The sequence below is a fragment of the Nicotiana tomentosiformis genome, chromosome 12 (genome assembly GCF_000390325.3).
Source record: "Nicotiana tomentosiformis chromosome 12, ASM39032v3, whole genome shotgun sequence".
NCBI classification, from domain to species: Eukaryota; Viridiplantae; Streptophyta; class Magnoliopsida; order Solanales; family Solanaceae; genus Nicotiana; species Nicotiana tomentosiformis.
In genome coordinates this window covers 59,591,132-59,735,310 of record NC_090823.1, presented here as the reverse complement: position 1 = coordinate 59,735,310, position 144,179 = coordinate 59,591,132, and the positions used below count along the sequence as shown (strand labels likewise).

General features: G+C 38.8%; 2 protein-coding genes and 1 long non-coding RNA gene across 6 annotated transcripts; 1 reads left to right on the top strand and 2 right to left on the bottom strand.

The window, feature by feature from the left end:
- Positions 1-7,757: 7,757 nt before the first annotated feature.
- On the bottom strand, positions 7,758-11,819 carry LOC104116775 (uncharacterized). Its single transcript, XR_690918.4, has 4 exons — positions 11,433-11,819; positions 10,417-10,457; positions 8,866-9,253; positions 7,758-8,740 (listed from the first exon to the last, which is right to left on the bottom strand). It is a non-coding gene; the product is annotated as an uncharacterized lncRNA (long non-coding RNA).
- A 4,676-nt stretch (positions 11,820-16,495) lies between these two features.
- LOC138902711 (uncharacterized) lies at positions 16,496-18,155 on the bottom strand. The gene is made up of 2 exons (XM_070190603.1): positions 17,669-18,155; positions 16,496-16,665 (listed from the first exon to the last, which is right to left on the bottom strand). The coding sequence occupies exons 1-2, from the start codon at positions 18,153-18,155 to the stop codon at positions 16,496-16,498; spliced, it is 657 nt and encodes a 218-aa protein (XP_070046704.1).
- Positions 18,156-46,861: 28,706 nt separating this feature from the next.
- Positions 46,862-100,231, top strand: LOC104116774 (ultraviolet-B receptor UVR8). Of its 4 annotated transcripts, none has more exons than XM_070192091.1 (12): positions 46,862-47,080; positions 62,397-62,583; positions 65,378-65,598; positions 66,622-66,703; positions 67,237-67,392; positions 70,125-70,298; positions 84,143-84,214; positions 85,318-85,389; positions 85,523-85,641; positions 99,033-99,118; positions 99,270-99,325; positions 99,727-100,231. In XM_070192091.1, the coding sequence occupies exons 2-12, from the start codon at positions 62,581-62,583 to the stop codon at positions 99,811-99,813; spliced, it is 1,128 nt and encodes a 375-aa protein (XP_070048192.1). In that variant the 5' UTR covers positions 46,862-47,080; positions 62,397-62,580; the 3' UTR covers positions 99,814-100,231. The 4 variants fall into 4 exon arrangements, with proteins under 4 accessions (XP_070048192.1, XP_009626007.1, XP_009626009.1 ...); XM_009627712.4 differs by having other exon boundaries at positions 46,863-47,080; positions 65,452-65,598; XM_009627714.4 differs by lacking the exon at positions 46,862-47,080 and adding an exon at positions 47,888-48,180.
- Positions 100,232-144,179: the final 43,948 nt, after the last annotated feature.

Genomic DNA, 144,179 nt, shown 5'->3' with positions numbered 1-144,179 from the left:
CAGGGTTCGGCCTCCAATTTTCAAACACGCCTCATCTTTGTTCATTCGGACAAAATTGGTCATCATAATTTCTTTACCCGACAATTCTTTCATCATTACCGGGTAAAGAGGGGCGGTTGTTGATACCCAATTTTGCCTTCATATTTTATAAAATATTCTATATACTTTCAAAATATCATTTTACATTATTACCCAATTTACAAGAGCCATATAAGTATCTTCTATAATTTTCTATAATTCTTAAAGCTTTAAAATTGATTTTCTTGCATTTAAATTATTCAAATATTTAGTAATTATTCCTTAAAATTATTTTAGGGTGATTTAATCATCCAAATTTATTATTTATACCCACGCGTGTATTTTATAACATTTTACTTCATTTCATATAATTACATTTGCATTATTTGAAATATTTACGCATTTTTTTGCTATAATAGTCTATACTTTATAATTAATTATTTTTATCATTTTATTCAGGGTCAAAATAATTTTTTATATTATTATAATCTTCACCGATTATTTTAAAATATTAAGTTGCATAAATAATATTTTTATATTTATTTAGCTATTTTATTAAATTGTTTTTCCCCTTAATTTCTTGTATTTAAAATCTGGCCCAAAACAGGATAAATTTCGGACCCAATCCACCAGCCCACACCCTAAACTCCAGCCCAGTGACCCCTATCCCAATACCAGTGACCCACTACCCCATACCCATCCACTAACCCGCCTCTCATTAAATCCTAGCCGTTGATCTCCCAAAATCAACGGCCCACAAGCCATCTCCCCTCTTCTAATTAACCTCACCCCAAACCCTAGCCTTATTTTACTCGGTCAGCCGCCTCTATACCCTCTCAAACTTTCCCCTCTCCTCACAAACCCTAGTCGCCGCCCTAATTCTACTCTGAATCTAACTCATCCATGGATTCTTACCATGATTTACTTACCTTTCACGGATTATACCGCTATTACCTGCGTAAATATGGTGTCCGATTCACCGAGATCTCTGGCCAATTTCTGATCCTAATCAAACTAGGGTTTACCTAGTTTCTTCTCCTAATATGATTCTAAATTGAATTTTTGCATGTTCTTCTTTCCTTGTTTATGTTCGATTGACTGTATTTTCTTATTTGTGTGTTGAATTTTATTACTATATAAACCCACATCCCCCTTTTCCCCTCGAGGATGGCACTACTGTTATTGCGACTATTTTCTCAAACTCACTTACTCTAAACTATACTAAGATCATACTCTTGGTCGGCTGAAAGCCAAGGCCACCGGAATCCGACTATTAGACTCTCTTAGTGTGAGCACTGCCCGGGGTTCATCTGAGACCTTTGGGAACTCTAACGCACTGAGAATCTTGGGGTTTCTGTTATTCTCTCCTTGTTACTGATAAGCGAGCAGGTGGCACTAATTTTCTACCGTATTAGCTCGTTAATTCTTCAAATTGGTGAGTAATAAGACTCTTGTAATTCTATTCTCTTTTGCTTGTGTTCATGTCATTTAGGCCTTTGTGAATCAATATGCTATTGTTTGCCTCTATTCGTATTCATGTTTGCCTTAGCATTATCCTGTACCCTATGCTTTTCTAGTATCTACACTTGCTTGAATTCTGAGCTTCGACGCGGGCTTGTTATATGTGTGCAATTTGAATGATTTATAATTACCTTCAGCCTGCTCTGCTATTCTGATCACCTATTGCTCTTCATGGACCCTTTCCCATTCCTTGTCTTGGATTCTTGTATTCTTAAGGGGGTTATATCTTGCCCAGAACTTGCTTGAGTAAATTACTTTCTGATGAATCCTTCATGTATGTTGTCATGACCCGAAATTTCCACTTTCGGGACCGTGATGGCGCCTAATATTTCACTTGCTAGGCAAGCCAACGTTAGAATAATATTAGCCATTTTAAAACAATTTTAAATTAATTAATAACAAAGAAACAAATGCGGAAGTAAAGTCTGAAATGTAGTGAATAATCCATAATAATAGCAATGTCTAAATACCATCCTAGAACTAGAGTCACAAGTGCACGAGCTTCTAGAATAATACAAATAAAGGTTTGAATAAAATTCAAGCTTTTTGAAATATAATACACAACTGAGACAATATAGAAGGGGACTTCAGAACTACGAACGATGTGCAGTTATACCTCAAGTCTCCACTGGTAGTTGAATCCGGGTAAATCGACGGTACGCCGCTAGAACCAACTACGAAATTTGCACAAGAAGTGCAGAGTGCAGTATCAGTACAACCGACCCCATGTACTGGTAAGTATCGAGCCTAACCTCGACGAAGTAGTGACGAGGCTATGATAAGACACGTACATAAATAACTTGTACAAGTATATACAAATACGAAGTAACAATAATACAATAAATAATAATTTATAGATTGGGCGGGAACATGCGAAGGGGAAGGATATAGTAATTTCAGCAGGAGAAGTGTCACTTAGCAGCCAATTAATGTATCAACAATAAAATGAGCAATTGATAATATGAAAATGTCATGGCACCACCCTTCGTGCTTTTACTCTCATTTGACACGGCATCACCCTTCGTGCTTTTACACTCACAAATGGCACGGCAACAACCTTCGTGCTTTTACACTCACAATTGGCACGGCAACATCCTTCGTGCATTTACACTCCTCCTTACCATGAAAATAATAATAATAATTCGGAAGAGTATTTAAATGCGGGGATATACACTTATCAATCAATTCAATACCGACTTCACCTTCCAAAATATTCAACAATAATTAAATGAATAATAATTTCACGAATAATGATCAAATAATCAATAATAAACTTAAGCAGGAATATCTTAATTAAATAGACAATTATTCACAATAAACAAATTCCACCCGCATGTTTTGACTCAACCACAACGCATAAGTACTCTTCACCTCACATATACGTTGTTCCCGCACATTAAATCATGTAACAAATAGACAAATAAGTCCTACTCCCTCAAGTCAAGGTTAACCATGACACTAACCTCGCTTTGCAACCAAATTCAAGTATCCAATACACCCTTGCCTCGCGAATTAGTGTCCAAAATCCTCAAATCTAGTCATAAACAATTCAATATATTCAATACAAATCGTAGGAATTAATTCCATATGAATTTATTAATTTTCTGGATTAAAATCCGAAATTTATTTTAAAAATCGAGAGTGGGGCCCACATCTCAAATCTCGGAAACATTTACGAATTCCGAACACCCATTCTGAGATTAGTCCAACCATACAAAAATTATCAAATTCCGATGTTGAATGGACCTTCAAATATTAAATTTTTATTTTTGGAAAGTTATACAAAAATTCCAATTTCTCCTATCTAAATCCATAATAAATAATGAATATAGACTTAGATTTATGAAATATAATCGCTATATGTTAAAGAACACTTACCCAGTCCAAAATCGTGAAAAACTCCTTTGAAATCACCCCTAAACCGAGTTCTAATTGAGGGTTTGTGATAAAATGGGAAAACTCCCGTTTTAGGTTCTGTTTTAATTAACTGGACGACAGTGTTCATCGCGTTCGTGTGAACACTGCCACGTTAGCGAAGAGCTTTGCCTGAGTGGCTTTCACGTTTGCGAAGGATTACACGCGTTCGCGATGGTCTATCCCCCCTGGCCATCGCGTTCGCGAGACTTGTCTTGCGTTCGCGTAGAACAACCCACTGATCCCCAGCCCCCTTCCAATAACTCTACGCGTTCGCGTGTTGCCGTTCGCGAAGAGCAGATCCCCAGTGCTCCGCGTTCGTGACCCTGGCCTCACATTCATGTAGGACAAACCATCCCCCAGCCCAGCTCACACTTCGCGTTCGCGTGAGAGCCTTCGCGGATGCGAAGAAGGAAACCAGAAGCCTGAAGTTGTAGAAAATCAGATTTTCTAAGTTCAAAATCATCCCGTAGCCTATCCGAAACTCACCTGAGCCCTCGGGGCTCCAAAACAAACATGCACCCAAGTCCTAAAACATCATACGAACTTTCTCGCGCAATCAAATCGCCAAAATAACACCTAGAACTACGAATCGGACACCAAATCAAAGGAAATTTTCAAGAAACCTTTAAAACATCTACTTTCACAACCGAACGTCTGAATCACGTCAATTCAACTCCGTTTCTCACCAAATTCGACATACAAGTCATAAATATTATAGTAGGCCTGTACCGGGCTCCTGAATCAAAATACGGACCCGGTATCAACAAGACCAAACATCAGTCAATTCTAAAAAATTATTAAACTTTTAAACTTTTAATTTTTCATCACAATTTCATATCTCGAGCTAGGGACCTCGGAATTCGATTCTGGGCATACGCCCAAGTCTCAAATCATGATACGGACCTATTGGAACTGTCAAAATACTAATCCGGGTCTGTTTGCTAAAAATGTTGACCAAAATCAACTTAATTGAATTTTAAGGCTCTATTTCACATTTTAATCTATTTTTCACATAAACGTTTTTCGAAAAATTATGCGGACTGCACATGCAAGTCGAAAAATGATGAATAGTGCTTTTTGAGGTCTTAAAATATAGAATTAAATATTAAATTTAAAGATGACCTTTTGGGTCATCACATATGTTCTATTGTTTCCCTGCTTTATGATTATATGAGCCATATGTGCCAGCTACTGTCTCAGTGTTTTATCCAAACATGTTGCTCTCTAATGTGGTGTTTGGTCAATCCTACATTTTTAGTGTTGCCTAGGTTTCTAGTTAAATCCTAATACACTTAGTTATTGTTATTATGCATAGTCGACTGGCTTAAGTTCTGAAGTCTGTATATTCTATTTGATCTTAAGATTGACATATCTTCCTACCATGATGTCTTTGGACTTGGGAATCTTTAGGTTATACTCAGCATGATTAGGATTCTTATTGACAGTTATAGACCATGCCTACTTGCTTGTTTACTATGTGTAATTGTCATTCTCTGACTATGACTCTATTAGACCTTCATGTCTTAGATTCCTAGTTTTAAAATCCCTTTTAGGCTAATTCTGGCTCATGCTTTACTCTAAACTTGTAGTTCTGGAAGACTAAGCATGTATGTGTGCTTACCCTGTTAACCTAAGTGAATGCCTCCCCAACTCTTCTAATGTTGCACATGTTATACTCTTTCACTTGTTGTGAACCTATGTTGTTAGCTTTTCATGTCAAACTCACCATGTGGAAACTAAGTTCGGTTCTCCCAGTTTCATGGTCAAGCCCTTGTTTGACCAATCCTGTCACCCTAGCTTCTAAAATGCAAGTGCCAATATGCTTTATGTGAATCCTGCTGAATGTCATGTAATCATATCCCTAGGAGGTATTACTTCAGGGTTGTTCAATTGATTGCTATGTGTGGTTCGTTAACTTATATGGTTAAGTGGTCAATATGTAATTGCTGGGCTTGGTATGAGTTCATGTGTAGCCCTGGGCTGTGCAAATGGACACACTCTCCTGTTTGAGATGCATTTGGATCCAGGTCTGTTATTCGTGTGAAAGTGAGCCTGTTGAAGGCCCAGGCAGTACTGGGTTATTTTTATTTGGGCCTGCAGCTGTTCTGCGTGTAATATTTATACTTATGTTCATTATTTTCGGCCTGTAATAATTTGTCAACAAAACAGTTGGAAAGTTAGTGGAATGGGGGGAATCAGTATCCTTTAATTTTCATATAAATGGGTAGAGAGCATGCCTATAGGGTCTACATGCTTTGTTTGCTACTTTGTTCTACATGCTCTATTTCTAGACACTAATAGAAATCATGCTTATAGGAACTTGAACACTTCACCTACTTAACCTTGTCTAATACCCGTACATCATCAAAAGCATGTTTGTAATAGTTTAAGTTCTCTACATGTTCATATGTCTACTTCTATGTGCTATTAGATAGCATGCTTATAGGAATCAAATGTCAATAATTATTTGCTTAGTAGTGTAATTGCAATATGATTACTAGATAGCATGCATATAGGATCGCACTAATACATGTCTTCGCTTATCTGGATACCATGTCTATAAGGCTTTAATTGATCGATTACTTCTATTATTTTCTTACACTGCCACCTAGATAATATGCCTATAGAATAAGTATGATAAAATTGAGTTCAAATGCTAACTATTAGAAATCCTGCCTATAGGGTACTGTTACTCGCTTAAAAGAATGTCCATAGGATCAAACACGAATAATTCTGAGTTTTCTAATAGCTTTCACTACCCCTACGACACAAACAACTCAGAAATCATGTCTAAATTAATACATGTAATCTACCAATTCGATAATCTGAAACAGCCGCAATGCCTGTAGGACGTCTTGAACTGGGATCATATAAAAGCTATGTCTATAGGACTTAACGACTCTAATACGTCTTAATTCTGAAACTATCTACTGCATAACCTGAAATCTATTCGCGTGCCTTTGTTTCTATGTGTGGAGGCTAACATGAACCTCTCATTGCTATTATGTGCAGTCCTACTTGTTTTGAATGTGCACCTAGTTTTATCATTTTGAGCACCCTAAGTAAAGTCTAGAACCACCCAAATAGTAGGTCCAAAGCCTACTGGACCCTAGGTATGGGACGGGTAATGCACGCATAGGACACGGTTTATAATTGAATTAGAGAGCTTTAGGTAAACAACTTTAACCATTTAATTGGGTAGCAGGAGATGATAGTTTGTGCCCGCTGAATAATATGAGCAACTCCTACCCTAAGGGGTCGTTTGGTTTGAAGACAAGTTATGCTGGGATAAGTTATGCTAGGATAAGTTATGTTAGGATTAGTTATGCTGGGATTAGTTATCCTGGTATTATTTATTATCCACTATTTGGTATGTTATATTAAAAATGACATGCATTGCATAATTTCTAAGAAGAAGTTGTTTATTTATAAAAATAACCTCCATCTTATTTAGCCTCCATCTTCTTGCTCTTTTATCTAATTGACATACGTCAATTTTCAATTCTTACATCAACAAGTATTAAATAATGTTTTGAGGCTCTAGTTTTCAATTCTTTGAAATATATCTGCTGATTTCTTCTTCTAAATCTTCTTCCTAACTTTAATCCCTATTGCAGAACCAAATTTGAAGAAATATTGCTCTACTATTCCTGGCAACAAGAGTTGTGCCCATACAAAAAATCTCAGTTCAACAACTTGAATTATACCACTTAAAACATCAAACATTATATAATAAATTGCATATGCTATGATCTTCACTTTCACCGGATCTTACACACAATCAACTCCACATCAGAGGCAATAAAGCCCCAAGATCTACTGTTGGCGCAAAAGATGTAAAAGCACCAAATTTGATAGATCGAGCAAAGGAAGAGACTGAGGCTATGATTCACCACGACAAAAAACCTCAGTGTCATAAGGAAACTCACGGAACTAGTGATGACATTGATGAAAGCACCCCAGTTGATGAAGTTAAATGACCAAATGTATTTGAAAGAGTCAAGGAAGAGATTGAGGTTGTTGTGCAAAGTATTCACCCCAAGAAATGATATAACTCTTGTTAAATTAATTGGTCTCAATATTATCATATTTACTTACAATATTTGTTTTCCTGTTTTCTTCAGATGTAAGATAGCTAATTGCCATGTATAATACTATTGATTTCTTGGTCTTCTCAATTTTCACGGAATGTATTGCGATTTTAAAAAAAAAACTCCACATCAGAGGTTCAAACCAAGATCCACTAATTGGCCAGAAAGACATAACCAAAACTATAGAATTTAGAGGCATCAAAAACATAGTTAAGCTAAAAAGAGAAATTGAAGAATTGTCATAGTAGTAATATAATTACATATGCACTTAACATTTACACTAGATTTAAGCTATTTAATAGACATTAGTTACACAAAAAATATAGCATCCTCGTGCCCACCAGTCATAAACAAAAGAGTATGGACATAACCCGAGGTATCAAAAATAGCACTACAGTTTAACTTTAAAGTTGTTAGTCGAGCAAAAACTATCAAACTAGTTCCACCACATATACACAACTTTACTATACTTCAAAGTTTACCATTGACAATCATGAACATCATTGTTTGGCGTTAAAGTTCACCCATATGACATCTTCACAGAGAATTATTGTAGCTTTGATATGTTCTTGTACAGAGCACAACTTAAATGCGGGAGATTCAAGAATGGAATAAATTTCACCAGGAATATCGGATCGGTCACGATCCCTAATCTTATCAATCAAGGCACCCATTCTTTTATCTTGACTTTCAATAAAGTTTTTCATAACTTCCGTCATCCTATTAAGAAATGCCTCACTAGAATCCTCCACAACCCTTTTTCTTTTCTTGCTTTTCTCTTTTTCATTGAAATTAGAAGAGGACCTATTAGAATGCTCACCTTGTTTATGATTTTGTTGGAATCCTGCATGTTCATTTTCAGATGCTCCAGCACATTAATGTTCAGATGCTCTAGCATCTTCCTTTTCAGATTCTCCAATAAAACTAGGTCCAGCATAAGCATTTTTAGCTTCTCCAGTAGCTATATTAGGTCCATCACCAGCATCATCTTCTTCTTCTTCATCAACAACAATAGGCCATCCTAAGCTCATGTCATTAGAAAGTCCTGAAGCTTGACTCCTTAGAATATCCTCAGCAGCATCTAGCGGCCCTTCTGCGAACTCTCCCGACGCTCTATCCTAGCCAAAATGTTCCTCCCAATCCTCAAACATTGGTCATTTCTTAGTATTCATGCTTTTTTGTTTTGGATCAATCTAGAAAAAATAAGGAAAGAAACAAAGTAATGACATATGCGTCAATTATAAACTATGATGCGAACTCAGGAAAATTCTTATATGAAGTAACAATATTCTAATAACTTAAGCAAAGTATAAATTACCTTAAAAATTCATCGCAATGTTTTGGATCATCAACAATTATGGTTCCATCACTATATTGAAATCCCAGACCACTTCGACTCTTTAATAAACTTATGCTTGAATAACATTTCTTCCATGCTTTTACTTTATTATTAACATGTGGTTCACCTTTCAATTGACTACTAGGATGACGTTCATGAAAATAGTGCTCTAATTCCATCAAGTATCCTGGCCTAAAGGTTCCATTATCGGCTCGCCAACCATCAGCACACACTTTTTTTAAACCATCTAAAAGAGCACTTTCTTCTGCTGGAGTCCAGATCCTTCGAGAAGAAGGTGTTGATTTTCTTGATCTTTTTGACAATAGCTTTGAATTTTCTGCCTGTCTATTCATTTTATCTGTATAATCTTGTGAAATAAATCATCATAAGTATTAGTTACCACCACAAGAAGTATAAGTATCTCCAATATTACTTAGCATCACAAAAATAAAAATTCATATACTTTACACATAAAAAAAGATTAAATAGGAAGTATAAAACTATCACAAAAGAAACGCTAACTAAACATAAGTAATCTTCACAAAAATTAAAGTAAGTAACTATTTCTTATAATAAAAAAAAACTGAAAGTTGATACACCTTACAATCATACAAAAAACTAAAGAGAAATATACCCAAACACCACAAAATATAATACAAGCATGGAACGTTTTGAAACGATCAATTGTTTAGACTTGCATTTCACATTGATTGAGCCAACTCATCCCTCCATGTGGTCCACTCCTCAGATGATTCAACAACATTAATGTTGTCATGTTGATACTCCACTTGTTCTTCCATATCAATGTCTAAGGGATCCACTTCCATCTCTCTACGAATAAAGTTGTGCATCAAACAACAAGCACTAATGATCCTGTTATGAACCTTAACTGAGTACCACGAAGAGCTTCTAAGAATTCCCCAATACCCTTTCAAGAGACCAAATGCTCTTTCGATAACATTACGAGCCCTAGAATACTTTATATTGAAAAGCTCTTCTCGACATCGAGGTGGCGGATTGTCACCTTGCCAATCCCTTAACTAATATCTATACCCTCTGTAAGGTGAAAGAAAATTGTTTCCATTTGTATATCCTCCATCGCATAAATAATAATTTCCTTTAATATAAACATAAAATTTAGTTACTTTTATGTAGCATTCTTTTTGTGATATAACTTGAGTGTATAAGCATATGTATGGCATACCCTCAGGGATTTTCAAACCGTTCGTTTGAACTATAGCATCTCGTAATACACGACCATCGGCAGTAGATCCTTCCCAACCAGGTAATACATAAGTAAAATTAAGATTTCTATCACAAACTCCCAGTACATTAGTTGATATTTCTCCCTTTCATGTTCTATATCTTGGTTTGAACTCGGATGAAACTCTAATTTGAATGTAAGTATCATCCAGTGCACCTAGACATCCCTATAAAATCAATTATAGATTATTTCAAACTATTAATTTCTTTTCGTATGATTATATTTTTTTAGTTTTACATAAATAGCTCAAAAGAAATTTCACATACCTTAAACCATCTCCATCGATCTTCAATCTCGTCTTCAAGCACTGGTTTGGGATTAACAAGTAACAATGGAGTTAGTTTGAGAACAGCTCTCAAGCATTTATTGAAAGCTTAACTTATGCTCCAACCCGATCTAACATAGTCAACCTTAATCGATCTATTCTTCTCATGATGAACCAAGATATTTAAGAACATTGCTAACTTTTCACTACTTGACATATTTTTACTATCAGTCAAACCTCCAATTTCCTTAGTTAAGAGAACTAAAGTGTGAAAGGAATTTTCATCCATTCTTAACTTATCAATACATGCAATATCACTGTCATGTATGATACAATTCAAATGAGACATAATTTTAGGAATTCGAACACTCATATGGTACCTAATCACATGCCTATTTCTATGTTGTCTTCTTATAGAATGACCATAAATAGTCATGAAAAGAAATACAAACATAACAAGAAATTATTGGCACAATATCTCCTCAAGGATAATAATGCATTCAATATCAGACAATAGTTGATGATCCATAAGAAAACCTAATTTTGCCATAATAAAAATGAAAAGAATTAATATACAAAAAATTTCAATTAGAAAAAGGAATTTATGAGCAAAAGTTTATAATTTTCAAGCACATAAAGAGAAACAAATGAACCCAACGAATATTTGGAAAGAGGCTAAACTAAGATTTCATCGTCAACATAAGAGAGAAGGGCTAATAAATGGCAGTGGACAATCCACAACTGAGATTTTCACATATTGCAGCTCTTTCACATATAGCTAGTACTCTTTCATATATTTCAGCTCTTTCGGCACTACATATTGAGCTTGAAAGGCTATGATTTTTCTCAATTATTTGCTAAATAAAATTCAGCAAAACAATTACGTAGCATTCATAAAAGCGTTCAGATTTTTACTATTTTGGTAGAGAAGAGGACTGTACCCAAATTATGCAACAGAGAACTTTTAAATGATAACAAGAAAGAATAAGAGAAATAGGTTTTGATAGAAGTTTTAACCTTGTGAGAAAAGCAAAATGGAAGATAATGTCAAAGTTGTTCTTCAATCACTACAACATAGCTTCTGCAACTAAAGAAGAGAAGAAATCTTCTCCAAGAGCAGAGAAATTTGTAGCGGCGTTGCTTTACCAATGTTGGGTAAAGAATGGGAAAATTAATGTAGAAAAAGGGTTTGAGGACCTTAGGGCTATTTTTGTGAATTTCACTATTTTGTCCTAGGATTATAATCCTAGTATTAATTATCCCACCTCCTATGAGGTATAAGTTATCCCGGTATTAATTTTAATCCCGGGATAACTTATCCCAAGTTTGGTAACCAAACAAGGTATAAGGTAGTATTAAAGTTTTATCCCAGCACTATTTTTACTTATCCCTCATACCAAACGACCCTTATGGGAGTTGCGAAGTATTATTTATGTTGTACGGGGTGATCCTTTAGGCAAAAAAAACTTAGGCCCCCCCTTCCCTTTATATGCTTGTTATTCACACTTAGTCATCAAATATAGACCAGCGCAGTTGTATCCCTGTAACCTCTAAGACTTGTACCGATTATTTATAAAGTTCAATTCTTATTTTGTTTTCTTTGCACTTGTTTATATAGAGCCTTCAACTTCCACATCTTTTTTTCACTTAATTGATCACTTAGCTTAATTATAATTCAATAATCCACATAGCATAAACATCGGTCGGGACCCACCGTTATGGACCTCGAAGAGTGCCTAACACCTTCCCTTCGAGGTAATTTGATCCCTTACCCGATCATTGGTGACGTAGACTAGTCAAACCTAGTTATTTGCAAATAAGTTCCCTAACGCACCTTAAAATCGTTAGGTGACAACTCTTCTCTTTTAATACCCATTTAAAAGAGTTGTCACACGTCGAAACCTGCTTTCGCGAGAAAACGGGGCGCGACAACCATATGCCTAGTATCACCACACTCGAAACAAGCCCTTTGTGGGCGTGGCTGCTGAAACTAAACCTGACCTGGTCGGCTAGATTGACAGCTAAAGATGCCATATGCAGGAGGTGCATTAGAAAGTGATTGTGCATAATGGGCGACCTGAGACCTCCGAATAACCGGAGCACTACGAGTAGCTGGAAGTGCTGAATAAACTGGTAAACTCACATAACCTCTACCATGACGGGCTGAAACTGGAGCGCAGGCACCACTATATCTTCCAGAATCTCGAGGCATCTTGGACTCCCTATCCTCCCAGTCTTAGCCCCACATATGCTCCATCCTCCGAGCGATCCCCACAACCTGCTAAAACAGAGCATCCGTCTCCAACTCTCGAGCCATGCTGAATCTAAGACCATAACTAAGCCCCTCGATAAACCTGCGGACTTGCTCTCTAACTGTAGAAACCAAAGCAGGTGCATATTAGGACAAATCTGATGGCATACTCTGACACTGTCATAGTCCTATGACGCAGCTTCCCAAACTATGTGCGCCATGCATCCCCGGAGGGTCTGGGGAACAAACTCCCTCAAAAACATATCTGAAAATTGAGTCCAAGTGAGTGGGGCCGCATCAGCTGGCCTACCCTCCTCGTAAGCCTGCCACCACCTGTATGCTTCCCCTGACATCTAAAATGAAGTAAAGGCAACTCCCTCACATCCACAATACCCATGGTGCGGAGAATACGGTGGCACTTATTTAGGAAACCCTGTGCATCCTCAGTAACTGTGCCACTGAAAGTAGGAGGATCATACTGCTTGAACCTCTCAAGTCTCCTCTACTCCTCCTCAGATGCCTCTGGCATGACCTCAGGCTGAACCGGAATAACGGGTTGTGCTGGAATAATGGGTTGTGCCGGAATGATACCCGGAACCTGATCAATATGAACCCACTACTCTAGAGTATGGGTTGCGGGAGTTTGAGCTCCTCCCCCAGCCTGAGATGTAGCTAGTGCAATGGGGATCAATCCCGCCTGAGCTAAAGTGCCGAACATGGTCAACAAATGTGCTCAAGAATTTTCAACTTAAACTTAATTTTCATAATTTCGTAGATAATGCGCCGAAACGCATTCAAGTCACCCCATACCCCCACCAAACATGCATACAAGTCCAAAAACATCTAGGATCGTCAAAATACCGATCTGTGGTCTATTACACAAAATATTGAGTGTGGTCAACTCTAGCCTCATTCTTAGTCAAAACTTTCATTTTCTTCAAAATTTCCCATAAAAGCTTTTCGAAAAGCGACAAGGACATCAAGAAACATCAAATGGAGCTAATAAAAATCTAGAAACATGAAAATAGAGGGTAGCACTCAAAACGGCCTATTAGGTCGTCATATTCTCCACCTATAAAATAAATGTTCGTCCTCGAACGGACATAGAAAAGTACCTGGACTGGTAAAAAGGTGGGGTTATCTACTTCGCATATCGTATTCGGACTCCCACGTAGCTGCCTTGATTGGATGACCTCTCCATTGCACTTTCACAAAAGGAAAACTCGTAGATCTCAACTTTCGAACATGCCGGGCTAGAATAGCCACCGGCTCCTCCTCATAGTCTAAATTTTTATCAAGTTGCACCGTGCTGAAGTCCAAAACTTGTGAGATGTCTCCATGGTACTTCCTAAGCATGGACACGTGAATTACCGGATGTACCCCTGCTAAGCTAGGAGGTAATGCAAGCCTATAAGCAACCTCCCCAACTCTATCTAAGATCTCAAATGGCCCAATAAACCTCGGGCTCAACTTGTCTTTCTTTTCAAACTGCATCATGCCATTCATAAGCGATACTCGAAGGAGAACCTTCTCACCCACCATATATGCCACATCTCGAACCTTCCGATCCGCATAACTCTTCTATCTGGACCGGGCAGTGCGAAGTCGCTCCTGAATTACTTTAACCTTCTCCATAGAATCACAGACTAAATTAGTGCCCAACAACCTAGCCTCTCCAGGATCAAACCAACCAATCGGCGAACGACATCTCCTCCCATATAAGGCCCCATATGGCACCATCTTAATACTCGACTGGTAACTGATGTTGTAGGCAAACTCTGCTAGAGGTATAAACTGAACCCATGAACCTCTGAAATCCATAACTCAAGCACGTAACATGTCCTCCAAGATTTGAATAGTGCGCTCGGACCGTCCGTCCCTGAGGATGAAATATGTGCTCAACTTGACCCTCGTGCCCAACTCACGCTGCACGGCTCTCAAAAAATGCAATGTGAACTACATGCCTTAGTCAGAAATATTGGAAATAGGCACACCGTGCAGGTGGATAATCTCATGGATGTAAATCTAAGCCAAGCGCTCTTAAGAATAGGAAGTTGCCACTGGAATGAAGTGTGCGGACTTAGTCAACCGGTTCACAATAACCCAGATTGCATCATACTTCTTCAAGGTCCGTGGTAAGCCTACCACAAAATCCATAGTGATGCGCTCCCACTTCCACTCCTGTATCTCCAATCTTTGTGTCCAACCATCCGATTTTTGATGCTCATACTTCACCTGTTGACAATTCAAACACCGAGATACATAAGCAACATTGCCTTTCTTCATTCTTCACCACCAATAGTGTTGTTTCAAGTCACGGTACATCATCGTGACACCTGGGTGAATGGAATAGCATGAACTGTGAGCCTCTTCAAGGATCAAGTCTCTCAACCCATCAATATTTAGAACACAAATCCGGCATTGAAGCCGCATAACACCATCATCTCCAATCACAACCTCTTTAGCACCACCTTGCTGCGCTGCATCCTTCAACATCAACAAGTGAGGATCATCAAACTAGCGAGTGCGACAACACAAGCAAGAATACGGATGGGCTTCGAAAATCCAATTTCACAAATTGATTGGACAAAGCTTGAACATTCATGGCTAGTGGCCTCTCTATAATCGATAAATCTACCTAACTGCCCGTGCTCTCAGCCTTTCTACTCAATGCATTTGCCACTAGATTGGCCTTCCATGGATGATATAATATGGTGATATCATAGTCTTTCAGTAACTCTAACCATCTCTGATGTCGCAAATTAATGTATTTCTACTTAAACAGGTGTTGGAGACTCTGATGATCGGTATAGACCTCACAATGAACATCGTACAGATAGTGCCTCCAAATCTTCAGCGCGTGAACAATGGTTGTCAACTCTAAGTAATGAACAGGGTAATTTTTCTCATGAACCTTCAACTTCCAAGATGCATAGGAAATCACCCTACCATCCTTCATCAATACCGCACCAATCCCAATACGTGATGCATAACAATACAAGGCATAAGATCCTGAACCTATAGGCAACACAACCACTGGAGTTGTAGTCAATGTAGTCTTGAGCTTCTGAAAGCTCAACTCACACTCGTCGGACCATCTTAAAAGAGCACCCTTTTGGGTCAACTTGGTCAATGGGGTTAAGATAGAAGAAAACACCTCCACGAACCGACGATAATAACCCGCCAAACCCAAGGAGCGCCGAATCTCTGTGGTTGAAGTAGGTCTAGGCCAGTTCTAAACTGCCTCAAACTTCTTATGATCCACTTTAATGCCCTAAGAAGATACAACATGGCCTAAAAAGGCAATTGAGTCCAACCAGAACTCACACTTTGAAAACTTGGCATATAACTAACGACCCCTCAGAATTTGAAGTACGATCCGCAGATATTGCTCATCCTCCTGCTCGACTGCGAGAGTAAACAAAAATATCATCAATGAAGACGATCATAAAAAAATCAAAATAGGGCTTGAACACCCGGTTCATCAAATGCATAAAGGCTGCTAGAGCATTAGTCAAGCCAAATGACATCACTAGGAACTCATAGTGACCATATCGAGTCTATAAGGCTGTCTTAGGGACATCTGCTGCCCTAATCTTTAACTGATGGTAGCTAGATCTGAAGTCAATCTTCGAAAGCAGCTTGACACCCATAAGCTGATCAAATAAGTCATCAATCATTGGCAACGGATACTTGTTCTTGATAGTGACCTTATTCAACTGCTAATAATCTATACACATGCTCACGTTCCATCCTTCTTCTTTACAAACAACATCGGTGCACCTCAAGGCGAGACACTAGGTCCAATGAATCCCTTATCAAGAAAATCCTACAACTGCTCCTTCAATTCTTTCAACTCAATTGGGGATATACGGTATGGTGCAGTAGAAATGGACTGAGTGCCCAGAACCAAGTCAATACAGAAATCGATATCCCAGTCGGGAAGCATCCCAGACAAATCTGAAGGAAACACCTCTGGAAACTTGCACACAACTGATACTGAATCCATGGAAGGAACCTCCGCACTAGGATCATGGATATAAGCCAACTATGCTAGACATCCCTTCTCGACCATAAGCAGAGCCTTCACATAAGAAATGACCCTACTAGTGGAATAATCAGGAGTCTCTCTCCACTCCAATCGAGGTAACCCCAGTATGGCTAAGGTCATAGTCTTGGCGTGACACTCCAAGATAGCATGATATGGTGACAACTAGTCCATACCCAAGATAACATCAAAGTCCACCATGATGAGTTAAAAGAAGATCTGCTCTCATCTCATAACTCCCGATAGAGACTACACACGAAAAATAAACACAGTCTACCATAATAGAATCTCCCAAAGGTGTAGACACATAAACAGAAGCACTCAAAGAATCACATAACACATCCAGATATGAAGCAAAATAGGATGACACATAGGAATAAGTAGAGCCCGGATAAAATAAAACGAATATATCTCTATGGCAAACAGGAATAATATCTGCAATGACCGCATCAGATGACTATACCACAGGTCTAGCTTGAAATGCATAAAAACGGGGCTGAGCCCCACCACTCTGACCTCCACCTCTTGGACAGCCTCTCCCTGGTTTGCCTCCACCTTTAATGGCCTGACTACCACCACGGGCTACCTGACCCCCGCCTCTAGCTGGTTGAGTGGGAGGTGGAGCAATCGGTGCCGGAACCATGGAACGAGTACCCTATTATGGTATGCTGCTCTTTGATCGACGGAAAAACCTCGCGACGTGCCTCAGATCTCCACAAATATAATAAGTCCTCAGCTGTTGTGACAGTTGACCCTAAAATTGACCTTGTCGGCCTGAATAACCACCCTGATAACTCTGAATCAGATGTGCATTAACTAGAGCTGAATGTGCACTGTAGGCTAGCTGCTAAAGATGAGACCCATAAGAACAATGACTACCAGAATCACCGTGAGATACTTGATGCGCTGACTAAATCGGCCTGGACGGATGGCCTCTACCGAATGAACCCCTACCTCCAGACGAGGCACCATTGAAACCACCAAAATGACGAGGCCTCTTCTTAGATACCGCCTCCCTACCCTGACCACAAACCCTCTCGTTCCGTCTAGAAATCTCTACAACCTGCTGGAAAGAAATATCATCCTTATTCCCCTTGGGCATCTGTAGCCAGATACCAAAAGTAAGGTCATCAATGAATCTCCTTACTCTCTCCCTCTCAGTAGGGGGTAAAACAACTGCATGGCGAGCTAAGTCCACAAATCTAGTCTCATACTGGGTAACAATCATGCTACCCTGCGGGAGGCGCTCAAACTGTTTGCGGTACTCCTCTCTTAGAGAAAAATGAATGAACTTCTCCAAAATTTGCTGTGAGAACTGATCCCAAGTGAGTGGAGGTGATCCCGCTGGTCTGCCTCGAACATAATCCTCCCACCATCTCTTGGTGGAGCCATGTATCTGAAATACCGCGAAGTCAACTTTATTGGACTCCACTATACCCATGTTGCACAACACCTCGTGGAAACGGTCAATAAAATCATGTGGATCCTCAGAAGGTGTGCCATCAAAGCGAATAGGAAATAACTTAGTGAACTTGTCAAATCTCTTCTACCCCTCAGAAGACACCACGGGCCTCTCCATGGGCTGAGTAGCAATGACAGACTGAACTACTCCAATTGTTGGGATCATTGAGTCTGATATATGGGATCCATCTACTCCAGTGTGTGAGTAGCAGGAGTTTGGGCTCCTCCCTTAGCTTGAGAGAAAGCTAGTGCTACAGGAAATGCACTGGCCTGGGCCACACTCTCCATAAGACCCACCAGATGGACTAGAGTGTCCTGAAGTACTGGGCTAGCGATAAACCCCTCTAGGGCCTGAGCTGGTCCAACTGGCATAGTCTGAACAGGGACTTCCTCCTCCTGCTCGAACTAAGGCTCTGCAATAGGTGTTGCTGCACATGCTCTAGGCTGAGCTCTGCCCTGCGTATGCCTCTTGCTCGACCTCGACCCCGACCTCTACCTCTGGCAGTGGCTGCAACCTGGGGATCTGGCCCCTGACCCGCCATGGATACTGTGTGTCTTCACCATCTGAGAGAGAACAAGAATAGAATAGTTCAAACTTCAGTGATAAGATAAAGTTGCGCGATAGAGAAAGAAAGAAGTGAAATTTTCCTAAAGCCCTATAGCCTCTAGAAGATAAGTACAGACGTCTCCGTACCGATCCTCCAGACTCTACTAAGCTTGCTCATGACTCGTGAGACCTAGGCAATATAGTGCTCTGATACCAACTTGTCACGACCCAAAATTTCCAACCACGGGATCGTAATGGCTTCTAACGTCCACTTGCTAGGTAAGCCAATATTAGTACCCAATTAATCATTGTTAAACAATTGAAAGCAGTTTGATAAGAATTAAAGTTGTAAAATTCCAAAGTAAATATAATAACTCCAACATTGACGAGCCAAAACCCGGAATCTGGTGTCACAAGTACATGAGCATACTAAATAGTACTACAACAAATGTCTGAAGGAATTACAACTGTTCGAAATAGAATAAACAGTAAAGATAGAATAGAAGGGGACTTCAAGGGCTGCGATCGTCATGCGGGTCTACCTCAAGTATCCAAATGCATATGTGATTCGAGCAGCAACTCCACTAAACGCCACTGGGATCAACTCCAGAATCTGCACAAAAAGTGCGAAAGTGTAGTATGAGTACAACCGACCCAATGTACTCCGTAAGTGTCGAGCCTAACCCCGACGAGGTAGTGACGAGGCTATGACAAGACACCTACTAAAATCCTGCGTAGATATATACATAAAGCAACAGAAATAACAAGTAGAGCATTTAAAATAATAACAGGGAGGGGACATGTAAAATGGGAAGTAAGATATGAACGACAAGTACACAAATCACCAGGTAGCCTTTCTCCGAAATAAATAATGATGTAACCGATCAAATCACCAATCTGATAGTCAAATAACGCAACGAAATCAACAATGGCATGGCATCACCCTTCGTGCTTTTACTTTCATCATCACCATATAATATCATAAATGCAATAGCACGGCATTACCCTTCGTGCTTTTACTCTCATCCTCATCATGTAATATAATGAATGAAATGACAGGGCATCATCCTGCGTGCTTTTACTCTCATCCTCATATGATGATGATAAATAGTAAAGATAAATAGTAATGAAGCAATCATGTGCACGGTATCACCTTTCCTGCTTTAATCCTCACAATCACTCAATCAATGACAATAATATACATATATGGCACGACAACACCCTTCGTGCTTTTCACCCTTTTCTCACCTAGTAACAGTAACATCCTAAAGTGTTAAGCAAGGTGAGAAACAATTCACTTCAACCGTGGTGCCAAAAATGATCAATTTCAACTTTCACTACTACCACAACTTTAAAGTAAGCAATTTAAACAGAAACTAACAATTTAACGAATAAACAGGTTAATTAAAACATGGAAGGCATAGCAAGTGTAACCACAAGATACGAATAAAACAAATTCCTCCTGCATGCTTTAACCCATGACAACATATATATATACTCGTCACCCTACATATACATCGTCCCCACACATAATACACGTAGCAAATAGACCAACTAATCCTAATTCCCTCAAGTCAAAGTTAACCATGACACTTACCTCACTCCGCAACCAAATCAATCCACCACGGCCCTGCCCTTTGAACAAGCCTCCAAACCAATCAAATCTAGCCAATTATCGACCAAACAATTCAAAAATAAGCTTTAGAAACTACCCACAAATGAAAAAGTTTCAATTTCAATCATTTTTTAAAAAGTCAACAAAAGTTAACTTCGGGCTCGTTTGGTCGAAAATTTGAGATTCTGACCAAAATCCAATTATCTATTTAATCCGAGCCTGGTTATGTGATTTGTTTCGAAATACGACCTCAATTTGAGGTCTAAATATCAATTTTACAAAACATCCTAATTTCTACCCAAAATTCCTAATTTTTACCATGGAATTCAAAGATTTGATGTTAAACACTCATGAAATACAATGGGGAATTGATAGAAAATGTATTAGAGTTGTTTACCAATGAATTTGGGAAGAAAAAGTTCTTCAAAAATCGCCTCTAGACTGTTTGGAGTTGAGAAATGGTGTAAGATGATCTAAGTCCCGATTTTTCTCCTTTTACCCCGCTGCAGGCATTGCATTTGCGAACATTTATTTGCAAATGCGATGCCCGCAAATGTGACACACGGATCGCAATTGCGATCAATGCATCACACCACGCAACGTCGCAAATGCGACAAAAACCTCTCAAATGCGATCTGCCCACTGACCACAAATGCGAGCTAAGCTTCGCATTTGCAAAGTTGCCTGTCTAGCCCCTAGTCGCAAAAGCGACTCAAAGGTTACAAATGCAAACTCCCAGAGTCCGCAAATGCGATCTAATGTTCGCAAATGCGAAACACCAATCCACCAGTCCCTTATCGCAAATGCAGCCAGTGAACCACAAAAGCGCTCTCACAAATGCGAGCCAGATGGAGACCTGAGACACCAGTAGTTTTGCACCAGCAATCCTTAAGCCAACTAACCTCATCTAATACACACCTGAAACTTACTCGAGCCCCTCGGGCTCCAAACCGAACATGCACACAAATGTAATAACATTATACAATTATGCTTGCTTCCTCAAATTATCAAACTAATATCAAATAACAAGAATTGATCTTCAAAACTCAAAAAAAATCAACTTAAACTCAATTTTCACAATTTCGCACATAACGCACCGAAACGCGTTTGGGTCACCCCGGACCCCAACAAAACATGCATACAAGTCCAAAAATATCATACGCACCTATTGGGATCGTCAAAATACTGATCTGTGGTCGTTTACCCAAAATGTTGACCGTAGTCAACTCTAGCCTCATTCTTAGTCAAAAATTTCATTTTCTTCCGAATTTCACATAAAAGCTTTTTGAAAAGCAACACGGACTATGCACGCAAATCAAGAAATATCAAATTGAGCTAATAGAGGTCTCAGAACACGAACTCAAAATGACCTATCGAGTCGTCACATTAACCTCCTATAATATTTTTAAACTATTCTCCAAAAACATTTTCAAACCATTTTTAGTAAAAATAATTTTCAAAAACAATTTCAAAGACAATTTCCAAAAAACATTTTCAAAAAAAAAATTCTATAAACATTTTCAAACAAAAATCATTTCAAACTATGTCATATTTAAATCATTTTTATTTTTATATTATTTCAGTAATAATTTTACTTCTGTTATCTTGTGAGGTATTATCACACTGAGTCGCTTTCAAAATACGACACCGGAGAAAATCAAAGACAAATTTCCGTCAAAACCCCGCTTCGTGCCCGTTGTCGGATGTACTAAAAATACAAGTATAGTAGAATCGTGGATAGATGTCATATATAATATTTATTTATGCTTGTTTGATGTTTATTTACATATGACAACACTTAGGACAAAATGCATCTAGTTAAATAATAAATATTCAATATGTGTGTGAAATAAGTGTGTAGCTTGCATCTATAAATAGATTATTGGATACGCTTTTGTAGCGTGCTTAATTGACTAGGATTGAAACGAACTTAATTAATTAAACAAGCTTTTCACTACATAAGCATAACATTCTTTTCTAATCAAATAATTGTATATTTTCTCACATGTGTGCTATTATACTTAGTTGTACTTTCAGGTCACTTTATTTATAAATTACTTATTTTAACCACCTCACTTTAAATAAATACATGCTTGTACAAATCCATGATAACTGACCTTTTTTATGAATAACACTTAACGTGATTAGCTTACATATAATTTTGCACAATTAGTTGTCTTTGTGTGAAATTCTCTCAAAGTCCATAATATTTTACCACATTGTATATCCATCAAAGTTATGTGAATATAATTCATTGTGCTTGTCTATATTTCTTGACCGGTTCTTTATTGGCCATGCACTTGTTAAAAATTCTTTTATAATTCTTTTCAAGACTACTTCAAACAAATATTCTTTCACATATTCTATTTTAAAGTTGTTAATCATAAGTCAACTCTCATAAGCTTACTTTTGATTCAAACCCCCATCAAAATAATTTTATTTGTCAAAATATAACCTTTTATTCTTTATTAATTAAATGTATATCTTCCTCAAAGCTTCCACCTTTCTCACATATTTTCTCTACTTTCTTGTGCATACTCAATTACATATTTTATTTCAAGTTTCATGCTTTACTGTGAATAAATATCATTCTTGTGAACCTTTCCTCATTTATTTAATTAAGTCCTCGGAACCATATCTTGTGGATCTTGAGGGATGTCTAACATCTTCCACTAGAGATAATTTAAATTCTTACCTAGAATCTCAATGGTTTCACAGATCACAATCAAAGTGTACATTCATAGTGTAGTATAGGTGTCCTAGTGTACCTTTAATACTAGGTGGCGACTCTAAACTCTAAATATCTTGTAGAGTACTATAAGTTATATGTTATTTTGACTTGTGCAAAATAGGATGCAACAGTCCATATTACACAGAAAGAATATATCGGAATACATGTATACAAACAATGGATATCAAATCACATACTCATGGACTGATAAAAAGTAACATTTTAAGGTGTATGCATGTGTGAAGTGTGCTACCACAGCTCAAATTAGGCGGATATGCCACAAAATAGCAATTATTATGTTTGAACAGGAAACTAACCTACACATGATCTCTAGCGTGAATCAAGAAGCTCATGAAGGGGTACAGACATATGAAGCACGATAAAAAGAAGAATAGCATCCAATACAAGGCATAACACAACCTAAGGACTACCTTGAACATGGATAAAATCTGGTGCACGCACATATGCCCATCCCCCTGCATGTGCATCACCCTCGGCATGTAGACATCATCAACAATTCAAGCAACTAGTACCTCAAACCAAGGCTAGGCAAGATACTTACCTCAAACAAGCCAAATCAATACTCCAAAAATGCCTTCCCTCGCAAAACATCCTCCAAACGCCTCGAATCTAGCCAAAAATAGCTCAATAGCATCAAACAAAGCTATAGGAATCAATTACAAATAATAAAACTTCAATCTTTATTCAATTCCCAAAAAGTCTACAAAAGTCAACCCAATCCCACAAGGTCAAAACTCGAGTCAAGGGGTAGATCCCGACTACTCATAACACCACGAGTCCAAATATGTGATTATTTTCCAGAACCACGTCTAAATCAACCTTCAAATTCTCAATTTTCACTCTCTTAAGTTATAGGGAAAACCCCCAAATTTTCCTCAAAATTTTATGTTTTTAGGTGTAGAAATCCATGTAAATTCTTGAAATAATACCAAAATTGAGTAGAAATTACTTACCCCAAAGTCTTGTATAAGAATCTCCAAGCCAAAATCGCTTCTCCCAAGTCTAGGGTTCAAAAATACGAAAGAATGGCTAAAATCCCAAAATTCATCACTTAAAAGCACTGCACAAAGGTACCCTTCGGTAACGTGGCACGTGCCTCGTATTTGCAAAGTACAACTTCTTCTAACCCAAAAATACCCATTGCATTCGCGGAACCTTCCTCGTTAACACGATGCACAAATTCTGCCTCCCTACGTGAATGCGGCCAAACCTTCGCGAACGTGAAGACCAAAACTCCAGCTCTCATCTCCCCTTCGCGAACACGAAGAAAACACCTGCCCAACACCAAAATAACTCTCTGCGAACGTGATGTAGAGCCCGCAAATGCTATGAAGGACCTGACACCAGCAAAATTCTGCAATACCAATAATGCTCCGGGTAGTTCAAAACCCTAGCAACCCGGGATCTCGTCCAATTGCTTCAACAAGTCCATAAATACTACTCCGACTTATATAAAGCCTCCAAAAACATATGATAACATAACGTCAATGAATTAAAGGTCAAAACACAAGTTGAACTTCTCTTAAGATCAAAAACTTCCAACTTCAAACCAAGCATCTATTCAAGCTTAACCAATCCGGATTACAACCAAACTTTGCACATAAGTAATGACAAAATAAACCTATCCCAACTTTCGTAATAATAATCCGAACCCAATATCATCAAAGTCAACTTCTGATCAAACGTAGGAACTCTCCAAACCTTTAAATTTCTAACTTTCGGCAAAAAGAGCCAAAATATCCTAGGAACCTCCAAATCCATATCCGAACATACGCCTAAGTCCAAAATTACCATAGAACCTATTAGAACCATCAAATCACCAATTCGGGTCATTTACATAAAAGTAAAACTTAGGTCAACTCTTACAACTTAAGCTTCCAACAAAGGAACTAAGTATTCCAATTCACTCCAAACCTTCCCCGGGACAAAACCAACTATCCCCGCAACTCCCAAAATAACAAACAAGCATACGGAAACATCAAATGGGGAAACATGGCTCAAATATACAAAACGACTGACCGGGTCATTACAGCTAAATACTACGTGTTTGGGAGTGACGTATATGCAAGGTGACAAGCATATATGCACGCGCCAAGGTTATACCATGTTTGGGGGTAGATTTTAGGATTCTTCATGCCTTGTTTGATTCATGTTCTCTTGTAACATATTCTTTTATTCGTATGACTACTTGAGCTTTCTTATTCATGTTAGAGATCATAACTAGGATTTTTATACTTTATCTGGACATGACAGCTATTCGTATGTTAGATTACATGTTATATTTATAGTTATACATTGTATATATACATATACCCTTGTATGTTTATCTCTTTTGTTCATATGCATCATATAGATACTATTATCTCTTGCTTATTTGCATACATTCATGCATACGGTAATTCTATATTGAGTGAGTTGTGGCATGTGAGTTATCTGTATGAGTTGAGATAAATATGACACGTAAATTGTCCATGCAAGTTGAGATGATCATGGCACGCGATTTGCCCATACGTTGGGCGTGCTGGTCACGTTTCTGTTTTACGTGTGGATAAGGATACATCTCCCTAGCGTCTCCCTCCAATGTTTCTCTTTTGGTGGCATACACGCGGTTCGACACTGGGGGTATCAAGCCACCGGGAGTGCCGATTGTTGTAAAGTTCTTATCTTTATCATGCATAGGTATTCTAAACTCATATAGGAGTATTCATGCATATTATCTATACATGCATATTCATGCATTTTACATATGTATGGGACTTGTTAACAATTGGACATTTGGAGGATGTCAGATTGGTGTAAGGTTTGCGTCTTTATCACGCATAGATATTCTAGACTCATGTAGAAGCATTCGAATTAATGCTATTTGTTGTATATATCCTTTACATGCGAATTTGGTGCATTTATATATATTTTTGACCTTGTTATTTACCCCAAAAAAGCATACTTAACATCTTCGTCTTTGACTGTGCACCTTATTATTGATATCCGCTATTTCTTGGGTATTTTTCTGTTATTGTGTATGCTTATGAACTGCACATGTTATGTAAAGTGAGTATCTTTTGACTAAAACCCCATCATTATTTCGTTAAGATTGGTCTTGATACTTTTTAAGAACATGATATCACTTGTACTCATATTATACTTTTGCATCTTGTGTGCAGATTTTAGAGCTGAGTTGTTGTAGAATTTGAGATCGAGTATTGCAGATATATCAGAGTTTCAGTTGATAGCTGCCATTTAATTATGGTAGCCTAGGATCTTGTATTTCTGTTTATGTATATTGAAATAGATGGTATACTTTCTCATATCAACGTTGTATTTCTGTTCTTAGTTGCTTATGACTTGTGACACCAATTCTTGGGGTAGTTTGTATTAAATTTCTCTAACGACCCGATCGGTCATTTAGAGCAATTGTATTTCGTTCAACTATTTGAAGTCTTGAGTAGCTTTATATGATATAACATAACTTGTGTGAATCGTCTGTTTGATTTTCAAGTGTTTCAGAATTTATTTGGAAGAATGAATTTTATGTTTGAAGCTTTAAGTTGGAAGAGTTGACCAAGTTTGACTTTTGAGTATTTGACCCCAGATCGGAGTTTTGATGGTAGTGATTTTGGACTTGAGCGTATGCCCGGAATTTTATTTGGATATTTCTAGAAGGTTTCGGCACTAATTGGCGAAAGTTGGAAATTTAAAAGTTTGGAATATTCATAAGTTTAACAGGGAGTTGACTTTGATGATATCGGGTTCGGATTGTGGTTCCGGAAATTGGAATAGTTTCGTTATGTAATTTGGGACTTGTGTGTAAAATTTGAGTCCATTCCGAGTTGATTTGATAAGATTTGGCACGATTTTTGAAAGTTAAAATATTCAAAGTTCATTAAGTTCGATTTAAGGTGCGATTCGTGATTTTGATATTGTTATGCGTGATTTGAGGCCTCGAGTAAGTCCGTGTTATATTATGGGACGTGTTGGTATGTTCGTACGGGGTCCCTAGGGGCTTGGGTGAGTTTCGGATAGGTTTGGGTTGTGTTGCGCTCATTTTTTTTGTTTCGGCGTCGTTTCTTCAAGCATAAATGGTACCACATTAAGAAATTGAACTTCAATTTCTATTTTGATTGAAGCATTAGATCCATATCAAAATTTTGGAACCATAGCAACTGGAATCATCAAGTTTCGACATCGTATGAGAAATTTATGGTCATTTTACTAAGAATTGGGTTGCTAGATATTTTATATTAATTACGAAATTGCCACTGCATTCGTATTTAAAAATCTGCACTATTTTCAAATATTGAAACCAACATATCTCCTTCATTATAAGGTCAAATAAAGTGATTCAAAATCCTAACTTGACTGGAATTTTATGAGAAATCCATAGAAGGCATCAAAAGAGAGTTTCAGGATCTTTTGACATAAGAAACAAGGCAGAACATCTAGGCAGAAGCATATAATATCGAGGGTTTGTTTATTTGGTCATATTTTAGGTTGGGGAGCTCGGATTTGGGTGCTTTTTGAGGCAATTTTCACCATATCAATTGGGGTGAGTGTTTTGTTCTTGGTTTTGATTATATTTCACGAATCTATCCTCGTTTTTGGCATTTGGTTGATGATTTCAAAAGAACAATTAGGGGGTTTTGTCCAAAATTTCATAAAGTGAATTTTCGAGTTTTGAACATCGATTCGGAGTCGGATTTGAGTAAAACTAGTATGGTTGGACTCATAATTGAATGAGTTATCGGATTTTATAAGTTTTATTGGGTTCCGAGGTGCGGGCCCGGGTTTGACCTTTTGGTTGACTTTGGACTTTTGATTGAAGATTCCACCTTTATCGATTGGGATTGTTTTCTTTGGCATTATTTGATATTCTTGAGTTACTTTTGGCTAGTTTCGAGCCGTTCGGAGGTTGGTACATGCGGGATGGCATTTTTGGAGTATCGTTTGGCTTGCTCGATATTGGATTTGGCTTGTTCGAGGTAAGTAACACTTCTAAACTTGGTGCTGAGGATATGAACCCCGAATATACGTGTTATGTGTTTGGTGTTGAGGTGACGCACATGCTAGGTGACGGGCGTGTTAGCATGCACCGTGTGAATTATGACTCAGTTGATTCTGTGGTACTGTGTAGTTACTTAATTTTGTCTTTATCCATGAAATTTCTACGTGCTAGAGTAATTGACTTGTGATCCATGTTAGTAACCATGTTTAGGCTATATGCTTATCCTGTTGGGACCCACTGAGGTCATTTCTGTTGTATTACATACTCATTCATTGCATATCATATCTCAGTCACTGTTATCATTTGTCTCACATCATATGATCATTATTTGGGCCGATTGGCATGAGATTTGTGAGGCCGAAAGATTGGAGAGATTGATGACTGAGTGAGGTCGATGGCCTGATTGTAAGGATGTTTATGGGATCGGGTTGCATACCGCAACATGCTTTATTGATTCATGCCATGATTCACTTATATTAGCGCTTGGGCAGGATCTGCCCCTTCGGAGTTTGACATACCAGCAATGAGCACAGGTACCTACTGAGTGCGAAGTGCGAGTGCCGAGCGCGAGTGCCGAGAGCGAGTGTCGAGTGATTGGGAGGACTGAGTGACTGTGAGGACTGAGTGACTATGAGGACTGAGTGATTAGGAGGATTGAGTGACGGGGAGGACTGAGTGAATTGATACTCTGAGACTATGCATATGGTTTTATCATTATGTTGCATTGCAATCAACATGCACACTTGATATACATGCATAGAGATGCATTTTTCTCATGTTGTACGGTATTGCGTCATTCATGACTTCACATACACATTGACATGTAGGCATAGAGATGTACTTTCCTCATGTCATTTGATAATGAAACATCTTACCTGTTGTTGAAAGTTTTTGGGAAAAATCACAGTTTTTAAGATGATGTATTTTATTTCATACCAGCTTTGTAAATTCTAAATCTTAGAAGCTCATGATTTGTACTACCAGTCCTTGGAATTTTGTATAAAAGTTTGGTTATTTCATCATTATTGTTTCGTCAAATTTCATTGGAATTGATTTATTGTTAATTGGCTTACCTAGCAGGTTGGGTTAGGTGCCATCACGACTAGTTAGATTTTGGTTCGTGACAAGCTAGTATTAGAGCTCTAGGTTCATAGGTTCTACAAGTCATGAGCAAGTATCTAGTAGAGTCTTGCGGATCGGTATGATGACGTCCATACCTATCTTCGAGAGGCTACATGGCATTTAGGATAAACTTTCCATCTTTATTTCCTTATCGTGCGGCATTGATTCAGCTTGAAGGGTATCTCTTTGAATTCCTTCCACTCACTCATATGCGCATTTGAGCGCTCAGTATCATCTATGCATCGATGGCTCGTAGTTCCATGGATGAAGTGCGAGATGTGTTTTTTATGTTTTGGTGATGGGCCAGTCTAGAGGACTTAATGCCGGGTTTTGACCGCAGCTTAGGTACGGTGATTTCAGTTGTGTGAGTATGTGCTTTTGAACTTCTATGTCCAGTGGTGTCCCTATGAGTGGGACTGGTGGCTCGGTGAGTGGGTGGATGGCTATATGATTAGCAGGATGTGACTACGGGATGTGTTTAGATGGTTTGAATGTGACGAGAAGAGTTTTCTTGAGATGTGAAAAGGACAATTGGGTGCTCAATTTCTGTGGATTTGCTATACAATCTTGAGTTATGAAGGTTTTTTAGAGATTTTTTCGTGTTATTTCATTTGTGGAACGAAGTATATTTTCATGCCTTTTTTTTGATGAGTTCAGACTAAGGAAGATTAAGTAATTGCATAGTAGTTGTGACTGTAAAAGGGTATAGAGAGGTGTCAGTTTGAGGCTAAGCAGGTGGGTTATCACCTGCGGGGTAATCTATGGATGTATGATCCTTATGATATTGTGTAGAGGCTTTCTTTTCTACCAGTGGATATAGGTGTTGCGATTTGGGTTTAGATTGGTTGAGAAAGTTGACCTGACCGACACAAGGATGAATGCGAGCTTAGTAGATGATTTGAGGTATTATATGGTTTGTGTTACATGAGCTTATGAAGGATTTAGTTGAATATTACTGCGGTATCATGGAAGTAATAAAGTATAGGTATTGTGCGTTACCGGATGTTTTGTTCTGTGGATTTGAGCCAAGTGGGGGGAGTCTACCATCTGCGATTTGATTGCATTGTTATGTGTTGTATCGGTTTTGATGTGAGGCATACTTGTGAGTCAGTTATGACTTGCAGAGGTTGAGATCGAGGATGACTCGAGTAAGGAGATTTCTGGATACGGGATATACTACACATTATGGATATATAGTAATCTTGGAATGATTCGGGTTTATTGTTCGTGGTAGATGTTTTGGACTAAGAAAAGGGATTCACTCGGTTGCTTAGAGGTGTAGATTACTTCTTTGGGTGTTATTGAGCTAATGAGGCACAGGTCGTTCGGTCTGTTTGGGGTGGTGCAATTGAGATTTGAGCAGAGTGGATGACTCTCGAGAAGGTTCTAATGGATTCAATATTTATATGTAGCAATTGGAAATTTTTTCGGATTTGTACATGGCTAGAATCTAAGATTTACATTGGATGGTGTCGGGACTTGCGGTATTTCAGTATTATAAAGGTAAAAAGGAACAGCTTTAAATTCACAGAAGGTCTCTTCAGGGTGGGTGTCTCGATTGTGGTACTTTTGGGGTGCTTAAGAGAGGATACATCGATTTATGGGCCTTAGGGCGGTGTTGTTTTATGCTAGGATCTCTTATAGTGAGCTTTGAGTAAGGATCGTGGTGTTCTGGCAAGGAGAAGTGTCAATTTGAGGGTAATTTGGAAGGAACTCGGAGAAAATAGGACAGCTTGGTAGTAGGTTAGATCAATACGGCAGTGGATATGATCGGTTCTTTGGGTACTTATGATGTGGTGAGTCTCTATAGGTATTTTGTGGCAATACTCTTGGGTTTTGTGACATGCGTGGCTTGGTTGAGTTAGAGACATTCAGTTCTGATGGCTTGGTTAGACAACATGGACAGTTTCAGATGACTAGATGAATGCTATTAACACTTGGTATTAACTGAGAAGAGTGTACATTCAGAAGGCGCACTGAGTTTTGACTTATGGATGTTTCATTGGTATTGCGGTACTCGCCTGGTTGATCGACTGTTGATGTTCAGATTTTGTTATGTAGCATGGAAGAATTATAGAAGTATTTCTCGTGGGGATGATTATGTATGATAGATGTGTTAGTCATTCGAGTGGCGGAGTTGGGATCGGCTATGGTGATTCATGTATTCTATGGATTTGGGGACTAGGAGATCTCAGAAGTAGACTGTTTCGGGGTTGTGGACTGTGAAAATGTGGCCAAAGTTAGCTAGATGGTAGTACGTGCTATGGTTAGGTCATTGTGGACTTTTGGAGGGCTATATATCCATTTGGGGAAGACTAGAGTTGATTTGGGGGCCCATTGGTAGGCCCGAGGAGGATGTGTATTCTACACCGGGTTGAATTTGTTGACTCAACACCACTATTGCTGAAAGGTGTGTCATTCGGTTAGAGTTGAGCTTGTTCGTATTCTGATATGTGATATGTGTTACTCTTTTATGCTACGAGGGGTTGTGATTTGTTGTTTATATGCACACATGATATGGTTCTGTTCGGGCCTTATAGTGAAATTTGAGCGAGATGGTTATTGGGGTGTTGAATGGTTGACTGTGCCTTAGTTATGTTCTCTCCAGGCTGTGGTATATTGCGTTATTTCTTCTCCATGGTTATGGTCATGCACTTCGTGTATTTGATGTCGAATTGCATGTAGTTGTTGATTTTGAGCATGGTGGCTTAAGGTATTTTATCTGGACCGGTGTTTGGATGGGTTACACATTGCAGCGGGGCGATGTTGGGATATTTTCCTTGGTGTTAGATTCATGTGTCTTGGTTGTACTATGTATGATGGGTTCATAGCATTGTGGTTGTGGTGGTACTTGTTGAGCTTGCGGGACAGTTCTCTCATTTGAATCATTTTCCATTTTTGGGTGCATTTGAATTGCTACGTATTGGTGTACAGATTGCACGGTTTGTGGCTTAAGGTTGTATTGGTGTGGCATGTCAATAGAATAGTTATGTTTGATGAGAAAAGGTCATTGGACCTAGAATGGATACTATCGGATTTGATTACGGTATGCTTGAAAGAATAATATTGGAAGTCAGCTTAGGATTTGGCTTGGGTTTTTGTCGGATGAGAAAGGGCTCCAGAACCTGTTGATCTGATAAGTGGTTATGGGTTTCTGCATGTTTATTTCATCATTGGCAGTGTACGAATGTTTGGAATGAGGTTTTACTTGATATGAGGTTTATTACCGGTATTAGATTTGTTTTGAGCAGCTACTGTGATCGAGAATTATTTCTACGAGTATACGAGTTATGTGATATATTATGTGATTACATCTTGGGTTAGGTTTATTGCTTGATACAACTTGTTCAGACTTATACAATGTGTAGATGAAAGATTCGAGTCTTACAAGGAATCCTGGATGTTGGAAATTGGGTTTTAAGGTTTATGAGCTAAGGTTGAATTAAGGATGTTCAGTTATGTTGTATTGTCAGACTTGTATGGGTTGGGGTGACGTGGGATCACCCCCGGGTATGTGTATGGTAAGGTTACACGCCGGTTTGATGGCTTTGGAATGACTCTAGGCACGTTCGAGGACGAACATATGTTCAAGTGGGGGAGAATGTAACGATCCGACCGGTCGTTTTGAGCAATTGCATTCCGTTCAGCTATTTGAAGTCTTGAGTAGCTTCATATGATGTAATATGACTTATGTGAATCTTCGGTTTTGGTTTTCAGGTGTTTCGAAATTTGTTTGGAAGAATGAATTTCATGTTTGAAGCTTTAAGTTGAAAGAGTTGAGCAAGTTTGACTTTTGAGTATTTGTCCCCAGATCGGAGTTTTGATGGTTCCGGTAGGTCCGAATGGTGATTTTGGACTTGGGAGTATGCTCGAAAATTCATTTGAATATTTCTAGAAGGTTTCGGCACTAATTGGCAAAAGTTGGAAATTTGAAGGTTTGGAATATTCATAAGTTTGACCGGGAGATGACTTTGATGATATCTGGTTCGGATTGTGATTTTGATGATATCTGCTTCGTTATGTAATTTGGGGCTTGTGTGTAAAATTTAAGTCCATTCCGAGTTGATTTAACAAGGTTCGGCACGATTTTTGGAAGTTGAAAGATTCAAACTTCATTAAGTTTGATTTGAGGTGCGATTTGTGGGTTTGATATTTTTATGCGTGATTTGAGCCTCAAGTAAGTCCGTGTTATATTATGGAACTTTTTGGTATGTTCGGACGAGGTCCCGAGGGGCTCGGGTGAGTTTCGGATAGGTTTGGGTTGTGCTGCGCTCGTTTTTGATGTTTCGACGTCGTTTCTTCAAGCATAAATGGTACCACATTAAGCAAATGAGCTCCAATTTCTGTTTTGATTGAAGTATTAGATTCATATCGTAATTTTGGAATCATCAAGTTTCAACATCGTATGAGAAATTTATGGTCATTTTACTAATAATTGGGTTGTGAGATATTTTAGATTAATTACGAAATTGCCACTGAATTCGTATTTAAAAATCTGCACTATTTCCAAATATTGAAACCAACATATCTCCTTCATTATAAGGTCAAATGAAGTTATTCAAAAGCCTAACTTGACTAGAATTTTACGAGAAATCCATTGGAGGCATCAAAAGAGAGTTTCGGGATCGTTTGACATAAGAAACGAGGCAGAATAGCTGGGCAGAAGCATATAATATCGAGGGTTTGTTCATTTAGTCATTTTTTGAGTTTAGGAGCTCAGATTTGGGTGATTGTTTACACAATTTTCACCATATTGATTGGGGTAAATGTTTTCTACTCAGTTTTGATTATATTTCATGAATCTATCCTCGGTTTTGGCATTTAGGGGTGGGCATAATACCGATCGAACCGAAAAAACCGACCGAACCGTTAACTTCGGTTCATTCGGTTTCGGTTTTGCGGATTATTCGGTCGGTTTGCGATTTATGTTTTCTATAATTTCGGTGTTCGATTCGGTGTTCAGTTTTACAACTTCAGTTTTCGGTTAAACAAAAAAACCGAAGTTTTCTAATATGGGTCCTAGCCTCCGGGATCCTCTTAAGTTGTCTAGCCCAACTTTTTCACATATTTATATTATAAAATTTGAAGCCCAAACACAAATAAAGTCCCACAAATAAATATTGCTTGTATATTTTGGAATAATTCTAGAATATTGCATAATTAATAAGCATATTTGGTTAAATAAATAATATAATAGTGGTATAATGTATACACATCTATTATACAGTTTATTTACAAAAATTGTTGGAATACAATATTAAATGTATAATTTGATACCTTACACATTTATTTGTGAGTATATATCTGGGTTTTTAAAAAAAAAAATTGAATGTTATAATCCTATAATTACACTTCTTCCAATCCTACCGAATTTTTGAGTAATAAAACGTACAATGGTAAGGATACTGTAATGGTGAAAGAAAATGAGTGATAATTAAATTATGAGAGAGAATTGGGAATAAATTGATAAGGATAACTGATGCCTTAATTTGAGATCATTATTTAACTTTAAAACCTGTTTGCACGTAAACAATCTTGAAGATGCTATAAATGTTAATAAATCTATCATTTTTGAAATAAATCAAAGGTGCTGCTCTTTATTAAAATAGCTTTTTATTAATGACCAACAAATGTAAAAATCTCTATAAGGATCACGTTTTCGAGTTTTAGTTGCACTAAAACATGAAATTAGTCATATTTTTTAGTAAAAAAAGTCTTATTTAAAAGCTCAACACGACTAGACCAAATCGATCAAATTGAACAGAAAATTGTCCGAACCGAATTAGCAAAAATCGAAGAAACCGAACTAATTTTGGTTCGGTTATTGGTGCACCAAATAGAAAATCGAAAACCGAACAAACCGAACCGAACTTCATGAAAATCGAACCGAACCGGCCGACGCCTACCCCTATTGGCATTTGGTTAATGATTTCAAAAGGGAAATTGGGGTTTTTGTCCAAAATTTCATAAAGTAAATTTTCGAGTTTTGAACATCGATTCGGAGTCGGATTTGAGTGAAACTAGTATGGTTAGACTCATAATTGAATGGGTTATCGAATTTTACGAGTTTTGTCGGGTTTCGAGGTGCGGGCACAGGTTTAACTTTTTGGTTGACTTTGGGCTTTTGATTAAAGATTCTACCTTTATCGATTGGGATTATTTCCTTTGGCATTATTTGATATTCTTGAGTTGTTTTTTGCTAGTTTCGAGCCGTTAGGAGGTCAGTACGTGCAGGATGACATTTTTGGAGTATCATTTGGCTTGCTCGGTATTAGATTTGGCTTGTTTGAGGTAAGTAACATTTCTAAACTTGGTGTTGAGGGTATGAACCCCGAATATATGTGTTATGTGTTTGGTGTTGAGGTGACGCACATTCTAGGTGACGGGCGTATGGGTGTGCACCGTGTGAATTATGACTCGGTTGATTCTATGGTACTGTGTAGTTACCTAATCTTGTATTTATCCATGAAATTTCTACGTGCTAGAGTAATTGAGTTGTGATCCATATTAGTAACCATGTTTAGGCTATATGCTTATCCTATTGGGACCCACTGAGGTCATTTATGCTGTTGAGTTATTTGCTTAAATTACAATTACATACTCAGTCATACTCATTCATTGCATATCATATCTCAGTCTATGTTATCATTTGTCTCACATCAGTGAGATTGGAGAGATTAATGATTGAGTGAGGTCGATGGTCTGATTGTGAGGAAGTTTATGGGATCGGGTTGCACACCGCAACAAGCTTTTATTGATTCATGCCATGATTGGCTTATATTAGCGCTTGGGCAAGATCTGTCCCTCCGGAGTCTGACATAGCAGTAGTGAGCGCAGGTACCTACTCAGTGTCGAGTGTGAGTGCCGAGCGTGAGTGCCGAGTGATTGGGAGGATTGTGTGACTGGGAGGACTAACTGACTGTGAGGATTGAGTGACTGTAAGGACTGAGTGACTGTGAGGGCTGAGTGACTGTGAGGATTGAGTGACTGGGAGGACTGAGCAAATTGATACTCAGAGAGTATGCATATGGTTTTATCACTGCGTTGCATTACAGCAGGCATGCATACTTGGCATGTAGGCATTGAGATGCATTTCCTCATGTATGACATTGTGACATTCATGACTTCACATGCACATTTACATGTAGGCATAGAGATGTACTTTCATCATGCAATCTGATAATGAAACATCTTATCTGTTGTTGAAAGTTTTTGGAAAAAAATCACAGTTTTCAGATTTACTCATTGTTTTGGCGATTTCGGTGAAAGATTTGGATTTTACTGGTATACTTGAAAAGCATGCCTATTTTTCGGAACTGTGAATGAGTTGAGCATCACACCTTTGAGTTATTACTTGTACTGCTTTATTTATATTGTTACGAATTTTTTCTGGCTGTTGGTGTTGGACTCTGACCGTTATCCAAGCTCGTCACTGCTTTCAACCTAAAGTTAGGTTTGTTACTTATTGAGTACATGGGGTCGGTTGTACTCATACTACACTTCTGCGCCTTGCGTGTAGATTTTGGATGTTGATATTGCTATGTATAGTGGGAGCTGGCACTGAAGACGTATCTGCATTCCGTTCATAGATGCAACTTGTTCTTGGTAGTTTTAGAATTATTAATATGTTCATGTATATTTCAAACAGATGTTGTATTTATTTCATACCGACCTTGTAAACTCTAAATCTTAGAAGTTCATGATTTGTACTACCAGTCCTTGGGAAGTGTATAAAAGTTCAGCTATTTCATCATTTATTATCTCAGTAATTCTCATTTGAATTGGATTGTTGCTAATTGGCTTACCTAGCGGGTTGGGTTAGGTGCCATCACGACTAATTGGATTTTGGGTCGTGACAATTTCGTGTTTTTATTTTATTAAATTGTGAATTGTGTTTGATGTTGGTTGATTCACCTATCGGGTTGGGTTAAGTGCTATCACGACATGGTGAGATTTGGATACGGGTCGTGATCGGGGTTTAGGTCTTGGTCGCAGTCCGGTGTCGAGGTCGTATCGGGTATTGGAGGTCGAGTTAGGGTTCGATGGTAGGGGATGAGGGTCGAAAGGGGGTCAAGGGTCAGGCTCGTTAGCGAGGGGGTCAGGGTCGGGTCGAGGGTGAGGGTTATAGGTCAAGGTCAGCTTATGGGTCAAGGATCGAGGTCAGGTCGATGTGGTTGTAGGTGGAGTCGGGGTCAGATTATCAATCGAGGTTGGTAGGCTCAAGGTTAGCAGTGGTTGTCAGGATGGTTAGGGTTATGTGGGTGTTGGGTGTTGGGAGTGAGGAGTTGGCTCTACCGGGAGGTGGGGGTGGCAGGGGTTAGTGTGGGTTGTGCGCATGACAAAGTAAGTGGGGTGAGATATGCATGTGTCACGACCCAAACCGATAGGCCGCGATGGGTGTCCGAGTCCTACCTGTCGAACACCCCTAAGCATTCGTCTAAGATATAAACCTGAATAACATCTGCTGAATTATGAGAATAACATACATGAAGGAAACCTGTCCAAAAGGCATATGTACATATACATGCGGAACACGTGGGGCGAGCCGACAAGGCTGCTATAGACAACTACATATCCAAAACTGAAAGTCTGCAAGGCCACATACTATCCAACTATACATACTGTCTACATACCTCTAATAGAATATACAACTGTACAAGGACGGAATTGGGCCACGTCATACCCATACATGTATACAAGCATATCGTACCAAAATCAAAAGCAGCTCCGAATCAAGTGGAGCACGCCAACTCTCGCTGATCAAGGATCCAAAGAAGGGGGACCGTCTGCTTGCCTACCTGCACCTGCGGGCATGAAACGCAGGCCCCGGGAAATAGGGCATCAATACGAATAATGTACTGAGTATGTAAGGCATGAAAATAAGTACATAGAAGACATAGATGAAACATGAAAGAATTCCGCCTGGAAGTTTAAATAACTTGTAAATCCTGAAACATTTATAATGTCATACACATGCATACAAATGTCGTGTCATGCATGGGTATAGGTATACATAACATCATCAAGCCTCTGAGGGCATCCCATCATATCATCTCGGCCACTGTGGGCAAAATCATCAACATAGGCCAACTGATCAGGTAGTGGTGCATATATAACGCCGTAACCTTTTCCCATATCCTATATACATATGTATACATATAAATATGCGTATATAACGCCATCTGGTCATGGGTCAATGTACATGTATAAATGAATGAAATGCATGAAAATATATTAATAATCTCAATATTCCTTTCGGATAAACTTATCAACTGCGTATCATTCTGAGACCCATGAACAGAAGATATAATAATATATCATATGGGGAATCAAGAACATAGAGACCCCTAGTATTTCTATGAATAGAGTCGTTTATGAAAACTGTGTGTTTGCTTGTTTCTTTTTGTATCATTTGGATCATGCCAAAAATAAAGAAGGGATGACCTTAACATACCTGGAGTAGGAAAAAATCCGTATGATGTTCTTGGAAAAGGTTGCACGGTACTCCTTTAAAGCCGCAAAATTTTATGTTGCTAAGGTGCTAATAATTCCCGTTAGAATTGTTTGGTTACAAGAAGTTTTGTTGAAAACTTGTAGGAATTGATAACGTCTGATTGTAGTCTTTGTATTCAAAATATTAGAAATGAAATTAGCATCTAATTATAGTGTCTTTGTATTCAAAATGGTAGAATGAAGTTAGCATATGATTGTAAGGTATTTTGTATTGAAGATGTTAGAGATGAAGTGTCTTTGTAACTAACACATTTGTTTGCCACCTAATCAATAATGACTAAGAGTCATGTCTTTAGGAAGTGGATTGCTACCACGTGGGGGTGGGGTGGGGATTTTAATCTTTATCCACTAATTTATTAATTAATTTGGTAATATCCCGTTACCCGATAATTAACCAATCACCCACATAATTAAGAATTATCTCAAATTATTTAAAATACTACTCATTTTTAATATACTTTATACATCATACTATCACGGTCATATGGTACATTGTATGGTACGAGTCCATAAATACCGGGTATTATAGCTCGCACCGTATTTTATCCCAAATCGACAATCTTCAATCGAAACTCATTTCCTTTAATTCGTGTACCCTTTAACCTTCATGGCACTTACTTATCGCTTGTTATAAATAGCATAAATACGTTAACCTCAAGATAATCTCATCCCCGAGTCTACATCGATTAACTGAAGACGAAACTTTAACATACGAAAATGCAAGATGTAACATCCTTCCCCCCTTAGAAATATTTGTCCTCGAATGTTTAACTCCCCGGGATCTATATAACTTTGGCAGAGTCGCCTTTGTAACAATACTACTACCAACGCTTCCTGTAGAAACTCAATGATTCAACGCCACATAGGACCACAATCATCAATAACTAACACAAGGATCCATACACGTACCTTAAGGTTGTGATGTCTCAGTCGGACCCTTCTCTGGAGGAGGAAATAAGTAGGAATATCTAGACATCATGTCTTCCTCGGCCTCCCAAGTCATTTCTTCCACATTGTTGTTTCTCCAAAGTACTTTCACCGAAGCTACGTCTTTAGTTCTCAATCTCCGAACCTGTCTGTCTAATATAGCAATGGGAGTTTCTTCATATGATAGCTGTCTGTGACCTGAACGTCGTCAACTGGCACGATTCTAGAAGGATCTCCGATACATTTACGGAGCATAGACATATGAAAGACTGGATGTACAGACTCCAAGTCTGAAGGCAAGTCTAACTCATATGCTACCTGACCTATCTTGCGTATGATCTTATATGGTCCAATGTACCGAGTGCTAAGTTTTCCTTTCTTACCGAACCTCATAACACCTTTCATCGGTGATACCTTTAGGAATACTCAGTCGTCAACCTAAAACTCCAAATCTCGCCGTCGATTATCCGCATAAGACTTCTGACGGCTTTGAGCTGCTAATAGCCTTTCCTGTATAAGCTTTATTTTCTCGATTGCCTGTTGTACCAATTATGGTCCTACTAACGTAGTTTCCCCAACATTGAACCACCCTATAGGAGACCTACACTTTCATCCATAAAGAGCTTTGTATGGAGCATCTGAATACTAGAATGGTAGCTATTATTATATGCGAACTCAATAAGCGGCAGATGATCATCCCAGCTACCTTTGAAGTCTATCACACAAGGTCGTAACATATCCTCAAGTATTTGGATAGTACGCTCAGTCTGTCCGTCTGTTTGGGGATGAAATGATGTACTAAGACTTACTTGAGTCCCCAATCCTTTTTGGAAGGACCTCCAAAAATTAGCTACAAATTGAGCTCCTCTATCCGAGATAATAGATACAGGGATACCCTGCATGCGAACTATCTCCTTAATATAAAGCCTTGCATAATCCTCTGCAGAATATGTAGTCCTAACGGACAGAAAATGGGCTGCTTTTGTAAGCATATCAATAATCACCCATATAGAATCGAACTTACGCTGGGTATGAGGTAGGCCTACAATAAAATCCATATTGATTACTTCCCACTTCCAAGTCGGAATCTCTATAGCCTGCAATAATCCACCAGATTTTTGATGCTCAATCTTGACGTGCTGACAGTTAGGGCACTGAGCAACAAACTCCGTTATATCCTTTTTCATTTCGTCCCACCAATATACTTCCCTGATATCATGATACATTTTGGTTTCTCCTGGATGGATAGAATAACGAGAATAGTGAGTTTCTCCCATAACTTGCCGATGCAGCCCTGCAACATTAGGTACACATAATCGTCCTCGATATCTGAGGACCCCATCTTCTGTAATCTCAAACGGTGTCTTCTCCTTCTGGGGGGTGGTATCCCTATAATGAACTAACACAGGATCCTCGTACTAGCGTTCCTTCACTTTAGTTACTAATGAGGATGTTGCCGTATCCTGAATAGTAATTCCAATATCACCTGAGTCCAGTAACCAAACTCCAAGACTAGCTAGATGATGAAGCTCATAGGCTATTCCCCTTTTTTCTGGTTGTAAATATGACAGGCTACCCATAGATCTATGGCTGAGGGCATCGGCTACCACGTTCGCCTTCCCCGGATGGTATAAAATATAAAAGTCATAATATTTAAGTAGCTCCAACCATCTCCTTTGACGTAAATTCAATTCCTTTTGCTTGAAGATATACTGGAGGCTCTTATGATCCGTATAGATATCAACATGATTGTCATACAAGTAGTGCCTCCACATATTTAGTGCATGAATCACCGCGGCTAACTCTAAATCATGGGTCGGGTAGTTCTTCTCGTGCTTTCTTAGTTGTCTAGAAGCATAAGCTACAACCTTACCATGCTGCATCGGTACACAACCCAATCCAACGCTCGAAGCATCACAATAAATAACATAACTATCGGTCCCTTCTGGGAGCATTAGAACTGGTGCAGAAGTCAATCTGTCCTTCAATGTTTGGAAACTCTGTTCGCAAGCATCAGTCCATTGAAACTTTGCTCCTTTCTGAGTCAACTTTGTCAAAGGTGCTGAAAGGGAAGAAAATCCCTCTACAAATCTCTTGTAATAACCTGCCAAACCGAGAAAGCTACGAACCTCCGTCGGTATCGTGGGTCTAGGCCAAGTCTTTACTGCCTCAATATTTTGTGTATCAACCCGGATACCTTCACTCGAAATGACATGCCCAAGGAAGGCTACAGAGTTCAACTAGAATTCACATTTAGAGAAATTTGCATACAACTTCCCTTTTTGTAGAACTCTGAGCACAGTACACAAATGATCTGCATGCTCAGCCTCTAAACGAGAATAAATCAATATATCGTCAATAAATACAATTACGAACAGATCTAAAAAGGGTTTGAACACACGGTTCATCAAATCCATGAATAATGCTGGGGCATTGGTCAAATCGAACGACATAACACGAAACTCAAAGTGCCCGTATCTGGTCCTGAATGTTGTCTTCAGAATAGCTTTCTCCTTAACCCTTACCTGATGGTACCCGGACCTCAAGTCTATCTTTGAGAAACACTTGGAACCTTGCAACTGATCAAATAAATCATCAATCCTCGGGAGCGGGTACTTATTCTTGATCGTTACCTTATTCAATTGTCTATAATCAATACACATCCGTAAGGAACCATCTTTTTTCCTCACAAATAACACTGGTGCTCCCCACGGTGATGTACTAGGTCTGATAAAGCCTTTCTCAAGTAAGTCCTTTAGTTGTTCCTTCAACTCTTTCAGCTCTGCGGGGGCCATTCTAAAGGGAGGAATAGAAATTTGGTTGAGTATCTGGTAGTAGATCAATAGCAAACTCAATTTCTCGCTCTGGCGTAAGACCCAGAAGCTCATTGGGAAAAACATCGGGAAACTCATTAACCACAGGGATGTACTGAATGGTTGGTGACTTTACTTCCACATCCCGAACCCGAACTAAGTGATAAATATAGCCCTTTCTGATCTTCTTCCTTGCCTTGAGATAGGAAATAAATTTACCTCTCGGCGATGCTGTGTTACCTTTCCATTCCCAAACAAGCTCCCCTAGAAATTGAAATCGGACTATCTTCGATCTACAATCAACGTTGGCATGACAAGAAGCCAACCAATCCATACCCATTATAACATCAAATTCTACCATATCTAACTCGATTAGGTCCGCTACGGTAGATCAACTATGAGCTACTATTATACAACCTCTATATACTCGCTTAGCTATTACTGAGTCCCCAACAGGTGTGGACACCTCAAAAGCTTTAACCAATTCAGGTTTTATTTCAAACTTACTAGCAACCAACAGAGTAACATATGATAAGGTGGAACATGGGTCAATTAGTACATATATATCATATGAGAAGACTGATAATGTACCTGTAACAACATCAGGCGATGACTCCTAATCCTGTCGTCCTGCCAACGCATAAATGCGGTTTTGAGGATCGCTCAAGCTAAATGCTCCACCTCTACCTCTACCACGACTTATTGGTGTTTGTGATCCTTGCCTAGGGGGCGTACTGATGATGACGAACCAGCTACAGATCCTGCTGGCTGAGCTATGCTTACATCACCTCTCGTCGGACAATCCCTCATAACGTGGCCCAGATAACCACAAGTATAACAAACACCCAACCCCATACGGCACTGCCCGGCATGCCGCTTACCACACTGAGCACATCATGGCAAGGGCGGCCTCATCTGACTTGACTCACCCCTATACTGAGAACCTGAGGCCCTGAATTCTGACCAGGCCCTGAATATGTGGAATGATCAAATATCTTACCGCCAAATTGAGAGGGCGCGCTAGCCGATGGCTGGGCTGGATACCTCAGGTATTGTTGTCTTTGACCACCTCGAAACTCACCAGAAGGACCCGAAGACCTCGCTCTCTTATTTTGGGCCGTATTATGCTCACGATCGGCCCTCTGCTTCTTCTTACGCTCCTCTACACCCTGAGCATATGCCTGAATACGAGAAATATCCATGTCTGCCTGAAGTGAGACCGACATACAATCGTTAAGCAAGTACGGCTCTAACCCCATCACGAACCAGTGAACCTGATCCTCCATCTTAGACACAATAGTGGGAGCATACCTAGCCAACGAATCAAACTGAAGACTGCACTCCCGAACACTCATGTTACCCTGCTGAAAGGTCAAGAACCTATTAACTCTGGCCCGTCTAAGCTCTGGTGGCAGATAATGATGAAGAAAAACTTCTGTAAACTCCTGCCATACCGCTGGATGGGCATCCTCACATCTGGACAATTCCCAAGACTCCTACCAATTAACTGCAACGTCTTGGAGTCTATAGGAAGCTAGCTCAACTGACTCAGTTATAGTGGCCTTCATTACCCTCAAAGTCCTCTGCATTCTATCGATAAATACCTGAAGGTCCTCATTTGGATCTGCCCCAGTGAATACCAGAGGGTCCAAATTAATGAAATCACGAACTCTCACACTGACGGACCTATCTGCATGACCAATACCTACTTCCTGACGCCGAGCCTATGCGGCTACTAATCAAGTTAACAGATGAATAACATCTCTCATCTCCTGACCCGGTGCATTTGGCTGAGGGGTTGAATGTACAGGGGCGGGCGCTGGAGCTGGTGCTCCTCGGAGCCCTTCTGGAGAGGGCAGGGTATGTGAAGTCTGATATGGAATCTCACTATGAGACTCTCCCCGAGCCCTGGTAACTCATGGCGCTCGACTAGTAGTCTCACCAACCACGGACTTTCCCTTCTGGGCGGCTATAGTCTTCGGAGGCATCGCTGAAAACGTAACATATCGTTAGGAACATGAATTCTTATATCGCACGATCTAAAGATAAAAAGAGAGGATAACATCCTATATGTCCTTAGCCTCCTGTCTATAAGTGTAGTGCACAACACACCCATAAACAAGACTCTACTAGACACGGTCTGTAGACAACCCTAGGACAGAACTGCTCTGATACTACTTTTGTCATGACCCAAACCGATGGGCCGTGACGGGTGCCCGAGTCCTACCTGTCGAACACCCCTAAGCATTCATCTAAGATATAAACCTGAATAACATCTGCTAAATTATGAGAATAACATACATGAAGGAAACTTGCCCAAAAGACATATGTACATATACATGCGGAACACGTGGGGCGAGCCGACAAGGCTGCTATAGACAACTACATATCCAAAACTGGAAGCCGGCAAGTCCACATACTATCCAACTATACATACTCTACAGACCTCTAATAGAATATACAACTGTACAAGGACGGGATTGGGCCATGTCATACCCATACATGTATACAAGCATATCGTACTAAAACCAAAAGCAGCTCCGAATCAAGTGGAGCACGCCAACTCTCGTTGATAAAGGATCCTAAGAAGGGGGACTGTCTGCTTGCCTACCTGCACCTATGGGCATGAAACACAGGCCCCGGGAAATAGGGCGTCAGTACGAATAATGTACTGAGTATGTAAGGCATGAAAATCAGTACATAGAAGACATAGATGAAACACTGAATAAAGAATTCCGCTTGGAAGTCTAAATAACTTGTAAATCCTGAAACATTTATAATGTCATACACGTGCGTACACATGTCGTGTCATGCATGGGTATAGGTATACATAACATCATCAAGCCTCTGAGGGTATCCCATCATATCATCTCGGCCACTGTGGGCAAAATCATCAACATAGGCCAACTAATCAGGTGGTGGTGCGTATATAACACCGTAACCTTTTTCCATATCTCATATACATATGTATACATATAAATATGCGTATATAACGCCATCTAGTCATGGGTCAATGTACATGTATAAATGAATGAAATGCATGAAAATATATCAATAATCTCAATATTCCTTTCGGATAAACTTTATCAACTGCGTATCATTCTGAGACCCATGAACAAAAGATATAATAATATGTCACATAGGGAATCAAGAATATAGAGACCCCTAGTATTTCTATGAATAGAGTCGTTTATGAAAATTATGCGTTTGCTCATTTCTTTTTATATTATTTGGATCATGCCATAAAGAAAAAAGGGATGACCTTAACATACATGGAATAGGGAAAAATCTGTATGATGTTCTTGGAAAAGGTTGCACCGTACTCCTTTAGAACCGTAAAATTTTATATTGCTAAGGTGCTAATAATTCCCGTTAGAATTGTTTGGTTGCGAGAAGTTTTGTTAAAAACTTGTAGGAATTGATAACGTCTGATTGTAGTCTTTGTATTCAAAATATTAGAAATGAAATTAACATCTGATTGTAGTATCTTTGTATTCAAAATGTTAGAATGAAGTTAGCATGCATCTGATTGTAAGGTAGTTTGTATTGAAGATGTTAGAGATGAAATATCTTTGTAACTAACACATTTGTTTGCCACCTAATCAACAATGACTAAGAGTCATGTCTTGAGGAAGTGGATTGCTGCCACGTGGGGGTGGGGTGGGAATTTTAATCTTTATCCACTAATTTATTAATTAATTTGGTAATATTTCGTTACCCGATAATTAACCAATCACCCACATAATTAAGAATTATCTCAAATTACTTAAAATACTACTCATTTTTAATATACTTTATACATTATACTATCACGGTCATATGGTACCTTGTATGGTACGAGTCCATAAATACCGAGTATTATAGCTCGCACCGTATTTTATCCCAAATCGATAATCTTCAATCGAAACTCATTTCCTTTAATTCGTGTACCCTTTACTCTTCATGTCACTTACTTATCGCTTGTTATAAATAGCATAAATACGTTAACCTCAAGATAATCTTATCCCCGAGTCTACGTCGATTAACTGAAGACGAAACTTTAACGTACGAAAACGCGAGATGTAACAGCAGGTTTGAGGACATTTGAAGACAAGGTTGGAGAGTTTCAGAAAATATTTTTTCTACTTTTATTAAGGAAATTATTTTTCTCTAATGAAAATAAATTTTTAAAATATTTAAACCAAACAAACATAAAAAAATTAAAAAATATTTTTTGATAACACGCCATAATTTTGCAAATAATAGTGCCAAAAAACAAAGAAGATGAAAACAGCTAAGTATTATGGAATAAAAAACTATTGAATGTGGAAAATGCTCCAACTGCACTATTTAAAACATGAGTGTGTGTCTGCAAGGACACGAGTTAGGCACATGTGCCGTCTCAATCACTATAAATACGCTCTTTGTACCCATCTTTCCAATTCTGTTTATCTCTTTCATTTTCTCCATATTACTGAACCAGAAGCTTACTATCTATTTTCAACCTTTTCTTCCCTGAAAATTCAGAGACACAGAGCAAAGGTAAAAAAATGGCTGCTGACGGGAGTAGTGAAAGAGCAGTGAGTCGAAAAGTGCTTCTCATCTCCGCTGGTGCTAGTCATTCCGTTGCTCTTCTATGTACGTTTAACATTTGCCCACACCTTTTTTTCTTCTTCTTCTTCTTCTTCTACTTCTTTCTCTTTTTGCTTATAGATCATGAATAAAAGGAAATTAAAGGAAAGGGAATAATACGACCTACTGCATCTTATATATATAATAACATATAAGAGGCCTGATTAGTGTGAAGTAGGTCTGTGGAAACATGTGTGTGTATGTGTTTCTGCAGACAAAGATGGGAAGAAAGAGGCATTTGAGGGGGCAGGGGAGGGGAGGGGGTAAAGGGGTTAAGGCGTTGTTAGAATTTGCATGGACAAAAATGCTCCACGTTGCCATGGGTAAAATGGTAATCTGGTCTCCCACCTTTATCACATCTCTTATGGCCCTTCATTTGATGTATGTACAAGTACAACAATTTCTGTTATTTTCCCCAGCCAAAGCGTCTTAAAGGCGTTGATCTTTATTCATTTGTAATTTGTAAATCAAAAAAGATTATCTTTTTAGTTTTATGTAATTTCTAAAGTAAAAGGCTGTAAGAATTTGTAAGATTAGATGAATCAATATATTGGGAAAATAGTTAAAGTTCTATTGGTGATATTTTTATTTTTGCTTATATCTTGAAAGTAAAATATTCCCATTAAATTCCTTTGATGCTTAGGGCGTGAAAAATATACTGGCAAAAGAGAAAATGAAGAAGTGCTTTTTCTTTTTCTTATTCAATTTTTCTCTCGAATCTCTTGCCATACTTACTGGTCACATGAATGTTTTATCCTTTATGATGGAGACAAACATTTACATTTGAATGGTGACATTTACTGTTATGCTTAGACGGTAGTACAAGTTACTGGATGGGCGTCAGGTACTTTATAAACTGAAGCTTCTAAGGTGGATTGATGAAAGGTTCTCGGAATAACATTCAGCCAAGTATAAGTGATTTATTTCTAAAGTTGCACTCTTTGGGGTCGTTTGGTACATGGGATAAGGATAATAGTTTCGGGATAAGATAGGCTCAAAACCGGTTTATGACTATGCTTAAAGGAGGTGTACGAGTCTCACGAGAACTGTGCAAATTATCCTGAACCAGACGGAAGCTGGTAGAACTTATTGGTATATACCTCGAGGTAATATGAATTCTATGGTTGATGTTAGATAACCTTCAAGAGTTTGAAGTAGTTTCTTGATGCCTTTTAATGAAATTCCCTTACTTCATAAAAAAAAAATAGTTTCGGGATAAAGTTTGGGATTAACTTTATCCTATGTTTGGTTTGATGTATTAGCTAATCCGGGAATAACTTTTACACTAAAATGGTGGGATTAGTTATCCTATATAGAAGGTAGGATCACTAATCCCATGAGATATCCCACCCCATGGGATATCCCACCATTGTATCAAACAACCCCTTCGATTTCTTCTAGCATTTAGCTGGATATGAGATTTAGAAGCTTTTGATTGGACACTTTGGTCCCATTTAATTTTTGTCTTTCCCAATTGAGTGCCAAGTTGGATAATTTCGTTGTTTGTTAGGTTAAGGGTGAGGGAGGTTATTAGGAATTATCAATTGCATTGTTCCCTTATAATGTGCTGGGATTGCCATTTGGAAGCATGTTAAACGAGAGTGAATTCCTAAGTTCCTCCCTTTCCTTCTTCTTTCCCTTTCTCTCCGTTCTCTCTCGTTTCTTGGTCCAACAACTAATCTATCTGCTATATTGGTATTAGAGCTACTTATATCTTCTTAGATTGTACAATGGTTGAAAACCAATATTCAAAAAGTTAAAGGTTAGTTTTAAGAAGATTGAAACTAAACTGCAGCCCTTCACGATCGACACCATCAAAAAGCTGGATAAGATAGGCTCAAAACTGGTTTATGACTATGCTTAAAGGAGGTGTACGAGTCTCACGAGAACTGTGCAAATTATGCTGAACCAGACGGAAGCTGGTAGAATTTATTGGTATATACCTCGAGGTAATATGAATTCTATGGTTGATGTTAGATAACCTTCAAGAGTTTGAAGTAGTTTCTACCCCTTCCAACCTTATTTTATTTGAAAGAGGAATGACATTACCCGTCTTTGGAGTGATAGTAACAAACCACAACCACCCACACTGCTTGTCCCTCGCACCTTATTGAGCCAACCTTCAATCCAAAGCCTCTGAAGGCCAAACTACAATTTCCAGATTTTGATGGAGAAAATCTGGGAGGATGGATAAGAAAGTGTGTAATAGAGGAAGTAATCAACAAGAAACACTAAATAGATCTAGATAAGGAAAGAGAATTAGAAACTTGATTCGCAATGAACGGAACACGCCACCAATGGTATATAATCACTAAAGACCTCCTAAAGAAGACACAATTTGAATTAGAATACAGTAGAAAACAAATGGTAAGAACCAAATACCTCCTATTGATCATCAAAGTGACCCTAAGCTATCTGGAACCTTCAAGAGGAAAGAATCCTCAAGCAAGCACCAAGGAGAGTTTTTAGGCAACCAAAGGTAAAACCTTATCATTGCAAGGAATACAATTTATCAAAGTAAGTCTAAAAGCACCTAATAGCCTACTTATAGTAGTGTTCAATACTCCTTAGCATAATATTTTAGCCAGCTTAGTGTGATCAACCATGCCTCTATTGCGGAGAAACCATGGCCATGGTGCTATGAGGCTGCCACCATGGAGCAATCTCCACCCTCTTGTGGTAGTCCTCTTTTTCCCTATAGTGCTTGTTCAATGGAACTTGAGTCTTGATCGTCATCTTGGGCTTCATTTGTGCAATATTGTAGACCTGAATGGCTTCTCCCAAAGGTTCTTTTAATATTCCATCTTCAAAAGGGACAAGTGAAGATCTCTTAGTTCCTTGGCTTGACTTCTTATGAATGGTTTTGATGTAATGGACTCTTTAGCTCCATGATGGTTATCATTCTTGCATGTTGAAAAGAATTGCTCCTCGAATTCAAGGGATCACCTACATTAAAAGAAGTCAAGTCACTAACTTGAAAGTATTGTGCACTTGAAATTCATTAGGCAAATCTACTTTATAAGTGTTATCATTAATTTTCTCAAGAAATTGAAAAAGCCCTTCTCCTCCTAGCATCATCTAAAGCAACAACGACTTTCAGCCGTTGCACGCTGTTCTTCCTTTTGATTGGAATCCTTTCCTTTTCAAAATGAACCCAAATCCAATTTCCTGTAGGAATTTAACTCTCTTCCTTCTTTTATTGACTTTGTTGTCCACTTATTCCTCTTCTCAAATTGCTTCTTTGCTTGCTTATGAATCTTCATCGTAGCTTCAACTCTTATTTTGAAATCTAAGCCAACATCTTAAGCCAAAAGTGTAGATCCAAAGGTGCAAGAGGAATAAAATAATACTCAACCTCAAATGAAGACATACCAATAGAAACTGATCATTTAGTTAACAAGACGTATGTAAGTCGACATAGCTCTATGTATATGTTCTTTGGAGTTAGAACCAATCAATAAAATGTAATGAAATAATGGCAAGCCTAGGGCAACAAACATGGCTCAAGAGTGTTTATTCAAAGCTTACCTCTTTTTCACTCAAACAGGCAATGCATCTTTTGTTTGAATGGTATTTGATTTATAAAGAATGATTCTTCTAAAAAGTTACAGGGACTTACTAAAAAAATGCCCAGTTGCACTGTAAGCAATCTCTACCAATGGTAGATGCTCCTCCCAAGAAGTATATTTTCCTTTAATCATAGTCCTAAGCATGTTTCCCACTTCTATTAACAACTTCGGTTTGACCATCTGTCTGAGGGTGACCTGGTGATAACAACCAACTAAAGTATTCGAGGAAGGCTAAGAAAAAATATGAAAGAATTGCAGAAGCTAATTAAGAAATAATTAAGAAAAGAAAGAATAAGAATTACAGATCTATGCAAATCCAAGAAAAAATTCAATATTATAAGATAAGATCTAAAGTATTGTTAAATACCTAGTAACAAAAAAATGTATATTGAACATTTACCATTTACTAGAGAAATTAAATCAAAAAGGATTATATAATAAGTTGTTCGGACTCTTCACTTTTGATGCTACACCCGTGTCGACACGACGTCGGTGTGAGATTATTACCGGATCTGGTCAATCCATTTTGGGTAATTTGACCAAAATCGACGGAGAAATTCGGGACAGATACAATGATATCTGAAATTAAAACAAAAGCTAAGGTAAAATTAAAAGAAAATGGATTACTTTGTTTGTAGAAATTTCTATGTCAGTCTTTTTTCTTTTATCTCCTTCTAGGATTCTCCTCTTGATCAATATTTTGGCCTTCTTGGAATACCTTGTGAGTTCTGTACATATTATCTCATAATTTAGACATATTCTTATAACTCTAGTTTTAGATATTTGAATTATTTTTTGACGAATCCTCGCACCCGTATCTATACCTGGATCTGCACCTCTGATCCGTACCCGTATTGGACACCCACACTCAAGTTCGAGCAACATAGGCTATATCGGATCTTGATCCTTTAAAGAACAACCAAAGACAATTGGTATATCAAACCAATTACCTTCTTTAGAATACCTACAAGTAATCAACGATATCAAGAAACGAAATACCTTTACCTCCAAAGTATGAACTTGCAAGGTTGAAAGATCTACCCCAAGAAGAACTGCACACAAATGTACAAAATATTGAACTATCAATATATTAAGTCTTGAATGAATGAATAATGTAAGTAAAAAACAAAGAAAAAGCACTCCTTTTTTATAGGAGTGGAGTTGGGCACCTAATATAGTCCAGTGCCCAACAAAATAATGAATTAGGAATTAACTAGCTTGGTAAAAACACAACACGAAAAGAAATCCCAACAAATTTTGAAAGGAAATAAAGGTTTTGTAACTAGGAAAACATGGAATGGAATCCTAACAAAGTAGGAAACAGACCGAAAATAGGAGCGTAGCGGAAACATTCGAAGGCTGATTTGGCGTGCCTTGGGCGCCAAGTTTGGCCCTTTTAGCCGTCTAAATTGTCTCCAAATAGGCTGATTTCAGTGCCTACTTGGTGCTCTTTAATTATCCCCTAATCTACATCATTGTGGACTTCAATTTGGTCATAAAATGATTATAACACTTGGAGAGCTGATATTTCATGGGCTTGAGTTCTTTTTCTATCACAAGGCACTTTCTAAGTTGCACTTGAATCCTAATTAGCTTGTCTTGCAGTTTATTTGGTTGAGATCTTGTCATAGATCGTCTAGAAACTTCATCATTTGTTACTAATGGAGTTAGACTTCCATGGATGCTATCACACACTCTTCTTGAAAAGAATTCGCCCTCGAATTTGAACCTGCGTCAGATAAGGAAAAGTCAGAAACATTGAATGTGTAGTAACTTAGTACTCACTCGGGAGATCAAGTTTATTAGCATTGTCTCCCATTCTTTTAAGGAGTTCAAAAGGCCCATCTCCTCTAGGATCCAAATTGGACTTCCTCATGGAAGGAAATCTCTCCTTTTTCGACCCTTATTCCTATGAGAAATATAGCATGATAAAGTCTCATTGAATTATAACTAAAGTGTTTTACAAGCACTATTTATATACAATGATTACTTAATACCAAATATTTGTTTACCGATGTGGGACATTATACATTATTAACTATCTAACACTCCCCCTCAAGCCGATACATATAAATCATATGTACCTAGCTTGTTACAAATGTAACTAATATGAGAACCAGTAAGGGACTTGGTGAAAATATCTACAAGCTGATCATTCGACTTCACAAACAGTCAATTTTAATGTGCTTAGTCCTCTCATGGAACATTGAATTTGACGCAATATGAAGAGCAGCTATGGCTAATTTCTCCGAACATCAATTCCTTGAGCAACTGTTTAAGCCAAACTAGCTCACATGTTGCCATAACCATGGCTCGATATTCTGCTTTTGCGCTAGACCGAGCAACTACATTCTATTTCTTGTTTTTCCAAGAGACCAAATTACCTCCTACTAGAACACAATATTCAGACGTAGAACGTTTATCAGAAGGCGATCCTGCCCAATCAACATCTGTGTATCCAACAATCTGTTCATTATCTCGATCCTCGAATAGTAGTTCTTTGCTTGGAGTAGAATCCATAAACTGACTTACAACACTCACAGGAAAGGAAATGTCAGGTCTAGTCACTATGAGGTAATTATTTTGCCAACCAACCGCATATATCTCGCATGATCGATAAGAGGCTCCCTCTGTCCTCGCAGAAGCTTAGCATTCGGATCGGAGTGTCAACAGGTCTACAACCCATCATTCCTGTCTCCTCAAGAATGTTTAAGGCATAATTTCGCTATGAAATAACAATACTTAAGGTAGACTGAGCGATCTAAATACCTAGAAAATACTTCAATCTGCCCAGATCCGTAGTCTGGAGGTGCTGAAAGAGATGTTGCTTCAGATTAGTAATACCATCCTGATCATAGCCAGTAATAACAATATCATCAATATAAACCACCAGATATATACACATATTAGGAGCAAAATGTCGATAAAATATAGAGTGATCAGCTTCACTACGAGTCATGACGAACTCCTGAATACCTGTGCTGAACTTACCATACCAGACTCGAGGAGACTGTTTCAAACCGTAGAGTAACCTGCTCAATCAGCATACAAGACAACTAGACTCCCCCTGAGCAACAAAATCTGGTAGTTGCTCCATAAAAACTTCTTCCTCAAGATCACCGTGGAGAAAATCATTCTTAATATCTAACTAATAAAGAGGACAATAACGAACAACAGTTAGGATAGAAAAAGGCGAACAAATGCTACTTTAGTCACATGAGAGAAAGCGTCACTATAATCAAGCCCAAATATTTGAGTGTATCTTAATGGAGATTAGGATTAAGTGTGGATCGTACACCTTTTCGAAGTACAATTGGCGGACTAGGAGGAGACAAGGCTGCAGTAGGTGCAAAATCTGATGCAGGACGTGAATCAACTGGGCCTGATGCTGGACGTGGATGACGATGATAAGTCAAGAGTGGTGGCCTTATGGATGGGGATGTAGGAGGATCAACGGTAGACTCCTCAAAAGTTTGTATAGGTAGTAGTGGTGCTGTGGCTGTGGATTCCTCATAAGTAGGTACAAGTAAGACCTCAGATATATCAAGATGATCAAAAGAAATAAAGTAAGGTTGAGACTCAAAAAATGTGACATCAACTGACATAAGATACCTACGAGATCAGGTGAGTAGCATCGATACCCCTTTTGAACCCGAGAATAACCAAGGAAAACACACTTGAGAGCACGAGGAGCTAATTTATCTTTTTCAGGAGCTAAGTTATGAACACAACATGTATTTCCAAAAACATGAGGAGAAAAAAAGTATAAGGGTGACTTAGGGAACAATATTGAATGTGGAATCTGATTTTGCATAGAAGATGAAGGTATCCGATTAATCAAGTAACAACCTGTAAGAACTGCATCGCCCCAAAAACGCAGTGAAACGTGGGACTGAATGAGAAGTGTGCCCGCAGTTTCAATGAGAGGCCTATTCTCTCTCTACTACCCCATTATGCTAAGAGGAATATAGACAAGATATTTGATGGATAATTCCTTGAGAGGTCATAAACTGCTGAAACTGAGAAGATAAGTATTCTAAAGCATTATCACTATGAAAACTGCGAATAGAAACACCAAATTGATTTTTGGTTTTAGCACAAAAATTCTAGGATATAGAAAACAACTCAAAACGATCTTTCATTAGGAAAATCCAAGTACATCTTGAGTAATTATCAATGAAACTAACAAAATAACGAAATCGCGCCATGTTCGACCTCCATACTCTCCTAAGGCCATGTCCTCGGTAAGCTGAAGTCGCGCCATGTCCTGCCTGATCACCTCTCCTTATACTTCTTAGTTCGCCCTCTACCTCTTCTCCTACCTGCCAGCGCCAACTGTTCACACCTCCTCACTAGGGCATCTAGGTTTCTCCGTCTCATATGCCCGAACCATCTAAGTCCCGCTTCTCGCATCTTATCCTCCATGGGGACCACGACCAATTTCTCCCTAATATACTCATTCCTAATCTTATCCGACCTAGTGTGTCCGCACATCCATCGCAACATCCACATTTCAGCTACGCTCATTTTCTGGATATGGGAGTTCTTAATTGGCCAGCATTCTGCCCCATATAACATAGTCGATCTAACCACCGTCTTGTAGAATTGACCTTTATGTTTTGATGGCACATTCTTGTCACACATGACGCCGGATGCTAATCTCCATTTCATTCACCCCGACCCTATATGGTGTGTGACATCCTCGTCAATCTCCCTGTTCCCTTGAATAATTGACCCAAGATACTTGAAACTTCTTCTCTTGGGGATGACTTGCGAATCAAGCCTCACGTCTAATATCTGCTCCCCCGTAACGTCGTTGAACTTCCACTCTAAGTACTCCGTCTTAGTCCTACTCAACTTGAAACCTTTAGACTCGAAGATCTATCTCCAAACCTCCAACTTCTCGTTGACACCGCCTTGCGTCTCATCAATCAGAACTATATCATCAGCGAATAGCATACGCCATGGCACCTTCCCTTGAATATGACGTGTCAGTGCATCCATCGCCAAAGAAAATATGAACAGGCTGAGCGCAGATCCTTGGTGTAACCCTATCCCAATCGGAAAATGTTCCGAGTCTCCTCCCACTGTCCTCACCCGAGTCTTAGCTCCATCATACATGTCCTTAATCACTCTAATGTATGCTATAGGAACACCTCTAGCCTCCAAACATCTCCAAAGGATCTCTTTAGGGACCTTGTCGTGTGCTTTCTCTAGGTCAATAAACACCATATGCAAATCCTTCTTCATATCCCTGTAGTGTTCCACCAACCTCCTAACAAAATGGATGGCTTCCGTAGTCAAACGTCCCGGCATGAAACCGAACTGGTTCTCGAAAATAAACAGTCCTCCTTACCCTCGTTTCCACCACCCTCTCCTAAACTTTCATAGTGTGACTAAGCAACTTGATACCCCTATAATTGTTATAATTTTCGATATCACCTTTGTTCTTGTACAACGGAAACATCGTACTCTATCTCCACTCCTCGGGCATCTTTTTTGTCCTAAAAATAGCATTAATTAGCCCAGTCAGCTACTCCAAGCCAGCCCTTCCCGCATACCTCCAGAACTCAACCGAGATCTCATCTGGCCCGGTCGCTCTGCCCCTGCTCATCTTACGCACCGCCCCCGCGACTTCCTCAAACCTAAAGCGCCTATAATACTTATAATCACAACGACTCTAGGAGTGCTCCAAATCGCCCAGCACAATGTTCCTATCCCCCTCTTCATTCAGGAGTTCATGGAAGTAAGTCTACCACCTTTGCTTGATCTGTGCCTCTTCCATTAAAACTCTGCCCTCCTCGTCTTTGATGCACCTCACTTGGTCCAGATCACGAGCCTTCCCCTCTCTCACCTTAGCCAGCTGAAACAACTTTATGTCCCCGCCTTTATCCCTCAGTTCTCCATACAAACGAGCAAACGCTGCAGTCTTAGCCTCCGTGACTGCCAGCTTTTCCTTCTTCTTAGCCTTCTTATACCTTTCTCTGACGATCCTCTTCTCCTCCTCGTCCGTGCTCTCTATTAGCTTCAAATATGTTGCTTTCTTAGCTTCTACTTTCCTTTTGACCTCCTCATTCCACCACCAGTCTCCTTTGTGGCCGCCGGCGTAACCTTTCGATACCTCTAACACCTCTCTCGCAGCCTCCCTAATGTAGTCCACCGTCCTTGTCCACATACCACTCGCGTCCCCACTACTCCTCCAAGCCCCAACAACCAGCAACTTCTTTTGCAACTCCTGAGCCTTGTCCTTAGTCAAAGCTCCCCACTTGATCTTCGATCGACCCCACCCAACCCTCTTCTTCCTCCTCATCACGATGCTGGGTCGCGAGGTTCTCACTCGGGATAACTGTTGATTTATTTAAGTATTAGGAACGATTTGATTCTGATTGAGAAAGATTTGATTCTAATTGAGATTTGACTTTCCTTCCTAAAATAGTCAATGGACTTGGTGTATAAATACCTTTGCTTAAGGATGTAAGAAACACACAGAAATACAAGAAGCCTTTTCTTCTTCTCAAAACCTATATGGTATCAGAGCCATTGCTGCCTTTTTGAGGTGAATTATCTCCCTCGCAGTACTAGGGTTCCGTTTTTATCAAAGAGGTCGAGTTTTCCCTCTTGGTGGCTGTCCGCAACACGAACCCCTTCTGGTTCCGTCGAGATAGATTTGGTTTCCGGCGAGGCAGATTATATTACAGCAATTTTCTTTAGATTTCCTTCTGATTGGGTAGAAAATCTGGAGACATTCAAGGAGACGGTTTCTGGAGAAACCTTGTCTTCGGATGAAATTCAACTTCTTCGTCGCCTCCTAGCCAAACTTGACTCCGCTAATGTTGCCACATCCAATTATATGCAATCAGGTACTGCGTTTGCTGCTCACCTTAATTTTTGGATTGTTGATTCTGGTGCAAATAGACACATGACAGGCTCTTCTAAAGTCATTCAAAACTATTCTCCGTGTCTCAAGGAGATAACGTTAAAATAACCAATGGTTGTTTAATACCTATCTCTGGAACAAGTTCTGTCGTTTGTATTCCTAATATTAACCTATCATCCGTACTCCATGTCCCCGAGTTCCATGACAATCTTTTATCTGTTAGTGCCATCACCAAAGCTCTAAACTGTAAAATCGAGTTCTTTCCCGATCATTGTATTTTTTAGGATCTTCAAACAGGGAAAATGATTGCAGTGGTAGATTGCATGATGACTTGTATATATTAGATGGAATTGAAAACTCTGGTCAAACCTTTTTTAGGGAAAGTAAGGATGTCAACCAAGAAATAATACAGCGGCATAGACGGTTAGGACACCATCATTCTTTGTTTTGAAAAGGTTATATCCCGATTTGTTTTCAAGGACTCAATTTGAATCTTTGTTCTGTGATGCGTGTGAATATGCCAAGCATACTAGAAACTCTTATCCTGTGAGTGATAATAGAAGCATAACTCCGTTTATGACTATTCATTCTGATGTATGGGGTCCTACACAAACTGATTCTTTGTCTGGTAGTCGATGGTTTGATGCCAAACCAAAAATCTTAAGAACTGACAATGGCAGCGAATACATGAATAAAAGATTTGGTGCTTATTTGGAGTCCAATAGGATAGTCCATCAGACTAGTTGTCCTTACACTAGTGCACAAAATGGTGTCTCTGATAGAAAAAATAGGCATTTGTTAGAAGTAGCACAATCTCTTATGTTCACCATGAATCTACCAAAACCTTATTGGGGGATGCTATTTTAGTGGCTGCCTATCTTATCAATAGAATGCCACTTAAAACCCTCAATTTTCAAAGTCTTCTGGAAGCTTTAAAGGGCAGGAATGAATATACTGTTTCTCTAAAGGTGTTTGGGTGTGTTTGCTTTGTCCACACTAGAAATTCTGGGAAATTTGATCCTAGAGCTATAAAGTGTGTTTTCATTGGGTATTCTCCGACACAGAAAGGTTACAAATGTTATCATCCTCCCTCTAGGAGATCTTTTGTTAGCATGGATGTTACTTTTCGAGAATCTGAGCCCTATTTCAGTATTACCTTATCACGTCTTCGGGGGGAGAGAAGCAAGGAGGAAGAGGTGATTCTACCTAGTTCCATTACTGGACCTCTCGATGACATTGTCACATGGGAAAGTGAAATTGGAGAAAGAATTCAGGGAGAGAGTATTGGGCGTTTGGATAGAACTGATTTGAAAACTTACTCAAGGAAAAATAGAGCAGAAGAAGCCATCATGCAATCTACCGAAGCTGAACCTTCTTCTACTGATGAGTCATCTACATTTCCTAATGAGTTAGATGAACCTATTGCTCACAGAAAATGTGTCAGATCTTGCACCACCAAACACCCTTTATCTAATTTTGTTTCCTATAATTCTTTGTCTTCCTCCTATAAAACCTTTGCCTTGTCTATTTCTTATGTGTCTATTCTCCAGAATTTGAGGGTGGGGGGGGAGCTTTTGCAGATCCTAAATGGAAGCAAGCTATGATCGAAAATGAAGACCTTGTCAAAAAATGAGAGTTGGGAACTTGTCATTTCACCATCAAACAAGAAGTTTGTTGGCTGCAATGGGTCTTCACTGTGAAGCATAAAGCTGATGGCTCGATTGAAAGATTCAAAGTAAGATTGGTGGCTAAGGGATTCACGCAGACTTATGGAGTGAATTATTAAGAGACATTTGCCCCTGTTGCTAAGATGAACACTATTAGAATTCTTTTGTCTTGTGCAGCTAATCTTGATTGGGACTTGCAACAATTTGATGTGAAGAATGCATTTCTTCATGGAGACTTAGAAGAAGAGATATGGAGATTCCTCCTGGATTTGATACTGCACAAAGTCAAGGAAAGGTATTCAGAAGAATGCCTTGTACGGGCTGAAGCAATACCCTAGAGCTTGGTTTGACAGATTCTGCAAAGCAATGATCTCCTTTGGTTACCAACAAAGCAATGTTGATCACACCCTCTTCATAAGACATCATACGGGTAAACTCACTCTTCTCATAGTTTATGTTGATGACATAGTAATGACAGGAGGTGACAAAAAGAAAATGGCCCGATTGAAGAAGTTGGCACATGAATTTGAGATCAAGGATCTAGAAAAATTGTAGTACTTCTTGGGAATTGAGGCTGCTAGATCAAAATGAGGAATTTTTATTTCTCAGAGGAAGTATGTTCTGGATCTCTTGAAAGAAACTGGTATGACAGTTTGCAAACCCGCAGAATCGCCCCTTGAAAGCAATCACAAGTTACAAAGCGGAGGTAGAGAGTCAGTTGATAAGGAGGGATATCAAAGGTTGGTTTAAAGACTCATTTATCTCTCCCACACTAGACCAGACATAGTCTATTCAGTTAGCCTGGTGAGTCACTTTATGCATGATCCCCGAGATCCTCATATGCAAGCTGTCTTTCATATTTTGCGGTATCTAAAGTCTGCTCCAGGGAAAGGTCTACTTTTCTCCAAACATGATCACCTCCAAATAGAAGCCTTTACAGACGTGGATTGGGCTGGATCTCTGGATGACAGAAGATCTACATCCGGTTACTGTACGCTCGTAGGAGGAAACTTAGTTACTTGGAGAGGCAAGAAGCTAAGTGTAGTTGCTAGATCAAGTGCGGAGGCAGAATATAGAGCTATGGCCCAGGGTGTTTGCGAACTTCTTTGGCTACAAAAGCTATTAAAGGAATTGAGACTCTCTGGAAAAGGAAAATTTTCCTTGTACTGTGACAATAAGGCTGCCATCAGTATAGCTCATAATCCAGTACACCATGACCGAACAAAGCATGTGGAATTTGATCGACACTTCATTAAAGAAAAAATTACAACTGGTGTCTTGAGTTTGTTTCATGTACCATCAGAAAAACAGTTAGCTGATGTGTTTACCAAGGGTCTCAACAAACAAACTTTTCATACACTGGTTTGCAAGTTGGGCATGTGCGACATCTTTGCACCAACTTGAGGGGGAGTATTGATTGACTTAATTATTAGGAACGATTTGATTCTGATTGAGATTTGACTTTATTCTGATTGATCGTAATTGATTGTAATTTATTTTCCTTCCTAAAATTGTCATAGGACTTAGTGTATAAATACCTTTGTTTAGGGATGTAAGAAACACACAGAAATACAAGAAGCCTTTTTTTCTTCTCAAAATCTACAATAACCTTGCAATCAGTGTACATACCTTTATCACACCTCCTAAGAAGGAGATAATCGATTTGGATCTTGGCCGCCGTGCTCTGGAAGGTAACTAAGGGCCCAAAATCTGGTCACTTTTTATAACCAAACAATGTTTTCAAAATATTTTTGAAAAAAAGTGAAAAAACCTTATGGACAAACGGGAGCTTAAAATCAGGTAAAATGCACTTATCAAACTTTTTTCAAAGCTTCTTGTTTATATCTCTCATCAAAAGGTTGCTATTCGCTAATGCCTATCTAATAGACTCCCTGCTAACCCTAATGAATATTAAATTTTTTTCCCTACATCCATTCGTGAAAGTACTCCTAATGGGTTAAAGGCCGTATCAACAGATCTTCCATCTTGTAAATAAGGCATATCTCTTTTTTTAATAAGGAAAAGAGTAAATGTGTAATAAGGCATATCTTGTCTAGGCAAAATTTGGAAAATGTGAACTTTGCTTCATAAATGTGGAGCACGAACGCAAAACTTTTTGCTTTTCCTTTCCCTCTCTCTCAGTCGAGCTAGTTCAGATATTTCTTTCTCCTCTTTTCGTGTCACTAGCTTCTTGTAAAGTCCATCTAGGGCTTCCCCTTGAGCTTTACTAATAGCTTCTTAACTTTCCTTTGATCCCTTTAAGTCTTGCCCTTTTCCAATTGAGTCCTGAGTTAGTTAATTTCGTCGTTTGGATAACAGTGACGTTGAGATTATTGGGAATTGTCAGAAGCATTGCTCCCTTATATTGTACTGGAATTGCCAAGCATGTTTAATGAGAATTAAACCCTAGTTCTGCTCTTTCTTTCTTCTTCCTCTTTCTCTTTGTTCTCCTTTCATTTCTCATATAGCTACGATATTGTGTGTTGAATTTGTGTAGTTCCACAACTTGAACCTTCACCTGTTCTGGCTACCTTCATATACTGTAAAGTCTAAACTTAGTTCATCCCTCCTTGCGACTTCTGTTAGGTATTTTGCTTTGCTAAGGCCCCAGTAGAGACTGGAAGCATTGTTAATAACGTGTCTAGTGCTGGCCCTAGGGTTAATCTCTTTTTGATAACCAGGTTTCCCAGTTTCTTTTTAATAATTATTCAACTGATGAAACTTGTTATAATATGTTTTAGGGTCTATGATAAGCATTAATTGGTTACAGCATAAAAGTGGTATCTAACCTGCTATTGTAGGTTAAACTACACTAGTGTTGTGAAAAATCTTTACAGTGTATGTGTATGTAACTTAATTTCTTAGACAAAATGATCTTAAAAGTTGTACTTGGATGACTTGGTGTTTGACTGCAACTGTTAGCTTCAGATAGCTTCTTCTGGAGCACTGTGTAACCCATGCTTAATTAAGTTAGATTGACTCAAACTGGATTGCAAACATGTCTATTTGACTTTGAGCTGGTCCAAAATGTTGTTACAACAACTCGCAAAATCAATTATTAAGTCTTGTTGCATGATACCTTATATGGAAATTTGAACTTGGAGTATGCAATACTGAACAAGAGGAGCTCGATTCAGTACTTCAGCTGTCAGCTCAACTATTAAGCTTTTTGGCGTGATGGATAGTTGATGTAATTCATGTACTTGCAGCTGCAAATGTCGTTTGCTCATGGGGAAGGGGAGAGGATGGACAACTCGGCCTTGGGGATGCTGAAGATCGATTTTCTCCAACTCAGGTGAGTGCATTGGATGAGCAGCAAATAGTATCTGTTACTTGTGGAGCTGATCATGCAACTGCTTACTCTGAGGCCCTCAAGCAAGTCTATAGCTGGGGATGGTAGGTTTTCATTCCATTAAATACTTCTAATTAAAAGATTATTCTATTCAGAATCTTTGTTAAAGTTATGATAACTGGTAAGTTCTTGATATTAGCTAGTATTAAACATATGTTATCTCAGGAATTTGGCTCTTAGTAAACCTGAGAATTCTTGATACTTTTGTGGTTTGTATGTTAATAGATCTTATCTTAGCTAGTCCCTTTTCTAAACTGCCCAAAACCTGTTTATACGCAACTTGAGGAAGCAATTCGTGAAGCTACCTCTTCTACATATTGCAGTTTTATTTTGAGCATGCCGAAGAATGGAACGTTAGAGGTGAGATCCTAAATCTGCTTAATGTAGTTCGAACATAAAAGTTGGCCAATGTGATAAAAATCTCTAAACTTTTAGAAACAAAGCGAACATAAAAGAGATTATAACAGCACGAAGAGGCAAATACAAATGCTGATGAATTAGGAGCTTGATTAAGATGTGACAACATGCGGCAACTGAATGATGTAGGAAGCAAAGAGTGGTAGATGCTGGTATTAGACCTCTGGCTTTGAGAGTGCTGCTTTAATTGAGTTGACTTTGAAGTCTTCCACTGTTTTGTAGCTTCTCAATATCTTTTGTTCTTATAGGTTCGAAATAAGTTATTATCTTTTCAGTCACGTTACCTCGGTAAACATACATTTTTGTGTGTTTTGTAAACTAATTTTTGTTAATAGAAAACCGTGTTGTACAAGCATGCACCTGAAAAAAACAGTTCACTTCTTAATGCTTTACCTGTTCAATTTTTCATGAAATAATTTCTTTGAGGATATGCTTTTCCCATCTTTGCTTGAGTTTCTATCATTCTTGGCGTTCCTCGAGTTCTTGTAGTCTCAAGAATTAAGAGTCTTGTTCTATTCATAAAAAAAGAAGGCTGAATGCATACGCGATCGCTTAAACTGGCCCAATCTTTTCATTTAGACACTTTAACTAAGCCTTGTTCCTATTGAACACTTGAACTCATGCCTAAGTATATCTATCAGACACAATTTTCACAATCTGCGAAACAATATAAGCGTGTGTTGTTAAATGCTTCGTATGTGGCAAAAAGAGCAAATCAAAATGTGACAAGTGGAAAATATTTAAAAAAATTTCTTTTAGAAAAGTCTTCTTCTTCCACCCATTCTTAATTACTGCCATGGTTGGCCAACAGAGCTCCCCATTAAAACCACCCTCACACTCCCTAAAAAATAAAGAAAGAACTTTCACTTAAGCCTCTATTCCTTCCTCTAAAAAATCATTCACAGCCACCATAAATTCCTTACAGCTTCTCCACTACACCCCTGCACTTTTCACAGCAAAAGCCACAAACAATATCCAACACCATCTTATTCTATCCAGTTTACTACCATTGCTCACAATCTATCTCCATTTCATCTCCACCTAAAATCATGCTATCATCATACTCTTGTTAACCATCATCCTCGACGACCACAAACCCACCATCAGAACGGCCACCATTTTTAACCTTCATCGCTACATAACATTAATAATTAAATAGCCGGCAACACCAACCTCCATTTCACTATGTTTTTATCAAATATAACGGCTTCCCGTAACTCCATTTCACTCTATTTTGAGTTTTTTTCAGTAGCTTGTGGCGGTAGGAATGGCGGTGATAAAGGAGTCTGGGTTTTCAGTGGCGGCATTTGGATGGAGATACGGCAGACGATGGTTATTATGGAGGTCGGACAGCAGTAATAAGGCGAAGGAGCCTAGTGGCAGCGTGAAGTTTATAAAATCAAAACGATGGAGGTGCTATAGTGGGGGTACAACGGCTTTGGTGGTGAATTACTGGGGTTCGAGTGAATTTGAGATTGTGAGTGTCGTCTCTGTGTTTGTGTGTGCCTAGTGTATTCCGATGAAAATTGTGTGCATTGTTTTTTGTATGTGTGTGTAATGTGTATTGAGTAGTAAAAGAGAGAAGGGGTAGAAGGGGAAGTGGTGCTGGCATGGCAGAGGAGGTGGTGGTAGGAGAGAGAATGGGAAGAAGTGAGAAAAAAATTCTTTTTTTTTCCTTCAAAAGTTTTGCCTTTCATGCGCCTTAAATGAGTGTATTGCACACACTGTGCCATGTAAGCACTGTGTGTCTAATTAACACACTTTATTTTCACTTCTGGTGTTCAATAGGAACAAGGCTTAGTTTATGTGTCTAAATAAAATTAAAAAACCGGACAAATTTAAGGGGTCGCATATGTATCCAGCCAAAAAAGAATTTAGAGTATTGTTCTTTGGTTGTAAAATTTCACTAGTCACCCTTAGTTGTGATTGATACTCCCATCCATCCCAATTTATGTGATACAACTTCCTTGTTTAGATATTCAATTAGACCAACTTCTACATCTTGATCAAATGATGATTCAGGCTTTTTGAAAATAAATTCGATACTCATAATGTACTTGAAATTGTATGTGCATTGGCTGGTGGTGACAATTTATTCGAAGAATGGTATGGTCAAGAAATGAAGCCTTTTTTTTGGGTTCAAAATTCAACATCTCTAATTTCCTGTAGTCCTCACTTTTTTCAGCCATCTTATCCAATATATGTAGATTCGTTATGAGTGTTTGCCCTATGTATATTGAGTCTTATCATTGAACTTGCTTTTAGTTTCCCATGATCAGTGCAATCTTAGCAACTCCCCATGGTCTTCACTGAGACAAATGGGAGTATTCTGCTTGGGTTTTACCATAATACGTGGCTTGAATCCTACCAAGAATAATTTCTGCGATGAAAGAACATGAAGAACATTAACTTTCTATGCAGCATGTACTTTTAATGATTGTGTCAGCATGCATTTGGATCAAATCAGCAGGCGTTGTTTCTATTTCATTTGGTAGGGGTGATTTTGGGAGATTGGGTCATGGAAACTCCAGTGACTTGTTCACTCCTCAACCAATAAAAGCACTGCATGGTATATGCATTAAGCAGATTGCATGTGGGGACAGCCATTGTCTTGCTGTGACAATGGAAGGCGAAGTGCAGAGGTTGGTTGCTGCTGCTCTTGAGCTGTTGTTTTGGTGGATCCGCTAAACCTTATGCTCATTTCTCTTCTTTTCTTTTGATAAATATGTTTGTTTTGTCTCCTTAACCAGTGTTGTTATGACATTGTCCAATCTAAATTAGGTGCATCTGTAATTTTACCATGTTCATCAATCTTCTATCGATATTTAACTCTTAAGACTTCTCTCATTTCTCTATTCATCTTTTTTCTTAAAGTAAATTGGTCGTTCATCAATCTTTCTATTTTCGAACATTACTTCTGCAAACTTGAGGCAATCTTTTGTTCTAAAAATTTGTGGCTCTCATCTGTCACTTGTTGTTAGTTTGAGTTCAAAATTGTTAATTGCCTGCTATGATTTGGCCAGTTCCAGAATGAAAATGAAGGTGTTTAATTTTTTCTTAATGGCAAAATTTGGATGCTTAGAAACCACATTGTTTAAAAGTTGTACAGAAAGAATCCAACATATAGCAGCCACAAATTTCCAACTTAAAGATTTGAATATAGATTTGAAGCATGAAAAGTGAAACATGACACTGAAGTTTTGGAAGGACATGAAGCTCTCTTATTTGATGAATATAACAAGTAAGAACCACTATCCAAAATGGTAGGGTTCTCAATAAACTATCAACTACGGAAAGAGAATGTTTGAAGTCTTTTTGGCTTATTATGTTTATTTAGAAAGATGGAAAGAATACAATTCAGTCTTCCCCAAAAAAGTGACATATTTATTTCCTTTTGTCTCCACTTTCTGCTCAAACCAAACAAAGGATAAAAAGCACTTCCTTCCACATTCTTTTATATTATGTAATTTTTATATTATCATCCTGTCTCTTTCTCTGACTAGTAGGATCACATTTTAAGTTTTCCCTGAATATAAAATATAGAAATCTGGTTTGCATACTTGGAATTGCTTTCTTGATATAAGATTTTATTATTTCTAAAGCTGCTTCTTTTTCATCTGACAATTTGAATCCAACTATTTATACTGTTATCAATTCAATTTTAGTTGGGGGAGAAATCAAAATGGCCAACTAGGCCTTGGCACCACAGAGGACTCTCTTGTGCCTCAAAAGATTGAAGCTTTCAAGGTATTGCTTCCTAATTGTTTGTTACGTTTTATGTAGTTATTATCTTGTTCTTTCACACACTCTTCTGTGACATTCCTGGTGACTTATCAAAAAGATGGTGTAAAGGATCCTTACTCTCAAGGCTTCACTTAGCTTATATGTTTGAATTCCAATAAATTAATAGCTTTATTCATATACTGGTGATAAACTTCAAATAGCTCATATAATGAGAAAATATTCTCTAAAACTACTCGGTTTTGAGTGCATCATTTGGAATACTTGTGATGTAAGAACCTTTGTTGCTTTCATTTTGCAAAGATATGTAAGTACTCCAGCCCAAACCTGGTGTAGAAGATATGCATCTGCTTTGTTAGTTATCCAAGGGTGGACAATAATTGATTTTGTAATTGAATTTTTTGGTTTTTTTGAAAGGTTATCCATGGAACTTTCTCGATGAATGACTTGATAAGAATTTGAATTTCTTTGGTTGCACATCATATTTGATTTGGTGTCAGAATATCTGAAACTTACTTGACTACAACGCGCTTTTGCAGGGAATACCTGTAAAAATGGTTGCTGCTGGTGCCGAACATACAGCTGCTGTTACAGAAGATGGTGAACTTTATGGTTGGGGTTGGGGTCGATATGGTAATCTGGGGTTAGGTGACCGAAATGATCGCTTGGTTCCAGTAAAAGTTTCAGCTACTGTGGTAGGCATCTCGTGTGGAATTCTGTTGATTACTATCAGGCTATTTTTTGACAAGAGTGGGTTGCTCTAGTAGTGAGCACCCTCCACTCCCAACCAAGAGGTTGTGAGTTCGAGTCACCCCAAGAGCAAGGTGGGAGTTCTTGGAGGGAGGGAGCCGAGGGTCTATCGGAAACAGCCTCTCTACCCCAGGGTAGGGGTAAGGGGTCTGCGTACACACAACCCTCCCCAGACCCCACTAGTGGGATTATACTGGGTTATTGTTGTTGTACTATCAGGCTATTTTTTACTTACTGCAACCACATCGTATAACTGGGCTTAAAACTTTGTTTTGTGGTATGGAATAATTTTTATAATGTGCATCTGTTATTGCTCAAAAAGATGTATTGCTGATATGCACCACAAAGTTTAATGTTTGTTTTCAATTTTCTTTTTGTGTCAGAAGTGTTTAATCTGCAGATTTATAAGTTCTTCTGGATTAGGGGAAACTGGGGAAAAGGTAAAAAAATGAATATCCGCAGAAGTATATTGAGCGTGTCAAATGGTTAGGTTGTTGTATTCACTTTGAGTTATGCCTTGGGCTTCAAACAAAAGGATTATAGGAGAGAAACATAGTGCCCTGAAATGTTTACCTTGAGTCTGTAATCTGTATATGTGGATTTTGTTTGCATGAAGGCTGTAAATATTTTGTATTGTACATATAGCTAATGCCAAGCAGACTCTGCTATGGACGTTGAGAGACTTCCTTCTTTGGACGAATGACGTTGTGGTGATTTCGTGTAATTATTTTGAACCTGAAGAACTAATTTGGATCCACAACATTCTGTTTCTTACTTCTTCATGATACTAAATTTCCACCTACAAAAACACAGTATCCAGTAGTAGACCTTCTATCAATCTTAGATCCAGCCCAATCAGCATCCACAAAGCACTCAATACGAGTATGCCCATGGTTACTATATAATATGCGAAATCCAGGGCTCCTTTTAAGTAACACAGAATTTGTTCCAAAGCAGTCCAATGTTTGGTGCGGACATGAACTGGCTAACAATACTTACTGCGGAAGCAATATCCGGGCGAGTTACGGTGAGATAGTTTAATTTTCCAACTAATCTTCTGTATCTCTCTGGATTGTCAAAGGGATCACCATCATCTTTTGTTAGCTGCACATTAGGAACCATTGGAGTACTACAAGGCTTGGCTGCCAACTTTCCAGTTCCCTCAAGCAAGTCAAGGATATACTTTCTTTGAGACAAAAATATTCCCTTCCTGCATCTAGATACTTCTACACCCAAAAAGTATTTCAACTGTCCCAAGTCTTTCGTGTGAAACCTAGTGTGCAAGAATGATTTGAGAGAAGAGATCCCTGCATAATCACTTCCTGTGATGATAATATCATCAACATATACAACAAGAAGAATAATTCCAACCGTTGATTGTATGTAGAAGAGTGATCACATTTGCTCTTTGTAAGCCCAAACTCCTGAACTACCTCACTAAATTTTCCAAAACAAGCACGAGGACTTTGTTTCAAACCATACAAGGATTTCATCGGGGTGACAGACTTTCCCATGCTTCCCCTGAGCAACAAAACTGGGAGGTTGCTCCATATACACTTCTTCTTGGAGATCACCATGAAAAAATGCATTCTTGATATCCAACTAATGTAGTGGCCAATTCTCAGAAGCAGCTAGCTAAATAAACAAGCGAACAAAAGTGAGTTGGCCACCAGAGAGAGTGTCGGAATAATCCACCCCATAAGTAACATAAGTTTTATCTTCAGACATTTTCAATTAATGCGAAAATATTGACTACTCCACAATTGAAGCAAAACCCTCCTTCCTAGAAATAACAGAACCCTACCCAAACAATAAGTGTACAATTGCAGAATACTTACGATGGAAACAAAATGAATCAACACACCTTCAAGTAGAGATTCAACACGAGAAGAGTACCATGAATGAAAGGACGACGCCGGAGTAACAAGCCAAGATCTGTTTTGCCGGACCACGGACCCCACGCACAGGCGAGTGAGAGACAGTCACAAGGTATAGGTGGCGCGTGAGATTCACTCGCTGCCCACCCAGATGCCGGAGATGAATCTTCCGGTTGGAAACCTCCTTCCCTCTCTTCATACAGTGGTGGTGAGATAAACTACTCACTTCTTAGCTTTGACCCAAGTAGCCGAAGCCTTTTCCTAAGATGCCAGGAAAAGTTTCGATTTTGCTGGACAAAGATCTTGAGCCCTAGGCTCTGATACCATGAAATTCAAGGGAATAACTTGTATTTCACAATCTCAGGAGTACATGTATATATACAATTACAAGAGGCTCTATCAAAGGTTAGTAAATATCCTACAAATCTCTCCTATGATTTAGCTAGTATAAGGCAAGAGAATATCTTTACACGATTCTACAATATTCTGTAACATTAAGCAAACAATTTGTACTAAGGTATATTGTCTGTTTTCCATTCTTTTCCCCTTTTTCACTTGGCTTTTACATGCATAATATCGATAATGGACCTCTATTTTCTCAACTTGTTGAGCTGAAAATATTGAATTTTCTCTTTACAACTTTAGATAATATTCTGTTTGGCTTTGGTTCTTGAGATAGGTATTCAGCTGCGCTCTGTACAAATATTATATACAACTGCCTGCACTCTGCCGGCGCTTGATCTAATCTTTGTTTCTGTTTTTAGCCCCCTTGTCTATTTACCTGATATCTAGAATTGCAGGGAGAAAAGATGTTCATGGTTGCATGCGGTTGGCGGCACACTATCTGTGTTTCCTCTTCTGGTTCTTTGTATACATATGGTTGGAGCAAATATGGTCAACTAGGACACGGTGATTTTGAGGATCATCTTTTCCCTCATAAGGTTCAAGCTTTGCATGACAGTTTTACTTCTCAGGTACTTATTCTTTTGTATGAAAACTTTCTGGCATACGTTTCTAAGATTAAAGATGGGAAGTTTTTATAGTAACTATTTTACTCTATTTTCTGCATTTCCGGGCAGTGAAAATTGTTGACCTCTTTATAATCTGTATTTTTATGCTTTATAGCTTCTTAATCCAAACAATTTACCTGACTGAAGTCTTTTTCCTTGGGAAATATTTGTATAGATGTTCTCATATCCTGCATAGACTTTTACTGAAATTTGACATGCTCTTTTGTTAAAGTGCTTTGCTATTAACTTCTGCTGGTTTATCCGTGTGGTATTTGCCATTTTTAACTTTCTCAGATTTTTTTTAATACTTTTTCGTGACCTAGGAAGTGTTAAAACTATGAAACTCTCTATTCACAATTTAGCTATTGAAGTAACAAGAAAATGTAATTGCTGCATATAAAGGAACATGTCCAGTAATAGGTTTTAGGTATCCAGCAATTTTCAAGAGATGGAAGGCATATGAAAGTCTGCAAAAACATGGGCAGCCAAATGAAATCATGAGTCGCATTCCAAGAAGAGAGACACTACATATGCTCAACGAGTTTGCAAGTGAAAGGCATTGAATGGAAAAAAAATGTATCCATAATTTGCTTATATTGTATGATTTTATCAGGTATATTCTGTGCATGCTGAGATAAGGAACCAAACTCTGAAAACAAGTGATTTTTGTCATGGCTTAGGTGCCTAACATATCCCAATTTGCACTTGGAATAACTGCTTAAAGGATAACTGTTTTCCATGGATATTTCTTGTTGCGATCTTAACGTATTTGTATTTTATTTCCCTTGTCAGAAAGTACTTGATCCACTCTGAGTTGTGTGAAAGTCATGAATTAGATATTTGAAAGACTGATAAATTGATTAGGTAGAGAAGTGCTTAAAATATTATTTTGAAAATACAAATCCCATCACCATTATTGACTTGTAAGAAGGAGCCTGTTGACAAAGTGACTTATGCCTAGACATATGTGGATTTGTTGATTTGTTCTTCAAGAACATGAAAAGCATGGAGATAGGGGCGGAGGTACCGCTCAACTTACAAGCTTTGGCCCAGATCCTGTATTTGTGTTAAAAATTCTGCTTAATATTTAGAAATTCACTCTCAACTTACAAGCTAAGTCAGCTCTAAAAATTCACTCTATTAAGGCTAGGTGCTTAATGTTTCTTCTTAGTTGGCACAAATTGTCCCCCGTAGACACCCCTGATAGCTTTCTGAACTTTGTCAGCACCTTGGTCTTAGATTAGCATTTCTTGTATTAGAGCTGACTTAGTTCATTTTTCTGTATTATCTTTTGTACTGCTGCATCTTCTTGATGCCACCAATGAACAAATTACTTCATCAAAAAAAATATTTAGAAATAGTTTATCAAGAACCCAATAATGTGCCTTTTTTTTTAATAATCTAGAATCCATAAAACTCAAAATACTGACTCCAATATGAGAAACATACTTCTTGGTGGGTGAGAAATCCTTTGAGCTCGTTGATATCAGCAACGTCGGGCTAAACTGGTTCATGATGGTAGGACAACAAGAAACTCTACATGAAAATTAAGATAGATGAAGAGAATCTCGGTTGAGTTTCCAATCTACCAAGGCAGGTTCTGAAGGATCTGATAAGGCATGTCGTAGATGGGAATGTAAGGTTCAGTCTATGGGTCTAGAGTATATTAAAACTTTAATAGATTTAGAAGGAAAGATATGAAGCATGGATTGGGGAGTATAGAATGCAGTTATTATTCCAGAAATAATAGAAAATGTTGGATGGAAATATGCAGAGAAGATTCACAGATTTCTGTAGAAGAGCAAAAATACAGAGGAACCTAAAATCTAACTTGCCCAAACGATCCTGTGCAGAGGCTGCAACAGTATAGATGTTGCCAGAACAGGGCATTAGAGAAATTAAAGTATTAGATTAGATAGTCCAGCTAATAGGATTACATTGGATGAGAAAGCTTAGAGAGATCGAAAAACTATCTAATTGGTTGCCTTGTGGGTAGCTTTGATGATGCAAGAAAAGCTTATCCAGGTGCCACATTGTTAAAGAATTGTTAAAAATTGGTGCATGTTAGATAGTTATGTGAATAACCCTAGTTCCACATGGAATATGAGTAGAATATGTATTGTGTATAGTTATAAATATGACTATTGTAAAACACTTAATAAATTATCAATAATTGTTGATTGGCTTAATTATTAGGAAAGATTTGTTTCTGATTGTAAATTGATTGTAATTTATTTTCCTTCCTAAAATAGTCATAGGACTTAGTGTATATATACCTTTGCTTAGGGATGTAAGAAATACACAGAAATACAAGAAGCCTTTTCTTCTTCTCAAAAATCTACAATAATATATTTTTCTCCGTGCCTTGTCACATGGTATCAGAGTGGTAGTGAGAAAATACTCGTTCTGCAATCTACCAACAATTCCGGGAAGAAACAGTCGCCGTGCAACTTTTTCGGTGGCTGTTTGCGTCAAAATCATTTTTTATCGTTGTTGTACATAAACCAACACCACCGGAGTGTTCTCCACCATCCCTTCTGATACCCAATCGGGTTGCCTTCGTAGGTCTCGCCGGTGTTGCTTGTAGGTCGTGATGTGCCTTGACATGGCCGTCTCATGTCCCCTTTCCCGTGGAAACCCGCTCCCCGGTCGTCGCTCTGCTGCGACCAAGCCCCACCGGAAAACTCCCATCAACGCGCCCTCACGTGCTGACCAAAGGGAGATTTTGCCCGCGAGATCTGTCCACGCGTGGGCGCGTGGACCACCTTTCGGCTCGTTTCCGACGAAGCTTCTTTTGGACAGATTACTTAGGAGGTTATTCTGAGTCTCTCCATTTAAGTTTCTTCAAATTCCGACAACCTTTTTTATTTTCCGGCGTGAATAGTGTTTTTTCTGGTGTGAACAGTATTTTTCCCCGAAAAAAGAAAAAACTTGTTCTGATTTGGCATTCCAAGGTTAACCACACAACCTTTAGTCAAGAATTTGAGAAATTGGTTGTAGCAAAATTGGATCCAATACTATGAATAGTTGGATGGTTTCTCTACCGGATTACATTGAGTTCCTTGAGTACAAAGTATCTAAACAGACATCTTCAGAGATAGCTTCCGTTGTTCAAACATGTAATAACGTGACTTGTGTCTCCCAATATTCATCCTCCAATTCTTGGGTCATTGATTCAGGTGCATCTGATCATATTTTTGGTAACAAATCTCCTTTCACTACTATTTCATATTCTCAATCTCTTCCAACAGTCACAATGGCCAACGAGTCTAAAACCATGGCAATTGGAATAGGTCAAGCAAGTCCACTTCCCTCCTTACCTTTAGATTTAGTTCTTTATGTTTCTGGTAGTCTTTTTAATCTCATAGCTGTTAGTCGCTTAGCCAAATCACTTAAATGCTCTGTTTTATTTCTTGATGACCTTGTTTGTATACAGGAACGCATTACGGGATCATTGATACCAGACATGAATCAAATGGACTTTATTACCTTATCCTTGCAAAATCACATGGACTCACATCTTGTCTTCCTTCAGTAAATTGTCCTGTTACTGATTCACTAGATTTATTATATAAATGGCTAGGACATCCTAGTTTGTCAAAACTTCAGAAAATGGTTCCTGATTTATCTCACTTGTTTACTCTAGAGTGTGAGTCATGTGAGCTCGATAGGCATACTTGCTCCCATTTCCCTCAGCATCCCGATAATCGAGCAGAGTCACCTATCACTTTAGTCCATTCAGATGTTTGGGGTCCTAGTCGGGTCAGTTCTTCCTTGGGATTCCGCTACTTTGTCAGTTTTATTGATGATTATTCCAGGTGCACTTGGATATTTTTGATGAAAAATCAATCTGAGTTGTTTCTATTTTTCCGACCTTCCACGCTGAACTTCAAAATCAATTTGGGGTTTCTATCCGCACATTTCATAGTGATAATACCCTAGAGTATTTGTCTTTCCTATTTCAGCAGTTTATGAACTCTCATGAGATTATTAATCAAACATCTTGTTCGTACACATCTCAACAAAATGGTGTAGCTGAAAGAAAGAATAGACATCTTATTAAACAGCTCATACCCTACTCATACATTCTCATGTTCCGTTGCGTTTTTGGTGGGATGTAGTTTTTACATCTTATTATCTTATTAATCATATGTCATCCTCAGATATCAAGTTCCATTCTCTGTCTTGTTTCACACTCACCTTTGTTCTCTCTTCCACCTATGTCTTTGGGAGCATGTGTTTTGTTCATAACCTTACTCCAGGAAAAGACATGTTAGCTCATCGTGCTCTTAAGTGCGTATTTCCGGGTTACTCGAGAATGCAAAAGGGATATCGATGCTATTCACCTGACCTCCCGCGGTACCTTATGTCTGCTGATATTACCTTCTTTGAAACCTAATGATGCTTCACAAGTCCAGGTAATCACTTAGATATTTTTGAGGTGCTACCAGTTCTATCTTTTGGAGATTCAATCACTATCTCCCATTCATCTTCCTCTACAACTTTAGCTCCACTACCTACAGCTCTACTACCTACAGCTCCATCACCTATAGCTCCAGTTCCATCACCTACTCCAGTTCAACCTTCTATAGCTCCACCACTCCTGACTTTATCATTGTCGTCCACGCGCAACATCAGACCCAGCTTATTCACGTCCTGCACCTGACCCAGCTGATTCACGTCCTGCACCTGACCCTGCTAATACTGCGGACTTGTCTCCTCCTAGTTAACCGATTGCACTTCAGAAAGGTATACGGTCCACACTTAGTCCTAATCCCCATTATGTTGGTTTAAGTTACCATCGTCTGTCATCACCCATTATGTGTTTGTATCATCTTTGTCCTCTGTTTCCATCCCTAAGTCTAAGGTGAAGCACTGTCTCATCCAGGATGGCAATAGGCTATGATTGACGAGATGTCAGCTTTACATACGAGTGGTACTTGAGAGCTTGATCCTCTTCCTTCAAGTAAATCTACTATTGGTTGTCGTTGGGTGTATGCAGTCAAAGTTGGTCCAGATGGCCAGGTTGGTCGATTTAAGGCTCGTCTTGTTGCCAAAGGGTATACTCAGATATTTGGGCTCGATTACAATGATATTTTTTCTCCCGTGGCTAAAATAACATTAGTCCGCCTTTTTTTTATCTATGGTTGTTCTTCGCCATTGGCCTCTCTTTATCAGTTGAACATTAAAAATACTTTTCTTCACAGTGACCTTGAGGATGAAGTTTATATGGAGCAACCACCTGGTTTTGTTGCTTATGGGGGGAGTCTAGTGGCCTTATATGTCGGTTGCACCAGTCCCTCTATGGTCTAAAGCAGTCTCTTCAAGCCTGATTTGGTAAGTTCAACACAGTTATGTAGAAGTTTTGCATGACTCATAGTGAAGCTGATCACTTTGTGTTTTATCGGCATTCTGCTTCAAATCTCTGTATTTATCTGGTGGTTTATGTTGATGATATTGTTATTACCGGCAATGATGAGGATGGTATTACTAAGTTGAAGCAATATTTCTTTCATCACTTTCAGATTATGGATCTGGGCAGATTAAAGTATTTTCTGGGTATTGAGGTCGCTCAGTCTAGCTTAGGTATTGTGATCTCACAACGGAAGTATGTCTTAGACATTCTCGAGGAGACGGGAATGACATGCTACAGACGTGTTTACACTCCTATGGATCAGAATTCTAAACTTCTGCCAAGACAAGGGGAGTCGCTTAGCGATCCTGCAAGATATATGCGGCTTGTTGGTAAATTAAATTACCTCACAGGGACTAGACCTAGCTTTTCCTTTCCTGTGAGTGTGGTGAGTCAGTTTATGGATTCTCCCAGTAATAGTCACGGGGATGCAATTGTCTGCATTCTTCGACATATAAAATCAGCTCTAGGCAAAGGATTATTGTTTGAAGATCGAGGTCATTAGCAAATTGTTGGGTTACTAAGATGCTGACTAGGCAGGAACACCTTCTGAGACGTAGAACGTCTGAATATTGTGTTTTAGTAGGAGGTAATTTGGTATTTTGGAAGAGCAAAAAACAGAATGTGGTTGCTTGGTCTTGTACAGAAGCAGAATATCGGGGAATGGTTATAGCAACATGTGAGCTAGTTTGGATCAAACATTTACTTAAGGAGTTGAAATTTTGTGAAATCAGCAAGATGGAACTTGTGTGTGATAATCAAGCTGCCATTCATATTGCATCAAATCCAGTGTTGCATGGGAGAACTAAACACATTGAGATTGGCTTTCACTTCGTCAGAGAAAAGATACTCTCAGGAGATATTGCTATAAAGTTTGTGAAGTCGAATGATCAGCTTGCAGATATTTTCACCAAGTCCCTCACTGGTCCTCGTATTAGTTACATATGTAACAAGCTCGGTACATATGATTTGTATGCACCGGCTTGAGGGGGAATGTTAGATAGTTATGTAAGTAACCCTAGTATCACATGGAATAGGAATAGAATAAGTATTGTGTATAGTTTTAAATAGGGCTATTTTAAAACATTTAATAAAATATCAATAATATATTTTTCTCCTGTGCTTTCTCATAGTGCAAAAACCTTGAATAATTCCATGGGCCTCAAAGTGATAGAAATTCACAGAGAACACCTTTTATTTGAGCTCCAATCAATGAAGAAAGTTGGGGACTACTGGAAAGGGAACTATCTATTGCTTCAATATGCCCTAGCGGGTATGCAGTTGGTAGAGCAGCTGGCAAAACAAAGGTGGATAAGAGTACGTAGTCTCTCACTGTATGTATGGTTTGGAGGAGCTAGTTCAAGTAGTAGGTGACAGTTGTGGGGATTTATTGATATTAAAGATGAAACCAAAAATCACTCTCCCTGAATTCCCTTTGCCTCCCGTTGTTAAAATAAAGCTTTACTTTATTTTTTGTGTGGATGTGGACTAGTTCTGTTAGTGAATTTCTTTTCTCTGTACCGGTGCACCAATCCAAGGGATTTTCACATCTTTTTTCCTTTATATTCTTTTTCCTTACTGCTACTTCGACTTCCCTGATATCTCCTCCTCCCCCGTTAGCGGTTAACCCCTAATCCAATATAGCTTCCAACGAGAAGAGTTCCCCAACCTCCTCCTTTACTCCCTTCGCCTTCTCTACCTCCCCACTTCTCTGTCTTGTTTTCCTTTCTCCTCCCACCTCCCTCTCCTCTTGCTATCTCCATTGGCCCCATTCCCATGTAATATCTTAATGCAGAACTTTGGGTACAACCATAATCTATATCCATGCTCGCCATTTTCAACATCTACTGACACCATGAATAACCTCCACCTCCCCCCCATAAATCTTAACCTAGGTATATTTGACATACTGCATCTGCATAATATATCCAGACAATCTCTGCATATGTTCCTAATTCTCTTAAGTAAATCCATACACTATAGATGCACCGAACTCTAGCTAAGTTAAGAACCACAACTTCCTCTTATTCCTTATCTACTACGCACCCCATCAACTTGCTTCATATCTCAAGCTTCAAGAAGTTACTCCCTAAACCATCTTTGGCCTCTGTATAGGACTCTCGTAGTTTCCTCTTTCATACGAACGCGGAAGCATAAATAACAAGAAAGCAAATAAAGATAGAATTTAGCAAAAAACAAATTAAGGAATTGGAAATAAAACTTGAAAGAACACAAATACTCGATCCAATTAAAACTTAACTCACCCTAAGTTATATGAATAACCCTCAAGGGGAAGTAATCCCCTTAAAAGCCACCTTAACACGTCTCAAATCAACAAAGGAATTCTTCCTTAACAATACTCTCAAAGGAGTTCATACTCAATATCATAAACAAGCTAAAATGAAATGTACCCTACAATTAGCTATTTATAGTAAGCCCTAATGGCTATTACTTAAATGGCCACAAGGTCTTAATTGGAGGGTTTGCAATTCTGCCCGGAAAACAATGAAGTGTGATCATGGCATAAGGTGTGTGATTGCATAGTTATATTTTTGAGCTGTTGTGTGATGGCGCTATCCTCACGCGATGTCCTCACATTATGGCGCTATCCTTATGCGATGGCGCCTGCTGGGCCTGAAGGTATTCTAATGCGATAGTGGCCTCAGTAGCGCGATAGTGCTTCGTTGCCCGACACTCCTCCCACATCGTGGAATCTGCATTCTTAAAAGGGAAGTCCTTATTTTCTTTGAAATGTGTTCTGCTTCCACTGCCAGTATTGTTGAGTATAGAGAGATGAATGACTGAGATATTCTCCTAGTAAGGAACTGTGAAGTTTGAAAATTAGACAATTTATTGTCTTAGCGGGGAAACTAGATCAGGTAAATATGAACTAGCGTAGAGAGGATAGAATAAGGTAGAACAGAGATAAGTGTGGAGCATTTGCATTTACATTTACAGACAGTATTATCCACACATCACCCTGGAAGCTGATTTGGAAGATAGGCTCTTATCAGCACGAGCTACTTTAGTTGGATACTGATGCATTGGGTTTTTCTGACCCAAAATGAGCTGATGTAATAGGTAATTACAGTATAGATGATGGCAAACATATATATGTAGATTTTGAGAAGAAGAAAATGCTTCTTATATTTCTGTGTATTTCTTACATGCCTAAGCAAAGGTATTTATACACCAAGTCCTATGACTATTTTAGGAAGGAAAATAAATTACAATCAATTTACCATCTATTACAATCAATCAGAATATAATCAAATCTTAAGCAGAATCATATCTTCTAAATCAGAATCAAATCTTTCCTAATAATTAAGTCAATCAACACTTAAGCAGAATCATATCTTCTAAATCAGAATCAAATCTTTCCTAATAATTAAGTCAATCAACACTCCCCCTCAAGTTGGTGCAAAGATGTCGCACATGCCCAACTTGCAAACCTGTGTATGAAAAGTCCGTTTGTTGAGACCCTTGGTAAACACACCAGCTAATTGTTTTTCCGATGGCATATGAAACAAACTCAAGACACCAGTTGTAATTTTTTCTTTGATGAAGTGTCGATCAATTTCTACATGCTTTGTTCAGTTATGCTGGATTGGATTATGAGCTATACTGATGGCAACCTTATTGTCACAGTACAAGAAAATTTTTCCTTTTTCAGACAGTCTCAATTCCTCTAGTAGCTTTTGTAGTCAAAGCAATTTGCAAACACCCTGGGCCATAGCTCTATATTCTGCCTCCGCACTTAATCTAGCAACTACACTTTACTTCTTGCTTCTCCAAGTAACTAAGTTTCCTCCTACGAGCGTACAGTAACCGGATGTAGATCTTCTGTCATCCAGAGATCCAGCCCAATCCGCATCTGTAAAGGCTTCTATTTGGAGGTGCTCATGTTTGGAGAAAAGTAGACCTTTCTTTGGAGCAGACTTCAGATACCGCAAAATGTGAACGACAGCTCACATATGAGGATCTCGGGATCATGCATGAACTGACTCACCAGGCTAACTGAATAGGCTATGTCTGGTCTAGTGTGGGAGAAATAAAGAGTCTTCCAACCAACCTCTGATATCTCTCCTTATCAACTAACTCTCCAACTCCGCTTTATAACTTGTGATTGCTTTCAATGGGCGATTCTGCGGGTCTACAACCTGTCATACCAGTTTCTTTCAAGAGATCCAGAATATACTTCCTTTGAGAAATAAAGATTCCCCATTTTGATCTAGCAACCTCAATTCCCAAGAAGTACTGCAATTTCCCTAGATCCTTGATCTCAAATTTATGTGCCAACAACTTCTTCAATCGGGCCATCTCATCTTTCTCATCTCCTGTCATTACTATGTCATCAACATAAACTATGAGAAGAGTGAGTTTACCCGTATGATGTCTTGTGAAGAGAGTGTGATCATCATTGCTTTGTTGGTAACCAAAGGAGATCATTGTTTTGCAGAATCTGTCAAACCAAGCTCTAAGGGATTGCTTCAGTCCGTACAAGGCTTTCTTCAATCTGCATACCTTTTCTTGACTTTGTGCAGTATCAAATCCAGGAGAAATCTCCATGTACACCTCTTCTTCTAAGTCTCCATGAAGAAATGCATTATTCACATCAAACTGTTGCAAGTCCCAATCAAGATTAGCTGCACAAGACAAAAGAATTCTAATAGTGTTCATCTTAGCAACATGGGCAAATGTCTCTTGATAATCCACTCAATAAATCTGAGTGAATCCCTTAGCCACCAATCTTGCTTTGAATCTTTCAATCGAGCCATCAGCTTTGTGCTTCACAGTGAAGACCCATTTGCAGCCAACCAACTTCTTGTCTGGTGGTGAAGTAACAAAATCAAAGTCTCATTTTTTGACAAGGCCTTCATTTCTTCAGTCATAGCTTGTTTCCATTTAGGATCTGCAAAAGCTTCCCTCCAATTCTGGGTAATAGACACAGAAGAAATAGACAAGGCAACGACTCTATAGCAGGGAGACAAAGAATATTAGGAGACAAAATTAGATAAAGGGTGTTTGGTGGTGCAAGATCTGACTCTTTTTCTGTGAGCAATAGGTTCATCTAACTCATTAGGAAATGTAGATAACTCACCAGTAGAAGAAGGTTCAGATTCGGTAGTTTGCATGATGGCTTCTTATGCTTTATTTTTTCTTGAGTAAGTTTTCAAATCAGGCCTATCTAAACGCCCAATACCCCCCCCCCCCCCCCGAATTCTCTCTCTAGTTTCACTTTCCACTGTGACAATGTCATCAAGAGGTCCAGTAATGGAACTAGGTAGAATCACCTCTACCTCGTTACTGCTCTCCCCCTGAAGAGGTTATGAGGTAATATTGAAATAGGACTCAGATTCTCAAAAAGTAACATCCATGCTAACAAAAGATCTCCTACAGGGAGGATGATAACATTTGTAACCTTTCTGTGTCGGAGAATACCCAATGAAAACACTTTATTACTCTAGGATCAAGTTTCCCAGAATTTCTAGTGTGGAGAAAGAAAAAACATCGAAACATCTTGGGAGGAATAATATATTCATTCTTACCTTTTAAAGCTTCCAGAGGACTTTGAACTTAAGGGTTTTAAGTGGCATTTTGTTGATAAGATAGGCAGCCACTAGAATAGCATCCCTCAATATGGTTTTGGTAGATGCATGGTGAACATAAGAGATCTTGCTACTTCTAATAAATGCCTATTTTTTCTTTCAGCGACCCCATTTTGTGCACTAGTCTAAGTACAACTAGTCTGATGGACTATCCCATTGGACTCCAAATAAGCACCGAATCTTTTATCCATGTATTCGCTGCCATTGTTAGTTCTCAAGATTTTTATTTTGGCATCAAACTGAGTACAAATCATCTTATGAAATGACTGAAAACAAGAGAAAACTTCACTTTTGGCTTTTAACAAATATACCCAAGTCATCCTAGTGCAGCAATCAATGAAAGTAACAAACCATCGACTACCAGACAAAGAATCAGTTTGTGTAGGACCCCATACATCAGAATGAATAGTCATAAACGGAGTTGTGCTTCTATTATCACTTGCAGGATAAGAGTTTCTAGTATACTTGGCATATTCACACGCATAACAGAACAAAGATTCAAATTGAGTCCTTGAAAACAAATCGGGATATAACCTCTTCAAAACAAAGAATGATGGGTGTCCTAACCGTCTATGCCGCTGTATTATTTCTTGCTTGACATCCTTACTTTCCCTAAAAATGGTTTGACCAGAGTTTTTAATTCCATCTAATATATACAAGTCATCATGCAATCTACCACTGCAATCCTTTTCCCTGTTTGAAGATCCTAAAAAATACAATGATCGGGAAAAAACTCGATTTTACAGTTTAGAACTTTGGTGATGGCACTAACAGATAAAAGATTGACAGGGAACTTGGGGACATGGAGTACGGATGATAGTTTAATATTAGGAGTACGGATGATAGTTTAATATTAGGAGTACAAACGACATAACTTGTTCCAGAGATAGGTGTTAAAGAACCATTGGCTATGTTAACGTTATCTCCTTGAGACATGGAGAATAGTTTTGAATGCCTTTAGAAGAGCCTGTCATGTGTCTATTTGCACCAGAATCAACAATTCAAAAATTAAGGTGAGCAGCAAACGCAGTACCTGATTGCATATAATTGGATGTGGCAACATTAGCGGAGTCAAGTTTGGGTAGGAGGCGACGAAGAAGCTGAATTTCATCCGAAGAGAAGATTTCTCCAAAAACCGTCTCCTTGAATGTCTCATATTGAAGAAAATTGTTCAAAAATAATCTGTCTCGCCGGAAACCAAATCTGTCTTGACGGAACTAGAAGGGGTTTGTGTTGTGGACAGCCGCCAAAAGAGAGAAAACTCGACCTGTTTGATAAAAACGGAACCCTAGTGCTGCGAGGGAGATTAGTCACCTCAAAAAGGCAGCAATGACTCTGATACCACGTTGATTTTGAGAAGAAGAAAATGCTTCTTATATTTCTTCTGTGTATTTCTTACATCCCTAAGTAAATGTATTTATACACTAAGTCCTATGACTATTTTAGGAAGGAAAATAAATTACAATCAATCAGAATATATTCAAATCTTAATCTTAATCAAATCTTTCCTAATAAATAAGTCAATCAACAATATATTTACTGTGTGCGGTAGCCTGTTGTTTGGTCTGCAATGGGTAATGCAACATATACTTTAAAGAGGCCTTCACCAACTGGAGTGATGTAATGTGGAGAATCATAAAGTGGAGAATCATGAAGAAAACTGCAGCAAGCTATCCTAAGTTACACTGTCTAGACAACTTTAGCTTTTTCCTTGTTCTGGATTTTTTAACTTGAATTCATCTGAAAGCAAAATTTGCTTTAAGATGAGTAGGCTTTTTGTGCTTTGGTCCTTATGTGAACTCTCATTATGTGTCCTCTTATAGAAGGCTCAATTAACGAGATTTTTTCCCAATTCTAGCTTTGATAGGTGGAATGAAAATCCTACCCTATAGAAAAGTAACTAAAATGGCTTTCCGTGAAGTTCCTAGGTTCGAGTTAATCCGCGCTTTTATAAAGAGTCTTAGTGCATGCTGCCTGGTAGGCTTTTGCTTTCGACATGAACTCAGAAGGAAGCAACTGGACTATGTAGATGGGTTTAGAATAAGAATTGGGTGATTTATTTCAATAATACCCACATTTGATGATATTATGCACAGGTAGGCCGTGAACACCCAACTATTGTATAATAAAACTTAGGTAGGTTTAATCGATAGATTTTACGGCCTCCTAAAAAGATATACTGAATTCATTGCGTTCAATAGGTCAAAACATCCTTGGAAGGAAAGAAATATGAGATGCTTTAATTATCAAATTTAAAAGAACAGATGTTTTGAGGGGACATCAACTTCTATACCATCTAAAAAAAGCTAAATGTCATGTGAATCCTTTTTGTTGGTGTAATTACAGTGGTGAAGATGATGTGGGTCAATTGTGCTAGATAATTACCCCCCCCCCCTTTTCCCAGCTTATATGTTCCATTGTGGCTTGACGTGGATATTAAGAGAGCTTTGATAATGTAAGTTGCTTCATATTTGTTGGGAAACTTGTTCATATTTCATCACAGTAAATGTGCTAAAAGATTTCTTTTTTCATTGACATCATTCTAGTACTTACTAGAAGGAAATATGACTTGTTTTGCAACAGAGGAATTAGCAAGCCAAGGATTAAGAAAGGTTTCGCATTCTGTGATTTAAGCTTTTGGGTACTGTTTCCAGTGATGCAATTATTGAAGGGATGGCATGACAAGCCTTACAATACTTCTTAAAGCTTTTCATTGAGAGGTGCTAAAATGCACGTATCTATGTGCTCTTATATCTCTAAATCTCGTAAGAATTTTCATTTTCCAGATATCAGGTGGTTGGAGGCATACCATGGCACTTACTGCTGATGGAGAACTTTATGGTTGGGGTTGGAACAAGGTTTGAGCCTTGCTTCATTATTTTTTTAGTTGAAAAACGCCGCTCATGTCCATTGCAACTTCAACTTAATGCACTACCTGCCTGTGTCTACACTTTGCTGTCTGTGTTCATTTCTTAGTTTATTCTTATCAGAAATGGAGTATTCTTCCTCATGTTCTTTTCTGTTAATCAGTCCAAAGAATTTTTTCAGGGCTTTTTTTTTGGTGCATTCTTAGGACATTTCTTATAGAGTTTGTCACATGCATTATCAACATGCCATTAATGTCTTCATGCAAATTTGTGGTATCTTTTTTTGGATTGGGTGATGATTTGTTAATTTCCTTCATGCTGTTTTGGTTCGTTGTGTTCATACGGAGTTCTAAGTAGCTATAGCCTGAAAGTTTCTTTTTATATTTAGACGAACTAGGCTCACAACTATAATGTTTTTGATGGAGAAATTATTTTCCACAATTGGAAGCTACAGACAGTTGGATAACTGAAAGCTAAATGTATTAGGTAGAAAGGCACCCAAAGGGACTTGTGTGCAAAACATATGAAAAAGAAAACGCAAAACTACGTATTTCCAGAATATCAGTGCACTACCTTTCCAATTCTATATCACTTGTACATTATCATTGCTAATATTTGGAATCTCATTTTCCATTGTTAAACCTTCTGTTATAATAGTCCATACTGCATTCCAGGCGTCTCGGTTGCCTTATTTCATGTGTTTTTTTTTGCCTTGGCATGTACTCTTTGTCGCTTCCCTCCAGCCAGTTTTATTTAATGCTAAGTAATAAAGCCTTTATGGAAGACACCATTTCACGTTCAACTCTGTCTATTCTTGTTATACTTATAATTGCTAGATGTGGCCGACATACTTTTACTATTCTCAGCCTATTTTGTTACCTGGTAATCAACTTGATTTAAATGAGAAAATCTGTTTATATGCTTCATAATCATTTTACTTGGTCCTCAATTCAGTTTTTCTTGATCATGCATATCCTTTGCGTAAGGCGGCATTCAATCACCTGTTGCTTGATGCAAACATCCTTTTAGTATCAGATAGAACTTCGCATAGGTTTATCTTATTGAGTTGGTGTCTTGTTTTTCCTCATGAGCAGTTTGGACAAGTTGGTGTTGGTGACAATGTTGATCATTGTTCACCTGTACAAGTGAAATTTCCACATGATCAGGTACTGCTTTGTAAGTTCAGCAGAAATGCGCTCTAGTCTTTGTCATCTATGTGCTGTCATTATCGCCTTACCTGAGAGGTCTTGAAGAAACAAAAAAAAAACATTTGACATTTTACTTTTTTTAAAATGGCAGAAAGTAATTCTGATCTCATGCGGTTGGAGGCACACACTTGCTGTTACAGAAAGACAGAATGTCTTTTCCTGGGGAAGAGGTACAAATGGTCAGCTAGGTCATGGGGAGTCTGTTGATAGGTAATAACCGCGAGCATATCGAGTATTTAAACTCGTTAATAGAGCATTGAGATCTATAGTTGAATGATCTATGCTATGCTTTTTTTGGTCCTTAAAGCAGCTTCTCATACAACAACCCAGTATAATCTGACACGTGGGTCTGGGGAGTGTAGTGTGTACGCAGACCTTACCCCTTACCTTGGAGGTAGAGAGGTTGTTTCCGATAGACCCTCGGCTCAAGGGAAGATGAAAAAAATGCAGTAGCAACAATCGGTAACAACAATAAGATAATAAGAAAACAAAATGAAAGGAACATGTAGTAATAGAAATCTAACAATAATAGAATACAAAACTAACACTACTACTGGTATGGCAAGAAACACTCTCGACTACCTACTAGCCTTCTACCTAAATTCTCGACCTCCACACCTTCCTATCAAGGGTCATGTCCTCAGTAAGCTGAAGTAATGCCATATCCTGTCTGATCACGTTTCTCCAATACTTCTTTGGCCTACCTTTACCTCTTCTCATACCCACCAAGGGGAACCTCTCACACCTCCTTACCGAAGCATATGTGCTTCTCCTTTTCACATGCCCAAACCATCTAAGCCTCGCTTCCTGCATCTTGTCCTCCATCGGGGCCGCTCCCACCCTTGCACGAATAACTTCATTTCTAATTTTATCAATCCTGGTATGCCTTTACATCCATCTTAACTTGAATTCAAAAGAGAGTACTTGGGTTCTCCCAATAACTAAAAAGTGTAGCATGCCTGAATCTAACTGGGATTCGCGTTGGTGGAGGAACTGGATCGGAAAAAAGAGGGATTCTAGTTGTAAGATATCTAACGAAACCGTCGTTGGATATGAGATCTTATTCAACGAGAAAGATCTCAAATATCTGGAGTTTCTTTTTATATATTATATGGATGATCCGATCCGCAAGGGCCATGATCGGGAATTGTTTGATCGTCTTTTTCTGAGGAAGAGTCGAAATAGAATCAACTTGAATTCAGGACTGCTATTCTAAATCTTAGTGAAACACTGGATTTCTTATCCCATGTCTGCTTTTCGTGAAAAAATATCAATTGAAATGGAGGGTTTCTTCAAACAACAAGGGGATGGGTCAACTATTCAATCAAATGATATTGAGCATGTTTCCCATCTCTTCTCGAGAAACAAGTGGGCTATTTATTTGCTTCTCATCTCTACTACTTTCATCTTCTTGATATGAGAATTCTTAACTGGCCAACACTCTGCCCCATACAACATAGTCGGTCTAACAACTACTTTGTAGAACTTACCTTTAAGTTTAGGTGGTAGATTCTTCTCGCATAAAACATCTGATGCAAGCCTCCATTTCACCCTCCCCGCTCCAATACGATGTGTAACATTCTCGTCAATCTCCCGTTTCCTTGGATAATAGACCCAAGATACTTGAAACTATCTTAGGGATAACTCGTGTATCAAGACTCACGTCCATGTCTGCTTCATTGGTCTCGTCACTGAACTTGCACTCCAAGTATTCTGTCTTGGTCCTATTCAACTTGAAACCTTTAGACTCCAGGGTCTGTCTCCAAACCTCCAGTCTCACGTTAACATTGCCTCGCGTCTTGTCAATCAATACAATGTCATTCGCAAAAAACATACACCATGGCACCTCCCATTGAATGTGGCGGGTCAGTGTGTCCATCGCCAAGGCAAATAAAAACTAGCTAAAAGCTGACCCCTGGTGCTACCCCATTACAATTGAAAAGTGGTCAGAGTCCTCCCATTGTCCTCACCGGGGTTTTAGCTCCATCATACATGTCCTTAATCACCCTAGTGCAAGCAACAGGAACACCTTTGGCCTCTAAACATCTCCATGGAACCTCCCTTGGGGCTTTGTTGCAAGCTTTCTCTAGATCAATGAACACCATATGCAAGTCCCTCTTTCTCTCCCTATACTGCTCCACCAACCTCCCTACAAGGTTAATGGCTTCCGTAGTCGAACGTCTCGGCATGAATCCGAACTGGTTTTCGAAAATAGACACTCCTCCTCACCCTTGCTTCCACCACCCTCTCACAATTTTCATAGTGTGGCTCAGGAACTTGCACTTTTGGATATCACCCTTATTCTTGTACAACAGATCATCGTACTCCATCTCCATTCTTCAGGCATCTTCTTCGTCCTAAAAATGATGTTAAACAACCGAGTGACTCATTCCAAGCCTGCCCTTCCTGCGCTCTTCCAAAGTTCCATCGGGATTTCGTTAGGCCCTGTCGCTCTTCCCCTGCTCATCTTACGCATAGCCCCTTCTACCTCCTTAATACTAATACGCTTATAATAACAACAATCTCGACGACTCTCGAAGTGCTCCAAATCATCTACAACAATCTCCCTATCCCCCTCTTCGTTTAGGAGTTTATAGAAGTATGTATACCATCTACGTCTAGTATGTGCCTCTTCCATCAATACTCTGTTTTTCTCGTCTTTGATGCATTTCCTTTGGTCCAGGTCACGGGCCTTCCTTTCTCTCACCTTGGCTAGCCTAAACTGCTTCTTGTCCTCATTTTTTTTCATAATTTCTTCATACAGACGTCTAAACGCTGCAGTCTTAGCCGCTGTAACCGCCAACTTCGCCTCTTTCTTGGCCTTCTTGTACCACTCCCTATCCGTCCTCTTCTCCTCCTCGTCCTTGCTCTCCACCGACTTTAAATTCGCTACTTTCTTGGCTTCTACTTTTCCTTGCACCTCTCCATTCCACTACCTGTCCCTCTTTTATCCATCAGAGTAACCCTTTGAGACTCCTAGCACCTCTCTAGCAGTTTCCCTAATGCAGTTCGCTATCATGATCCACATACCGCTCGCGTCCCCACAACTCCTCTAAGCCCCCATAGCCACCAACTTCTCCCCCAACTCCCAAGCTTTGTCCTTAGTCACGGCTCCCCACTTGATTTTAGGTTGACCATACACAACCCTCTTATCCCTCTTCCTCATTATCTTCAAGTCCATTACCAAGAGCCTATATTAGATCAAGAGATTCTCATTCGGGATAACCTTGCAATCCGTGCAAAGACCTTTATCACACTTCCTAAGGAGTAGGTAGTCAATCTTGGCCACCGCACTCTGGAAGGTAACCAAGTGCTCCTCCTTCTGAAAATTCGAGTTAGCTATCACCAAATCAAAGGCTTTAGTGAAATCCAACAGCGAAGTTCCACCTTCGTTTCTATCCCCAAAACCGAAGCCTCCATACACATCGTCATAACCCTGGAAGTCGTCCCGATGTGGTCATTGAAGTCACCTCCTATAAAAAAGCTTCTCGGTAAGCGGAATACCACACACAAACTCGTCCATATCATCCCAGAAACGCCTTCTGACCTTCTCGTCCAATCCTACCTGAGGTGCGTAGGCACTAATAACGTTTAAAGTCAGCCCTCCAACAACGAACTTAATAGCCATCAGCGTGTTGTTCACCGTTCTAACCTATACTACTAGCTCCCTGAGTTCCTTATCCGCCAAAATACATACACCATTCTTACCCTTCCCACTTCCCGAGTACCACAGTTTATACATGTCTACATTCCGTGTCTTAGACCTCACCCATCTAGTCTCATGGACACACGCTATACTAATCTTCCTCTTCTGAAGGATTTTCACTTACTCTATAGACTGCCTCGTCAAAGTCCCTACGTTCCAAGACTCAACTCTCAACCTCGAGGCTCCCTTATCACCCTTGCCTCCCGCCCCACCCGAGGACACGACCTTACTCTACCATTATTCATATCACGTCGGGGAGCAGGACCGGTGCTCAACCGAGATAACCAGTCAAGTAAGTCTACCTGGTGCCTACTATCTACCCTTGTCCATGAATGATTTAAGAAGAAATAATATGTAATAATCTACCGAGAATATAGAAATATGCAACATTGATTTCCATTACTTCAGGAACCCATTGTAGTTGACAAAATATTACAACCCAATGGTTTTAAGTGGAAGCATAATGGCAACGACATTTATAATTTCCCCCATACTTACATGACCCACAATGTGTCTACAGAGCCTCTAAACCGTCATGAGTAAAGTAAGGAAGTGCCCGTGACAGGGCCCTGGCTATACCCAAAATAATATACAAAAAGACCAAAATACAACATGAGGACCCCGGTGTAGAGTAGAGCTCACCACAACCAGCTGAAGAGAGGGTATACTCCTTTCGGGAATCTGTGCCGCCTGCTGAGGTATCATCTACATCCATTAAAGATGCAGTATCCCCGGCCAAAAGGACGTTAGTACATATGGAATAGTACTAGTATGTAAAGCTAAGTACCCCCATGAAATGGAATGTCAACATAAGGAGAGAACACATGGAAATAGGTAGAAAATCAATATGGAAATGACATGTTAAAGCATAAGGAAAAAGTGTAACATGAGTAAAACCTTCAAATAAACATTAACATTTTAGTGGGGAGATCATTAGTTATCGACATAGGAACATATAACCAATATATGCGCTGCATGGCGTCCGATCTCGACCCGATCGGCTAAGCCGTCTCACCACAATGTCGTGTGGATCGACATGACTTTGCTAGCAATACATTCATCCCAATTAAAGGTCATAATCTCATCATAGTGCGAAGGGGACTTGTCCCCAATTGCCTTCCTACACCGGCACGTGTAGTTTCGGGTATAGGTCTTTGCAACCTATACCTTCTCGGTTACATAACAATACTCCCAAAAATATTTCTTTAAAGCATTTCATAGAACCTTTCTTTTTCATTGTACCTTTTGGACATACATCATCATTCTCATTTTTGGCAAAAATGGCTAAATATCATCTCCATTCTTTTATTTCATTCACTTGCCATGGATTTTCGAAAGTCATAGAAATGTATTTAAAACATCGGATAGCCATAACTGCAAACACATGAAAGCTTAAACATTTGAAATAAATTTCAAAGAGTTGAAATAAATTTCAAAGAGGAGAGCATAACGATGGAAAATGTAACATAAATCGAGTTTATAAGCTTTTAGTAATTCAAACATTTGAGGCAATTTAATGCCTTAACCTTGGTCTTAACTCCATCTTACATATCCTTAATCACCCTAATTAATGCTATAGAGACACCTCTCACCTTCAAGCACCTCCATAAAACCTCTCTTGGGACTTTGTCGTATGCTTTTTCCAGATTGACAAACACCATATGCAATTCCTCTCTCTCTCCCTATACTATTCCACCAACTTCCTGATGAGATGAATGGCTTTGTGGTAGATCACCCCGGCATGAAACCAAACTGGTTCTCAGGTACAAATACTTTTCGCCGCACCCTCATCTCCACCACCTTCTCCCAGACTTTCATAGTGTGACTTAGCAGCTTGATACCCTTATAATTATTGCAGTTTTTGATATCTCCCTTGTTCTTGTACAGCGGGATCATCATAATCCACTTCCATTCTTCGGGCATCTTGGAAGTCTTAAAAATAATATTAAACAGGCCGGTGAGCCTTTCCAAGCCTTTCCTGTCTGCGCTCTTCCAAAACTCCACCGGAATCTCATCGGGCTCGGTCGCCCTAACCCCTGCTCATCTTACGCATAGCCTCCTCCACCTCCCCAACCCTAATACGTCTACAGTACTCAAAATCTTGGCGACTCTCGATGCGCTCCAGATCACTCAGCACAATGTTCCTATCTCTCCTCATTTAAGAGCTTATGGAAATACGTCTGTCATCTTCGTCTAATATGCACCTCTTCCATCCTCATCTTTGATGTGCTTCATTTGGTCCAGATCACTGGCCTACATCTCTCGCCTTTGCTAGATTGTACATCTTCTTGTCCGTGCCTTTGCCTTCAAGTTCTTCATACAAGCATCCTAACGCCGCTGTCTTTGCTGCCGTGACTGCTAGCTTCGCTCCCCTCTTAGTCGTCTTGTACAACTTTTTTGCTCGTCCTCATCTTCACCTAGTCTCTACTCCCTACCAACTTCAAATACGCCGCCTTCTTGACCTTCACTTTCCCTTGAACCTTTCCATTCCACCTAGTCTCCTCTGTGCCTCATAGAGTAGCCCTTAGAGACCCTTACCACCTCTTTAGCTACCCCCCCGATACAATTCGCTGTCTTGGTGCACATGCTACTAGCATCCCCACTACTCAAGCAAGCCCCCATACCCCTTAGCTTCCCCTAACTCCCGAGCTTTGTCCTTAGTCAACACTCCACATTCGATTTTGGGTTGACCATGCGCAACCCTTTTCTTCCTCTCCCTCTTAATCTCCAAATCCATAACCAAGAGCCTATGCTGGGTCACGAAGTTCTCGCTCGGGAAAACTGTGAGAAAGCACGGGAAAAAATATATTATTGATAAGTGTTTTACAATAGCCCTATTTATATACAATATTTACATATACCTAAAGCCTTCTATACCAATATGGGACACTATACATGAACTAATTCTAACACTCCTCCTCAAACTGGTGTATATAAATTATATGTATCGAGCTTGTTACATATATAACTAATACGAGGACCAGTAAGAGACTTGGTGAAAATATCTACAAGTTGATCATTTGACTTCACAAACTTTGTAACAATATCTCTTGAGAGAATCTTCTCTCGGATGAAGTGACAGTCAAACACAATGTGTTTGGTCCTCTCATGGAACACTGGATTTGATGCAATATGAAGGGCAGCCTGATTATCACACACAAGTTCCATCCGACTGATTTCTCCAAATTTTAATTCTTTGAGCAACAGTTTGACCCAAACTAGCTCACATGTTACAAGAGCCATAGCTCGATACTCTGCTTCTGCGCTAGGCGGAGCAACTACATTCTGTTTCTTGCTTTTCCAAGAGACCAAATTACTTCCTACTAAAACACAATATCCAGATGTGGAACGCCTATCAGAAGGTGACCCTGTCCAATCAACATCTGTGTATCCAACAATATGCTCATGGCCTCGATTTTTGAATAGTAGTCCTTTGCCTGGAGCTGATTTTATATGCCGAAGAATGTGAACAACTGCATCCCATTGACTATTGCAGGGAGAGTCCATACACTAACTTACAACACTCACATGAAATGAAATATCAGGTCTAGTCCCCGTGAGGTAGTTCAATTTGCCAACCAGCTGCTTATATCTTGCAGGATCACTAAGAGGCTCCCCCGTCCTGGCATAAGCTTAGCATTCGGATCCATGGGAGTGTCAACGGGTATGCAGCCCATCATTCCTGACTCCTCAAGAATGTCTAAAGCATACTTCCTTTGTGAAATAACAATACAGGAACTAGACTGAGCGACCTCAATACCTAGAAAGTACTTCAATCTGTCGAGATTCTTAGTCTGAAAGTGTTGAAAGAGATGCTGTTTCAGACTAGCAATGCCATCTTAATCATTGCCAATAGTAACAATATCATAGACATAAACCACCAGATAAATACGCAGATTAGGAGCAGAATGTCGATAGAACACTGAGTGATTAGCTTCACTACGAGTCATGTCGAACTCCTGAATAACTGTGCTGAACTTGCCAAACCAGGCTCGAGGAGATTGTTTCAAACCATAAAGTGACTTTCGTAATCGACATACAAGACCACTAAACTCTCCCTGAGCAGCAAAACCAAGTGGTTGCTCCATATAAACTTCATCCTCAAAGATCACCGTGGAGAAGCATTCTCAATGTCCAACTGATAAAGAGGCCAATGACGAACAACAACCATACACAGGAAAAGGCGAACATATGCGACTTTAGCCACGGGAGAGAAAATACCACTATAATTAAGCCCAAATATCTGAGTATATTCTTTTGCAATCAAACGAGCTTTAAGCCGATTAACTTGGCCATCCGGGCCAACTTTGATTGCATAAACCCAACGACAACCGATAGTAGGCTTATCTGAAGGAAGAGGAACAAGCTCCCAAGTACCACTCGCATGTAAAGCAGACATCTCATCAATCATTGTCTGTCGCCATCCGGGATGAGATAGTGCCTCACCTGTAGACTTAGGAATGGAAACAATTGATAAAGATGATACAAAAGCATAATGGGAGTTGTACATTCATCCCAAGTAAAGTAAGGTTGAGACTCAAAGAACGTGAGATAGGCTGACATAAGATACCTACGAAGATCAGGTGAGTAGCAACGATACCCTTTTTGAACCCGAGAATAGCCAAGGAAGACACATTTGAGAGCACGAGGAGCTAATTTTTCTTTTTCGGGGGCTAAGTTATAAACTGCATCGCCCCAAAAACGCAATAGAACATGGGATTGAATGAGAAGTGCGCGTGCAATTTCAATGAGGTGCCTATTCTTTCTCTCTGCTACCATATTTTGTTGAGGAATATACGGACAAAATGTCTGATGGATAATTCCTTGAGAAGACATAAACTACTGAAACTGAGAGGATAAATATTCTAAGGCATTATCACTACGAAAAGTTCGAATAGAAACAACAAACTGAGTTTTAATTTCAGCACAAAATCTTTGGAATATAGAGAATAGCTCAGAACGATCTTTCATTAGGAAAATTCAAGTACATCTTGAGTAATCATAAATGAAACTAACAAAATAACGAAATCCTAAGGTTGAACTGACTCTTTTAGGACCCCATATATCAGACTGAACTAAAGGAAAAATAGACTCTGCACGATTCTCAACACTACGTGAAAATGTAGCTCGAATATGTTTCCCAAGTTGACACAGCTCACAAACTAATTTAGACAAGCTAGTCAAACTAGACACCATCTTCTGAAGCTTGGATAAATTTGGATGTCGTAAACGTCTGTGAATTAGGTCTGGAGTATCTGTAGTTTGACATTTGACATATTGTAGAGAGATTGCGTGAGTTAAGGTATTAAAGGCCTTGTGATTCACGCCCTGTGCCAATCGGCTGTCCCGTATAATGGTCCTGCATAATAAAAGAATCATCAATAAAATATATACCACAACGGAGGGCACGAGTCAAACGACTAACAAATGTGAGATTAAAAGGACAATTAGGGACATAAAGAACAGAATCTAAAGTGACAGGGGACATGAGATTAGCTTGTCCAACTCCCTTTGCTTTTGTTTGGACTCTATTAGCTAGAGTAACGTTGGCAAGAGATTGTGAATAAACAATATTGACAAAAGTGTCCTATTACTAGAAATATGATCAGAGGCGCCCGAGTCCATGACCCATGGTCCAAGAATAGTAGACTGGAAAACACAAGCAAAGGAATTACCTACCGCAGAAGTATCAGTCTTAGTGATAGAGGCTACTTGTGGAGGTGTCTGCTTAGTTGCTTGATACTGAAGGAACTCATTATACTCCCCTTCAGATAAAGAAACCCCCTGGTTACCTACAGTCTCAGTCTGAGCAATATGAGCATTTCTAGGTGGTCGACCATGCAAAGAGTAACACACCTCACGAGTGTGCCCAAGCGTGTTACAATGAGAACACTTTGGTCGAGTTCTTCAAAAATGACCTCCTCCTCCTCCTCTATTCTCCATAGTCTAAGGTACTCGATTTTCCACTGTCTGGGATCCGAGAACAGAGGAGTTAGTTATCCGTGATGAGATCACTATATGACTGGGCGCTGCAGCAAGGCGAAGTAATTGAGAGTATTTCATCAACTGTGGGGACAACCGGACTAGCCAAAATTTGGTCGCTTAATGTATCAAGGTCATTAGGATGTCCAGCGAGGGTAAGAACTAGAAACATCTTCTGTCATTGCTCTTGTTGCTTTTCAACACTAGCAGAAACTAGCATCAACTTCTCAAATTACTCAATGACTGCCTGTACTTGTCCCAAGTAAGTAGACATATCTAATTCTTGTTTCTTTAAATTTGTCATTCGCGATATCACATCATAGAAACGAGATATGTCATTAGTGTATAAAGTGCGAGCCTTTTCCCAAACTAAATAACATGTATGGAATGGACAAAACAAGGGCATCAACTTGGAATCAATAGATTGCCACATGATACTACATAACTGAGCATCGATCTTCTTTCAAAGTGCTTTGGCCTTTTCATCTCTTTCGCTAGACTTTTTGGTTAAATGATCTTGAACACCTTGACCTTTATACCACAACTTGACAAACGAAGCCCAAACTTAGTAGTTTGAATTTCCCATTAAAGGTTCTGAGGTAATCATAACACTGGAACTTTTAGGGCCCGTGTTTTTAGACGCAAAAAATCAAATCCCAAAGACATCATTGGATTGAAGAGAGGCCTAGCAAAATCACCAAATAACAGATTGAATCAACTGTTACTCGCTGAAACAGACAAAGGAAACACTGTAATTGCTGGAAAAACTAATGTAGCTGCTAGAAAATCAGTGTAGTCGTGGGAAAAATCTCAAAGTGCTCGGAATAAAAAGAAAACAGTATGGGTAGGGTCGAAATTACTAGACGAGACAATTGTCTGACCAGAATGAGGGTCCAAATTGCATGAGCAATAGGTCTTACATGTAAAGGGTCCTGTACCCACGACTCAAAATTTCCTTGCCAAGCTACAATCCCGATTCATGGATCTCTCGGTTTGAGAAATCAAAATAAGAGGCTCGAACGATTTCTTCGGACTCTTTTTCCAATTCGATAAATATTCGTTGATTGTATATTTCATTATATTTCTATGATTTAGAAAATCCTTTTTTGCCTTGGAATGAATAAATGGAAGAAAAGGGGTTGATATTGGTACAATCTGATCCATTATCAGAGAGCAATCCTGAACCTGAAGAAATTTTTTCAAAAAATGGCCGGAACAAGTGTCACACGCCAGCGCGTGGGTCTGACGCGCCGCCGGCGTCAGAGCTTCTTCAAGCGCGTGGCTAAGGTTCTTCCGGTGTGGTTTTCTAGGGTTTGGTCGCCTGTGAATTCTGCACCTGCTGGTGGTGTTACTTTTCATAATAAAAAACACCGGAGAAGAGGTGACGCAAAAACAACTTGAAATTCACCGGAAAAAAGGCACGGTGACTGTCCCGGACTCACTGGTTACCGCACAACGGGGATTTCTCACTAGTTGCTCTGGTATCATGTGAGGAAGCACGGAAAAAAATATATTATTTATGTAGTCCATTCATTAAATCCATCAGATGATGGTATGATGGTATTTCCTGGACTCTCTTTTCATGTGAAATTGGTGTAAGAAATGTTTGACATTCGTTCTTAAAAAGGGGGATTAAGGTCGGTATTCCAAATGTTACTGATCACTGAAATTTTACGACTTTATTTTGGTCTTTGCTTGACATCTGTTGGTTTAGAATAACAGTGGGCTTTTTGTTTATTGTGATATATGTGCATGTTGGATACGTTTTTTTTTTCTTTTTGGCACACAACTGTCAAGTTCAGGTATACAACTACGGATATTCAGTATCTCTGATATATAAAAAACGAAAAAGGTCCAAATATGCCTTTGTACTATACGAAATTGAGCACATTTGCCCTTCGTTAATACTTTAGCTCAAATATGCCCTTACCGTCACATAGTTGGTCCATATATGCCGTTAGAGTTATACAGTTGGCCCATATATGCTCTTTTCGAAACGGAATCCACCCAAACTAATTAGCTCTTTCGTTAATTATATTAAAGTGTATTACAAACACTATTTCCTTTTTATTAGTACTTTTTTTTCTCTACATTTCTCTTTTCTTTCTTCTTTTGTCTTTTCTTTTCTTTTTTTTTTCTTTTTTCTTTCTCCCTTATCCGATTTCCTCCATTACTGATGTCTTCTCCATTTTCGTCACCAATTTCACTTGACAAAACTCATGAATTCCAATTAATAAATTCTCCCATAAAAATATTTTTATTGATCATATGTTTGTCAATTTTTTAATTTTTACTGAACATATATTTAATTCTAAAAAATTTAACAAAGTAAGATTGAAATAATATTTATGTACCGAAAAATCCAACAAAACCGAACAATCCAAACCGATATAATTGGTTTGGTTTGCTTTTGATAAAAATCGAACCAACACGTTCCATGTATACCCCTAATTTACATAGTTAATAAAAAAAAATAGAAAATGTCCAGCTGAAAAAAGATGAAAAAAGACTAACAACTCAAATTTATAACACTACAACTTGAACTCTAGGCTTTTAATCATTAAATTATCTTTCCGGAAACAATTTAAATATTTTGGTCTTTTGAGAAGGTTGAGATGTTTTTATTATTTTAAAGTTTAAACCATAATTTTTGGAACAATTTAATTTCGTTTATTTAGAGGGCCAGTGAAATTAGAACTTGATTACCTTATGGGAGAATTTTCTTAGTAAGTAGAATTCATGAGTTTTGTCAAGTGAAATTGGTGACAAAAATGGAGAAGACATCGTAAACGGATAAGGGAGAAAGAAAAAGGAAAAGAAAAAAGAAGAAAGAAAAGAGAAAGGTAAAGAAAAAAAAAGTACTAATAAAAAGGAAATAGTGTTGTAATACATTTTAATAAAATTAACGAAAGAGCTAATTAGTTTGGGTGAATTCCGTTTCGAAAAGGGCATATATGGGCCAATTGTGTAACTCTAAGGGCATATATGGACCAACTATGTGACGGTAAGGGCATATTTGAGCTAAAGTATTAACGAAGGGCAAATGTGCTCAATTTCGTATAGTACAAGGGCATATTTGGACCTTTGCCCTATAAAAAATGGGTAGTAGTGGCCTTCTCATGTTAGTTGTCTCCAGCAGTTCAGAAAATCTTATGCATTAGATGTTGCCTGCAGTTTAAATATTATATACTGCATCATTATTAATGCTTAGGGAATTCATTTGTCTTAAACTCCGTTAAATCATTGTTTAGTTGACTTCCATTGTCAATGCTGAATCCTACTTGTGAAATAATTAACTACGACAATGTAGTTTCTGGTCAAGTATCTTCAAATGTATTCTGGTTTGTGGTTTTTGAGAGCCACGAAGGTACAACAAATATATTAGTGTCTGGAAAAAATGACCCAGACCATGTATTTTCTTCCTTTCATTTTTAGCTTCATAGTTCATCTCCTCAGAGCTGTGCAAAGCTTGAGTTGTATTTCAGGGTTGGCGTCATCACATAAATAACTTTTCTGTCTAAATTGTGCACCTGCTATATTGCAAGAAGTTTAGTTGTAGCAGGGCTCATCAAACTTTTAGGATGGTTTTCCTAAGTGAATGACTATTTATTTTCATTGTAATAATATCACATAATGAAGTTCTCAATATAAACAATTTGGCACCCTCATATCATCTGTAATATTACTCACATAATGAAGTCCTCAATGTAAACAATTTTGCACCCTCATATCATCTAAATAGTGTAATCTCCAGGTAGGAATTAACTGTAGTGCTATATTTTAATAGGTTAAAGTGGCGCCGTGGATAATGACATCTGTTCTCTATTTTCAACATTCTGCTTTAGTGAACTAACACAATTTCATGCTATGGTACTTCCAAAATTAAACTTACTGATGTTCGTGAGATGTGAAGGAATGTCCCGAGGATAATAGAAGCATTAAGTGTTGATGGATCAAGTGGACAACAAATTGGGTCTTCGACTTTTGACCCATCAGCTGGTTTGCATCTGCTTCGCCTTCCCCATCTCTCTCTCTCTCTCTCTCTCTCTCTCTCTCTCTCTCTCTCTCTCTGGTTACTTCTTCATAATCTTTTCTTTCACAAAATTAAATGATACTGTATATCTGATATTTTCTCAAAACTTTTGTTCAGCTGAAAAATCTTGGGTTTCACCTACAGAGAGATACGCTGTTGTTCCAAATGAAAATGTAAGCTCTCCATTCAAGCAAGCTTTATTTTGTTGAATGGTCTAAAATAGCATCAGCGTTGTCCCATTAAAAATTATCCATTTGTGCAATGGGCACATCAAAATTTATTTCAGGTGGTGGTTGGTTAGAGTATGATCGGGTTAAGTTTATACCCCGGATATATGGTCGATGCAACTTCATAACTAAATGATTTCCCAGGTTATGCCATTTTTAGTGAAATCACTTGATTCCACTTAGGAGAAATGTCCAAAACGATATTTGTATTTTTGACTTTCAAGTTGCATGTCTTCCCGTCTTATCAGCGGATAACTCAAAGTTAACTATCAGATGTCAGATATCCTTCTCTTCGAAAACTTTAAAGGTGACATGAAATGATCCGAGATATTATGTTCTACCTGCAGGTGCCCAAGCAAACAGTGACTTCAGTAAAAGGGAACGGAAACGACGTAAATGTGCCTGAAAATGATGTGAAAAGGATACGGCTATGAGATTTTTAGTGTATGCATGTAACAGTTTGACGTTTGCTGGTGGACTTTCTGCACTGATATCTGCTTTTCAAATAATAGTATACCTCTATTTAAGTCGCTAGGCAACGGGCTATGCAGATCTGCATTTCTTTTTATGATTTTTGTTGGCTTTTTTATTTTCTTTTGGGGGGAGGGGGGAGGTGGGAGGGGGGAGCGGGTGTCATAGCATGTGATGATCTTGTCTTATCTTAGCTTCCCATTGTTCATTATTCCTACATTGTCACAAGAGAGTTGATTTCAGTTCAATTTACCCTAAGTTAGAGGGAGAACTACAATTTCTACAGGTCTTCGGGTGTAATTGCTGGTTTTAGAACAAGTAAATTTGAAAGTGCTATATGTTCTTGCACGAAGACACATGAAATGAGGTTTTGATCACCAATAGTGTTTGATCCGAGCATAATAGATTGATCAACCGAAGAGGAACTCTCTATGATATCTCAAAACTTTGTTGGGATCAAACACACCCTCAAGTATACGCGGTTAATAAGTAATAATAGTGATAAAGTAAAGTATTGTTCCAATGAGAACTTATAATTAACAATCAATTAAATTAAACTAGTATGAATTATCTATTTAAGTGATTCCTTAAGTTGTGGTTATTAACTAAGCTATTGCAAAAATTATAAAGCAATTAAATATACTAGAGATATAACGAAACACGTAGGCAACATAGCATAAAAATTAATAGGAGAAAACTTTTCAAGGTTATAGGTTAGCTAACAATCTTGTTGAGTTGTTTAAATTGTCTAATTGATTTGTTTGGTTTCTTGATTGATAAAGTTAATATTACTCGCAAGAATCTTTCGAGTCCTGACTTGCATATTCAAGTTAATCTTAGCATATAACAAGAACGTGTTTATTATTCATGCATAATAACCAAGTAAGATGATTAAGTATATGTCTATTCTAATTGTGAATTCGTTCCTTAATGTCCAGGTTCAAGAACTTGTTTTTTTTAACCTTATGTGCAAGTTAGAATTCACTTTCGAGTTCAACTCTAGATTCGTAGATAGTATTTCAATGTTAGCTACAAAGTAAAATAATTAAGCATAAGATTAAATAAACAAAATCAATACCGTAATCAAAGTAGTCAATTCAAACTTCAAACGTCAACATACATTTAGCATCCATAACGAACGAGCCACTCATGCTAACGATCGTATGAATGTTTGAAAGCATAAAACTATGGATGAGAAGAGAAAGGAAGAAAAACTCTATGATTTTCGACTTCTAAATTGCTCTAGCAGCGTTTCTCCTTCACAAGGGTCGAGATCCCCCTAAAACGAGTTTAAGAGTTATTTAAAGGTGGTGTAAGAAAAATCTTAGATGATTTTAACCAAGTCCAACCAAAGTATGAAAGAGTTGGCTTCAAGAATATACTGGTCGCGCCGCACTGGGAATCGTAGCTGATCCAAGTGATGTAGTGGTTGCGCCGCGACTGGAAACGCAACCTTCTCAGGTGTTGTTATGTCCAAAAATAGTTAATAAGAACTTGAGGGATCATATTGTAAAGAAGTAGAAGTCCACACAGTATCGCTTTAATAAGTGAATTATTAGTGAAGAGAGAATAGAGACTCAGTGTCGTTTTGTGCAAGTGAGTTAGTTAATTGTTGTTAGCAAGTTGTTAGACGGTTTGGGAAATAGTTAGTAATTGATTTGAGGAAATTGGGTTTAAAAGGAAAAATTCATTTGTCTATTGGAAGCAGTTGAATTCGAATGACTCTTTTTTTTCTCTCTAGCTTTCTACTTCTTCTCTCAATCTTGAATCCCAATTGCAACCAATTTCTGTTCAGGAACTCTTCTTCTCAAAGTTCCTTAGGAGATCATCGTTTCACTTTAGCTTACTTCGAATCAAGTTGTATCATTTGGTATCAGAGCCACTGCTCCTCAGAGGAACATAACCATGAGAGAATCACGTTACGCAGAGCTTCGTAAAGAAGTTGATAGTATTAAGGAATCCTTTGAGGAATTCAAAAAATCTATGGAGGTCCGACAAGCTCAGTCCATGGAGGAACTCAAGACTTTTTTAGGTTCTTGGATGAGTGAATATAGACCTACAACGAGTGAAAATCGTCCTCAAAATCCTAGAGGAAGTCCGAATCTTGAAGAGAGGCATATGGAAGCTTCAGACACTTTGGTTACTCGCAAGTGTCAAATTGAGTCCCCAAAATTTGATGGGAGCGAGTTGAGAGACTAGGTTTCCAAAAGCAAGCAATATTTTGATATGGAAAATACATCAGAAAATTCGAAGGTCAAACTAGCATCATTGCATCTGGAAGGAAACGATTGCATCAAAGGTACATGAAAAGCAAGATTACTCGAGAATGACCAACATGGGTGAGTATGTTAAAGCTCTTTGGTAGATTTGGTACTGCATTATGATGATCCAATGGGTGATTTGAAAGATCTTAAACAAACTTCTTGTGTACAAAATTATGTTGTATTTGACGAGTTGTTAGCTAGGGTAGAATTAAGTGAGGAGTACATCGTTAGTTGCTTTATAAGGGGTTTAAAATTTGAGATTGGTCTCCATGTGAAAATGTTTTAGCCGAGAACTTTACAAAAAGCCATAAGCCTAGCCAAGATCCAAGAACAAACCTTATCCTTACCTAAATAATTTTTCAGATCCTTTTTTTTTTACTACCAACAACCAGATTAGCCCCATCTAAGCCCCCCACAATTTTTCCTTCAAGTTCAGGATATAAAATTCTATCAAAGGGTCCTAAAATGTTGAGCCCTGCTGCAATAGAGGAAAAGAGGGTTAAGGGGCTATGTTTTTATTGTGATGAGAAGTACTCTCCTAGTCATCAATGTATTAGGAAGAGACAACTTTTCTATATGGAGTTGAGTGATGATTGGTGGGAAGGAGGGAAAAAAGAGGACAGTCCACAAGGATGGAGTATGATGAAATGGCTTCAAAATGGGGAGCATGATGAGAAAAATGGGTCTGCAATGATTCCTCAAGTGTCTGTGCATGCTATAACTAGGTCGATGGATTATAGGACAATGAAGGTGACTAGATTGGTGGGTGGAAAGGTGTGCACTTCTTGATTGATATAGGAAGTACTCATAATTTCTTGAATCTGAATACATCAAAAAGATTGCAGTGTTTCCTGCAGGAAATACCTCCATTTGCTTACAGTATCAGACATGAATATGGTGTACAGTACGTACATGCATGAAGGGTTTTCTTAGAGGATGCAAGGTGTCGACTTTGCTACTAACATGTTGATATTACCATTGGGAGCGTGTAGTGTAGTTATGGGAATTCAATGGTTGATTACATTGGGGGATATCAAGTGGAACTTTAGATAGCTGAAGATGGAATTCATGATTCAGGGGAAGAATGTTATGACCCAACTCCCACCGGAGGCGTGATAGCGCCCAACATCGCTTGTTTGGCAAGCCAACAACAAATATGCGGAAGTAGACCTCAATAATAATAAGAAATAGTCTCAAAACCGGAAGGGTATAAATAATAGAAGTTAAAAATGTCAGTAAAATGAATTCACTCCAAAATCTGATGTTTCAAAGTATATGAGCTCTGTGGAATACTAAATACAAAGTCAGAACAATATACAATACTGTATGGAAGACTGAACAGTAAGAACATAAGATAAAAGGGAGGACCCCGAACGAAACAGATGTGCTACCTCGAAATCTCTAGTCTAATCCGCATACAGCTAACTAGCAACCACTGCTATCAACAACACTTGCATGTGCACACAAAGTACAGAGTGTAGAAATAGTACAACCGATCACATGTACTCAATATGTAGCAAGCTTAACCTCCAGCTGAAAGTAGTGACGAGCTTGGAAAGGTCCGATGCTCATTATCCACAACCAACAATAGCAATAACGGCAGAATAATAGCATATAAAGAAAAGCAGCTAAAATTAAAACAAGCTTAGCTTAACACAACATGAGGAAAACTACACATGCTTTTTAGATATAATAGTCAAGGCATCAATTTCCATAGAATTCACTTAGACAGGTAATTAACAAGATACAACTATAATATCAAGCTCTAAACATCAATTGGAGACATCAAATACGAATTAACATGAGGAATAAAATAACTATATGCCAGCATGCTAGTCATACATGCCAAATCAACCAAGAATCACAGTTTAAATATCGGATATACGGAATCTCATCACGTTAAAAGTGACTGGCACACAGTGCTCCTCAATCATAGTCTCAGCACTCTCAGGTTGCCCGTCAAGATGCCCATGGATCCTCACACACGAACATATGCACACTCTCAGCACTATACGGGTGCCTAACATAAGTCCCTCACCCAGCACGTAACGTGTTCCTACACTCAAGAGTCCTAGAGACTATGGGTTATCACCTAACTCCGAAGGGCGAATTTTAGCCTAAGAGTTGATCAGATCAAAGTCAACGATCATCACAACGCAACCCAAATGGCCTGGCGCAAGCGTTAACTCAATATCAATACAACTCATCCTAATAGGGGGCTGTCACATGCGTCACATCAATATCAATATCAGTATCAATACAGCTCTATGGCCCCAACTCAGTCATTAATTCGCTCAGATCTCAATATGCTAATATCTCACAGTGTCAAAATCAATTTACCCCTTGGATTATGCCAACGTGCCACAAATCCACTCAAAATCATATCACACACGTAAGGATGCTAACAACATGTAAGAAGTATACGAAGATGATGATATAACATGCAGATGTAATATCATGACCGAAAGGTATGATTACGTCTAAGATAAATATTTTTGCATAGCAAAAGTAGCCCTATCATGCCTCAACAAATAAGCAAATAGCCTAGACATGATTCCTAACATGAATAATAGCCCACGTAATTATACAAGTGGAGAAAACAGATATCAAATAAGCATGATAGCAAAATAAGGCATATAATGGCCTAAGAACTACTCAGATCATGAATAACCACGATGCACGCATATACACAAGTCATCTCACATATATGTCACCCCCAACACATAACAAATATCATAGTAGATGGGGAAATTACCCTCAAACCAAGCTTAGGCAAGATACTTACCTCATCTAGGCTAGTTTTCAACCCCGAATCGCGTCAAAACCTTGATCTAGCTTTCCAATCACGAAAATCCAAGCAAAACATCATCTAAGAAAGTCAACAATGCCATAAAAAGCGATCCCAATCCATAAATCTTCGATCATTGAAGAAATTCCCAAAAGTCAGCAAAAGTCAACACCAGCCCACGTGCCCGAAATCTGAAACCAACACCAAAATTCTATGACACATAACCTGTCGAGTCCAAATATTTAATTAGTTTCCAAAATTGAGTCCAAATCGGTACTCAAATCTCCAAAATACACTCTCTTAAAGTGTAGACAAAAAACCCCCAAAATATGGGTAATCAAGATATAAAGCCAATTTCAAGTGCAAATTGCTTACCTCCAATGAAGTAGTGAAATTTCTCTTCTAAATCTCCTCTTCTCGAAGTCTAGGGCTCAAAATATGAAACACTGAACAAAGTCCCGAAATTGGAAACTTAAATGCACTATCCAGCAGTACCCTACGCGATTGCGATAGCACCCTCGCGATTACTAATGTCAATCTGCCTCCATCCCAGCTATGCTTCGCAAACGCGATGCCTCCTACATGAACGTGAAGGTCCACACTGCCTAGGCCTTCACGATCGTGACGCTGCCCACGCGAATGCGATGTCCAAAACCCCACCTGACCACAAAGCTCCGCGAACGGGACCTCTTCATCGCAAATGCGAAGAACAATTACCAGGGATCGCAAAACACCCTTCATAATCGCGATGCTCCTGGCGCGATCGCGAAGCTCATTAGAACAGCACTAGAAATCAGCAATGTAACACAACCCGAAATGGTCTGAAACTATCCCGAAACTCACCCAAGCCCCTCTGGACCCCGTCCAATCATACCTATAAATCCAAATACATTATCCAAACTTTTCTAAAGGCTCAAAACACCACGATTAACGTCAAAACAAAGAATCATCAATCAAGATCAATCTCTTAAGTACATAAACTTCCAACGTCTCTAATTTAAGTCTAACCAATCCAGAATGAATCCAAACTTTGCACACAAGTCCCAAATGAAAAAATGGACCTATTCTAATTCTTGAAACAACAATCCAGCCCAGATAGCCTCAAAGTCAACTCCGGTCAAATTTGTGAACTCTCCAATTCTTTAAATTGCCAACTTTTGATAAATAGAGCCAAAACCTTATAGGAACATCCAAATTCGAATCCTAATATACTTCCAAGTCCAAAATCACCATACAAACCTATTGAAACCATAAAATTCTAATTCCGAGGTCGTTTATTCAAAAGTTAAACTTTGGTCAACTCGTCCAACATAAAGCTTCCGAATTGAGAATTACCCTTCCAAATCAGCTCTGAACCTCTCGAAAGTCAAACTCAACTATACACGCAAGTAGTAATGCATAATATGAAGCTACTCAAAGTCTCAAACCTTCGAGCGAAGTGCCAAAGTTCAAAATGATCAGTCGAGTCGTTACATTCTCCCTCACTTAAACATACGTTTGTCCTCGAACGTGCCAAGAGTCGTTTCAAAGCTGCCAAATCACCGTATGACTCATCATACCCATACCCGTGGGTGTCTCACGTCACCTCAAACCACATAAGGCCATTTACACAATCCAGACTAAAAGATTTTCCATCAGCCTTAGCTTAAGGATCCATAGGACCAAATTCTAACTTCCGGAGATCCCTCAAAAATTCGATTCTTAACTGTATACACTGTATCAATCTCAACAAGCTGTATCAAAGCATAATTATACTCCCAAGATGTAACCACACGATGTACCACATGACTCATATGCCCATAGCAAAATCTTCTAACCACAATAGCTTCTCATTACCAAATACGATACCGGTAATATACCTCATGACACATAAAACCTTGCTCCAACGTTTGCAATACTGCAAATGATGAAAGAAATATGTAAAAACTTATAACCACCCGTCAAATCAACAAGTCATGGAGTTCTCTCACTCAACAAGAACCATTACCAAATTCGGAGCTGATTAGTGACATTCTTCCTCCAAATAAACATTATACAATATCAATTGCACTGATTCCAGATCCAATAGCCTCGTCTCACCCAGTACAAGCTGCTATACCAACAGCCATATCAAATACAATCAAGAACCTCATACAATGCAATCCATGCGTCAGCAATCAACCGTTCGAATATGACCAGTAATGGAAAAATAACCAAGACGGAACTATCCAACAAGTTCAATAAATACAATATCAAGAGCGTAATGCTATGAATCCATCCCACAAGGGAGAAAAACACACACAAAATGAACACGAGGAATCATATCCAACATAATCTTGTTGCAACGTGCAACCCGGTCCACACATAATACCGTGCGACGTGCAACCCGACCCACATATATCACTCTATATGAGAGTACCCACCGAGCCAACATGCTCATACCCACTAAACACATGTGTAGCTGCAACAAGCACGTATAGTGCATAAACACAACCGTGGGGAGACAGATAGCATAATGCGCTACAGAAAAGGCCAAGTACGACTAAGGTGTAATAAGCAGATCAACATCTCATGAGCCATCTCTCTCAAATATTGTCACAAGACCTAAATAGAACCACAACATGTGTGTGAATAACCAAGTAGTCTCGCAACCCATCATGACACAAAGAAGTAACACATGAAACATATCTAAGGCGTGAATAGCATTCATTCTGCCCGATGACACACCCATAGAAAATGGTACACTGAATACGCGAATTCAATCCAATGTAGAATACACACCCTTACTAGGCCTACCAATGAGCCTCCAAACCAATTTGGGTCATTCCAAAAATAGGTCAATAGCCTTCTAAAAGTCCATAGTGACCCCATCTATGACACATACGATCAACTGTCAAATCCTGAATACACTTCCATAGTCCGCAACCAGAGGAATAGCCTACCTCTCTGAAATAAAATCTCCAAACCGAGAGAGTACCAAAATCTCCATACCCGATCCCTAACTCTTCCATTCAAGTGACTAACACACCATGTAGACACAACCATCCCATAGGAGATACTCCCATAACCCTTCCGCACAAGCAGCAAAACCTAAACTTCACCGGCTACCAACCATGCGATCTCTACAATACTAGTCAAGCATCCGCAATCAATACACAATGCACCGTCCACAAAACACACCCTTCCCAAGCGATACTGAAGACAATACTAGCATTCTCTCAACATTAGATGTTTCCCATGTTGTCTAGAACTCATAATACTCCTTTCAAAACCAAACTACAACCTTGTTCATGCAATCCCAATTCCACACCGCTCACTGCATCAATCATGCTAATATGCAAATATACGATAATCCCATTATCAACTCTGATTCACAGACAGGATATACACTCCATCAACTAGAAACCTTTCACTAAGCTCAGTTTAGGAGAAAATCACCATGCAACCAAATTCCCATGCTTGTAGAGGACAACAATTGCAAGTCGTGGTTGAAATCATCACAAACTCTTCGAAATCCGTAAGCACATAACGAGGCCAGCCGAACCGAATACCTCTAAATCACCCAAGTCACACAGACTATTAAACCCGACAGTATTACCACAAAGACACTTGTAAAGCCCTTTAATACCAAAGAAACCGATCATTTCCATTACCATGCTGAACCAAACCACCGCTAAACAAACCCAACTCCTTCAAATTACTCATGACCCACCTTTAAGGCAATGCTACTCTTCCCAATTTTATTATGGACCTCAATCAATACTCATCCCAGGTGATCCCGATGTGAAATCTCGTTGTCCCAAGACTCGTAAGCCACTGTGTTTCCCCCATTGTACGTCCAATAGTACCTCAAATTGAAATACCTGCTCTGAAGAGGCCCTCTATAAATTTGAAGTTTTCTCTTTCATCTCTCAAACACTGCTTCACAGAACTGATAATGATATAGAAATGTTCCAAGTCCCTTCCGCAATCCAATGTAAATCTCAAATCTCCAGTCATACACAAACCCAAAAATCCTTAGATACCACGTATTGTATCTTGCATCCATTAAAACTTTCACGGGAGTCACCCACTCTGTATTAGTGCTATGTTAGCACGTGAATACACCAAAATGAAATAACTGAGTGAATCCTTCCCTTGCTCACTACCTCTACAGAAGAATATCAAACCTGAGTCCCTCCACAATCTTCATATATTACTAAGATGAAATACAACACACTCCTAGAAATTCATTGCTCAAATCATCCTCAAAGTCATCCTCCTAAGATCATATCTAATCTCTAAGCGTCCCATAGTCCAAAATCTATAACAACACATAATTAGGTAACTCAATCACCGATGGTAGACTCTCCCACTTGGCTTCAAGCCAAAAACACATAATCCAAGAACCCATAATGACCGCTCCTCTCGAATTCAATACCAATACCAAAATCCGATTACTCATAACATACCGAGTCCAAATATGTAATTAGTATCCAAAATCGAGTCCATATTAGTACTCAAATCTCCAAAATACACTCTCTTAAAGTATAGGCAAAAACCCTGAATTTCCTTTCAAAATTCCACGTTTTAGGTGTAGAAATTCATAGGTATTCAAGATATAAAGCCAAATCTAAGTGAATATTGCTTACCTCCAATGTAGTGGTGAAATTGTTCTTCAAAATCTCCTATTCTCGAAGTATATGGCTTAAAATATAAAATAATGGGCAAAGTCTCGAAATTGGAAACTTAAATGCACTCTCTAGCAGTACCCTATGTGATCGCGGCAGTACCCTCGCGATCGCGAAGGCTAATCTACCTCCAGCCCAGCTATGCTTCTAGAACGCTATGCCTCCTACGCGAACGTGAAGGTCCACACTGCCCAGGCCTTCGTGAACGGGACGTTGCCTATGCAAACACGATGGCCAAAACCCCGCCTGACCATAAAGCTCCGTGAACACGACCTCTTCATCGCGAATGTGAAGAAAAAATCACCATGGATCCCAAAACACCCTTCGCGATCTTGAAGCTCATCAGAATAACACCAGAAATCAACAATGCAGCACAACCCAAAATGGTCTGAAACTATCCCGAAACTCACCCGAGCCACTTGGGTCCTCGTCTGATCATACCAACAAGTACAAATACATTATCCAAACTTATCTAAAGGCTCAAAACACTACGATTATCATCAAAACTAAGAATCTTCAATCAAGATAAATCTCTTAAGTGCATAAACTTCCAACTTCGAACCAAGCGTCCGATTCAAGTCTAACCAATCTGGAATGAACCCAAAATTTACACACAAGTCCCAAATGATAAAACAAACCTATTTTAGTTTTCTGAACAATAATCCAACCGAATAGCCTCAAAGTCAACTCCCTGTCAAACTTGTAAACTCTCAAATTCTTCAGATTGCTAACTTTCAATAAATAGAGCCAAAACCTTCTAGGAACATCCAAATTTAAATCTGAACATACGTACAAGTCCAAAATCACCATATAAAACTATTGAAACTATCAAATCCCGATTCCGAGGTCATTTATCCAAATGCCAAACCTTGGTTAACTCCTCCAACTTAAAGCTTCCGAATTGAGAATTACCCTTCCAAATCAGCTCCAAACCTCTTAAAAGTCAAAACCAACTATACATTCAAGTCATAATGCATAAAATGAAGCTACTCAATATTTCAAACCATCGAATAAAATGATAAAACTTTAAACGACCGGTCGGGTCATTACAAAGAAAGTGTCACTCCGGGGCATGCAACCTCTTGCAATGAGAATTGTGGATCAAGATTAATTGAACAAATTATTGTCCCAGCCACCTTCTTTTTCCATGATGTCTGTGACCTTACTGAGAATAATCCTTGAGGCTGATGTTTTAGAAGGAACCCTACAACAAATGTCCAAGGAAGTGGCAGTCAATTAGGAGATGGTACGACTGGAGGAAGTCCTTCATCAGTTTGCAGATCTTTTTGAGGAGCCTAAGCGCTTACCTCCTCACAGAACTCATGATCACAGAGTAGTGGTGAAAGAATGAAGCTCACCTGTTACTGTGAGGCCTTATAGATATCCTGCAACACAGAAAGAGGAAATGGTAAGATTTGCTTAAATCTGGAGTTATAAGGCATAATACCAGTCCCTATTCTTCACCAATTGTAATGGTGAAGAATAAATATGGCACCTGGATAATGAGTATTGATTACATGGAACTTAATAGAACCACTATGAAGGATAAGTTTCCTATACCAGTGATTGAGGAACTTTTGGATGAATTTTATGGGGCTAAATTTGTCTTTGAATTGGACCTAAAATCAGGTTACCACCAAATTAGTATGGCTGATGGAGATATGGCCAAGATAGCATTTAGAACTCATCAAGGACATTATGAGTTCCATGTGATGCCATTTGGGCACACAAATGCACCCTCGACCTTCCAGAGCCTTATGAATCAGATTTTTGCTGAGCAGTTAAGAAGGTATATTTTAGTTTTCTTTGATGACATCCTGATTTACAACACTGATTTGGAAAGCCACTAGCAACATCTTACTTCAATGTTGTCTATTTTGAGGGCCCATCAGTTATTTGTTAAAAGGAGTAAATGCAGCTTTGGGATCCACCAGGTGGACTACTTAGGTCATTTGATATCTCACAAAGGGGTATCAATAGATCCTCAAACGGTATCAATTGTTGTAAAATGGCATTTACCTAAATATTTAAAAGCTTTAAGGGGATTTTTAGGGCTTACTGGTTATTATAGAAGGTTTGTGAAGGTCTATGGAATCATTGCAAGACCCTTAATAGACATGCCGAAGAAGGAATCATTCCACTAGACCGATACAGCTAAGGCAACCTTTGAACTATTGAAGAAGGCAATGACCTCAAATCCTGTCCTTGCACTACCAGATTTTACTCAGGATTTTGTTATTGAGTCTGATGCATCTGATAGGGGTATAGGAGCTGTTATGATACAACAAGGTTGACCAATTGCATTTTTCAGCAAAGGAGTATCTCTTAGATATCATGCCTTATCTGTATATGAGAGGGATTTGTTGGCTATCATTTCAGCAGTTCAGAAATGGAGGCACTATCTAATTGGAAGACATTTTACTATTAGAACTGATCATCACAACCCAAAGTACTTGTTGGAGCAACAAATCACCACCCCTAGCCAGCAAAAATGGTTAGTTAAATTGTTGGGATATGATTACAATTTCAGTATACACAGAGGAAAGACAACTTGGTAGTTGATGCTTTTTCTTGAAGAAGTCAAGCTAAGAAGGAACCAATTCAATGTTGTAGTTTGTCTAGTATTACCTCTCAAGTGTGACCTAGGATTAGGGCTTCATGGAAAGGAGATGCACACTTACCGGAAATCCTTACATGTTTAAGACAAGACTTAGAGGTAAGGCCACCATATCAATTGAAGGGTGAAGTACTGACTAAAAGGCAAGGTGGTAGTGGGTAATGACCCTGCACTGAGGAAGGAGCTACTAGAATTGCATCACAACAGTTAACTAGGGGGTCACTCTGAAGCAATTTTCTACTGGAAGGGGATGAAACAAGATGTCTACTCTCATGTTCAATCCTGTGACACTTGTCAGATATGCAAAGTTGAGAATGTAGCCTCTCCAGGATACTCCAGCCATTGCCTATTCCTGACAATGTATGGCAACACATTTCTATGGACGTCATTGAAGGTCTTCCTCCTTCACATGGGAAGACTGTGATCTTTGTAGTAGTTGGCAGGTTGAGCAAATATGCTCTCTTCCTTATCTTAAAACATCTTTACACTGCTCTAGACGCGGCTCAAGTTTTTCTTGATGGTATTTTCAAAACTTTATGGTATGCCTCAGTCTGTAGTTTCTGATAGAGATGCCATCTTCTTGAGTAAATTCTGGCAAGAATTCTTCAAGCTATAGCCTGTGCATCTCTACATGTCCCCATCTTATCATCCACAAAGTGATGACCAAACTAAGGTTTTCAACAGGTGTTTGGAATGTTATCTTAGGTACATAGTGGCTGAAATACCTAGGGAATCGTGTAAGTGGTTATCCCTTGCAGTGTAGTGGTATAATACCACCTATCACTCCTCAGCAAAGGCTTCACCTTATGAGATTCTGTATGGGCAGCAGCCCCCTCCATTGGTTCCTTATATGCCTTTTGATTCTCAATTAGATGTTGTAGATAGAAGTTTGCAGTCCAGAGAAGCCTTTATAAGGGCATTGAAATTCCATTTGAATCAAGTTCAGTAGAGGATGCGGGTGCAAGCTAACAAGAAAAGGTCTGAGAGAATTCTCGCAGTTGGTGATTGGGTGTACGTGCGACTTCACCCATACAAGAACTTTCTCTCAAGTCTTATACTTATCAAAAGTTGTTTGCAAAGTACTTTGGACCTTTCCAGGTTCTCCAGAGGATTTGTTCTGTTGCATACAAGCTGGATTTATCAGCTGGTACTAAGATTCATTCTACATTTCATGTACCATAACTGAAGAAACGAATAAACTCAATTATAGTCTTTCCTACTATTCCTTCTCAAGTAATTGACCATGGAGTAGTTCTTCTGGTTCCTGAAGCTATTCGAGAGAGAAGGTTAATTCTTCGACATGGGAAACCAGTGGTCCAGGTGCTGGTTAAATGGGCCAATACAATAGAAGAGGAAAATTCGTAGGTTGATTTTTATCAACTAAAGCAGCAGTATCCCAACTTTGATCCTTGAGGACAAGGATGTTCTTTGAGGAAAGGGTATTTGCTATGTCCAAAAATAGTTAATAAGAACTTGAGGGATCAAGTTGTAAAGAAGTAGAAGTCCACATGATGTCGTTTTAATAAGTGAATTGTTAGTAAAGAGAGAATAGATACTCGGTGTCGTTTTGTGCAAGTTAGTTAATCGCTATTAGCAATTTGTTAGACGGTTTGGGAAATAGTTAGTAACTGATTTGGGGAAATTGAGTTTAAAAGGAAAAAAATCATTTGTCTATTGGAAGCGGTTGAATTCGAATGAAAATAACTCTCTTTTTTTCTCTCTATCTTTCTACTTCTTCTCTGATTCTTGAATCCCGATTACAACTGATTTCTGTTCAGAAACTCTTCTTCTCAAAGTTCCTTAGGAGATCATCCTTTCACTTTAGCCCTCTTTGTATCAGGTGCGCCACCGGGAACGAGGTGCTCAGTATGGCACTGCCTCCAAGTGTGTTGCCCACTACGTCGCTCTCAAAGTGCATCTGCTGCCTAACTTTGTTTTCCTTCAAATCTTCAATTATTGCTACCTAAATCAACTTTTCATGTGCATTCTTCTCTTCATTAAACTCCAACTGTCACCACGTTAACTTGCTAATTTTGGAGTCTTCCTCCAACCAAACTTTTTACTTTAGTCCATCTTTTAATCGCCCAACTCCTAGTCATAGTTGACTTGCACATCAGTTTGTCCCATGTTCATCATTTTGCTCCAGAGTTGTGCACTTTCACTTCACTCGACTTTCAATTGCTTCCACACATATAAACAACGCAATAAGCTCAAAACTTCAAAATGCACTTCAAATATTTACTAACACAACACTAAAATGTGAGGCAAATAACGTTATTTTATCAAACATCAATACCCCACGCTTAAGTTTTTGCTCGTCCTCGGGCTAAACTAACTCAAAACATATCACAAAATTACACAACTTGGAAGATCACATATCAATTAAACACACTACACCCATGACTATGATTGATAACAACAATTAAGCCATATATTTTCTACACACTTCTCCAAATTTATCATGCCAACACAGTTAAACAATTCAAAATATTTAAATACTTTGATCTTAATCTCCTAACCTTAAGAAATGACTTAATGCCACAAAGTATTCTCAGGAACAATATATAGAGTATAGTAGATAGCGCACGCATTAGAAATAAGGGTTCATATTTTATTCAAGGACTCACACATATGAAGAAAATTCACTTGCTCTCACAAAGAAATTCATGTGTCATCCAAAAGTCGTACTATAGGCTTGCTCGTAGTGTAGGACTCGATTGATCTAAGCCTGTTAAATGTAGGATAAAATAGGACTTCAAGGGCTGTAACGTAGGTTAAGGGACAAACATGATATATCTGAGATAATAATGACTAACCCTCCTAAGCACTAGTTTATACAATACCATTCACTTTCGAGCGCACATTCATCATACCCAACTCTATTGCCTTGCCAAGAGACCATCACATATAATTAGGCTCTTTCTCTTTAAGCACTTCATATCTTGGCAACTTACTAGCATGGATCAAGTTGTAAGAGAGATGTATTTATTTTTAAAAAATTAATAGAGCTCCCTATCTTTGCATTCCCGCTAGTAGTTCTTTTCTTACACAAATGTATCTTTCTTCCTTTCAGTGGTTTCACCAAAAGCTACCAATTTTAATCTTACTCTTTCTAGCGCTCATTTTCGCGATTTAAGTGCTTTCGGAGGTAAAGGTTCATTAAAGAGTTTATTAAGAACAAAAGGATATTGGCTTGTAACATGGGTGCCACGGAAAAGGCTTACAGGCTCAAAATGGTTGACTATGAATAACATCAACAATGGAGGGCAAAAGGCTAAATAGGCTAATCAAAGAAATGCCAAAATCATCTCATAGACTCAACAAGACTCGCTCATTTCTCTTAGACCCACATATGAGACAAGTTCTAGACTAATACGAGATGCCACAAAAATCAATACTAAACCTCACTTCATACAATGCACATGATCCACTCTGGACGTTCCATTCAAATTCTCAAGTCAAAGCAAGTATCCACAAAGCCAATAAAATATCAAACATAAAGCACTAAGACGATACAACGATTCAAGAAACTTAGAGTAGGTGTCACAAAACAGGCTATTTAATTTTCAAAGCACACATAACCTCAAAGTTCATGGTAAAGGTTATCTATATGCCTAGACCTAACTATGCTGGTACCAAACAAGTCAAAAGATCCCTAGAAATCATATCAGTCTCTTTTTTATTTATTAACTACGTCCTAAACTAGTCTTAAAAACTATTCGGTTTAAGTTATATTTCTTGAAAAAGAACCGATGCACAAAAAAATCAAGGAGAATTATTACATACTAAAGTAATCTAAAACTACCTAAGAAAGCATAAAATATTTTTGTAGTTTTCTTTAATTTTTAACCTTTTTTTGTTGGTATTTTTCGATATCAGGAAAGTGAAAACTACTATGTAATGAAGAGCTCACTAACCTTTATGGGCCATTAATAGTGCGAGTATTACAACCAAAACTAAGGAAAGCAAGAGACAAATTAAAAATAAAGTCAAGTGACTAAACAAAAAAATACAACTAATACTAATACTACACTAAAGATAAAAAATAGTAAAGTGTCACGACCCCAATTTTTCGACCTTAGGATGTCGTGATGGAACCTAGTCTCTAATAAGACTAGATAAGCCTAACAAATGAGAGATTATGACAGAAATAGAAGCTAAAACATGATATAAACTAACAATTCTCATAAATATCTCGATAACTGAAACACAACTACAAAATCCGGTGACACTGAGCCATAAGCTTCTACTGAATGTTCCAAAACACCTACTATAATACCGTCTAATAAAGGAAAACAACAATACTATAAAGATAACGGAAGGTGACTCCGAGGCCTGCGGACGCCGAGCAGGTATACATTGAAGTCTCTGGCAAACAGCTACAATCAAACACTAACGTCCAGCATGAGCAGACGTACCTAGATCTGCGCAAAAAGATGTGCAGAAGCGTAGTATGAGTATACCACAATGGTATTTAGAAAGTATCAAGCTTAACCTCGGTAGAGTAGTGACGAGGCCAGGTCAAGATACCTACTAAGACATAATAACAGAATGAAAACGTAATAACGAGAAGTAATGGAAGGTAGAGAAATAAATAATACGAAACTAGTTAATAACATAGACTAATGACATAACTGTAAGCATATAGATCACCTAAAGGAATCAATTAAAGAGAACCACAATAGTTAAATACGGACCAAAACTGATAAGACAAGGATGAATCAAAGAAACAAGAAGTGTTCCACCAATGACTCTTTACAACATGAAATAAACAACAAGAATCACAATCGAGGTACCACCTCGTATACAACCAGAATCACAACCGTAGTACCGCCTCGTATACAACAAGAATCACATCCGAGGTACCGCCTCGTATTCACATTTTGTAATTTCAATCACAATCTTTCCTTATACCGTCGCGTGAGCCTTACATTTAAATAGTTTTGAAAATATTTTTTCCGTAATAGCTACACGCACTTTAGCTCACCTTATGACGCCACGTGCACATTAACCTCTATCTTTATACTGTCGTATGCGCATCAATATCATATTACAATAACAACTCGCACCACAAGTGCCCATTTGTCAGAATTTGCCAATAATCAACAATATCAATATTTCTACAACAATAGCCCATGGCTCAACCACAATGTGTACAAGAATATCAACAATAACAATGAATGTAAATTTCTCAAAAAGAAAGATATCTCAACAATTAACACTTCGCCTCAATGTGATAACATCTTTCACAACTTTAATACCAATACTCAAGAGTGAGAGAGATAATGTGTAACCCCGATATCAAATAAGAATAAATCACAATGAGAGATGTAACATATAACAATGATTTCAAGTAAGGATAAATCAACAATGGAAGAGATAACATGTAGCAATGGCTTCAATTAAGAATAAATCAACAATGAAAGAGATAACATGTAACAATGAAAGAGGCAACAACTTCAACTAAAGCATAAGAACAAAGTATCAAGTAAGATGTAGAACAAGTGTTAACAAAGTCAAATAAGGCATGTAAGGAAAGACTAACACAAGTAAGAATAGATTGATTATGAGAGTTCAAAACATGATATGACAATTCAATTAAGGGATGAAAATAGTCTAAGTAGCCTAAACCGATCAGATATCAAATATAACCCGTGTACCCACTCGTCACCTTCCGTACACGGCTTTCAAATAGCACAAATAAAACATTCAATCCCAAATCCTAAGGGGTAGTCTCCTCCCTCCCCCCTCCCCCCCAACCCACAAAGTTAGGCAAGATACTTACCTCAACTATGCCAACTCAACCCTCAAAAATAGCTTTTTCCCTAAAATTCGCCTCCACACAGCTCATATCTAACCAAAATCGACTTAATATCATCAAACAATGCAATGAAAATCAATTACAATAGATAAAGATATGATCTTTACACTTTTCTCAAAAAGTCAACAAAAGTTAACCCGGAGCCCGCCCGGTCAAAATCCGGGTCCAAGGGTAGATTCCGACTACCCATAACCCCACGAGTTCATATATATAATTTATTTCAAAATCTGAGTCCAAATTGACTCTCCAAACTCAAATTTTTATTTTTCAAAAACTTGACAAAGTTTCACAAATTTTCACTTTGATTCACATGATTTTGATGTTAAATCTAAGATATATTGATCAAATATAATTGAAAAATGATTAGAATTACTTACCCAATGTTTGTATATAAAAATCCCCTTTCCAAATCGCCTCCTACCGAGTCTAGGGTTCTAAAATGAGATAATATGTTGAAAAATCCTGTCTCCCAGCCCTTATGACCAGTTGCAAATGTTGCATTTGCGACACAGGGTTCGCATTTTCGAACCCTCGCAATTGCGAATAAGGAATCGCATTTGCGAACCCTGATAGCCTCCACAGAAGTCGCAATTGCGAAGCTGGCCACTATCGCAAAGCGACCAATTACTCGCAATTGCGAACCAGCTCTCAGGCCTGCTAACTTCACAAATGCAAAGGGAAAGTCACATTTGCGAAATCTGAGACCCCCTGGTCACTTTTGCAATTTCGAGGCTGGTGCTCGCAATTGTAATAACAGAGCACCATTAACACCAGCAATTCCATTTTCAGTCCAAAACATTCCGAAACATATCCGAAACTCATCTGAGCCCTGGTGATCCAAACCACATATCTACACAAGTCTAAAAATACCATACGAACTCGCTCGCACGATCAAAACACAAAAATAATATATAGAATTACGAATCGAACACCAAAACGCATGAATTTCAAAGTAAATTTCAAGAACTTCTAGAATTGCAACTAGGCACCCGAATCCTATCAATTAAACTCCAAATAATACCAAATTTTGCAGACAAGTTCTAAATAGCACAACAGACCTATTCCAAGTTACAAAATCAAATTCCTAACTCAATAGCTAAAAGTCAACTTACTGTCAAATTTTTCAACTTCAAATTGCCAAATTTCGGCAAAACAACACAAATCAACCTTCAGACTTCCGAATTTGATGCCGGGCATACGCCCAAGTCCAAAATCACGATACGAAGCTATCGGAGCCATCAAAACACCATTCCGGGGTTGTTTTTACAAAAGTCAAAGTTTGGTCAACATTTCTAACTTAAGCTTCTAAGTCAAGAATCAAAGTGTCCATATCAACCTGAAATCTTCCCGAAATAAAACTAATCAACCCCGTAAGTCATAAAATCATAAACACACATGTGTGAAGCATAAAAAGGGATAACGGAGCGCAATTATATAAAACGACTGGTCTGTTCGTCAAAAAAAGTTTCCCCCACACCACACTTAATAGTGCATTGTGCTCGATGCATAACAAAATCAAAATCAAACACATAAGGGTGGTAAAGGGATCAATCTCGTAGATCGCAACATCCTTCTCTTTATCCTCAGGACAGACACCATAGGGGTTAGGCTCATCTCCATCAGTCCCCACATCATCAACAATAGCCTTCTTATCCTCAGCTTTGTCCTCGTGGACAGATGGCTCTGGAGTGTTCTCATCTTCCTCTGGCAGGACCATAGTACCTGACAGAAGACCAACCAGCTATATAGCATGGACATTGAACGGGTGTCACTCAAGTAGATGACTCCTTTCATCCTCAACAACTGCTCTACCACTAAGTTAGAGCTCAAGATCTAACATCCGAGAGAAGTGGGCAAACAGACAACCATCTCGATATAGCGCTCAGCTGCAGTCTAAGTGCTCACGCCCATCCTCTTATGGCCCTTTGACCCTAGTAATATAGTAGGCCTAACCACAAGAAGAAAAATAATATCACAATTCGGATCCTCCTCTACTCTGTCTGAGCGCAAATGCTCGGTAAGCACATTGCCAAAGAATATTTTGGAAAGCTTTCCAGTCCTAGTAACTCCATCTCCTATCACATTAAGAATCCTACATTGACCGCTTCCCAATCATCAAGAAGTAGACTAAACACACTCGCTCTCTCAATATATTAGTGTAGTGGTCACCAGGCAAAATCCTCCTGCCTACCAACTTCAACCAAATCTTAGCGGGCCTCAGAACTTTCCCATATGGAAACAACTATGTGCCTTCTTCTTGTCATGAATTCACAAAGAATCAGAATTGACACCACATAAAGTGTGTCTAATAGCTGGATAGTCAGGATGCTTTATAAACTCAAGTAGCGAGGGGCGGCCCGACGAATTTTGTGGCCTAAAGCCAAATTTTACGAGGGGCCTTAATTTTTTATTAAATTGTTTTTATTTGAAGTCCATTTTTTTAGTTTTTTTTAAATGCAAAGTTATTAATAATTTTTTTATAATCAATTTTTTTTTCTAATAATTCTTTCTCAATTGATAATATAGTTCATTTATTTAACTTCTCTTCAGACATTATTGAGCTTAGCTAAGATTTTATCAATTTTAATTTCGAAAAACTTCTTTTTGCTAAAGCAACGGTAACAAGAGTTATTAACATTATTCTATAAGCAATATAGGCATTTGGAAAAGAATCAAATCTTTTTATTTGATTGAGTATGTCAATTAAACTATTATCTTCTAAAAGGGCAGCCCTGTGCACTAAGCTCCCGCTATGCTCGGGGTCCGGGGAAGGGCCGGACCACAAGGATTTATTGTACGCAACCATACCCTGCATTTTAGCAAGAGGCTGTTTCCACGGCTCGAATCCGTGACCTCCTGGTCACATGGCAGCAACTTTACCAGTTACGCCAAGGCTCCCATTCAAAACTATTATCTTCTAATTGTACTATTTTTCTTAACACTTTTAATTCAGAAAATAAATCTAAACCATCAATATCAGATTGATTATTATGCTTTAAGGAACACTCAAGATTAAGGCAGTATTTTTCCAAATTTCCATTATCTGGTGATCTCAGTTTTTTGCGCTAAATAGAAAACAAAAAATATTTTCATATGCTTCGAATTGTTCAAATCTATTTTGAAGTGAAAAAATAGTCTTGATTACTATGTATAAATAGTAATTAACTCTGAAGGACTCTTCAAGAGATTTCAATATCAATATTCACGTCAAATTATTGTTTTTCTATATATCACACGTTACTTACAAGTTCGGGTTTGATTTTCATTTCAGATGCAATTTTCTTGATAGAAATCATACCAGTTGTAAATTCTTTTACCCCTTAAGCTTTTAAGACACAGGTTTTAAAAGTCTTTTTTTTCTTCTTAAATTCCGTGACGAATCAAACAACCTCATCTAAATTGAAATATAGAGAGTATATAATATAATAGGTGTAATAAAAAATGAGGCCCCCACAAATGTGGGGCCTAAAGCAGTTGCTTTACCTGCTTTAGGGTAGGGCCGCCCCTGCAAGTAGCGATGTAGTAGGAACATTAGGGGCATCCAAGAATTTTCACAAAGCAATCGGTGATATGTAAATAAGTCTCCCTCATATGGGCACCAGTTCTCCTCGTCATAAACATCCCAATTTGCGTAGAACTCGCGTATCAAGCTAACATTTCCCTCGCATGGATTCTTGAACACTAATCCCAGTCCTATTTTATACAGCTTCCCCATATGCGAACATAAACTCACTTTCAAGGTGTGCTCATCGATAGTTGCCACATTTGTATATAGGAGGCTTAAACTTCTTGTACCAAGCCTTCCCATAAGCTTTCACAGATTTGAGACTAAGGGTGTGTTTGGTATAACGGAAAATATTTTCCAAGAAAATGTTTTCTTGGAAAACAAGCAGTAATATTACTCATTTTCCGGTCTTTAGTACGCAAATTAAGGAAAATAACTTCTCAAGAGTATTCATAAATAATTTTAGATACAATAAACATGAAGCCATAAACTTTCGAACCAACAACCTTTCGAACTCACAAATTTCATAAACTTCTGAACCGCTAAATTTTCGAACACGCATACTTTCAACCCGCAAACTTTCGAACACGTAAACTTTCAACCCGCAAACTTTCGAACCCGTAAACTCTATAATTTCTAAATCCGCAAACTTCCAAACACATAAACCCCCGAACTCATAACTTTGGAACTCGTAAAATTTCAAACCTGTAAACTGAAAAATGAAAAACTACAACTGAAAATATATAAAAAATAATAATAATAATTTTGCGCGGGGTGGGGGGTGGGGTTGTGTGGGTGGTGCAGAAAAACGAAAAAACAGAAAATAGAAAATTTAAAAATTCAAAAAAATAATTGGGGGGGCAGGAAAAAATTGGGGGTTGACGAGGTTAGGATGGATGAGTGGCACATAAAAACGAAAAAAAAAACAGAAAGTTGAAGTTGGAGGGGGTTGGGGTTAGATGTGAGGGTAGGTGGAGTTTTTGGAAAATATTTTCCTAACTTTTTCTAGGAAAGTCATTTTCCTCCAATTTCAGGAAAATGTGATATCTAGAAAAATATTTTTCAAACTATTTTGTGCAACCAAACAGTGAAAAATGGGAAAATATTTCCGGAAAATATTTTCCGTCATACCAAACACACCCTAAAGATCATCTTCTTCTTATCATGTGGCTCAACTGGGGTTGAAGTTGAGGCCTTTTGCTTGCCCTTAGCTTGGATGCTAGACACAACCTCAGTGTGAGATTATCGTTTTTGCTGACAGTCCTGAAGTAGAGGTCTTGGCTGGAGCCTTAGCTAGCCTTAGCGCAAACTTGGTTAGGACAAACCATTTTTCTAAGAACCCACAAACAAACACAAGCCATTAGTCATAGGATATAATATGTAAAGCATAAGTGGGTTGAAACGACCCCATACTAAAAATTCAAGCATCGGAGCACTTTGACAATTTTAAGGTACTTAGTCATCCCCTACTAAACTCAAATTAACCTTGCTAATGTGAAACGTGCCATATTTTTAAACATATCAGTGTATAACCATCCACATAACATCAAAGAATCAGTGGCGGACGCACGTAGTGGCAAGCGGGTTCAGTTGAACCCGCTTCATCAAAAAATAATATTGTGTATATGTATAAATTAGGATTAAAGCTGCGTAAATTTTGTATAAATATTTTATTAGAACCCACTTGACAACTACTATTTTACGACTAAAGTTATGTACTTCTAAGATTGAACCCGCTTGCACAAAATCCTGGGTCCGTCACCGCAAAGAATGGCTGCACGTTCAACGTGAGTGACAAAAGTACTCGACCTAACTAATTAGCATAGAAAAGATTAAGTTTCAAGTATGCACAACATGGGCAAAACAATAACAGATGATCCACATGAATGATATTAGCATACATCATGAATGACACCAGTAACTTACTACAACATTTCAATCTGGGTAGCAAACAACACCTTACAATTCATAATATATCAAAACTGATTCACAAGTATAGCCATAAACTAAGCAGCTCGGCAGCTTACTAGTTTAGCACATGCCACGTGCGACATTGACCTTAACGCTTTCAAAACTACCCCAGCCTTGTTGATCCACCCCACACTTAATTCTCATGATTATAGTCGTCACCACACTAAATTAGTTTAACCCCAGAGACTCGGGATCAAATTGAGACTTGAATCGCCGTTGAGATAATTCATCAAACACTTAGCTCGCACAAATTGTGTTTGAGTATGGTTGAATGTGAGGGACTACATCACCCTCCCAAATCGGCTTGGGACTTGTGTTCCTAGTACTTATATTAGCAAGTAATAGAACAAGTATGTGGAGAAAGAGTTGGGATTCATTTTTCACTATTTTCCTCCATTGCTAAGCACAACTAGGGGAAGAAAAAAAATGAACTAAGCTACTACCTAATTAGGGATGAAATAAGGAAAGAAGATACTACCCCAAATAGAGAAGAGATAGAAAAGTTACCTTATCTCATGGTAAAGTGCAGCAGTGGCAAAGGGGAAGAGGGAATGTATTTTAAAATGGTGTTAATTGTGTTAAAAAAGGGATTGGGTCGAGTTGATCCGTGGGTGTGGGCGAAATAAGGCAAAGAAAAATAAAAAAAACTTACATGGGAGCGGTGAGAGTGCGACACGGACAGTGCCAGGCTCGGCTCTATTGTACCCTTAGGTGCGACGCGGTCAATACAGAGGACATACATTGGGCGCGTTACCGGGTGCAAGACGCCGAGTATAGCACCTAAATAAATTTGCCACTTGCTATTGTGAGTGCTACTGGAAACGAGGCGCTGAAGACTGCTTCAGCAAAGCTAGGAAGAACATATAAAACATGATAGAAGGAAGAATATATCCAAAACAAAGCATGATACAGCCTAAAGACTACCCTGAACAAAGATAACCATTTCACGTGCATATACGCTCGTCACCTCGCATATACATCGCCCTCGCATGTAGCAACCAATATTATTTATTAGAAAAAAGTCCCTCAAACCAAAGTTAGGCAACACACTTACCTCATCCGGGCTAGTCTTCAACCTCAAATCGCGTCAAAACCTAATTCTAACCCTCCAATCATGCAAATACAATCCAAACATTATCCAAGGAAGTCAAACAATACTATAGGAAGCAATCCCAATCAATAAAGTTTTGATCTTTGATGAATTTTCAAAATATAAACAAAAGTCAACTTGGGCCCGCGTCCCCAAAATTCAACCCAGATACCAAATATCGATGATCCATAACCTTCCGAGTCCAAATATATAATTAGTTTTCAAATTCGATTCCAAATCTGTGGTCAAATTCTCAAAATACACTCTCTTAAATTATAGTCAAAAACCCCAAAATTCACTTTGAAAATTCATATTTTAAATGTAGAAATCCATGGAAATTCATGATATATGACCAAAATTAAGTCAAAATATGGGTGAAATCCATCTCTAAAATTACCTTGATCAGCTTTCCAAGCCTCAAAATTTATGAAATGAGCTCAAAATCCTGAAACTAGGTATTAAATACCCCTGTTAGGCCTCCTCTTTCGCGATCGGGTCACAAACCCCGCTATCACAATTCACAAAATGTCTGGCATGATTTTATCCTTCGCGATTGTGGCCAAGAAGCAATGTGATCGCGATGAACAAACTTGAACAAAATTTTTCATCTCATTCCAAACAACCTCTTGTTAACGGACATAACATTTAGTAAAAAATTCTTAATGACAAACGATTTTGGTGTCCTGATAACTTGACACAAAGGGCTACAACTTTTATTTTTGAATCATCTCTAAATTCCTTATAGATTGCAAGATATAAACTCCCCAAAACAGCCTAGTGACAATAGAATTTTCTTTTACGCGATTGTGAATAGTCCCTCCGTGAATGCGATTTACAAGACAAAAACTGCATTTTACTCTTCGCGGATATAGCCCAGAGCTCCGCGATCGCGATGTATGCTCCTGTAGCCAAAAATCAGGACCTGAAAAGAGCCTAGAAATGGTCCAAAACCACCCCGAAACTCACCCGAATCCCTGGGGATCCCGTCCAATCATACCAACAAGTACAATTACCTAATTCAAACTTATGCAAAGGCTCGAAAAATCACAAATAACATCAAAATCAAGAATTGAAGATAATATCATTCTCTTAACTTTCAAATATTCCAACTTTGCCGAATGCGTCCGAGTCACACTCAGACATTTTGGATCATAAGAAAAATTTGCATATAAGTTCCAATCAACTAAATGAACTTATCCAATATTCCAAAACACCAAACGGAATTCGGTTATATCAAAGTCAACCTCCGATCAAACTTATAAAGTATTCAATTCTTTGAATTGCCAACTTTCGACAAATAGAGTCAAAATCCACTAGGAACATCAGAAATCACATTCGAACATACGTACAAGTCCAAAATAAACATACGAACTCATAGAAATCATCAAATCTCGATTCCGATGTCATTTACTCAAAAGTTAAACCTTGGTAAACTTTTCCAACTTTAAGCTTCCAAAATGAGAATTACTCTTCCAAATCAATCCCGAACCTCTTGAACATCAAAGCCAACCATACACGTAAGTCATAGTGTATCATATGAAGCTACTCAAAGTCTCAAACTGCCAAACAGAATGCTAAAGCTCAAAGTGACTGGTCGCGTCATTACATTCTCCCTCACTGAAACATATGTTCGTCCTCGAACGTGATAAAAGTCATTTCAAAGCTGTCAAATCACTGTATAAACTTATCATACACATACCCATGGGTGATTTCAGCTCTGTTGATCCACCCCACACTTAATTCTCATGATTATAGTCATCACCACACTAAATTAATTTAATCCCAGAGACTCGGGATCTAATTGAGACTTAAATCGCCTTTGAGATAATTCATCGAACACTTAGCTCACACAAATTATGTTTGAGTATGGTTGAATGTGAGGGACTACATCACCCTCCCAAATCGGCTTGGGATTTGTATTCCTAGTACTTATATTAGCAAGTAATAGAACAAGTATGTGGAGAAAGGGTTGGGATTCATTTTTCACTATTTTCCTCCATTGCTAAGCACAACTATGGGGAGAAAAAAATGAACTAAGCTACTTCCTAATTAGGGATGAAATAAGGAAAGAAGATACTACCCCAAATAGAGAAGAGATAGAAAAGTTACCTTATCTCATGGTAAAGTGCAACAGTGGCAAAGGGGAAGAGGGAATGTATTTTAAAATGGTGTTAATTGTGTTAAAAAAAGGGATTGGGTCGAGTTGATCCGTGGGTGTGGGCGAAATAAGACAAAGAAAAATAAAAAAAACTTACATGGGAGCGGTGAGAGTGCGACACGGACAGTGCCAGGCTCGGCTCTATTGTGCCCTTAGGCGCGACGCGGTCAATACAGAGGACATACATTGGGCGCGTTACCGGGTGCAAGACGCCGAGTATAGAACCTAAAAAAATTTGCCACTTGCTATTGTGAGTGCTACTCGAAACGAGGTGCTGAAGACTGTAGTTGAAGCTCATGCATCAACATGTGCGACACTTTCACGACCCTAAACCCCACCTAGTCGTGATGACACCTAACCCCAACATGCTAGGTAAGCCAAATAACAAATAACTCAACTCGAATGAGAGATCATCAAGAAATAATAAATAAGATGGAGGAAATTCATACAACTATCTCAAAGACTGGTAGTACAAGTCATGAACAACTAAGAATAAGAATACAATTACAACTCTACTATGAAGAAAGATTACATCATATGTTTGAAATTTTCAGAAACAGAAATATAAGTCCTAGATTATCATGAACAGGTGGTAGCTTGTATCTAGAATGTTGGTACCTCTTCAATGCTAGCATTCGTCATCCACAATAGCTCAGCTCCAAAATTTGCACGCAAAATGCAGAAGTGTAGTATGAGTACAACCGACACCATATACTTAGTAAGTATCTTGACTAACTTTAGTGAAGTAGTGAAGAGGATTTAACTCAAAAGATACTCACTTTACGAAACTTGAACAGTTCATGAATATATATGTACACAACAACAGTATCGAAATCTAAGCATGAAGTACAAGTAAGACCATTAGTACATATAGAGAAGATTCATACAAGCATTGTAAATAAACTAAAAGTTCAGCATATAGAGAAAATATGCATTTGGTATCAAATAACCCATCAACAGTTGCATATAGAGAAGATATGCATAAAATATCAAATAACCCGTCAATAATTGCATATAGAGAAGATATGCATGAAATATCAAATAACCCGTCAAAAGTTGCATATAAAGAAGACATGCATGAATAAACAAGTAAAGTAAATGGATTAACAAATAAAGAAGATATGTACCTTGAATTATTTCTTCAAGTAAAGTAGTATATAGAGAAGATATGCATAAAAGATATTCATATAATCCGGAGCTAGCATATAGAGAAGATATGCGGTAAAAATCATGTATACATCCATGGAGTTTGTATATAGAGAAGATGTGCAAAGTCCAACCACTAATCAGTTTTTTCATAATCTACGTGTACATCATTAAGAGAGAAACATGGGAGGACGACCCTAGGGTGATAGATCCTAATCCACACGCTACATGGACAATTCACGTGCAATAATTATAACAACCGCATAGGAAACTCACATGCTATAATCATAACAATTACACAGACATCTCACGTGCTATAATAACTCAACCCGCACGGGCCACTCACGTTCTGTCAATCAAGTCCATCTCACAGAAAGCATATACAATAACACATATATACGAACAACGGATATCAAACCACATACTCGTGGATTGAGAAAAATAGCATGCTAAGGTGTATGCTAGTGCGATGCGTACGACTACAGTTCAGATTAGGCGGGTACGCCATACAATAATGAGTATCATGTTCAAACAGGAATTCAAAACCTACACATTATCTCTAGCATGATTCAAGGAGTACATGTAGTCATACAAACATATAAAACATGATAGAAGGAAGAACATATACAAAACAAAGCATGATATAGCCTAAAGACTACCCTGAACATAGGTAACCATTTCGCATGCATATACGCTCGTCACCTCGCATATACATCTCCCCCGCATGTAGCAACTAATATTATTTATTAGAAAAAAGTCCCTCAAACCAAAGCTAAGCAAGACACTTACCTCATCCGGGCTAGTCTTCAACCTCAAATCGCGTCAAAACATCGTTCTAACCCTCCAATCATGCAAATACAATCCAAACATTATCCAAGGAAGTCAAAAAATACTATAGGAAGCAATCCCAATCAATAAAGCTTTGATCTTTGATGAATTTTTAAAATACAAACAAAAGTCAACTTAGGCCCGTATTCCCAAAATTCGATCCCGATACCAAATATCGATGACCCATAACCTTCCGAGTCCAAATATATAATTAGTTTTCAAATTCGATTCCAAATCTGTGGTCAAATTCTCAAAATAAATTCTTTTAAATTATAGTCAAAACCCCCAAATTTCACTTTGAAAATTCATATTTTAAGTGTAGAAATCCATGGAGATTCATGATATATGACCAAAATTAAGTCAAAACATGGGTGAAATCCATCTCTAAAATTGCCTTGATCAGCTTTCCAAGCCTTAAAATTTGTGAAATGAGCTCAAAATTCTGAAACTAGGTATTAAATATCTTTGTTAGGCCTCCTTTTTCGTGATCGGGTCACAAACCCCGCTATCACGATTCACAAAATGTCCGGCATGATTTTATCCTTCGCGATTGCGGCCAAGAAGCTACGTGATCGGGATGAACAAACTTGAACAAAATTTTTCATCTCATTCCAAACAACCTCTTGTTAACGGACATAACATTTTGTAAAGAATTATGAATGATAAACGGTTTGGTGTCCTGATAACTTGACACAAAGGGCTACAACTTTTATTTTTGAATCATCTCTAAATTCCTTATAGATTGTAAGATATAAACTCCCCAAAACAGCCTAGTGACAATAGAGTTTTCTTCTACGCGATTGTGAATAGTCCCTCCGTGAATGCGATTTACAAGAGAAAAACTGCACTTTACTCTTCGTGAACATGGCCCAGAGCTCCGCGATCGCGATGTATGCTCCTGTAGCCAAAAATCAGGACCTAGAAAAGGCCTAGAAATGGTCCAAAACCACCCCGAAACTCACCCGAACCCCTGGGGACCCCGTCCAATCATACCAACAACTACAATTAACTAATTCAAACTTAGGCAAAGGCTCGAAAAACCATAAATAACATCAATAATTGAAGATAATATCATTCTCTTAACTTTCAAATATTCCAACTTCGCCGAATGCGTCTGAGTCATACTCAGACATTTTGGATCATAACAATACTTTGCACATAAGTTCCAATCAACTAAATGAACTTATCCAAAATTCTGGAACACCAAACGGAATCCAGTTATATCAAAGTCAACCTCCAGTCAAACTTAAAAAGTATCCAATTCTTTGAATTGCCAACTTTCGACAAATAGAGTCAAAATCCACTAGGAACATCCAAAATCACATCCGAACATACGTACAAGTCCAAAATCAACATATGAACTCATAGAAACCATCAAATCTCGATTCCTAGGTTGTTTACTCAAAAGTTAAACTTTGGTCAACTCTTCCAACTTTAAGCTTCCAAAATGAGAATTATTCTTCCAAATCAATCCCTAACCTCTTGAACATCAAAACCAACCATACACGTAAGTCATAGTATATCATATGAAACTACTCAAAGTCTCAAACCGCCAAACAGAATGCTAAAGCTCAAAGTAACTGGTCGCGTCGTTACATTCTCCCTCACTAAAACATACGTTCGTCCTCGAACGTGACAAGAGTCATTTAAAAGCTGTCAAATCACTGTATAAACTTATCATACACATACCCATGGGTGATCTCATGTCACTTCAATCCATATAAGCCCATTAACACAATCTTGATTGAAGATTCTTCCTTCAACCTTAGATTACAATCCTTAGAACCAAATTCTAACTTCTGGAACTCCCTCTACGATCTGATTCTTGTATAAATACACTGTATCAATCCCAACAAGCTGCATCAAGACATAAATATATGTCACGCCCTAAATTTGGGGAGGCGAGATCCGCACCCGGTGCCTTACTTGACCGAGCGTAACAACTGAAACTTGCATTCTTTGAACCTATATGACTGCTAAGGCCAACAAGGCCAACTGAATATCGTTCTGTAATATCTTAGTCCAGAAAGGCCTTAACTTATCAAATTTGAGGAATGAACATCCAGGAGGAATGGCCTCTCATCATATTGCAGACGGAATTCCATTTTAGTGTCTGTCTGCCACAGCGTCTATACAAAGGATTGCGTATGGGAAATATTGAAACCGTCCTTTCCAGTAGCATCACTGCTATTTTTTTGAAGCTTTTGTTATTGTCGGGAACTATGTGGTATGGTTCGGCAAGTTCCCCGATTGAATTATTTGGTCCCACTCGTTACCAATGGGATCAGGGGTACTTCCAACAAGAAATATATCGAAGAGTTAATGCTGGGCACTAATCTCAACTGAACGGGAAGCAACCCGGTATATATATGTCAACCTACACAATCAAAAGAGAATACATACAAGGGCCGACAAGGACACCATACTAACAACTGTACATATAGGACAAGTGACAAGCCTCTATAGAATACAACTGTACTATGGTCGAGACAGTGCCCCCACCCACCCATACTGTTTGAATATACAACAAAACTCTAGACCTGGTAACTCCGAATGATGTGCAGCTTACCAATCAAACTGTATACTGGCGCGCTTACAGCTGAGGCCTATCTATGTGACTGCCAAAACCTGCATGCATGAAATACAACTCCCCCCGTCAAAAGGGGTGCTAGTACAAAATAATTTACCAAGCATGTAAGGCAACTGAATAACTGAAGCTGAAACTGAAATTGAATTGATATACATGATATACTAAATGTAATTGGAGGAGACAATGATAATATGGAAACATACTTACTGGTCTCTAACTTATATCATACAAGTAATACCGAACATATAAGGCTCGGTGTGTATATGTATAGACCTGTAGTCAACTGTATAGCCCCATAGGCAAATGTATAGGCCTGAAGGCATATGTCTAGCACATAAGGAATGGCGCGCATCTGTCTAGCCCCGTAGGTATAAAGTAATACAGTAAATGACATATGTATACTCTCTATTTCTCAAGTAGACATGGAAAAATGCTAAACTGAAAGGAATTCCCAACAAGGGAGTCACGACCCCAAAATCCCACCTTTAGGATCGTTATGGCACCTAGTCTCTAAGACTAGGTAATCCTAACACAAGATGAGATTTAACAGAAATAAACAACTAGCTATTAAATTAAACTGATAAATGGCATAATAAGTTGAAACTGATCAACAGTTATACATCCCCAAAACCGGTAGTATGGAGTCATGTGCTCTACTAAAATACACTACAAATCTCAAAATACAATACTGTTCTAAAATTCAAATGACAGTATTAATGAAGGATAACAGAAGGTGACTGCGAGAACCTGCGAGCGGAATGACATGTATACCTTGAAGTCTCCTCAACAACTCAAACAACTGTCTAACATCTGGCATGCTCTGAGGTATATGGATTTGCACAAAAATGTGCAGAAGTATAGTAAGAGTACACCACAATGGTACCTAGTATGTATCAAGACTAACCTCGGTGGAGTAGTAACGATGTACAAGTCGAGATACTCACTAGACACAAAACATGTGCAAAGTATTAATATAAAGCTAACAAAAAAAATATATCAATATACAACTAAAAATGGAAAGTATATTAGTATGAAGATAACAATGGAAAGAATATTAATATAAAGCTAACAATGGAAAGTAAAAGCAACAAATGGCAACAAGGAGAAAATAGGTGATAAAGCAGCAAATTGATTAGAACACAGTTAAAATAGAAGTGAAATCAATTAAGGAAAGCAAAATGACAGTCCAAATAATCAATCCGTTCTAACACAAAGTTTACAACAAGAATTACCCCGAGGTACCACACCTCATAATCACAAATCACAAATCACAAATCTTCCTTATAACACCGCGTGAGCCTTACATTTATTTAAAAATATTTTTTCCGAAATAGCTTCATGTGCTTTAGCCTCCTTATCTCGCCGCATGTGATTCAAATATAGTAATTTCCCTTACTAGCAACACGCGCATAAATCCCCCATATCTAGCCGCATGTGCATTAATAACACCACCCTTATGCCGCCGCATGCGCATCTCATCACAACACAATAATTATCTCGCACCACACGTGCCCATATGCCACAACATTGCCAAAATAACAATACCAATATCACAACGATATATAGCCCACAGATCAACAATAATGTGTACACAAATTTCAGCAATAGAACAATGAAACGGAAGAATAACTCAACAATGAAATATATCCAATGTAACAATAACTTTCATTCAATGCATATAATTAACCTAAGAGTCTAAACCGGTCAATTAACATAAATAAGCATGTGCACACACTCGTCACCTCATGTACACGTGTTTCACACAATTCAAATAATACAATTAGACCAAATTCTAGGGGTAGTTCCCCCCTCCCCCCCCACAAAGTTAGGTAAGATACTCACCTCAAATAGGCCAAATCAACACTCAAAAATAGCTTTTCTTGTAAAATTTGCCTCCGTACGGCTCAAATATAATAAAAAGGACTTAATATCATCAAACAATGCAAGAGAAACCAATTCCAATAATTAAAGTTAAATCTTTGCACAATTCTCCAAAAGTCAACAAAAGTAAACCCCGGGCTTGCCTGGTCAAAACCCAAGTCAAAGGGTATATCTCGACTACCCATAATCCCACGAGTCCATATATGTGTTTTGTTTCCAAATCTAAGTTCAATTCGACTCTCAAATCTCAAATTTTTATTTTTCAAAACATAGTCAAAATTTCCCAAAAACTCTCTTCAAATTCCATAGATTAGAGGTTAAATCTCATAGATAATCGTGTAAGATAAATCAAAATCATTTACCCAATAGTTGTATATGAAAGTCCATCCTCAAGCACCTCCTACCGAGTGTAGGGTTCTAAAATGTGATAAATAAAGCTAAGTCCTGAAATACCATTATTTTGTTCAGCTGTAGGTTTCGCAAATGTAACCTTGCAAACCCGTAAATGCAACAGACACATTGCAAATGCAATTCGTGACAAACCCAGGTAATGTCGCAAATGCGACCCTGACTTCGTATTTGCGAAGTTAGTCCCTTCGCAGAAGCGGTCGTTTGGTCAAAAAAGTTATCAGCTCCCACCCATTGATTCCTTTGCAAATGCGATGCATATTTCGCAAATATGAACGGGTGCTCGCATTTGTGATAGCTGCAGCACCAACACACTAGTTGTTGATTAACCAGCCCAAATCCATCGGAAACATGTCCGAAACTCAGCCGAGCCCTCGGGGCCCCATGTCGAACATCCACACAAGTATAAAATATCATACAAACTCGCTCGCACGATCAAATCACCAAAATAATATCCAGAACCACGAATCAGATATTAAAACATATGAAATTCCATAATGAACTCAAGAATCGCTAGAATCACAACCAAGCATCCCATTCCTATCAAACCAGCTCAGAATGACACCAAATTTTGCAGACAAGTTCCAAATAACAAAACTGACCTATTCCATATCCCGAAACCAAAATCCGAAAACCCGATAGCAATAAAGTCAACCTACAGTCAAACTTAGAAATTTCTAAAACTTCAAATTGCCAACTTTTGGCAAAACAAGCCAAATCAACCTACGAACCTCCAAATTCAATTCCGGGCATACTCCTCAGTACAAAAATCACTATACGAACTTATTGGAGCCATCAAAACACCGTTCCGGGGTCGTTTTCACAAAAGTCAAACCTCGGTCAACATTTCCAACTTAAGCTTCTAAACCAAGAACCAATAGATCCAAATCATTCCAAGACCTCCTCGAAATGGAACCAACCATCCCCACAAGTCATAAAATCATAAATACACATACGATAATTCTCAAAAGGGTAAACGGGGTTCAAATACACAAAATGACCGATCACGTCGTTACATTCTCCCCCTCTAAAAATAAATGTTCGTCCTCGAACTAGTGTAGAGACATACCTGAAGTGCCAAACATGTGTGTATAACGACTCCACATGTTGTGTTCGGTCTCCTAGGTCGCCTCTTTGACTGGTTGACCCGTCCATTGAACCTTCACTGAAGCAATGTTCTTTGACCTCAACTTCCGGACCTGTTTGTCCAAGATAGCCACTGGCTCCTCAACATAAGTCAAATCCTTGTCTAATAAGACTGAGCTGAAATCTAATACATGTGACGGATCACCATAATACTTCCGGAGCATGGAAACATGGACACACCAGGTGAACTCTCGATAAGCTAGGTGGCAATGCAAGTCTGTAGGCCACGTCACCAACTCTCTCAAGGATCTCAAAAGGACCAATATACCGAGGGCTCAACTTGCCCTTTTTACCGAACCACATCACACCCTTCATGGGTGAAAGTCTAAGAAGAAACCTCTCTCCCACCATGAATGCCACATCACGAGCCCTCCGATCAGCATAACTCTTCTGCTTGGACTGTGATGTACGAAGCCAATCCTGAATCAAATTCACCTTCTCTAAGGCATCCCGAACCAAGTCAGTACCCAACAACCTAGCCTCCCTAGGCTCAAACTAACCAACCAGAGAATGATACCACCTCCCATATAAGGTCTCATAAGGAGCCATCTAGATACTCGACTTGTAGTTGTTGTTGTAGGACAATTCTGCGAGAAGTAGGAATTGATCCCATAAACCCCTGAAATCAATAACATATGCACATAGCATGTCCTTTAATATCTGAATAGTGCGCTCAGACTGCCCGTCTGTCTGCGAATGAAATATTGTACTCAGCTCGACCTGTGTGCCCAACTCACGCTGCATGGCTCTCCAAAAATGCGATGTGAACTGCGTGCCACAATCCGAGATAATTGATAGCGGCACACCATGAAGGCAAACAATCTCACGTAGATAAATCCGAGCCAGCTGCTCTGAAGAGTAGGTAGTCATGACTGGAATGAAGTATGCAGACTTGGTCAGTTTGTCCACAATAACACACACTGCATCAAATCTCCTCAAGGTCCATGGAAGTCCAACTACAAAATCTATAGCGATACACTCCCACTTCTACTCCGTAATATCAAGCCTCTGAAGAAAACTACCCTATCTCTAATGCTCGAACTTCACCTACTGATAGTTCAAACACCGAGACTCATACTCTACTATATATTTCTTCATTCTTCTCTACTAGTAGTGCTGCCTCAAGTCCTGGTACATCTTCGCGGCACTTGGATGAATGGAATTCTGCGAACTATGGGCCTCCTAAAGAATCAACTCACGCAACCCATCCACATTCGGAACACAGATTCAACCCTGCATCCTCAACACCTCATCATCGCCAATAGCACCTCCTTGGCATTACCGTGCTACACTGTGTCCTTCAGAACAAGCAAGTGGGGATCATCAAACTGACGTGCCTTGATATTCTCAAATAAGAAACACTGTGAAATCACGCAAGCAAGAATTTGACTAGGCTCCGAAAAATCCAATCTCACAAACCTATTAGCCAAAGCCTGAACATCCAAAGCTTACGGCCTCTCCCTAACTGGAATATAAGCAATACTACCCATGCTCTCAGCCTTTCTACTCAAGGCTTTGGCCACCACATTGGCCTTCTCGGGATGATAAAGAACGGTGATATCATAGTCCTTTAGTAGCTCTAACCACCTCTACTGCCTCAAGTTTAGATCTTTTTGCTTGAACAAGTGCTGTAAACTCCTGTGATCCGTGAATACCTCACAAGACACACCATAGAGATAGTGCCTTCCAATCTTCAACGCGTGAACAATGGTTGCCAACTCTAAATCATGTATTGGGTAGTTCTTCTCATGGGGCTTCAACTGACATGAAGCATAAGCAATCACTCTACCCTCCTGCATCAATACGCACCTAATGCCATTCCGCGAAGCATCACAATAAACCATATAAGAACCTGATGCTGAAGGTAAAAATAGAACTGGAGCTGTGGTCAAGGCAGACTTGAGCTTCTGAAAGCTCTCCTCACACTCGTCAGACCACCTGAATGGGGCACCCTTCTAAGACAATCTAGTCAAAGGAGCTGCGATGGATGAAAACCCCTCCACGAAACGACGACAATACCCGGCCAAGCCTAGAAAACTCTGGATCTCGGTAGCAGAAGATAGCATAGGCCAACTCTGAATTGCCTCAACCTTCTTTGGATCCACCTTAATCCCCTCACTAGACACCACTTGGAACAAAAATTCCATAGAATCAAGCCAAAACTCACACTTGGAGAATTTCGAATATAACTTCTTCCCCTCAAGGTTCGGAGCACGATCCTTAAGTGCTGCTCATGATCCTCCCGACTACGAGAATACACCAATATGTCTTCAATGAACACGATGACGAATCAAGATATGGCTGGAATACACTATTCATCAAGTGCATAAAGGCTACTGGGGCATTGGTCAGCCTAAATGACATCACCAAAAACTCGTAGTGACCATAACGAGTCCTAAAGACCGTTTTCGAAATGTCTGAATCCCGATTATTCAACTGATGGTACCTTGATCTCAAATTAATCTTCGAGAATACCCGAGCACCCTGAAGCTAATCAACCAAATCATCAATGCGTGGTAGTGGGTACTTGTTCTTGACTGTAACTTTGTTCAGCTACCTGTAGTCAATACACATCCTCATAGAGCCATCATTCTTCTTCACAAATAAAACTGGAGAACCCCAAGGCGAGACACTCGGTCGGATGAATTCCATATCAAGCAACTCCTGAAGTTATTCCTTTAATTCCTTCAACTCCACTGGTGCCATGCGATATGGAGGAATAGAGATGGGTTGAGTGCCCCACACCAAGTCAATACCAAAATCGATATCCCTATCGGATGGCAAGCCCGGTAGGTCTGCTAGAAACACATCTAGGAAATCTCTCACTACCGGAACTGACTCAACGGTAGGAGTATCAGCATTGACATCCCTCACAAAGGCTAAATATTCCAAGCACCTCTTCTAAACCATCTGTTGTGCCTTCAGGAAGGACATCACTCTATTAGGAACATAATCCAATGTACCTCTCCACTCCAACCGCAGCAAACCCAGAATACCCAATGTCACAACTTTAGCATGACAATCCAGGATGGCGTAATATGGTGACAATCAGTCCATGCCCAAAATGACATCAAAGTCCACCATATTGAGTAACAGAAAGTCCACCCCAGTCTTATAACCCCTAATAGTGACCAAACATGACCGATAAACATAGTCTACCATAATAAAATCCTCAACATGTATAGACACATAAACAAGGGCACTCAAAGAATCACCAAACATATCCAAATATGAAGTAAAGTAAGATGACACATACGAATATGTGGAACCTGAATCAAATAAAACTGATGCTTCCATATGAAAGACCGGGACAATACCTATGACGACAACATCTGATGCAACAACCTCGGTCTTACCCGAAAAAGCATAACAATGAGCGTGGCCTCCCCTTTTAGGATGACCTCTACCCGCCTATCCTCCACCCCTAGCTGGCTATGCAGGTGGAGTAGCAATTGGAGCAGCAACCATAGTCTGTGAACCCTGTGGAGGCGGACCCCTCCAAAGCCTAGGACAGTCCCTCACCATATGCCTAGTATCACCACACTCAAAACAACCTCTCTGCAGGCATGGCTGTTAGAATTGAGTCTAACCTAGTTGGCTAGAATGACCGTTGAAGGCACCCCATGTAGGAGGTACGCTAGTAAGTGGCTGTGCAAAATGGGCACTCTGAGGCCTCTGAATGGCTGGAGAAGTACGAGTAGCCAGAAGCGCCAAATGAACTGGTCGACTGACATAACCTCTTCCATGACAAGCTGAAACTATAGCGCTGGAACCACTAAATCGTCCAAAATCTCAAGGCCTCTTGGCCTCCCTATCCTTCCCCTCCTGGCCACACATACGCTCAAACTTCCGAGCGATATCCATATTATGCTAAAATGGAGTATCAGTCTACTCTCATTCCATACTGAATCTAAGACCATAACTTAGCCCCTCAATAAATATGCGGATTCGCTCTCTGACTGTAGAAACCAAAGCAGGTGCATGACGGGATAGCTTGAACTCTGTGCGCCACTCATCCGGGAGGGTATGTGGGGTGGACTCCCTTAAAAATATATCATAAAGCTTAGCCCAATTAAGTGGCGCTACATCAGCTGGCCTACCCCCCTCATAAGCCTTCCACCATCTATATGCTGACCCCGTGAGCTGAAATGTTGTAAAGATGACCCTACTCACCTCCATGATGCCCATAGTGCAGAGAATACGGTGACACTGGTCCAGAAAACCCTATGCATCCTCAAAAACTGTGTCACTAAAAGTAGGAGGATCATACTTCTTGAAACTCTCCAGCCTCCTCTACTCCTCCTCTGATGTCACTGGCCTGACCTCAGGCTAAACTGCGACAACAAGTTGTACTGGTATAACACTCAGAACCTGATCAACATGGACACGTTGCTCTAGAGTAGGGGTGATAGGATTCTGATATCCTCCCCCAGCTTGAGAAGTAGCTGGTGCAACTGGGGTCAATCCCGCCTAAGCCAAAGAACCGAACATGCTCAGGAAATGTGCCAAAGTCTCCTGTAGTGCAGGGGTAGCAACAGGCGCCTCGGGTGCCTGCCCCACAATCAGAGCTACTGGTAGCTCCTCGGTCGCTGCTCTGGCAGGTGCTCTAGCTATGGCACGTGCCCCTCCTCGGCCTCTACCTAAGTCTCGGCCTCTCGCGACTCTATCAACGGCTGCGGGTGTCTGCTATGCTGATTCGGTAAGGATTACTATCTTTGAGATAATAGAAAGATAAAGGCTCAGATTTCGAAATCAAAAAATTCGCACAATAAGGAATGAAAGAAGTGGAATTTCCTAATGGTTCCGTAGCCTCTCAAAAATAAGTATAGATATCTCCGTACCATCCGCAAGACTCTACTAAACTTGCTTATGTCTCCTAGTACCTATGAACCTAGAACTCTGATACCAACTTATCACGACCCCAAAATACCACATTTAGGATCATGATGGCACCTAGTCTCTAAGACTAGATAAGCTTAAGACAAGATGATATTTAACAGAAATAAACAACTATCTATTAAATTAAACAGATAAATGGCATAATAAGACTAAAATGGATCAATAGTTTTATATCCCCAAAACCGGTAGTACAAAGTCATAAGCGCTACTGAAATACACCACAAATCTCTAAATACAACACTACTCTGAAATTCAAATGACATTACTAATGAAGGATAACAGAAGGTGACTCCGAGGCCTGCGAGCGGAATGACAAGTATACCTTGAAGTCTCCTTAGAAACACAAATAACTATCTAACGTCTGACACGCTCCGAGGTACCTGGATTTGTACAAAAATATGCAGAAGCGTAGTATGAGTACACCAAAATAGTACTCACTAAGTATCAAGACTAACCTCGATGGAGTAGTGACAAGATACAAGTTGGGACACTCACTAGACACAAAACCTGGGCAAAGTATTAATATAAAGCTAACAGTGGAAATAATATCAATATACCGCTAACAATGGAAAGAAAATTAGTATAAAGCTAACAATGGAAATGATTTTAATATAAAGCTAACAATGAAAAGTAAAAGCAACAAATGGAAACAAGGAGTAAATAGGTGACAAAGCAGCAAATTGATCATAACACAGTTAAAATACAAGTGAAATCAATTAAGGAAAGCAAATAAAAGTGCAAATACTCAAGTCGTTCTAACACAAGGTTTACAACAAGAATTACACTGAGGTACCACACCTTATAATCACAAATCACAAATCTTCCTTATAACGCTGCATGAGCCTTACATTTATTTTAAAAACATTTCTTCAGAAATAACTTCATGCGCTTTAGCTCCCTTATCTAGCCACATGTGCTTCAAATGTAGTAATTTCCCTCACTAGCAACACGCGCATAAATCCCCCTTATATCACCTCATGCGCATCAATAACACCACCCTTATGCCGCCGCATGCGCATCACATCACAACACAATAATCATCTCGCACCACACGTGCCCATATGCCATAATATTGCTAAAATAATAATACCAATATCACAATGATATATAGCCCACGGCTCAACAACTATGTGTATAAGAATTTCAACAATAAAACAATGAAAAGGAAGAATAACTCAATAATGAAAGATATTCAATGTAACAATAACTTCAAATCAATGCATATAAATAACCTAAAAGTCTAAACAAGTCAATTACCACAAATAAGCCCATGCACACACTCGTCACCTCATGTACACGTCTTTCATATAACTCAAATAATGTAATTAGGCCAAATCCTATGGGATAGTTTCCCCCACACAAAATTAGGCAAGAAACTTACCTCAATTAGGACAAATCAACACTCATAAATAGTTTTTCCTTTAAAATTCGCCAACGTACGGCTCAAATATAACCAAAAAGACTTAATATCATCAAATAATGCAAGAGAAACAAATTCCGATAATTAAAGTTAAGATCTTTACACAATCCCCCAAAAGTCAACCTCGGGCCCGCCCGATCAAAACTCGAGTCCATGGGTAGGTCTTGACTACTCATAACCACTTGAGTCCATATATGTGTTTTCTTTCCAAATCCGAGTCCAATTCGACTCTCCAATCTCAAATTTTCATTTTTCAAAGCATAGTTAAAATTTCCCAAAAATTCTCTTCAAATTCCATGGATTAGAAGATAAATCTCATAAATAATTATGTAATATAATTTAATTTGGATCAAAATTATTTACACAATAGTTGTATGTAAAAATTTCCTCCCACCGAGTCTACGACTCTAATATGTGATAAATAAAGCCAAGTCCCGAAATCCCATTATTATGTTCAGCAGCAGGTGTCGCAAATGCGAACCCCGCAAATGAGACAGACACATGGCAAATGTGATGCTTGACAAACCCAGGGAATGTCGCAAATGCAACCCTGCCTTTGCATTTGCGAAGTCAGTTCCCTCACAAAAGTGGCCGTTTGGTCACAAAAGCGATCAGCTCCCAGCCAGTTCCCTTCGCATTTGCAAGTCTAGCTTCGCAAATGTGACGCCTTCTACCCACTGCCCCTTTCACAAATGCGATGATGGCATACGTGAACCGGTTCTCGCATTTGCATTAACAGCAGCGCCAACACACTAGTTGCTGTGAAACTAGTCCGAATCCATCAGAAATACGTCTGAAACTCACCCGAGCCCTTGAGGCCCCACGCCAAAAATCCACACAAGTCTAAAAATAGCATATGAACTTGCTCACGTGATCAAATCACCAAAATAATATCCGGAACCACGAATCGAACATCAAAACACATGAAATTCCACAATAAACTCAAGAATCGCAAGAATCACAACTAAGCATCCAATTCCTATCAAACCAACTCAGAATGACACCAAATTTTGCAGACAAATTCAAGATACCAAAACGGACCTATTCCAAGTCCCAAAACAAAAATCCGACAAGCCTATTCTATAACAAAATGGCCAGCATATCCCTGTTTCTTTTACAATCCTTAGGTTCCCAATAACAAGAACAATCACAACAACCAGCGACTACATATTTGGTTCTTCAACCAACACAAAGGATACGTCAAGCGACAAGCTCAGGTGACAACTAGTACAACTATATTTTAAACCCTTATTTATTTCAAGGTACATAGCAACAACAAATACAACATACTCCTAGCTTGGAAGCATAAGTTGGAAGTTTTGACCAAGTTTAACTTTTGTATATTTGACCTCAGATCGGAGTTTTGATGGTTATGGTAGGTCTAGATGGTGATTTTGGACTTGGGCGTATGCCTAGATTTAAGTTCTGGTGTTCCTAGAGGATTTTGAGGCTAATTGCCGAAAGTTGGAAGTTTGAAGGTTTGGAGAGTTGATAGGTTTGACCCATAGTTGACTTTGTGGAGATGGGGACTGCACTTGCGAAAATTGGTGGCCCGCATTTTCAAGCTTAGTGTTGCACTTGTGACAGTGGTCTGCGGAGGAAGGCTTCGACATTTGCGAAGAATTTGATCGATTTTGCAAGTAGGTAGCTGAGTTGGGACCTTCGCAACTGCGAAGGATAGTGTCGCAATTGCGACTTTAGCTGGGCAGGCTAGGTTCACAAATGCGAGCCGTTGGTCACATTTGCGAGGGTCGAAATTACGAGCCTTCAATCGCAAATGTGAGACCTGCGTCGGATACTTAGAGTCCATTTCGATGTTTGAGTTCATCCTATCACATTTTGAGATTGGGATCTCAGATTGAGGCGATTCTTGAGGCAATTTTCACCCACTTGGATTACGTAAGTGTTTTTTACTCGAATTTGACCATTATTAATTATTGTGTCTTTGATTTTGGCATTTTGGTTGGTGAATCTAAGAGAGAAAATTTGGGGCTTTTTGGCAAAACTTTTCTATTGTGAAAAAATTGAAATTTGAACATTGATTAAGAGTCGGATTTGGATGAAACTTATATGGTTGGACTCGTATTCGAATGGGTTGTCAGAATTTATGAGTTTTTCGGATTCCAAGGTGCAATCCTGGGGTTGAATGTTTGGTTGACTTCACATATTTGTTTAAAGATTCGACATTTATCATTTGGGTTTGATTCATATGGCATAATTTGATGTTATTGAGTTGGTTTTTGCTATATTCGAGCCGTTCAGAGGTCGTTTCGCACGGGAAGGCATTCTAAAGTATTGATTTGGCTTGTTTGAGGTAAGTATCTTACCTAATCTTATTTAAGGAATAACCCTTAGGATATGACCTTGTTTGTTTAATTCAAATATGTGAGAAGTGATATGTATAAAAGGTGACGAGCGTATATACGGGTGTTGTGTATGATTCATGACCGGGGTAGTGTTTGGCGGTACTATGACTTTATTTGGATATTGTGCTTCGTGCTATCATGCATTAAGTATTTGTATGACTATGTGAGCTCCATGAATCATACTAAAGATTATGTGTAGGTGTTGATTTCCTGTTGAGCATGATATTTTCTATTGTATGACGTATCCGCCACATTTGAGCTGTAGTTGTACACTCGCACATGCATACACCTTAGCATGCTATCTTCTTCAGTCCATGAGTATGTGATTTGATATTCGTTAATCATATACATGTATAATTGTATATGCCTTATGTGTGATAGACTGGATTGGCATCATGTGATTGTTGTCTTGTTCTTGCTAGTGGGGTATAAAGTAAAGTAGTGCTTAAAGAAAGAGGGAATAGTTTTGGGGAGTGATCTTGTTTGTGAAATTAAAGTGGATTGAAGAATTTGTGCTTAAAGTTTATTATGTGATGTGTTAAAGTGTTTAGGAGGGTGAACCACTATTTCCTATATATATCATATCCGTTCCTTAGCCCACATTACAACCACAATAAAGTCCTAATTAATTTTAGACCGAGTGAGCCTACATTAGTAGAGATTTACATTATGGGTAAGCCTATGGCACCTTTTGCATGCATGTGTCACAACCTCAATTTCCCTCCGTAGGATGTCGTGATGGCACCTAGTCTCTAAGACTAGGTATGCTTAACAAAACATGC

Coding starts and splice junctions, on each gene's coding strand:
- LOC138902711 (XM_070190603.1), bottom strand. CDS start 18,155: ATGGGTATAGTGGAGTCCAATAAAGTTGACTTCGCGGTATTTCAGATA. Junction 16,666..17,668: donor CAATGGTGCCTCGTCTGGAG/GTAGGGGTTCAT, acceptor CCATGGATTCAG/TATCAGTTGTGTGCAAGTTT.
- LOC104116774 (XM_009627712.4), top strand. CDS start 46,993: ATGGCTGCTGACGGGAGTAGTGAAAGAGCAGTGAGTCGAAAAGTGCTT. Junction 62,584..65,451: donor CAAGTCTATAGCTGGGGATG/GTAGGTTTTCAT, acceptor TTCATTTGGTAG/GGGTGATTTTGGGAGATTGG. Junction 84,215..85,317: donor ATGGTTGGGGTTGGAACAAG/GTTTGAGCCTTG, acceptor CCTCATGAGCAG/TTTGGACAAGTTGGTGTTGG.